Source organism: Triticum urartu, chromosome 3 (genome assembly GCF_003073215.2).
Source record: "Triticum urartu cultivar G1812 chromosome 3, Tu2.1, whole genome shotgun sequence".
Classification (NCBI taxonomy): Eukaryota; Viridiplantae; Streptophyta; class Magnoliopsida; order Poales; family Poaceae; genus Triticum; species Triticum urartu.
The window spans coordinates 725166336-725300088 of NC_053024.1; the positions used below are offsets into that span (position 1 = coordinate 725166336).

At 45.3% G+C, this 133753-nt stretch overlaps 1 pseudogene; it reads right to left on the minus strand.

Moving 5' to 3' along the window:
• Positions 1 to 9676: 9676 nt before the first annotated feature.
• On the minus strand, positions 9677 to 70791 carry LOC125546251 (annotated as a pseudogene).
• Between the last annotated feature and the right edge of the window lie 62962 nt (positions 70792 to 133753).

Consider the following 133753-nt stretch of genomic DNA (forward strand, 5'->3'; position numbering starts at 1 on the left):
AGAAATTTTTGTGCACCTCACGATATTCACGATAGCGCGTATATTTTCTTTATGCCATAGATACCGAAGGAGGTGACGGGACCGCAAACTTCACCGAGCTAGGCTCCGACTGCTCTGAACCAGGCAAGCATGTTTGAACTTTTGATATGATGATTGTTTTGGCATGTTTGCATTAAGTAGTTTCATGGAATGTTGATGAGTATACCGATAAATGTCATGTTACATGCAACGATGAGGCAAGTGAGTTTCGAAAATCCATAAGTGGATGGATGTGAGTATGCATGGCCATGTGTTGGCATGAGGATGGATAAGATGGCAGTGTTGTAGCATGCCAGTCTTATGCCAGGCTATATGACTTCAGTGTCAACCTGTATCAGTCCAGTTCCTTCCATTCTTCCTTCCCTGTACTACCACATGTTTTCCGCAAGGAATATGGCTTAGTAAGTTGCAAACCGCTTTCTTGGTACACACCAAAAAGGAGAGGCTGTGATGATGGTTCCATGGCCCTGGATTAAAGCCAGTCATCCGGTCAGGGGGCATGGGTGTTTCCGGTTGGGACCGAGAGGGGGGCACCCCTTAGAGCGCGCGTATATAAATTTGATCCCATGCTATTCGAGATTGTGATCTCCCCGTCTCAAAAGTTTTTCTTGGACGATGTCTAGGGTGATTCCTAGCATCGAGAGGTAGGATGGGTGTGTACTGATTAGCTGTGTTTTCTTCCGAAATACCGTAAACGGAACTAGTCCTTCGTGACTACGGAAATCCGTTGGCTATGGGAAATTTTTTTGTACAAACTCTGCAGAGTCATATATTCCTTGAATCATATATTCCATGTCCAAGTTCAGTATTATCTTATCCTGACAAGTGCCAGTTTTGATGACAGAAACTCCGGTGAATCACATGAGTGCTAAGTCCGGTTAAATGATGATTCCTGTGGATGGGCTAACCTGTTTATTTTCATGGATTGAATGTTTATTATGAGTATTATTTACTTGTGAATAAAAGCCCTTTCTGTGATGTCGCTCAGACGTCCGACTGTGGTATTGTTATTATTTACTTTCAGTAAAAGCCCTTTCTGTGACGTCGCTCAGAAGTCCGACTGTGGCATTTCTTTTAAAGCCCTTTATGTGGCGTCGCTCAGACGCCTGACTACGGCATTTCTTTTAAAGCCCTTTATGTGGCGTCGCTTAGACGCCCGACTGTGGCATTTCTTTTAAAGCCCTTTATGTGGCGACGCTCAGACGCCCGACTGCGGCATTTCTTTTAAAGCCCTTTATGTGGCGTCGCTCAGACGCCCGACTGTGGCATTTCTTTTAAAGCCCTGTATGTGGCGTCGCCCAGACGCCCGACTGTGGCATTTCTTTTAAAGCCCTTTATGTGGTGTCGCCTAGATGCCCGACTGCGGCGTGCTTTATTCATTTATCTTCCTATCGAGGTGTCGCTTCAGACACCCGATTGGGTTTACAGTTATTTTGTTGGGTTTTCGAGTGGACTACCGCCGACCCCCTTTTTACCTGTCTTGTTTTTATGAATTAATGTGCCACTGTTAAAATTAATCATGACGCATCCATGCATGCATTTGTTATATCTTACGTCCGAACTGTCTTGCGAGTACTTTTAAAGTACTCACCTGGCTTGTTGATTTGGCCAGATGCTGACGAAGGCGATCTCATGGATGAAGAATTTGATAGCGAGTCCGACGCCTAGAGGAATCCCAGTCAGTCTCGTGCGACCCTGGATTTAGTCACTGTATTATATCCGCTTCCGCTGCCAAATAAATTCATCGAGCCTCACCTTGACGCTCGATGAGATGCCAGTTTTAGAGTCATGTATCTCACTCCCCGCTGTGTTTTTCCACCACCACCCTATCCTCGAGTCAGTAGTATGCCTCCACACCACTGTGTCATGTCCACCATTATGTATAATTATTGGCGTGCTGGTAATAATTTGGTTGAGCAACCGTAGCTCGACCCTGTAATATATTCTATGCTACTGGCTTATTGTATCAAGAATTTGTCTACCGGTAATTGGGATTTTTCTCATACTGGACTCAAAAGATTGGTTTCTCAATAAACATTTTTATTGGAAAACCGGTCGTGACAGTAATCCTGTTCTGGAAGTCATGCTACTAGATCATGATGAACCTACGAACTATGAAGAAGCGATGGTGAGCCCAGATTCCGCAAAATGGCTTGAAGCCATGAAATCTGAGATGGGATCCATGTATGAGAACAAAGTATGGACTTTGGTTGACTTGCCCAATGATCGGCAAGCAATTGAGAATAAATGGATCTTCAAGAAGAAGACTGACGCTAACGGTAATATTACTGTCTACAAAGCTTGACTTGTCGCAAAAGGTTTTCGACAAGTTCAAGGGATTGACTACGATGAGACCTTCTCACCCGTAGCGATGCTTAAGTCTGCCCGAATCATGTTAGCAATTGCCGCATTTTATAATTATGAAATTTGGCAAATGGATGTCAAAACTGCATTCCTGAATGGATTTCTGGAAGAAGAGTTGTATATGATGCAACCGGAAGGTTTTGTTGATCCAAAGGGAGCTAACAAAGTGTTCAAGCTCCAGCGATCCATTTATGGACTGTTGCAAGCTTCTCGGAGTTGGAATAAACGCTTTGATAGTGTGATCAAAGCATTTGGTTTTGTACAGACTTTTGGAGAAGCCTGTATTTACAAGAAAGTGAGTGGGAGCTCTGTAGCATTTCTGATATTATATGTAGATGACATATTACTAATCGGAAATGATATAGAATTTCTGAATAGCATAAAGGGATACTTGAATAAGAGTTTTTCAATGAAAGACCTCAGTGAAGCTGCTTACATATTGGGCATTAAGATCTATAGAGATAGATCAAGACGCTTAATTGGACTTTCACAAAACACATACCTTGACAAAATTTTGAAGAAGTTCAAAATGGATCAAGCAAAGAAAGGATTCTTGCCTGTGTTACAAGGTGTGAAATTGAGTAAGACTCAATGCCCAACCAATGCAGAAGATAGAGAGAAAATGAAAGATGTTCCCTATGCTTCAGCCATAGGCTCTATCATGTATGCAATGCTGTGTACCAGACCTGATTTGTGTCTTGCTATAAGTCTAGCAGGGAGGTACCAAAGTAATCCAGGAGTGGATCACTGGACAGCGGTCAAAACATCCTAAAATACCTGAAAAGGACTAAGGATATGTTTCTCATATACCTGAAAGACCTAAATGGTTACGTTGATGCAAGCTTTGACACTGATCCGGACGATTCTAAATCACAAACTGGATACGTGTTTACATTAAATGGTGGAGCTGTCAGTTGGTGCAGTTCTAAACAAAGCGTTGTGGCGGGATCTACATGTGAAGCGGAGTACATACCTGCTTCGGAAGCAGCAAACGAAGGAGTCTGGATGAAGGAGTTCATATCTGATCTAGGTGTCATACCTAGTGCATCGGGTCCAATGAAAATCTTTTGTGACAATACTGGTGCAATTGCCTTGGCAAAGGAATCCAGATTTCACAAGAGAACCAAGCACATCAAGAGAAACTTCAATTCCATCCGGGATCTAGTCCTGGTGGGAGATATAGTGATTTGCAAGATACATACGGATCTGAATGTTGCAGACCCGTTGACTAAGCCTCTTCCACGAGCAAAACATGATCAGCACCAAAGCTCCATGGGTGTTAGAATCATTACTGTGTAATCTAGATTATTGACTGTAGTGCAAGTGGGAGACTGAAGGAAATATGCCCTAGAGGCAATAATAATGTTATTATTTTATTTCCTTATATCATGATAAATGTTTATCATTCATGCTAGAATTGTATTATCCAGAAACATAATACTTGTGTGAATACATAGACAAACTAAACGTCACTAGTATGCCTCTACTTGACTAGCTCGTTAATCAAAGATGGTTATGTTTCCTAACCATAGACATGTGTTGTCATTTGATCAACGGGATCACATTATTAGAAGAATGATGTGATTAACATGACCCATTCCATTAGCTTAGCACCCGATCGTTTAATGTTGCTATTGCTTTCTTCATGACTTATACATGTTCCTATGACTATGAGATTATGCAACTCCCGTTTGCCGGAGGAACACTTTGTGTGCTACAAAATGTCACAACGTAACTGGGTGATTATAAAGGAGCTCTACAGGTGTCTCCAAAGGTAAATGTTGGGTTGGCGTATTTCGAGATTAGGATTTGTCACTCCGATTGTCGGAGCGGTATCTCTGGGCCCTCTCGGTAATGCACATCACATAAGCCTTGCAAGCATTGCAACTAATGAGTTGGTTGCGAGATGATGTATTACGAAACGAGTAAAGAGACTTGCCGGTAACGAGATTGAACTAGGTATTGAGATACCGACGATCAAATCTCGGGCAAGTAACATACCGATGACAAAGGGAACAACGTATGTTGTTATGCGGTCTGACCGATAAAGATCATCGTACAATATGTGGGAGCCATATGAGCATCCAGGTTCCGCTATTGGTTATTGACCGGAGACATGTCTCGGTCATGTCTACATTGTTCTCGAACCAGTAGGGTCCGCACGCTTAAGGTTTCGATGACAGTTATATTATGAGTTTATGAGTTTTGATGTACCGAAGTTAGTTCGGAGTCCCGGATATGATCACGGACATAACGAGGAGTCTCGAAATGGTCGAGACATAAAGATTGATATATTGGACGGCTATATTCAGACACCGGAAGTGTTTCGGGTGATTTCGGAGAAAACCGGAGTACGGGAGGGTTACCGGAACCCCCCTGAGAGAAGTAATGGGCCATATGGGCCTTAGTGGAGAGAGAGAAGGGCAGCCAGGGTGGGCTGCGCGCCTCCTCCCCCCTGGTCCGAATTGGACTAGGAGAGGGGGGGCGGTGCCCCCCTTTCCTTCTCCCTCCCCACTTCCTTCCCCCTCCTAGTAGGAGTCCTACTCCTACTAGGAGGAGGACTCCTCCTTGGCGCGCCTATAGGGCCGGCCGGCCTCCTCCCCTTGCTCCTTTATATATGGGGGCAGGGGGCACCCCTAGACACACAAGTTGATCCACATGATCGTTTTCTTAGCCGTGTGCATGGCCCCCTTCCACCATTATCCTCGATAATATTGTAGCAGTGCTTAGGCGAAGCCCTGCGACGGAAGAACATCAAGATCGTCACCACGCCGTCATGCTGACGGAACTCTTCCCCGACGCTTTGCTGGATCGGAGTCCGGGGATCGTCATCGAGCTGAACGTGTGCTAAAACTCGGAGGTGCCGTAGTTTCGGTGCTTGATCGGTCGGGCCGTGAAGACGTACGACTACATCAACTGCGTTGTGCTAACGCTTCCGCTGTCGGTCTACAAGGGTACGTAGATCACACTCTACCCTCTCGTTGCTATGCATCACCATGATCTTGCGTGTGCGTAGGAATTTTTTTGAAATTACTAGGTTCCCCAACAACTCCCGCTCCTCCAAGTCCACCAACGCGTCAGGCCACTCCTCCTCCAAGTCCGGCACAGCTTCAGGCCACTCCTCCAAGTCCGGCAAAGCGTCAGGCCACTCGTCCTCCAAGTCCGGCACAGCTTCAGGCCACTCCTCCTCTAAGTCCGGCACAGCTTCAGGCCACTCCTCCTCCTCCAACTCAGCCACGTCAGCCGTCTTCGCCGCCTCAGCAATCACGGAAGAGAGCCGCCTCAGCTATGGTGCGTAGCGGTACAAGTCGAGGTAGTACTGCAGGTACAGGCGGAGGCAAGCGATTTCAATATGGTCCAAGCCTCGCGCCTCTTCCGCAGAGGCCTTACGACAAGTCACGAGGAGGAAAACGTAGCCATATCGAAGGCCGAGGTGGAAGCCCATTTTGCACCGAAACCGCCACTACCGTCAAGGGAGAAAGTGCCTGTGGAAAAGATTGACCACTTCATTCGTATGGCTAGACCACCAGCTCCCAAGCCTGTTGACACAGACTATGAGCGCCACCTCAGGAAGTAAAATCGAGCACGTCTACAGAAAGAGGCGAGCTTGAGATCGAGCAAATCAGCTGGCAAAAGGAGCGGTAAAACCGTTCCCCAGCTGGGAGAACAGGCGGCGCAATCAATCCCCCCGCTTGTTGTGCCAACAAAACATGAGAGTAGGCGCGCCGAATATTATTGTGGGAAAACCGTTAACATTCCCGGGGTAGGCGATGTGGTAATAACCGACGTGCATATTGCGCAGGCTGAATCGATCGGGATCACTGTTGGACAACTCCTCGATATCGAGCCCATGTCTCCGACTAGAGAGAAGGAAATAAAACGGAAATATGCCCGGGGCCAACCTTTGGTCGAGCCAGAGGAGGTCAATAAGCTCCCAACGAGAATGTATGAATTGCATCAATGGTACATGGACATTACCAAGATTTCCAATCGAGAGTCCCTCATGGTGAATGTCAACAAGGAGCATTACTACCATGAGAAAGCTGTGACCGTTGAGTATTCAGAACTATTTCAGCTATACAATAAAGACGCACTCGACAAATCTATCGTCAGTTGCTATTGTCTGTAAGTGATTTCTTTCTGTAATTTAAGTCTCAAGCTAGCTGTAGTGATCATTTTGATCAATCATTACCTGTAATTATCCTCACTATATTCTTTTATGAAGATTTATGAAATGAAAAAAGGTGGATGCTATGGCATTGGGTTCGTTGACCCAAATACCATTAATGAATACACATGGAAAATAGATCCTTATCACGAAAAAAGTGTAGAGGAAAGCATTCTATAGTTCTTCAAGGAACTCAAATACAATGAAGATATACTACTTCCTTACAACTTCCAGTGAGTCACACTGTCTTGTACTACAAATTCTGTTTTCCCTACTAGCTATAGCTACATGTTTTTGCTTACATATGCCCGCTTAATTAAGACATGCAAACATGTGTGCATGCAGATTTCACTAGATCTTGTTAATCATTAAAGTTGATGAAGGAACAGTTGAAGTACTAGACTCACTACTTAAGAAAGCAAGTGACTACACCATCGTGAAGGGGATAGTCAACAGGTAATTTCAATCATTATTAACTATATCTCGGCTTATTTAATTAGTTCGTCATTTCCTGATAACAACTATTTAATATCCCATTTATCCATTTTCTTTGTCGGCGGGCAGGGCTTGGGCAAAGTTCATCAGGGTCACTCCAGGCCCATGGAAACAAAGTCTGAAATGGTATCGACCCAAGGTAAGTAATTAAGTAGTACTAGCTAGCTGCCATCTCTTTAATTATCATGCTTGATTAATTATTATCTGATCAAATTCCATTCTCGTAAAGGCCCTGAAGCAGGCGCCGGGGAATGATCTATGTGCATACTACATTTGCGAGAACATTCACATGATGGCGTCCGAAAGGAGCAAATCTCAAAGACAGGAGTGGGTACGATATCGATTGTCAGAACACTATTCACAATTTTTACACCATTATCGATATCTAGTCACACAACTAATACACATGCATATTGATCTCCTTCTTAACAGTTCAAAGAGGTGCGGGACAAGCTCCTAGCACAGGACCGCATAGAAGCAATTCAAGAGGAAATAGCGGGATTTTTTCCTCGACCAGGTCATAGATCGCAAAGGAGAATACTATTACCCGCTACCGCCCCATGAACCACTTCCAATTATTATCGTGCTCCGAAGGCACCAATTAGCTAGGCTAATGCCACTAGCTCCGAAGGCACCAATTAGGAGAAATTATATATATATATATATATACATGTGTGTATATATGTGTGAATTAATTAATGGTGGTTGTGAGACATTCGATGATATATATATATTATGATCGGTTCTACTAGAAATTCTATTTATATATATGCATAACGTGTACAATATGTAGTATCGCAAAATACCAGCAAACGAAAAAGAATTAAATGGAAAAGACAAAATTAAATGAAAAAGAAATCATAAACCCAACCCCCCCCCCCCCCCCCCCCCAACATTTTAATACCGGTTGGTGACACCAACCGGTACTAAAGGGCTCCCTGCCCCCGAAGCTGGCTCGTGCCACGTGGTTGCCCTTTAGCACCGGTTCGTGTTGAACCGGTACTAAAGGGGGGGGGGGGGGCTTTAGTGCCTACATTTTAGCGCCGGTTACCAAACCGGCACTAAAGGCCCTTACGAACCGGCGCTATTGCCCGGTTCTGCACTAGTGATTATTCACACAATATAATCATCTTTTTTTTGCGTGGACAATATAATCATCTTAATAAAAATGTGGTGTGAACTCCGATGTACTGAACACTTGGCCTACATTAGATCAATCTAATGAGAACTGTGCATATCCATTTGATATGTCAAACTTAAGTAGTACAAATATAAAAGTGTTTATCACAGTGTGCTCGAACTTCCCTTTGAATATAGTGAAGTGTAAATAGAGGACAACTTATTGCCCTTTTCAGCTATGGGGGAAAAGTTAGGAGAAAATGTACTCCTGAGAAGTTATGAAGAGCTGGCTTGTTAGCTTAGCTGATTGTCTCTGTAACACCTTTTGCCAACATATATATATCCTAAGGCCCCGTTTGGAATCTCTCCACTCCGCGGAGTTGGTGGAGCTCGGTTTTGACAGCTCTGTTAAAGTGAGCTGAAGTCTGGTCCGCTCCGGGAGCGGAGTTAAGAGGATCGGAGAGGACCCGAACGCTCCCTAAGTCACATTTTGAGGGAACATAATCTCTTACTTGTTAATCCTGAGATGGATGAGAGGGACTATTTTTCTAAATACCCTTTCACTCCAAGAAACTGTTTTTGGCCTTTTGCAAGTCTAGTCCTACTCCTTCCTACAATGTTTAACACCTCAAAGAGTCACCCCTGAAACTATTCCCGGTTTGTTCAAATTTGACCAAAACAATCTTTATCCCTAAACCCTACCTATCCTTATAGAAACTGACACCAGAGCATTCATGGCCTAACCATTGGCGTTGTACCACTTGCCATGGCCACCCCATGGCCCTCTAGCCTCCCCTCCTATAAATACCTCGTCATGGGCCGCCGAAACACCCATCCACCTTCAAACCCTCAATGCTGCCACCCCAAATCTCCAATGCCACCCCGCCCACCAGCGTGACTATGCCCCCAATGCTCCATGGTAGCTGAGGGGGTCATATACAACTAACACCTCCTTGTCCTCCTCTGCCGCTCCTGCGCCACGCCCCTTTCATTGAGGACAACTTGATTTCAACTCCTATTTGCAGTCCTGATTCCTACTCATGTGACATTCATGTGGTTCACAATATGCGATAATATTTTTTCATTGTAAAAAACATACAATCATAGTGTTACGATCCTCATCACTTCAACTTTTCACGGTGATGACATAGAAGAAAACATGGATACATAAATTAACCGCGCTGGGTATGCAGACATGAAAGAAATGAGTAAATAAAGGAGGCCTTTTGTCGGTCAATCAAACTGCATACAAACTGTATTCTCAATCAACTGAGGACAATACAGACACAGGGACTCTTGATAGATACTAAAAAGAACTACTCGAGACATTGACATACTATACTAAATGATACGCTTCTATTGTGAAGGAACAATACTGGCGCATATATACTAACGGACAGTACTAGAATGATAGTTTAGTGACAATGCACTACTACTCGAAGGAAGGCTCCAGCAAAATAAAACTAGTTACTGAATGGCAGGCCATGCAGCTCAGCAACCACAAAGGCGGTACACCAAATGAACGGTGTTTTCGCTCTGAATGTTGTAGTCCGCCAGGGTGCGGCCGTCCTCCAGCTGCTTGCCACCAAAGATGAGGCGCTGCTCCATAGGGGGAGTGCCTTTCTGCTCGTAGATCTTCACCTTGACATTGTCGATGGTATACGAGCTCTCAACCTCAAGGGTGAGAGTCTTCCCTTTCAGAGGCTTGACAAAGATGTGCATCATCCTACTTGCTCCTGGCCTACAGGGGCGGAGGACGAGGAGGAGGGTGGACTCCTTCCAGATGTTGTGGTCAGCCAAGGTGCGCTTGTCGTCCTCCAGTTGCTTGTTGGCAAAGATGAGGCACTGCTTGCCCTTGGGAAAGCCCTCCATGTCCTGGATCTTGGACTTCACGTTACTAATGGTGTCTAGGCTGTCAACCTCAAGGGTGATGATCCTGCCTGCCCGCGTCTCTGTCATGTAGATTTGCATCTTTTCCTGGAGGTCAATTGTAGAGTCATGCTGGATGCCATAATCGGCCAATGTACAGTTGTCCTCTAGCTGCACCCCATCGAAGAAGAGGCGGTACTGCTGCTGGATCTTTGCCTTGACAGTGTACAGGGTGTCTGATGAGTGGACCTTGAGGCAGATTGTGCTGCCGGTGGGGGTCTTCACAAAGATACGGATTCCGGATGAGCTAGCAAACCAAACATCACCAATTGTTAGACAATATTTAGACTGTAGAACAGTACACAAAAAAGCATCGACAATTCCAGGTAGTAGAGAGCCCATTATTTAAATAAAAGAACAGTACAGACAAGAAGAGAGATGTACTGCATAAATACTGCGTGTATACAGAACAAGCTGCCACACTAAGACTAGCAAGTTAAGTTTTGAGCAATCATTAATAATATACTCAGTCCTATACATTGTAGAGACTAGTTAGGTGCCGTGAGTTACCTAGGGAATAAAATGGAACATATGGTATTATCAATCAAGTGAACTTCTATTTGGTAAACACACCTGTCAAGTGCAGTTTTTCACTGGGTAGCAACAAACGTCGCCGTTTTTCTCTACTTTCCCTATTTGTCTCAGCATATATAGTTGTATAGTCACCAAATTGTATTATACCCTGAGGAAACTAAGTGGTACACTAAAGGAGAATATTGCTGCTGTTTCTTGCTAAATATAAACTTTTCATTTTATATCAATAGCACTATAACTTCTCTGACACATACACGACAGAAAAAACTGTCTAAAAAAGAACAACAATCTATGTGCGAGCTTATGAATTGGAGTAGCGAGCAAAGATTCACTGAATCAGCTCTGAATTTCAGTACCGGGGAAAGATTCACAAAGACAGCTGATGAAAAGTAAAGCATATAGTATCATGTGGATAAGAGCAATGAATGCACAAAAGTGAGTTAAGACACCTATAAATAGCTTAAGAGCTATCAGAGGCATGGGTGTGGCATGTTGGGTTGAGGGGAAGGGGTAGAATTGGTACAGACAGCATACAGGCGAATGCCAAATCAGCCAACAAGACTCACTGTTACAGAAGCTAGCTAGCTAGAGCATCCTTCAGAGTTGCCACCCAACAAAAGGTATCGATCCTGTTCTCAAAAAAAAAAAACCGGCATCAATCATAACCAAAAAACAGAATATGCAGCCTTACGAACTAAATTAACACCGTGTAGATGCTTAAGCCCAGCCTTCATTTACACAAAAATATCAACGTTTGCAACAGGTAAGGTCATAGAAGCAACAAGAGAGATGTTAGTCATATAACGATTTTGGACTATCTTTGCTGTTCATCTTGTTATTATTGTTCTATTTTTTATGTATATAAATAAAACAAAAAATTATAAAAACACAAAGTATCTAGCTTATTAGGTTCCATGTCGAGGACATATATAACAACTCTTGTGTATCTGATATGACGAATAATCTCTCGATGAAGACTTTCTTCCACGGGAAGAAATGATGAACAATCCTAAGATCTAGCAGAAGATGAGAAGATGATGAGGTTAGCAACAAATTCCACGAGGTCCCACAACCCTCCAATGTAATCCTAGCTACCTGACACTGACAGTAGGGGCCTTAATAGAGGGCTAGAATCCATAAACAATGAAATCGTTCACATTTGTTATACAACGGTACAGTCTATGGAGCCTTGGTGCAAACAAATGAAAAAACTAGAATGCACCCAATCCATATGCGAACAATTGAAGGGAGGTAGACTCAATGGAGAAAAAATCATGAAAAGATCGCCACACATCATCGATCATACAGTTGTGCAACGATCACACTAGGAACAGAAGACTCTTTAATTTATTAGCAGGAACACAGGCACCGCAACCAAAGCAGATAGGGAACACCACCGGTCGAGCCATTGGAGCAAACCGTACGGGGGAACAACACTGGTCGCCGTTGCAAGAGCAGGGGAGGGGCGGAAGCATATCTGTGGCCTACACTAGAGCAGCAGGGCTCTCAACAACACCGTCTCTCTCGTCATCGGACTCGGAGCTAGGTCAGGCGGGTAGGCGTCGGGTAGGTCGGGGAAGGAGGACGATTAAAAATTTCACGGCGCAGACGAAGAAGATGAAAGGGAGATGAGCGGGTTAGGGCTTACCGAGAGGAGGAAGATCTCCCTCCGCTCTGCTCGAGTCCGATGGGGTGGTGTGTGCGGGCGGCGTTGCTGCGGCAACGGCGGAGGAGGAAGGAGATCGGTCCAAGCGAGAGGGAGAGATGGGCGAGGAGGGTTTTCCTTTTTATAGAAAAAAAAGAGAGGAGATGAGAGTTTTTTATTTTGAGGGGCAAAGGACAGGAAAGGTGTTTTTTTTAGTGCATATAAGATTTTCCTTTTTCAACTCGAACTTTGTAAAATTTGACAAAGTTCATAAACAAAATTATTTACGAATCTTTTTCTGCGAGAACATTATTTATGAATCTAATGATATTGTTTTTTTATTTTACGATTTCTTCTATAAGCTTGATCAAAATGTATAAAATGTTACTTCGGGGAAAAATATATGCAATATAATTTGGCAAGGACGGAGTAAAATAGTACATTCATGATGATTTCACACTATGTGTTGGAGTTGAATCTGACGGATCTCGGGTAGGTAGTTTCGAGCTAGATGGTAACAGGACAAAGACGGACACAATGTTTTACCTAGGTTCAGACCCTTTCGAAGAGGTTAAACCCTACGTCATTCTTCTATTGTATTGATTGTGATGGAGTACAAAGTATATGATGATCTACCTCGAGATCATATGTAAATAAATGATTCTCTACCATATGGTCTAAAACCCCTTAGCTTATATAGACACTGGGGATAGCTAGTACAATTAGAGAAATGGCTAACCACAACTTTTGTTGCTGGCGCGGCATTTCCAATCAACGCCGACACTATATTTCTCAAACAATGGTGGCGTTGGTATATTTTGCACACCAACTTTTTTAGGTTAGTGCCGGCGTTGCTCTTTTGTAAAACGCCAGCAATGGGTGCGCCCAGATTGAAGGAAATATGCCCTAGAGGCAATAATAAAATTATTATTTATATTTTCTTATTTCATGATAAATGTGAAGGAAATATGCCCTACAGTCAATAATAAAGTTGTTATTTATATTTCCTTATTTCATGATAAATGTTTATTATTCATGCTAGAATTGTATTAAATGGAAACTTAGTACATGTGTGAATACATAGACAAACAGAGTGTCACTAGTATGCCTCTACTTGACTAGCCTGTTAATCAAAGACGGTTAAGTTTCCTATTCATAGACATGAGTTATCATTTGATGAACGGGATCACATCATTAGAGAATGATGTGATTGACAATACCCATCCATTAGCTTAGCACTATAATCGTTTAGTTTGTTGCTATTGATTTCTTCATGATTTATACATGTTCCTATGACTATGAGATTACGCAACTCCCGAATACCGGAGGAACACTTAGTGTGCTATCAAACGTCAGAACATAACTGGGTGATTATAAAGATGCTCTACAGGTGTCTCCGATGGTGTTTGTTGAGTTGGCATAGATCGAGATTAGGATTTGTTACTCCGATTGTCGGAGAGGTATCTCTCGACCCTCTCGGTAATGCACATCACTATAAGCCTTGCAAGCAATGTGACTAATGAGTTAGTTATGGGATGATGCATTATGGAATGAGTAAAGAGACTTGCCGGTAACGAGATTGAACTAGGTATGATGATACCGACGATCGAATCTCGGGCAACTAACATACCGATGACAAAGGAAACAACGTATGTTGTTGTGCGGTTTGACCGATACAGATCTGCATAGAATATGTAGAAACCAATATGAGCATCCAGGTTCCACTATTGGTTATTGACCGGAGATGAGTCTCGGTCATGTCTACATAGTTCTCGAACCCGTAGGATCCGCACGCTTAACGTTCGATGACGATATGTATTATGAGTTATGTGATTTGATGTACCGAAGGTAGTTCGGAGTCCCAGATGTGATCACGGACATGGCGAGGAGTCTCGAAATGGTTGAGACATAAAGAATGATATATTGGACAATGTTATTCGGACACCGGATGAGTTCCGAGGGTCACTGGATAAATATTAGAGCGTCGAAAGGGTTATCGGAACCACCAAAGAAGTAATGGGCCTTATTGGGCCTAGGGGAGAGAGAGAGGGGCGGCCAAGGGCTGGCCGCGCGCCCCCCATGGGCCTAGTCCGAATTGGACTAGGGGGAGGGGCGGCGCCCTCTCCTTCCTTCTCTTTCCCCTCTCCTTCCTTCTTCTCCTAGTAGGACTAGGATGAAGGAAATATGCCCTAGAGGCAATAATAAAGTTATTATTTATTTCCTTATTCTCATGATAAATGTTTATTATTGATGCTAGAATTGTATTAACCGGAAACATAATACTTGTGTGAATACATAGACAAACAGAGTGTCACTAGTATGCCTCTACTTGACTAGCTCGTTGATCAAAGATGGTTAGGTTTCCTAGCCATTGACATGAGTTGTCAATTGATTAATGGGATCACATCATTAGGAGAATGATGTGATTAACTTGACCCATTCCGTTAGCTTAGCACACGATCGTTTAGTATTCTGCTACTGCTTTCTTCATGACTTATACATGTTCTTATGACTATGAGATTATGCAACTCCTGTTTACCGGAGGAACACTTTGTGTGCTACCAAACGTCACAATGTAACTGTGTGATTATAAAGGTGCTCTACAAGTGTCTCCGAAGGTACTTGTTGGGTTGGCGTATTTCGAGATTAGGATTTGTCACTCCGATTGTCGGAGAGGTATCTCTACCCACTCGGTAATGCACATCACTATAAGCCTTGCAAGCATTGCAACTAATGAGTTAGTTGCGGGATGATGTATTATAGAACGAGTAAAGAGACTTGCCGGTAATGAGATTGAACTAGGTATTGAGATACCGACGGTCGAATCTCGGGTAAGTAACATACCGATGACAAAGGGAACAACGTATGTTGTTATGCGGTCTGACCGATAAAGATCTTCGTAGAATATGTGGGAGCCAATATGAGCATCCAGGTTCCGCTATTGGTTATTGACCGGAGACGTGTCTCGGTCATGTCTACATAGTTCTTGAACTCGTAGGGTCCGCACGCTTAAAGTTTGATGACGGTTATATTATGAGTTTATGTGTTTTGATGTACCGAAGATAGTTCGGAGTCCCGGATGTGATCACGGACATGACGAGGAGTCTCGAAATGGTCGAGACATAAAGATTGATATATTGGAAGCCTATACTTGGATATCGGAAGTGTATCGGGTGAAATCAGGATTTTGCCGGAGTACCGGGGGTTACCGGACCCCCCCTCCCCCCACCGGGGGTTTAATGGGCCTACATGGGCCTTAGTGGAGAAGAGGAGGGGCGGCCAGGGCAGGCTGCGCGTCCCCTACCCCTGTAGTATGAATTGGACAAGGAGGGGGGCGGCGCCCCCCTTTCCATCGTCTCTCCCTCCTCCTTCCCCCTTCTCCTACTCCAACTAGGAAAGGAGGGAGTCCTACTCCCGGTGGGAGTAGGACTCCTCCTGGGGCGCCTCCTCATGGCTGGCCGCCTCTCCCTCCCTTGCTCCTTTATATACGGGGGCAGGGGCACCCCATAGACACAACAATTGATCATTGATCTCTTAGCCGTGTGCGGTGCCCCCGTCCACCATAATCCATCTCGATAATATCGTAGCGGTGCTTAGACGAAGCCCTGCGTCGGTAGAACATCATCATCGTCACCACGCCGTCGTGCTGACGGAACTCTCCCTCAAAGCTCGGCTGGATCGGAGTTCGAGGGACGTCATCGAGCTGAACGTGTGCTGAACATTCGGTACTTGATCGGTCGGATCATGAAGACATACGGCTACATCAACCGCGTTGTGCTAACGCTTACGCTTTTGGTCTACGAGGGTACGTGGACACACTCTCCCCTCTCGTTGCTATGCATCATCATGATCTTGCGTGTGCGTAAGAAATATGCCCTAGAGGCAATAATAAAGTTATTATTTATTTCCTTATATCATGAGAAATGTTTATTATTCATGCTAGAATTGTATTAACCGGAAACATAATACATGTGTGAATACATAGACAAACAGTATGTCACTAGTATGCCTCTACTTGACTAGCTCGTTGATCAAAGATGGTTATGTTTCCTAACCATAGACATGAGTTGTCATTTGATTAACAGGATCACATAATTAGGAGAATGATGTGATTGACTTGACCCATTCCGTTAGCATAGCACTTGATCACATGCTTTCTTCATGACTTATACATGTTCCTATGACTATGAGATTATGCAACTCTCGTTTACCGGAGGAACACTTTGTGTGCTACCAAACGTCCCAACGTAACTGGGTGATTATAAAGGAGCTCTACAGGTGTCTCCAAAGGTACTTGTTGGGTTAGCGTATTTTAAGATTAGGATTTGTCACTCCGATTGTTGGAGAGGTATCTCTAGGCCCTCTCGGTAATGCACATCACTTAAGCCTTGCAAGCATTGCAACTAATGAGTTAGTTGCGGGATGATGTATTACGGAACGAGTAAAGAGACTTGCCGGTAACGAGATTGAACTAGGTATTGAGATACCGACGATCGATTCTCGGGCAAGTAACATACCGATGACAAAGGGAATAACGTATGTTGTTATGCGGTCTGACCGATAATGATCTTCGTAGAATATGTAGGAGCCAATACGAGCATCCAGGTTCCAATATTGGTTATTGACCGGAGACGTGTCTTGGTCATGTCTACATAGTTCTCGAACCCGTAGTGTCCGCACGCTTAAAGTTCGATGACGGTTATATTATGAGTTTATGTGTTTTGATGTACCAAAGGAGTTCGGAGTCCCGGATGAGATCGGGGACATGACGAGGAGTCTCGAAATGGTCGAGACGTAAAGATCAATATATTGGACAACTATATTCGGACATCGGAAAAGTTTCGAGTGATTCGGGTATTTTCGGAAGTACCGGGGAGTTACGGGAATTCATATTGGGCCTTAATGGGCCATACGGGAAAGGAGAGAAAGGCCTCAAAGGGTGGCCGCTCCCCTCGCCATGGGCTGGTCCGAATTGTACTAGGGAGGGGGCGCCCCCTTCCTTCCTTCTCCTTTTCCCTTCCCTTTCCTTCCCTCCCACTCCTACTACTTGGAAGGGCTCCTAGTTCTACTAGGAAAGGGGAAATCCTACCCCCGGTGGGAGTAGGACTCCCCTAGGGCGCGCCATAGAGAGGTCCGGCCCTCCCCCTCCTCCACTCCTTTATATACGGGGCAGGGGGCACCCCAAAGACACAACAATTGATCTCTTGATCTCTTAGCCGTGTGCGGTGCCCCTCTCGACCAGAATCCACCTCGGTCATATCATAGCGGTGCTTAGGCGAAGCCCTGCGTCTGTAGCAACATCATTACCGTCACCACGTCGTCGTGCTGACGGAACTCTCCCATGAAGCTCTGCTGGATCGGAGTTCGCGCGACATCATCGAGCTGAACGTGTGCTGAACTCGGAGGTGCCGTGAGTTCGGTACTTGGATCGTCGGATCGTGAAGACGTACGACTACATCAACCGCATTGTGCTAACGCTTCCGCTTTCGGTCTACGAGGGTACATGGACAACACTCTCCCCTGTCGTTGCTATGCATCACCATGATCTTGCGTGTGCGTAGGAATTTTTTTGAAATTACTACGTTCCCCAACAGTGGTATCAGAGCCAGGTTTTATGCGTTGATGTAATATGCACGAGTAGAACACAAGTGAGTTTTGGGCGATATAAGTCATACTGCTTACCAGCATGTCACACTTTGGTTCGGCGGTATTGTTGGATGAAGCGGCCCGGACCGACATTACGCGTATGCTTACGCGAGACTGGTTCTACCGACGTGCTTTGCACACAGGTGGCTGGCAGGTGTCAGTTTCTCCAACTTTAGTTGAACTGAGTGTGGCTATGCCCGGTCCTTGCGAAGTTTAAAACAGCACCAACTTGACAAACTATCGTTGTGGTTTTGATGCGTAGGTAAGAACGGTTCTTGCTTAGCCCGTAGCAGCCACGTAAAACTTGCAACAACAAAGTAGAGGACGTCTAACTTGTTTTTGCAAGACATGTTGTGATGTGATATGATCAAGACATGATGAGATATAAGTTGTTGTATGAGATGATCATGTTTTGTTGAAGTTATCGGCAACAGGCAAAAGCCTTATGGTTATCTCTCTATTGCATAAGATGCAAGCGCCAAATAATTGCTTTACTTTATCGCTATGCGATAGCAATAGTTGCAAGAGCAATTGTTGGCGAGACAACCATGTGACGACACATTGATATAGATCAAGATGATGGAGATCATGATGTCATGCCGGTGACGATGGAAATCATGACGATGTTTTGGAGATGGAGATCAAAGGCACAAGATGATGATGGCCATATCATGTGACATATTTTGATTGCATGTGATTTTTATCTTTTATGCATCTTATCTTGCTTTTATTGATGGTAGTATTGTAAGATCATCTCTCACTAAATTTCAAGATAAAAGTGTTCTCCCTGAGTATGCACTGTTGCCAAAGTTCGTCGTGCCCAGACACCACGTGATGATCGGGTGTGATAAGCTCTACGTCCATCTACAACAGGTGCAAGCCAGTTTTGCACATGCAGAATACTCAGGTTAAACTTGACGAGCCTAGCATATGCAGATATGGCCTCGGAACACTGAGACCGAAAGGTCGAGCGTGAATCATATAGTAGATATGATCAACATAGTGATGTTCACCATTGAAAACTACTCCATTTCATGTGATGATCGGTTATGGATTAGTTGATTTGGATCACGTGATCACTTAGAAGATTAGAGGGATGTCTTTCTAAGTGGAAGTTCTTAAGTAATATGATTAATTGAACTTAAATTTATCATGAACTTAGTCCTGGTAGTATTATCATATCTATGTTGTAGATCAATAGCTCGCGTTTAGCTCCCCTGTTTTATTTTTGATATGTTCCTAGAGAAAACTAAGTTGAAAGATGTTAGTAGCAATGATGCGGTTTGGATCTATGATCTGAGGTTTATCCTCATTGATGCACAGAAGAATTATGTCCTTAATGCACCGCTAGGTGACAGACCTATTACAGGAGTAGATGCAGACGTCATGAACGTTTGGCTAGCTCAATATGATGACTACTTGATAGTTTAGTGCACCATGCTTAACAGCTTAGAATCAGGACTTCAAAGACGTTTTGAACGTCATGGATCATATGGATGTTCCAGGAGTTGAAGTTAATATTTCAAGCAAATACCCGAGTTGAGAGATATGAAGTCTCCAACAAGTTCTATAGCTAAAAGATGGAGGAGAATAGCTCAAGCAGTGAGCATGTGTTCAGATTGTCTGGGTACTACAATTGCTTGAATCAAGTGGGAGTTAATCTTCCAGATAAAATAGTGATTGACAGAATTCTTTAGTCACCATCACCAAGTTAGCAGAACTTCGTGATGAACTATAGTATGCAAGGGATGATGAAAACGGTTCCCGAGCTTTTCATGATGATGAAATCGATGAAGGTAGAAATCAAGAAAGAGCATCAAGTGTTGATGATTAACAAGACCACTAGTTTCAAGAAAAGGGCAAAGGGAAAGAAAGGGAACTTCAAGAAGAACGGCAAGCAAGTTGCTGCTCAAGTGAAGAAGCCCAAGTCTGGTCCTAAGCCTAAGACTAAGTGCTTCTACTGCAAAGGGACTGGTCACTAGAAGCGGAACTGCCCCAAGAATTTGGCGGATAAGAAGGATGGCAAAGTGAATAATGCTATATTTGATATACAGATTATTCATGTGTATTTTACTAGTGTTCGTAGCAACCCCTCGGTATTTGATACTGGTTCAGTTGCTAAGAGTAGTAACTCGAAACGTGAGTTGCAGAATGAACAGAGACTAGTTAAGGGTGAAGTGACGATGTGTGTTGGAAGTGGTTCCAAGATTGATATGATCATCATCGCACACTCCCTATACTTTCAGGATTAGTGTTGAACCTAAATAAGTGTTATTTGGTGTTTGCGTTGAGCAGGAATATGATTTGATCATGTTTATTGCAATACGGTTATTCATTTAAGTAAGAGAATAAATTGTTGTTTTGTTTACATGAATAAAACCTTATATGGTTACACACCCAATGAAAATGGTTCATTGGATCTCGATCGTAGTGATACACATATTCATAATATTGAAACCAAAAGATGCAAAGTTAATAATGATAGTGCAACTTACTTGTGGCACTGCCGTTTAGGTCATATTGGTGTAAAGCGCATGAAGAAACTCCATGTTGATGGATTTTTGGAATCACTTGATTATGAAACAGTTGATGCTTGCGAACCATGCCTCATGGGCAAGATGACTAAGACTCCGTTCTCCGGAACAATGGAGCGAGCAACATATTTATTGGAAATAATACATACTGATGTATGCGGTCCGATGAGTGTTAAGGCTCACATCAAGTATCGTTATTTTCTGATCATCACAGATGATTTGAGCAGATATGAGTATATCTACTTGATGAAACACAAGTCTGAAAGATTTGAAAAGTTCAAAGAATTTCAGAGTGAAGTGGAGAATCATCGTAAAAAAAATAAAAGTTTCTACAATATGATCACAGAAGTAAAATATTTGAGTTACGAGTTTGGCCTTCAGTTAAAAGAATGTGAAATAGTTTCACTACTCACGCCACCTGGAACACCACAGTGTAATGGTGTGTCCGAACGTCATAACCGTACTTTATTAGATATGGTGCGATCTATGATGTCTCTTACCGATCTACCACTATCGTTTTGGGGTTATGCATTAGAGACAACTGCATTCACGTTAAATAGTGCACCATCTAAATCCGTTGAGACGACACCGTATGAACTATGGTTTGGCAAGAAACCTAAGTTGTCGTTTCTTAAAGTTTGAGGTTGCAATGCTTAAGTGAAAAAGTTTCAACCTGATAAGCTCAAACCCAAATCGGAGAAGTGCGTCTTCATAGTATACCCAAACGAAATGTTGGGTACACCTTCTATCACAGATCCGAAGGCAAGATATTCGTTGCTGAGAATGGATCCTTTCTAGAGAAGGAGTTTCTCTCGAAAGAAGTGAGTGGGAGGAAAGTACAATTTGATGAGGTAACTGTACCTGCTCCTTTATTGGAAAGTAGTTCATCACAGAAATATGTTCCTGTGACTACTACACCAATTAGTGAGGAGGCTAATGATGATGATCATGTAACTTCATATCAAGTTGCTACCGAACCTCGTAGGTAAACCAGAGTGAGATCCGCACCATGGTGGTACGGTAATCCTGTTCTGGAGGACATGTTACTTGACCATGACGAGCGTATGAACTATGAGGAAACGATGATGAGCCCATTTCCGCAAAATGTCTTGAGGCCATGAAATCTGAGATGAGATCCATGTATGAGAACAAAGTATGGACTTTGATTGACTTGCCCATTGATCAGCGAGCCATTGAGATTAAATGGATCTTCAAGAGGAAGACGGACGTTGATGGTAGTGTTACTATCTACAAAGATAGAATTGTCGCAAAAAGGTTTTCGACAAGTCCAAGGTGTTGACTACGATGAGAGTTTCTCACTCGTATCTATGCTTAAGTCTGTCCGAATCATGTTAGCAATTGCCGTGTTTTATGAAATCTGGCAAATGGATAAACAAAACTGCATTCCTTAATGTTAGCAATCTATGCCTAAGTCTATTAAAGAAGATTTGTATATGATGCAACCAGAAGGTTTTGTCAATCCTAAAGGTACTAACAAAATTTGCAAGCTCCAGCGATCCATCTATGGACTGGTGCAAGCATGTCGGAGTTGGAATATACGCTTTGATAAGTTGATCAAAGCATATAGTTTTATACAGACTTGCGGTGAAGCCTGTATTTACAAGAAAGTGAGTGGGAGCACTACAACATTTCTGATAAGTATATGTGAATGACATATTGTTGATCGGAGATAATGTAGAATTATTCTGCAAAGCATAAAGAATGTTTGAAAGGAATTTTTCAAAGAAAGACCTCTGTGAAGCTGCTTACATATTGAGCATCAAGATCTATAGAGATAGATCAAGATGCTTGATAAGTTTTTCAATGAGTACATACCTTGACAAGATTTTGAAGTAGTTCAAAATGGAACAGTCAAAGAAGGAGTTCTTGACTGTGTTACAAGGTGTGAAGTTGAGTAAGACTCAAAACCTGACCACGGAAGAAGATAGAGAGAGAATGAAAGTCATTCCCTATGCTTAGCCATAGGTTCTATAATGTATGACATGCTGTGTACCAGACCTATTGTATACCCTGCCCTGAGTTTGGCAAGGGAGTACAATAGTGATCTAGGAGTAGATCACTGGACATTGGTCAAAATTATCCTTAGTGGAATAAGGATATGTTTCTCGATTATGGAGGTGACAAAAGGTTCGTCATAAAGGGTTACGTCGATGCAAATTTTGACACAGATCCAGATGAGTCAAAATCTCAGTCTCGATACATATTGAAAGTGGGAGCAATTAGCTAGAGTAGCTCCATGTAGAGCATTGTTGACATAGAAATTTGCAAAATACTTACGGATCTGAATGTGGCAGACCCGTTGACTAAAATTCTCTCTCAAGCAAAACATGATCACACCTTAGTACTCTTTGGGTGTTAATCACATAGCGATGTGAACTAGATTATTGACTCTAGTAAACCCTTTGGGTGTTGGTCACATGTCGATGTGAACTATGGGTGTTAATCACATGGTGATGTGAACTATTGGTATTAAATCACATGGCGATGTGAACTAGATTATTGACTCTAGTGCAAGTGGGAGACCGAAGGAAATATGCCCTAGAGGCAATAATAAAGTTATTATTTATTTCCTTATATCATGAGAAATGTTTATTATTCATGCTAGAATTGTATTAACCGGAAACATAATACTTGTGTGAATACATAGACAAACAGTATGTCACTAGTATGCCTCTACTTGACTAGCTCGTTGATCAAAGATGGTTATGTTTCCTAACCATAGACATGAGTTGTCATTTGATTAACGGGATCACATAATTAGGAGAATGATGTGATTGACTTGACCCATTCCGTTAGCATAGCACTTGATCATTTAGTTTGTTGCTATTGCTTTGTTCATGACTTATACATGTTCCTATGACTATGAGATTATGCAACTCTAGTTTACCGGAGGAACACTTTGTGTGCTACCAAACATCACAACATAACTGGGTGATTATAAAGGTGCTCTAATACATGAAGGGGGCACAGCCTAAGCACCACTACAATATTATCGAGGACTATGGTGGAAGGGGGCACCGCACACGGCTAAGAAAACGATCACGAGGATCAACTTGTGTGTCTATGGGGTGCCCCTTGGCCACGTATATAAAGGAGTGGAGGAGGGGGGAGAGGGCCGGCCCCTATGGCGCGCCCTGGAGGAGTCCTACTCCCATCGGGGGTAGGATTCCCCCCCTTCCAAGTAGTAGGAGTAGGAGTCAAGGCAAGGGAAGGGAGAAGAGAAGGAAGGAGGGGGCGCAGCCCCTCCCCCTAGTCCAATTCGGACTAGGCCTTAGGGGGCGCCCAACCTCTCCTCTCTTTTTCCCCTAAAGCCCAATAAGGCCCATATACTCCCCAGCGAATTCCCGTAACTCTCCGGTACTCCGAAAAATACCTGAATCACTCGGAACCTTTCTGATGTCCGAATATAGTCGTCCAATATATTGATCTTTACGTCTCGACCATTTCGAGACTCCTCGTCATGTCCCCGATCTCATCTGGGACTCCGAACTCCTTCGGTACATCAAAACTCATAAACTCATAATAGAACTGTCATCGAAACCTTAAGCGTGCGGACCCTACGGGTTCGAGAACAATGTAGACATGAAAGAGACACGTCTCCGGTTAATAACCAATAGCGGAACCTGGATGCTCATATTGGCTCCCACATATTCTACGAAGATCTTTATCGGTCAGACCGCATAACAACATACGTTGTTCCCTTTGTCATCGTTATGTTACTTGCCCGAGATTCGATCGTCGGTATCTCAATACCTAGTTCAATCTCATTACCGGCAAGTCTGTTTACTCATTCCGTAATACATCATCTCGCAACTAACTCATTAGTTGCAATGCTTGCAAGGCTTATGTGATGTGCATTACCAAGAGGGCCCAGAGATACCTCTCCGACAATCGGAGTGACAAATCCTAATCTCGAAATACGCCAACCCAACATGTACCTTTGGAGACACCTGTAGAGCTCCTCTATAATCACCCAGTTACGTTGTGACGTTTGGTAGCACACAAAGTGTTCCTCTGGTAAACGGGAGTTGCATAATCTCATAGTCATAGGAACATGTATAAGTCATGAAGAAAGCAATAGCAACATACTAAACGATCGAGTGCTAAGCTAACGGAATGGGTCAAGTCAATCACATCATTCTCCTAATGATGTGATCCCGTTAATCAAATAACAACTCTTTGTCTATGGTTAGGAAACATAACCATCTTTGATTAACGAGCTAGTCAAGTAGAGCATACTAGTGACACTCTGTTTGTCTATGTATTGACACATGTATTATGTTTCCGGTTAATACAATTCTAGCATGAACAATAAACATTTATCATGAAACAAGGAAATAAATAATATCTTTATTATTGCCTCTAGGGCATATTTCCTTCACTTGCGTGTGCGTAGGAATTTTTTTGAAATTACTACGTTCCCCAACATATCTAAGTGGGAGTTCTTAAGTAATATGATTAATTGAACTTTAGTTTATCATGAACTTAGTCCTGATAGTACTTTGCAAATAATGTTGTAGATCAATAGCTCGCGTTCTTGCTTCCCTATGTTTTATGTGTGTTCCTAGAGAAAACTAAGTTGAAAGATGATAGTAGCAATGATGCAGACTGGGTCCGTGATCTGAGGTTTATCCTCATTGTTGCACAGAAAAATTATGTCATTGATGCACCGCTAGGTGACAGACCTATTGCAGGAGTAGATGCAGACATTATGAACGTTTCGCTAGCACTAGTGCAGAACCGGGCAATAGCACCGGTTCGTAAGGCCCTTTAGTGCCGGTTTCGGAACCGGCACTAACATTTCGGCACTAAAGCCCCCCCCTTTAGTACCGGTTCAACACGAACCGGTGCTAAAGGGCAACCACGTGGCACGAGCCAGCTCCGGAGGCCGGGAGCCCTTTAGTACCGGTTGGTAACACCAACCGGTACTAAAATGTTTAGGGATTTTTGGTTTTATGATTTCTTTTTCATTTAATTTTGTGTTTTCCATTTTAATTCTTTTTCGTTTGCTGGTATTTTACGGTACTACACATTGTACACATTATGCATATATATATATATATAATTTCTAGTAGAACCAATCATATATATATCATCAATGTCTCACAAACCACCATATTAATTTACACATACACACATGTATAGCTATATACAATTTCTCCTACATATGCATGTTGCCTTCGGAGCCAGTGGCATTAGCCTAATTGGTGCCTTCGGAGCACGATGACAATTGGAAGTGGTTCATGACCTGTTCGATGGGGGCGGTAGCGGGTAATAGTATTCTCCCTTCGGATTTATGACCTGGTCGAGCAAAAATCCTGCTATTTCCTCTTGAAGTGCTTCTACGCGCTCCGTTTCTAGGAGCTTGTCCCGCACCTCTTTGAACTGTTAAGAAGGAGATCAATATGCATGTGTATTAGTTGTGTGACTAGATATCGATAATGGTGTAAAAATTGTGAATAGTGTTCTGACAAGCGTACCCATTCCTGTCTTTGAGATCTGCCTCTTTCGGACGCCATCATGCAAATGTTCTCGCAAACGCAGTATGCACACAGATTAGTCCCCTGCGCCTGCTTCAGGGCCTTTATTATGAGAATGGAATTTAATTTGATCAGATAATAATTAATCAAGCATGATAATTAAAGAGATGGCAGCTAGCTAGCTAGCTAGTACTACTTAATTACTTACCTTGGATCGAAACCATTTAAGCTGTGGTTTCCATTCGCCTTCCGTGACGCTGATGAACCTTGCCCAAGCCCTGCCCGCCGACAAAGAAAATGAATAAAGGGGTTATTAAATAGTTCATATCATGAAATGACGAACTAAATAGGCCGAGATATATAGTTAATAATGATTGAAATTACCTGTTGACTATCCCATACAAGATGTTGTAGTCACTATTTGCTTTGAGTAGCGAGTCCAGTATTTCAACTGTTCCGGCGTCAACTTTAATGATACACAAGATCCAGTGAAATCTGCATGCACACACGTTTGCATGTCTTAATTAAGCGGGCATATGTAAGCAAAAACATGTAGCTAGCTAGTAGGCAAAAACAGAGAATTTGTAGTACAAGAAAGTGTGACTCACTTGAAGTTGTAAGGAAGTAGTATATCTTCATTGTATTTGAGGCGCTTCAAGAACTCTAGCATGCTGTCCTCTACCTGCTTTTCATAATACTTGCTCATTTTCCATGTGTATTGATTAACGGTGTTTGGGTCAATGAACCCAATGCCATAGCGTCCACCTTTTCTCATTTCATACATCTTCATCCTACATAATACCACAGAAAAGAATATAGTGAGGATAATTACAGGTAATGATTGATCAAAAGGATCACTACAGCTAGCTTGAGACTTAAATTACAGAAAGAAATCACTTACAGACAATAGCAACTGACGATAGATTTGTCGAGTGCGTCTTGATTGTATAACTGAAACAGTTCAAAATACTCAAAGGCCACAGCTTTCTCATGGTAGTAATGATCCTTCTTGACATACACCATGAGGGACTCTCGATCGGATCTCTTGATAATGTCCATGTACCATTGATGCAATTCATACATTCTCGTTGGGAGCTTCTTCACATCTTCTGGCTCGACCAAAGGTTGGCCCCGGACATATTTCTGTTTTATTTCCTCCTCTGTAATCACAGGCATGTCCTCGATCTCGAGGAGTTGTCCAACAGTGATCTTGAGTTCTTCAGCCTGCATTATATGCTCCTGGGTTATTACCACATCGCCCACCTCGGGAACGTAAACTGTTTGGCCACAATAATATTGGGCGCGCATACTGTCACGTGTTGTTGGCGGCACAACAAGCGGGGGGGTCGATTGCGCCGCCTGTTCTGCCAGCTGGGCAATGGTTTTCCCGCATTTTTCGACAGTTGCTTGTTGTTTGCTCGAGCTCGAGCTCGCCTCCTTCTGTAGACGTTGTCGATGTAACTTCCTGATGTGGTGCTCATAGTCTGTGTCAACAGGCTTAGGAGCTGGTGGTTGAGCCATACGAATGAAGTGGTCAACTACTTCCACAGGCACTTTCTCCCTTGGCGGCGGTGGCGGTTTCGGTCCAAAATGGGCGTCGACTTCTGCCCGCACTATGGCATTGGTTTGCTCCTCGGTCCTGTCGTAAGCCCTCACAGGAAGAGGAGTAGTGAGGTTTGGACCATATTTATATCGCTTGCCTCTGCCTGTACTTCCTGTACTATGACCTCGACTGGTACCGCTACGCACCATAGCTGCGGGGTGTCTCTTCTGCGATTGCTGAGGCGGCGGAGACGGCTGACGGGGCTGAGTTGGACGAGGAGGAGTGGCCTGAAGCTGTGCCGGACTTGGAGGAGGAGTTGCCTGAGGTTGTGCCGGACTTGGAGGAGGAGTGGACGTCTGACGCTGTGTCGGACTTGGAGGAGGAGTGGCTTGACACTTTGCCGGACTTGGAGGAGGAGGAGTGGCCTCGCGCGTTGGTGGACTTGGAGGAGCGGGAGTCTGCGACTCGGTGGCGGACTTCAACGAGGAGTCAGGTGACGCGGTGTTGGTGGCCTTCGAAAAATGATGCAATCCTTTCTCCGAGTGTGTGCTCCTCATCACCGAGTGTGTGCTCCTCATCACCTCCAGGAATGTCAAGCTCTAGCCCCGAATATTGGTCCACCACCTCATCAACCAAGACACGAGCATAGCCCGCTGGAATCGGGTTGCAATGGAAGGTTGCCTTGGGGGAATTTGAAAAAGCAACGGCGTCCGCCACCTTCATGGATATGTTCTTCATTTTGAAGTGTAGCTCGCAGTTAGTGTTCTCCGTGATGTCATCCACGGGGTATCTATCCAGCACTACTGCGTCGCCCGGGGCGGAACCCACGCTGCTTCTCGGCATGCATGGGGCGCTGGTATCCAATGCTGGATCATCCGCTAGCTGCTGCAGCTGCTGAGACCCCCTTTACTGGCTAAGTGAGTCGATCTGCTCCTACTACTGCTGGAATTTAGCTGCCAATTCCGCTTGACTTGCTTCTAGGCCTTGAAGGCGTTCATAGTCGAGCTTCCTTTGCTCCTCCTCCATCTTCCTCTTCTTCTCCTCCGCAATCTTCTTTCTCGCACGGGTTCTGTAGTCGGCGTTCCAGTCCGAAAACCCCTCATACCACGGAATAGCGCCCTTGCCTCGTGTTCTTCCCGGGTGTTCAGGATTTCCCAGGGCACGCGTAAGCTCGTCGTTCTCTCTATTGGGCTGGAACACCCCCAATCGAGCCTCTTCTATTGCAACAAGTAGCGCATCGTCGGCTCCGTTCAGACATGCCTTCGTCGAAACATTGCCTGTCTTCGGGTCCAACTCCCCCCCATGCGCATAGAACCAAGTCCTGCACCTGGGGGGCCAGCTCTTAGTAACCGGAGTGACACCTGCATCCTCCATCTCTTTCTCAGACTTATCCCACTTAGGCATTGCCACCGCGTAGCCACCTGGCCCCACCTTATGGAACTTATCCTTTTTTTCGGCATTCTTCTTGTTTATTCTCGACCGTTCCTTAGCTAATTCTGAATCCTTGAATTTCAGGAAATCGTCCCAATGAGCACTTTGATTCTCTAGTATCCCCTCGAATACTAGAGTCTTCCTTCCTCCCTTGACGTACTTCTCCCACGTCATTCTCTTGTGGTTCTTGAATGCAACCGCCATCTTCCTAAAAGCAGCGTCCTTGACTTTCCGCACGTCTGCTTCTGTGAAATTATCTGGTAGGGTGAAATGTTCCATCAGAGTATCCCAAAGCAGATTTTTTTGATTCTCGTCGACAAAAGTAACATCTGGACGTGGATTTGCTGGCTTTCTCCATTCTTGAAGGGAGATCGGGAGTTGGTCCTTCACAAGAACTCCGCACTGACGAACGAACTTGTCCGCAATCTTCTTAGGCGCTAATGGTTCGCCATTAGGTTTGAATGCCTCGATATTGTACTTTACGCCCTCCTTCAATTTTTTGTTCGGGCCTCGTTTCGTCCTTTTGCCTGAAGATTTGCTCGATCCAGATGGCTGAAAGAAGAAAGATCGATTCGTTAATATATCTTCAACTCATTTAAAACATGCGATGATCACCAGATTCCTGCTTATATAAATATATATACCTCGCCGGTGTTTGTTGTTTCAGGATCAACATGTTCTTCGTCGTAGTTCATGACTTCACCTTCTCGGTCGTCGCGATCGAATATCATATCATCCTCTCCGGTGTTGTTTAGAAATTCGGAGCCGTCAAAATCTTCTTTATTCTGATCATCATCTGGCCCACGTATGATATCGAACATGGTCTGTTCTCTCTCTCTGTCGGTATTGTCCGCCATAGCTTTTATTTAACTATGCCAAAAGAAATATAAAACAATTTAGTATAATCTCGAATAATAGATATAATCTCGAATACATCGTCTCGAATAATAGATATAATCTCGAATATATCATCTCGAATAATAGATATAATATTGAATACATCACTAGCTAGCTAGCTAGCAAGCTAATAAAGATCGAATACTACAGAGTGATCTAGGCCACTCGCGGTTCCTGAGGTGCGGGCGGTGGACACCCAAAGAGAAGGAACCATCACTAGATCATAGCTCGGGTGATCTCCCCAAAGAACCTGCCAGGTATTGGAGAACCTGGCATCCATAGCAGCCATGTAGCGATGGACGTGCTCGTCCTCCTCCCTGACACGGCGACGTACCACCTCCGGCGGGGCCGGCTCCCTCCGCACCGAAAGTGGCCCATGCGAATGCCACCAAAGGAGATGAGGGTCGACGACGGGACCCGGGGCCGGGTTCCTCACCAAGCGTCGCGCCCCTGAAGGTAGCACCTCCCAGTGCCAGCCCGGCGGAGCCCAGTTCCGGACATGGGTCCTCTGAAGCAGGACGTCGTCGCGGACGTGTCGACGGCGAGGATGCGGGCCGGGCATCGTCGACAACAAAATAATATATGCCGCAAAAGTAAAGTAACATTTTTTAAATGATGGATTGTGATGATTTCATATATGCAAATTCTAAATTTTATAACTAAAAATAGAAGAAACTAAAAAAACATCGATCATCGTCTAACAATTTGAAATTAATCTAATTCATCTAGCTAGCTAAAACTAACATTTCCAAAATTTCTAACATTTCTATATAACTAACATTTCTATAACATTTGACATTATATATATTATAACTAACATTTCTACATACTAGTTGACATTAATCTAATCTAATTAATTAATTCATCTAAAACTTTGTATGAAAAACAGAAAAACAGAAAAAACTAAAAGCTAAAAACAGAAAAATTGTGTGTGTGCGCATCTAGTGTGTGTGTAGTGTGTGTGTGTGTGTGCATGTAGTGTGTGTGCGCGCGCGTGTCTGTGCGCTACGGTCGGCGCCGGCGCCGGCGCCGGTGTGCGCTACGATCGATTGGAGGGAGGAGAGGGGCCGGGGGAAGGGCTCACAGCGCGCGCGGGCAAGGTCGAGGCGACGGCGACGGCGACGGCGAGGGCGAGGTCGATCCAAAGGCGACGGCGACGGCGAAGCGAGGGGATCGGCGACCGGGACGGCGACGGGGGTGCCGCGGAGTCGACGGGGACGACGCGACGAGGACGGGGGCGTCGCGGAGTCGACGGGGACGGCGCGACGGGGGCGGCGACGGGATGGGGCGGCGGCAGAGAGAAGTGGGAGATGAGAAACTGAAAATTTTCGAAGTGTTTCTTATATAGGGGACACCTTTAGTACCGGTTGGAGCCACCAACCGGTACTAAAGGCCTGTTTTGGCCAGGCCAAGCGGGGGGAAGCACCCCCCTTTAGTACCGGTTCCTGGCTCCAACCGGTACTAAAGGCCCCCCCTTTAGTACCGGTTGGTGCCACGACCCGGTACTAAAGGGGGTGCGCTGCCAGGCGAGGGGCGCAGAAGTTTAGTCCCACCTCGCTAGCCGAAGGGCGCTCACACCTGCTTATAAGCCCCGCCGTCGCTGCTGTCTCGAGCTCCTCTCTAAAGCAGGCCTTCTGGGCCTACCTCTGCTACTCTGCCCTGTGGGGCCTATTGGGCTTGCGGGCCTGCATCCTGGCCCAACAACAGGTTGGGTTTCTAGTCGTATGCAGGCCGCTGTGGCCCGGTAGGTGGGCTTTTTTCATTTAGTTTTTTCTTTTCTGCTTTATTTATTTTGTTTTATTTATTTTTAGTTGTTTTTTGCTGTATTTAGAGTTTCTTTGTGAATATTTTTGATAGTTTTTAGAAACTTTCAGTTAGTGCCGGTAGTTTTTAAATTTGAATAGTTTAAATTTTGAATTATTTGAAATTTGTGTGAATCACTAGTTTGTGAATAACTTAACTTTAAAAATACATTTTCCAATGCTTCTTTTTTCTTATGTTTAATATTAGTGTGTTTTCTCATTATATTCAATTTGGTAATGCTTAAGTTATTTAAAAATGAAATGCCTTTGTAACGGATGAGTTTTCGTCCGAAACCCTAATACTTCGAAACAGATTGTCCATTTTGTACACGAAGTGCATCCAGTTTTTGCGGTAACCCTCTCTACTTTTTTGCACATGCTATGTGGGTGAAATTATGATACCATGCCAACTTTCATCCTTTTCTGAGTTCATTTGAAATGCTTTTAAATTTCAGGGTCATTTAGCTGAAAAAAATCAATAAATGCATGAAAGAATTTGCTTGCACATAAAATTTCTTCGCGTTTCAAATGCCAAAACACATAACTAGCTACCCTAACTATTACAGAGATTTCCTCCTGGGTGTGAAACACAGAAGAAAGTGATGATAGTTAAGCCGATCACATCCCATATCTTTGGGTGTGAAACTTTTTCTTCGCGTGTGTCCCTTTGCGTCGTAGCCATGGAAAATCTTCATCATTTAACGGGATGCTCGGGTCAATATTCACTGTGAATGGAGCAATTTCATCAAACTTTTCATAATCTTCTGACTTGTCTGTCTTGTCATCCACTCCCACGATGTTTCTCTTCCCAGAAAGAACTATGTGCCGCTTTGACTCATCGTACGATGCATTCGCTTCCTTATCTTTTCTTTTTCTTGGCTTGGTAGACATGTCCTTCACATAGAAAACCTATGCCACATCATTGGCTAGGACGAATGGTTCGTCTGCATACGCAAGATTGTTGAGATCCACTGTTGTCATTCCATACTGCGGGTCTTCCGTTACCCCGCCTCGTGTCATATTGACCCATTTGCACCGAAACAAAGGGACCTTCAAACCACGTCGATAGTCAAGTTCCCATATGTCCTGTATATAACCATAATATGTTTCCTTTCCTGTCTTGGTTTCTGCATCAAAGCGGACACCACTATTTTGGTTGGTGCTCTTCTTATCTTGGGCGATCGTGTAAAATGTATTACCATTTATCTCGTACCCTTTGAAAGTCATTATATTCGAAGATGGTAACTGGGACAGCAAGTACAGGTCATCTTCAATAGAGGTGTCATGCATGGTACGTGCTTGCAACCAGCTGGCGAAACTCCTGGTTTGTTCACGTGTAATCCAGTCATCAGACCGCTCCGGGTGTTTGGAGCGTAGCAAATTCTTGTGTTCATCCATATACGGAGCCACCAAGGCGGAATTCTGTAGAACTGTGTAGTGTGCTTCAGTGAGAGAATGTCCTTCCATACATATTATTTGTTCCCCTCCTAGCGTGCCTTTTCCATCTAGTCTGCCCTTATGCCGCGATTCAGGAACACCAATCGGCTTAAGGTCAGGAATAAAGTCAATACAAAACTCAATGACCTCCTCATTTTGACGGCCCTTGGAGATGCTTCCTTCTGGCCTAGCACGGTTATGAACATATTTCTTTAAGACTCCCATGAACCTCTCAAAGGGGAACATATTGTGTAGAAATACAGGACACAAAACGTTAATCTCTTCGCATAGGTGAACTAGGACGTGCGTCATGATGTTGAAGAAGGATGGTGGGAACACCAACTCGAAACTGACAAGACATTGCACCAAATCATTCTGTAACCTTGGTATGATTTCTGGATCGATTACCTTCTGAGAGATTGCATTGAGAAATGCACATAGCTTCACAATGGCTAATCGAACGTTTTCCGGTAGAAGCCCCCTCAATGCAACCGGAAGCAGTTGCGTCATAATCACGTGGCAGTCATGAGACTTTAGGTTCTGGAACTTTTTCTCTGCCATGTTTATTATTCCCTTTATATTTGACGAGAAGCCAGACGGTACCTTAATACTAAGCAGGCATTCAAAGAAGATTTCCTTCTCTTCTTTGGTAAGAGCGTAGCTTGCATGACCCTGATGTATGCCATCTTTTCCGTGCATACGTTGCTGGTCCTCCCGTGCCTCAGGTGTATCTTTTGTCTTCCCATACACGCCCAAGAAGCCAAGCAGGGTCACACAAAGATTCTTCATCACGTGCATCACGTCGATTGTGGAGCGGACCTCGAGGTCTTTCCAATAGGGCAGGTCCCAAAATATAGATGTCTTCTTCCACATGGGTGCGCGTCCGTCAGCGTCATTCGGAACAGGTTGTCCACCAGGACCCTTTCCAAAGACCACCTTCAAATCCTTGACCATATCATGTACATCAGCACCAGTACAGTGGCGAGGCTTCGTCCAGTGATCCGCCTCACCTTTGAAATGCTTGCCTTTCTTTCTTACGGGATGCCTGCTCGGAAGAAATCGACGATGTCCCAGGTACACATTCTTATTAGCCAAATATATACTGTCAGTACCGTCCAAACAGTGCGTGCATGCGCGGTATCCCTTGTTTGTCTGTCCTGAAAGGTTACTGATAGCAGGCCAATCATTGATGGTCATGAACAGCAACGCCTTTAGGTCAAATTCTTCCCCCATGTGCTCATCCCACGCACGTACACCCGTTCCATTCCACAGTTGTAAGAGTTCTTCAACTAATGGCCTTAGGTACACATCAATGTCGTTGCCGGGTTGCTTAGGGCCTTGGATGAGCACTGGCATCATAATGAACTTCCGCTTCATGCACAACCAAGGAGGAAGGTTATACAAACATAGAGTCACAGGCCAGGTGCTATGGTTGCTGCTCTGCTCCCCAAAAGGATTAATGCCATCTGCGCTTAGACCAAACCATACGCTCCTTGCGTCATCTGCAAACTCCTTCCCATACTTTCTTTCGATTTTTCTCCACTGCGACCCGTCAGCGGGTACTCTCAACTTTCCGTCTTTCTTACGGTCTTCTCTGTGCCATCGCATCGCCTTGGCATGCTCTTTGTTTTGGAACAAACGTTTCAACCGTGGTATTATAGGAGCATACCACATCACCTTGGTAGGAATCTTCTTCCTGGGGCGCCGGCCCTCGACATCACCAGGGTCATCGCGGCAGATCTTATAGCGCAATGCACCACATACCGGGCAAGCGTTCAAATCCTTGTACTCACCGCGGTAGAGGATGCAATCATTAGGGCATGCATGTATCTTCTGCACCTGTAACCCTAGAGGGCAGACAGCCTTCTTTGCTTCGTACATACTCTCGAGCAATTCGTTGTCCTTTGGAAGCATATCCTTTATCATTACCAGCAACTTTCCAAATCCCTTGTCAGATACACCATTCTCTGCCTTCCATTGCAGCAATTCCAGTGTGGTGCCCAGCTTTTTCTTGTCACCTACGCAATTCGGGTACAACAATTTTTTGTGATCCTCTAACATGCGCTGCAACTTCTTCTTCTCCAAATCACTTGCGCAGTTTCTCTTTGCATCGGCAATGGCCCGACCTAGATCATCAACGGGCTCATCTGATGCCTCTTCTTCAGCTTCTCCCCGCATTGCCGGCTCAGCTTCTTCCCCCATTGTTGTATCATCGTATTCAGGGAACCCATGGCCAGGATAGCTGTCGTCGTCCTCTTCTTCTTCATTGTCTTCCATCATAACCCCTCTTTCTCCGTTCTTGGTCCAAACATTATAATGGGGCATGAAACCGGACTTAAACAGGTGGACGTGAATGGTTCTTGACGTAGAGTAATTGTGACCATTCTTACAGCGAGCACATGGACAAGGCATAAAACCATCCGCCCGCTTGTTTGCCTCAGCCGCAAGCAGAAAAGTATGCACGCCCTCAACGAACTGGGGAGAGCATCGGTCATCGTACATCCATTGCCGGCTCATCTTCATTACACAACACCAAATAGACCAAATTAATACAAGTTCATACAATTAATACAAGTTCATACATAAAGTTCATACAACACTTAAATGCAACAAACAAATAACTCTCTAGCTAAAGCATTTAAATGCAACAACAAATACGATCAAGATCGCAACTAAGGTAACAATGGATCCAACAGCATAATGATACCAAGCCTCACTATCGATGGCATATTTTCTAATCTTTCTAATCTTCAAGCGCATTTTCTCCATCTTGATCTTGAGATCATCGACGACATCGGCAACATGCAACTCCAATTCCATCTTCTCCCCCTCAATTATTTTCAATTTTTCTTTCAAGTACTCATTTTCTCTTTCAACTAAATTTAACCTCTCCGCAATAGGGTCGGTTGGAATTTCCGGTTCACATACCTCCTAGAAAAAATTTCTATGTCAACTGTGACACTCCAAAAATTTTATTTGGTTTTCAGCAAAAACTTTGTGGTTTTTGAAAAGAGGCCATTTAAAATTTTCCAAAAAAACTTCCTCTTAAATACTTCTTTGGCAAGGATTTTTATTTTTGTATCTTCTTCAAACTATGGTGTTTGATCATTTAAAACTCTTTCTCTGATGGTTCCCCTCTCAAAATATATTTTTGGAAATTATTCTTTTTCTTATGAAAAGAACTCTGTGAATTTTGAGGTTTTTCTTATCTTGAAAACCACCCATGGTTTTACCATGTCTCCTATAGTAAATCTTCTCAAAATCCCTCCCTCCACCTTTGAACAATCTAAATTCTCTGGCTCAACAAGTCCAAACAAGTTTTGGATTTTATTTCAATTATTTTATCTCTCAAATCATTTCTGCCAATTATTTTGAGCTTAAGTGATTTTCAAAGCAAGTACCACATTGCCTTTGAGTTTTTATCCCAAACCAACTCCCCTGGATAGTCCTTAGTACCCACAACCTAGAACCATCTTGATCCACTCTTCTTCTTTTCAAAAATTTCAAATTTCACTCACTGCAAGTTTGGACCAGATTTGACAAATTTGGTGAAATTCATATTTACACTTCTCCAAATATTCCACCAAAATTCAGGCAGCCTCCTGGTGCAATGAGAGGCCACCCCACCAAGTTTCAGCTCAAGGAAAAATCCCTAGATGCCAAAATCATTTCGTCGAACACTTGGCCGGCACTGTTTCCGTAGACTTTCAGAAAAATTCAGATTTTCAGAATTCAGTCGATGTCGTTTTTCGTCAGTGACTTGTCATCCATCACCAGTGCCCCTGGCGCGTTGCGCACGGCCTCTCCTCCCTGGCCAGAGCACCGCACGCCCCCTTGGACGGGCACAGGTGTCGGTGGCGACAAGCCTCGCCGGCGTTGGAAGCTTCTGCGGTGGCTGCGCCTCCCGTGGCGGCCAGCGAGGGCCCGAGCCTGCTCGCCACGCCACCCGGCGCCGCCCAACGTCCCCTGGCTCTCCGCGTGTCCCTGCCATGCCAGCGCACGCCCGTGGCACCGTCGCCGTGGCCCGGCAAGCACGGAACGTGCTCCCTGCCGCCGACGGGCCCGCGCCGCCCCGTTCCGTCGAGCTCGCCCAAAGCACCCTAATCCAAGCTTGGTTAGCACCTAAATGGAACCGGTGGACCTCCACGCTAACGCCAAACTCCCTAAACTCCCCGACCAAGCTCTGCGCCGCCGTAACCTTCGCCGGAGATCCCCGTTCACGGCCACCGCCTCGGATCACCTATAAAAAGGGGCCCCGAGCTCGCCCTCGGGCACACACCTTCACTGCACCTCTCCAGGACCCTGCCAAGCCACCAGGAGGACCTCGAGGAGGTCTCCTCCCCCAACTCCGGCCGCCCCGATCTTCCTCGGCCACCAGCTCGATTCGCTCCGGTGAGGTCATCCCCGGCGCCCAAATCTCGTCTATAGCCTCCTCTAGCACCCAGTAAGCTAACCCTAGCGTCAATTTGGCCTTCGCAGCTCTCTCCGACGAGGCCCTCGACCACCCGAACCACCGTCCGCCGGAGCAAGGCTCGCCGTCGACGTGGTACTCGCCGGCGACCACCACCACCACCAACCGACGCGGAATGGCGCCCTGAACACGGAGGTACTCTCCGATCTCCCTGCCTCGCCGTGAATCGCCGCCGGCGACCACCGCGGCTCTCGGGCACCGTCGAACTCTGCCGCGCCGTTTGAATATTCAAACCTGACGGGCGGGACCCGCCTGTCAGCCTCTCTGTCCTTTCTAAGCGAAACGTTTTCTGAAAACATCTTCTGCCAAATGCGTTTTCCCGCTGGGCCGGTGCATTCTTATTCGAGTCGTTTTCTGTTTTTGTAAGCTAGCCCCTGGGAACTTTCTGTTTCATTACAGATGAGTCCCTGGACTAAAACCCTTATAGATTTTTAACAGAAAAGTATTTTTGATTGATTCTTTTTCTGTTTTCCTTAAAATTTTGTCCAGTTTTTAATCAGATTTATTTGAAAAATATTTGGAGAAATTTTTGTGCACCTCACGATATTCACGATAGCGCGTATATTTTCTTTATGCCATAGATACCGAAGGAGGTGACGGGACCGCAAACTTCACCGAGCTAGGCTCCGACTGCTCTGAACCAGGCAAGCATGTTTGAACTTTTGATATGATGATTGTTTTGGCATGATTGCGTTAAGTAGTTTCATGGAATGTTGATGAGTATACCGATAAATGTCATGTTACATGCAACGATGAGGCAAGTGAGTTTCGAAAATCCATAAGTGGATGGATGTGAGTATGCATGGCCATGTGTTGGCATGAGGATGGGTAAGATGGCAGTGTTGTAGCATGCCAGTCTTATGCCAGGCTATATGACTTCAGTGTCAACCCGTATCAGTCCAGTTCCTTCCATTCTTCCTTCCCTGTACTACCACATGTTTTCCACAAGGAATATGGCTTAGTAAGTTGCAAACCGCTTTCCTGGTACACACCAAAAAGGAGAGGCTGTGATGATGGTTCCATGGCCCTGGATTAAAGCCAGTCATCCGGTCAGGGGGCATGGGTGTTTCCAGTTGGGACCGAGAGGGGGGCACCCCTTAGAGCGCGCATATATAAATTTGATCCCATGCTATTCGAGATTGTGATCTCCCCGTCTCAAAAGTTTTTCTTGGACGATGTCTAGGGTGATTCCTAGCATCGAGAGGTAGGATGGGTGTGTACTGGTTAGCTGTGTTTTCTTCTGAAATACCGTAAACGGAACTAGTCCTTCATGACTACGGAAATCCGTTGGCTGTAGGAAATTTTTTGTACAAACTCTGCAGAGTCATATGTTCATTGGATCATCTATTCCATGTCCAAGTTCAGTATTATCTTATCCTGACAAGTGCCAGTTTTGATGACAGAGACTCCGGTGAATCACATGAGTGCTAAGTCCGGTTAAATGATTATTCCTATGGATGGGCTAACCTGTTTATTTTCATGGATTGAATGTTTATTATGAGTATTATTTACTTGTGAATAAAAGCCCTTTCTGTGATGTCGCTCAGACGTCCGACTGTGGTATTGTTATTATTTACTTTCAGTAAAAGCCCTTTCTGTGACATCGCTCAGACGTCCGACTGTGGCATTGTTATATTTTATTTTCAATGAAAGCCCTTTCTGCGATGTCGCTCAGACGTCCGACTGTGGCATTTATTTTAAATCCCTTTATGTGGCGACGCTCAGACGCCCGACTGCGGCATTTCTTTTAAAGCCCTTTATGTGGCGTCGCTCAGACGCCCGACTGTGGCATTTCTTTTAAAGCCCTGTATGTGGCGTCGCCCAGACGCCCGACTGTGGCATTTCTTTTAAAGCCCTTTATGTGGTGTCGCCTAGATGCCCGACTGCGGCGTGCTTTATTCATTTATCTTCCTATCGAGGTGTCGCTTCAGACACCCGATTGGGTTTACAGTTATTTTGTTGGGTTTTCGAGCGGACTACCGCCGACCCCCTTTTTACCTGTCTTGTTTTTACGAATTAATGTGCCACTGTTAAAATTAATCATGATAGATCCATGCATGCATTTGTTATATCTTACGTCCGAACTATCTTGCGAGTACTTTCAAAGTACTCACCTGGCTTGTTGATTTGGCCAGATGCTGACGAAGGCGATCTCATGGATGAAGAATTTGATAGCGAGTCCGACGCCTAGAGGAATCCCAGTCAGTCTCGTGCGACCCTGGATTTGGTCACTGTATTATATCTGCTTCCGCTACCAAATAAATTCATCGAGCCTCACCTCGACGCTCGATGAGATGCCAGTTTTAGAGTCATGTATCTCACTACCCGCTGTGTTTTTCCACCACCACCCTATCCTCGAGTCAGTAGTATGCCTCCACACCACTGTGTCATGTCCGCCATTATGTATAATTATTGGCGTGCTGGTAATAATTTGGTTGAGCAACCGTAGCTCGACCCTGTAATATATTCTATGCTACTGGCTTATTGTATCAAGAATTTGTCTACCGGTAAGGGGTCTCATACTGGACTCAAAAGATTGGTTTCTCAATAAACATTTTTATTGGAAAACCGGTCGTGACAAGCTTGGTATCAGAGCCAGGCTGACTGTAGGAAGCCACTAGGTGCGATCGCTAATTGGTTATTAGCATGATAGAGCCAATTTATATTTTCTTGCAATTGTAGTCATTTTCTGACAGTCAGCATAAATTTATGATCTGACCATGCAGAATTTTTGCCTACTTTTGTAGATGGCCGACAACAGCTGCGAGTCTCAGACCTTCGCCAACGTGCCCGATGGGTTCGTCAAGCTTCTTTCCTTCATCGTTCAGTTCGCGATGGGGCCATCTGTGCGCCCAGTCTTCACACTCTGCCAGCACCGAGTCAACGACAGTCTGACCATGCACCAGGCCGCGGTGCAGTTCAAGGGAGGGCGTGGTGAGTTACGCCGCTTCCGGTTCTTGGGAAGAGCCATGCCTACGGAGAGGCATGCTATGCAGATGGCAGCCCGCGAGGCGATAGCTCGTCTCAGGGATGTCCTCCCCGTGATGAAGACTCGTCGTTACCGTTATCTTCCATGCCATGTGCCTTACACCTGTCACTACGCATTCTCCTGCCCTAGAGGAGAACGAGACGAGGCTTTTGAGATGCTTATTGAGTATCTCCGGGCCCTGGAGGCAGCCTTCGACAACCTGGTGGACGACTGCGTGGCTGCCCGCATGGACTCAGTCCATGGCTGTGCCGCCAACAGGAGGGAGCTCCTACCCACCGCACCGCCAATGACTTTTGTCTCGTCCTCAGCATCTTATGCACCTACTCGTCGCCTGCCTTCTACCGAAGAATTCAACCAAGTCATTGCGCCCACTCCAGCGCGCACTGCACCACCCTGCGCGCCCACTCCTGTTCGTGTTGTTCCGCCCCTGGCACCCGCTCCATCTACTCGGCGCAACACTACACGTATGGAGCCTATTAGCGAGGAGGAAGTCGAGTCCCCAGCCTCGCTACGCCTCACCCTCGGCAGGGCAAAGGAGATCGTCAACATCTCCGCCTGAGTACGCTTAGCCGCCATGCAATGTACCGCTTTGTATGATATGTTTATATGTACCTAGGTTGTGAGAAGTAGCCTGTTTGCGCATCATGTAGGATCTGGAGGAGTGCACTAGCCTAAATAACATGTCAGGATTATGTACGCATATCCTGAGTGATGTATTGTATAATTACCGCCTGCGTGTAAGATATGTAATGAGCAGCCCTTCTCCGTGCGCAAATCGATTTGTTTTTCTTAAGTAAGCTTGGTTATTTAATTTTATTTGCCAGCTTTATGCATTTATGGAATTGTTTTTGCGACTCTTTTCGCTTTTCTTATGGGTTTTATAAAATATATCCCCAGAGTGAAAAATGTCTCGTCCTTGGACTCGTTCCATGCCAACTCCGTCAGAGGAAAATTATGATACACAACCCAGCAACAAGTTCACACAGGGACAGTCCAGCCAATAGGACAGTGAATCGGCACTTTCACAAATGTGTCGCCTTTATGAGCAGAGTCAGCAACAACATCGGGAAATGATGAACCAAGTCATCAACATGGGAAATCACCATGGACAGTATCAGCAGCATTCCAAGTTATCTGAGCTACAGAAGACACGTCCCCAAACATTTTCTCATACTGACAAGCCTCTTGAGGCCGAGGATTGGCTTCGAGATATGGAGAGAAAATTAGTTATTGCAAAGTGTTCAGACCCCGAGAAGGTACTATATGCCCCGCACTATCTCACAGGAGCAGCTGCATCATGGTGGGAGAATTTTCTGCACATGCACCCCAACGAAAATGATATAACCTGGGATGATTTCAAGGAAGGTTTCCATGGTGCACACATTCCCAAGAGTATTATGAAAATCAAGAAGAGAGAGTTCAATGACCTCAAACAAAGGAACATGACAGTGTCAGAATACAACGGTCAATTTACTCTATTATCTCGCTACGCCAATGAAGAACGTATGACTGAAAGCAAGAAGATGGAGAAATTCCTTCACGGTCTGGCGCCCGCGCTTAAATGCCAACTGGTCGTGCACACTTTTCCAGATTTTAAGACACTAGTGGACAAAGCCATTACTCTGGAAAATGAGAGACGTAGCTTGGAGGATTTACGCAAGCGAAAAAGAGACCAGACTACTCTTGCGCGCAACCACCGAAGCAAGACAGATTTTCAGAAAGGTGGGACACACAAACCTACGACAAACATCTCACGCCCAACCAAGAATTTCCATGCAAGGGACAAAGAGTTCACATATCGCCCAGGCGTTACTTGCTACGCTTGTGGAGAAGAAGGGCACTATGCCAAACAGTGCCCCAAGCCAAGGAACTCGACCCCGAAGCCAAACAATGGTGGAAATAATTCAGCGCCCAAGTGCAACAATTTCAACCCCAACAACAACCACAGGAAGGGTCATCTAAACCACGTGACCAAAGAAGAAGCACAAAACGCTCCGGATATCGTACTCGGTACGTTTCCTGTCAACACAATACTGGCAATGGTTTTGTTTGATTCTGGAGCTTCTCACTCATTCATTTCGAAAAGTTTTGCTTTGCAAAATAATTTTTCGATGCTTCCTCTGGAAAAATCCATGATCATCAAGTCCCCTGGATTTCGGCAAGTTACTCAGAGTTACTGCCAAAATGTGGTTATTGCATTCGAAGGATTGGAATTTCACGCCAATCTTATCATGTTGGAAAATAAAGGACTGGATGTCATCCTAGGGATGGACTGGTTAACCGCCAACAAAGGTTTTATTGACTGTTTCAACCGGACCGTAATTCTCACACACCACCACGGGAAGACAATAAAGGTATCAGCCAAAGAAAGAAAAATACCCCGGCAGCCGAGATTGAATAAGGTGGACGTTTCTGAGTTAAACAAGGTTCCAGTAGTATGTGAATTTCCAGACGTATTTCCCGAAGAACTACCAGGCATGCCACCAGACCGAGAAATAGAATTCAGCATTGAGCTAGCACCAGGAACCACCCCCATATACAAGAAACCATACAGAATGGCACCATCCGAGTTGATTGAGTTGAAGAAACAAATAAAGGAATTACTGGACAAGGGATACATTCGAGCCAGCTCCTCACCTTGGGGATCACCAATTTTATTTGCCAAAAAGAAGGATGGAACACTGAGATTGTGCATAGACTACCGAGCACTTAACATGGTCACAGTCAAGAACAAATACCCGATGCCACGGATAAACGATTTATTTGATCAGCTCGCTCAGGCCATGGTATTCTCAAAGATTGACTTAAGGTCAGGATACCATCAATTAAAAGTGCGAACAGAAGATATCCCCAAAACAGCCTTCACCTCCAGATATGGATTGTATGAGTTCACAGTAATGCCTTTTGGATTAACGAACGCCCCCGCATATTTTGTTCACCTCATGAACAAAGTATTTATGAAGTTTATGGACAAATTCGTTGTGGTATTTATCGACGATATTCTGATATACTCCAAGACACCAGAAGAGCACGCGGAACATCTTAGGATTGTGCTAGGAGAACTCAGGAAACATCAATTGTATGCCAAGTTCAGCAAGTGCGAATTTTGGCTAAGACAAGTAGGCTTTCTAGGCCACGTGCTGACCCAAGACGGTATTGCAGTGGACCCGGAGAAAGTCAGGGCCATACTTGGCTGGAAGTCACCAGCCAGCGTAACGGACATACGAAGTTTCTTGGGAATGGCAGGATATTACCGCAGATTTATTGAAGGATTCTCCACCCTAGCCAAGCCAATGACGCAGTTACTCAAGAAGGACAAGAAGTTTGAATGGACAGAAGCCTGCGAGAAAAGTTTCCAAGAGCTAAAACGGAAATTAACGACAGCACCGGTATTAATTGTGCCAGACATACACAAGAATTTTGAAGTGTATTGTGACGCATCCCGAAAAGGCCTCGGGTGCGTGTTGATGCAAGAAGGCAAGGTTGTCGCATACGCTTCAAGGCAACTCCGCAAGCATGAGGAAAATTATCCCACTCATGACTTAGAAATGGCAGCAGTCATTCATGCACTTAAGGACTGGAGGCATTTCTTACTTGGAAATTGATGTGAAATATACACGGACCATAAAAGTCTGAGATATATTTTCACACAGCCAGAATTAAACTTACGGCAACGACGCTGGTTAGAATTGGTAAAGGATTATGATGTTGGTATCCACTATCATCCAGGAAAGGCAAATGTAGTGGCCGATGCTCTTAGTCGGAACCCCAGCTCCGACGAAAACAGTCTGCAAAGCTTGAGACCTGAATTCCAACAAGAATTTGCCAAACTCAACTTGTTAATGATCGCGGAAGGCACCATATCAAACTTGGAAATAAAGCCCGACCTTGTGGAAAGAATTAAAGAAGCTCAGCCTGGTCACCCCAGCATTGAAGGAATTAAAAGAAAGGTGAGTATGGGCAAGGACTCGGAGTTCGTCATGGGCGATGATGGAATATTACGGTACGGAGACAGACTCTGCGTGCCAAACATAGAGGACCTCAAACAGAAAATTCTAGCTGAAGCACACACCACCCCATATTCGATCCACCCTGGAGGAACCAAAATGTATAAGGATATTCAGGAAAGATTTTGGTGGCACGGTATGAAGAGGGACATAGCCACATTCATTGCATGTTGCGATTCTTGTCAACGCATAAAAGTTGAGCATCAAAAACCAGCCGGAATACTGCAACCAAACAAAATACCTGAGTGGAAATGGGATGAAATAGGGATGGATTTTATTGTCGGACTACCTCGGTCACGACACGGGAATGATGCCATATGGGTCATCACCGATAGATTAACCAAGGTGGCACATTTCATTCCAGTGAAGACAACCTACAACACTCAGAGGCTTGCCAGGATTTATCTCTCCCGTATAGTTTGTCTGCATGGAGTCCCGAAGACTATAATATCCGACAAAGGCACTTAGTTCGTGTCGAGATTCTGGGATCATTTACAACAGGCTCTGGGAACTCAACTGGCCTTCAGTACTGCCTACCATCCCCAGACTGATGGACAGACTTAACGCGTAAACCAAATTTTAGAAGACATGCTGAGAGCATGTGTACTCAGCTACGGAACCAGTTGGGAAGAAAGCCTGCCATATGCCGAGTTCGCATACAACAACAGTTACCAGGCCAGCCTGCAAATGGCACCATTTGAAGCTCTGTACGGACGGAGATGTCGTACCCCGCTAAATTGGTCAGAGACCGGAGACAGCCGTATCTTTGGCCCAGACATGCTCAAAGAAGCCGAGGAAAAAGTCAAGCCAATCAGGGACCAACTCAAGACCGCTCAAAGCCGACAGAAGAGTTATTACGATCAGAAACATCATGGGATCAATTTTGAACCCGGTGAATTTGTGTACCTACGAGTATCACCTATGAGGGGACTGCAACGGTTTAAGATTAAGGGGAAGTTAGCACCAAGATTCATTGGACCATTCTGCATAGTGGCACGAAGAGGCACCGTAGCCTACCAGCTAGACTTACCCGAATAATTATCCGATGTCCACGACGTGTTCCACGTTTCGCAATTAAGGAAGTGCGTAAGCAAACCAGAGAAGCAAGTATCCCATGAGAACATTGACGTGCAACCAGACCTCACCTATCGGGAACGTCCAGTAAAAATATTAGAGGAGTCTGAAAGGAGAACCCGACAGAAAACCATCAAGTTTTTCAAAGTTCAGTGGAGCAACCACACCGAAAGTGAAGCAACCTGGGAAAGGGAGGATTTCCTTCGGACAGAGCATCCACACTTATTTAAGGATCAGCTGAAATCTCGGGGACGAGATTTTTCCTAAGGGGGTAGGTGTTGTGACACTCCAAAATTTTTATTTGGTTTTCAGCAAAAACTTTGTGGTTTTTGAAAAGAGGCCATTTAAAATTTTCCAGAAAACCTTCCTCTTAAAAACTTCTTTGGCAAGGATTTTTATTTTTGTATCTTCTTCAAACTATGGTGTTTGATCATTTAAAACTCTTTCTCTGATGGTTCCCCTCTCAAAATATATTTTTGGAAATTATTCTTTTTCTTATGAAAAGAACTCTGTGAATTTTGAGGGTTTTCTTATCTTGAAAACCACCCATGGTTTTACCATGTCTCCTATAGTAAATCTTCTCAAAATCCCTCCCTCCACCTTTGAACAATCTAAATTCTCTGGCTCAACAAGTCCAAACAAGTTTTGGATTTTATTTCAATTATTTTATCTCTCAAATCATTTCTGCCAATTTATTTTGAGCTTAAGTGATTTTCAAAGCAAGTACCACATTGCCTTTGAGTTTTTATCCCAAACCAACTCCCCTGGATAGTCCTTAGTACCCACAACCTAGAACCATCTTGATCCACTCTTCTTATTTTCAAAAATTTCAAATTTCACTCACTGCAAGTTTGGACCAGATTTGACAAATTTGGTGAAATTCATATTTACACTTCTCCAAATATTCCACCAAAATTCAGGCAGCCTCCTGGTGCAATGAGAGGCCACCCCACCAAGTTTCAGCTCAAGGAAAAGTCCCTAGATGCCAAAATCATTTCGTCGAACACTTGGCCGGCCCTGTTTCCGTAGACTTTCAGAAAAATTCAGATTTTCAGAATTCAGTCGGTGTCGTTTTTCGTCAGTGACTATTCATCCATCACCAGTGCCCCTGGCGTGTTGCGCACGGCCTCTCCTCCCTGGCCAGAGCACCGCACGCCCCCTTGGATGGGCACAGGTATCAGTGGCGACGAGCCTCGCCGGCGTTGGACGCTTCTGCGGTGGCTGCGCCTCCCATGGCGGCCAGCGAGGGCCCGAGCCTGCTCGCCACGCCACCCGGCGCCGCCCAACGTCCCCTGGCTCTCCGCGTGTCCCTGCCATGCCAGCGCACGCCCGTGGCACCGTCGCCGTGGCCCGGCAAGCACGGAACGTGCTCCCTGCCGCCGACGGGCCCGCGCCGCCCCGTTCCGTCGAGCTCGCCCAAAGCACCCTAATCCAAGCTTGGTTAGCACCTAAATGGAACCGGTGGACCTCCACGCTAACGCCAAACTCCCTAAACTCCCCGACCAAGCTCTGCGCCGCCGTAACCTTCGCCGGAGATCCCCGTTCACGGCCACCGCCTCGGATCACCTATAAAAAGGGGCCCCGAGCTCGCCCTCGGGCACACACCTTCACTGCACCTCTCCAGGACCCTGCCAAGCCACCAGGAGGACCTCGAGGAGGTCTCCTCCCCCAACTCCGGCCGCCCCGATCCGCCTCGGCCACCAGCTCGACTCGCTCCGGTGAGGCCGTCCCCGGCGCCCAAATCTCGTCTATAGCCTCCTCTAGCACCCAGTAAGCTAACCCCAGCGTCAATTTGGCCTTCGCAGCTCTCTCCGACGAGGCCCTCGACCACCCGAACCGCCGTCCGTCGGAGCAAGGCTCGCCGTCGACGTGGTACTCGCCGGCGACCACCACCACCACCAACCGACGCGGAATGGCGCCCTGAACACGGAGGTACTCTCCGATCTCCCTGCCTCGCCGTGGATCGCCGCCGGTGACCACCGCGACTCTCCGGCACCGTCGAACTCTGCCGCCCCGTTTGAATATTCAAACCTGACGGGCGGGACCCTCCTGTCAGCCTCTCTGTACTTTCTTAGCGAAACGTTTTCTGAAAACGTCTTCTGCCAAATGCGTTTTCCCGCTGGGCCGGCGCATTCTTATTCGAGTCGTTTTCTGTTTTTGTAAGCTAGCCCCTGGGAACTTTCTGTTTCATTACAGATGAGTCCCTGGACTAAAACCCTTATAACTTTTTAACAGAAAAGTATTTTTGATTGATTCTTTTTCTGTTTTCCTTAAAATTTTGTCTAGTTTTTTATCAGATTTATTTGAAAAATATTTGGAGAAATTTTTGTGCACCTCACGATATTCACGATAACGCGTATATTTTCTTTATGCCATAGATACCGAAGGAGGTGACGGGACCGCAAACTTCACCGAGCTAGGCTCCGACTGCTCTGAACCAAGCAAGCATGTTTGAACTTTTGATATGATGATTGTTTTGGCATGTTTGCATTAAGTAGTTTCATGGAATGTTGAGGAGTATACCGATAAATGTCATGTTACATGCAACGATGAGGCAAGTGAGTTTCGAAAATCCATAAGTGGATGGATGTGAGTATGCATGGCCATGTGTTGGCATGAGGATGGGTAAGATGGTAGTGTTGTAGCATGCCAGTCTTATGCCAGGCTATATGACTTCAGTGTCAACCCGTATCAGTCCAGTTCCTTCCATTCTTCCTTCCCTGTACTACCACATGTTTTCCGCAAGGAATATGGCTTAGTAAGTTGCAAACCGCTTTCCTGGTACACACCAAAAAGGAGAGGCTGTGGTGATGGTTCCATGGCCCTGGATTAAAGCCAGTCATCCGGTCAGGGGGCATGGGTGTTTCCGGTCGGGACCGAGAGGGGGGCACCCCTTAGAGCGCACGTATATAAATTTGATCCCATGCTATTCGAGATTGTGATCTCCCCGTCTCAAAAGTTTTTCTTGGATGATGTCTAGGGTGATTCCTAGCATCGAGAGGTAGGATGGGTGTGTACTGGTTAGCTGTGTTTTCTTCCGAAATACCGTAAACGGAACTAGTCCTTCGTGACTACGGAAATCCGTTGGCTGTGGGAAATTTTTTGTACAAACTCTGCAGAGTCATATATTCCTTGGATCATCTATTCCATGTCCAAGTTCAGTATTATCTTATCCTGACAAGTGCCAGTTTTGATGACAGAGACTCCGGTGAATCACATGAGTGCTAAGTCCGGTTAAATGATTATTCCTGTGGATGGGCTAACCTGTTTATTTTCATGGATTGAATATTTATTATGGGTATTATTTACTTGTGAATAAAAGCCCTTTCTGTGATGTCGCTCAGACGTCCGACTGTGGTATTGTTATTATTTACTTTCAGTAAAAGCCCTTTCTGTGACGTCGCTCAGACGTCCGACTGTGGCGTTGTTATATTTTATTTTCAATGAAAGCCCTTTCTGCGATGTCGCTCAGACGTCCGACTGTGGCAATTCTTTTCAAGCCCTTTATGTGGCGTCGCTCAGACGCCCGACTGCGGCATTTCTTTTAAAGCCCTTTATGTGGCGTCGCTCAGACGCCCGACTGTGGCATTTCTTTTAAAGCCCTGTATGTGGCGTCGCCCAGACGCCCGACTATGGCATTTCTTTTAAAGCCCTTTATGTGGTGTCGCCTAGACGCCCCACTGCGGCGTGCTTTATTCATTTATCTTCCTATCGAGGTGTCGCTTCAGACACCCGATTGGGTTTACAGTTATTTTGTTGGGTTTTCGAGCGGACTACCGCCGACCCCCTTTTTACCTGTCTTGTTTTTACAAATTAATGTGCCACTGTTAAAATTAATCATGACGCATCCATGCATGCATTTGTTATATCTTACGTCCGAACTGTCTTGCGAGTATTTTCAAAGTACTCACCTGGCTTGTTGATTTGGCCAGATGCTGACGAAGGCGATCTCATGGATGAAGAATTTGATAGCGAGTCCGACTCCTAGAGGAATCCCAGTCAGCCTCGTGCGACCCTGGATTTGGTCACTGTATGATATCCGCTTCCGCTACCAAATAAATTCATCGAGCCTCACCTCGACGCTCGATGAGATGCCACTTTTAGAGTCATGTATCTCACTCCCCGCTGTGTTTTTCCACCACCACCCTATCCTCGAGTCAGTAGTATGCCTCCACACCACTGTGTCATGTCCGCCATTATGTATAATTATTGGCGTGCTTGTAATAATTTGGTTGAGCAACCGTAGCTCGACCCTGTAATATATTCTATGCTACTGGCTTATTGTATCAAGAATTTGTCTACCGGTAAGGGGGATTTTTCTCATACTGGACTCAAAAGATTGGTTTCTCAATAAACATTTTTATTGGAAAACCGGTCGTGACATCAACTTGATGGGCATAATTTGTCATAAACACGAAATGCTACTAGTTTTAAAAGAGAATATACATACCACATCCGAATCATAACAAGGACTAGGGCCGACGGGGACGGATATCAAAACCATGGCACTATATGATTAACAAACAACGTACGGGTAAGATAATTATAAGAGTACCTATATATCCAAATCACACAAACATCAATTTTTATATAAAATTTCATGAACAAGAGGCTCACCACAAGGTGGTGCCTGCGACGGGACGGTGCGGGCGATCGACAGTGGCTACGATGGAGATTTAGAAGGCACTAAGTAAACCGCACCTACATATGCAAACTAAGTGTTATTTTTGACCTCAAATTGCATATAAATCAAATACTAGCACATATATATATATATCCTCCCAAATTACTAAACTCACAAATTAATCACTATATAAACCAATGCAAGAGCTAATCTAGCAATGAGAGATGAAAGGACAAAGTTGCTAACCTTTGTGATCATTTGAATGGATGAGGGCCTTCAAATCTTGACAAATTTTGGGCAAATTTTGTGATGAACTCGAGAGGAAGAAGGGAAGAACAGAGGAGAGGGAGAGGGGAAAGGGGGAAGAACAGAGTGCTGGTGGACGAAGGGTTTATATAGGGCGACCTTTAGTACCGGTTCATGGCACGAACCGGTACTAAAGGGGCTGGAGGGGCCCCATTCTGACAACATCCTGCCACCACTCTCATTAGTACCGGTTCGTGGCACGAACCGGTGCTAAAGGTTCGCCACGAACCGGTACTAATGAAAGCGGCCCGGCTAGCCGTTAGAACCGGCACTAATGTATACATTAGTGCCGGCTCAAATACAAACCGGCACTAATGTGCTTCACGTTTGACCCTTTTTCTACTAGTGTAGCTCAATATGATGACTACTTGATAGTTTAGTGCACCATGCTTAACGGCTTAGAATCGGGACTTCAAAGACGTTTTGAACGTCATGGACCATATGAGATGTTCCAGGAGTTGAAGTTAATATTTCAAGCAAATACCCGAGTTGAGAGATATGAAGTCTCCAACAAGTTCTATAGCTAAAAGATGGAGGAGAATAGCTCAAGCAGTGAGCATGTGCTCAGATTGTCTGGGTACTACAATCGCTTGAATCAACTGGGAGTTAATCTTCCAGATAAGATAGTGATTGACAGAATTATTTAGTCACCACCACCAAGTTAGTAGAACTTCGTGATGAACTATAGTATGCAAGGGATAACGGAAACGATTCCCAAGCTCTTCGTGATGCTGAAATCGACGAAGGTAGAAATCAAGAAATGCATCAAGTGTTGATGGTTGACAAGACCACTAGTTTCAAGAGAAGGGCAAAGGGAAGAAGGGGAACTTCAAAAAGAACGGCAAGCAAGTTGCTGCTCCCGTGAAGAAGCCCAAAGCTAGACCCAAGCCTGAAACTGAGTGCTTCTACTGCAAAGGAAATGGTCACTGGAAGTGGAACTTCCCTAGATACTTGGCGGATAAGTAGGATGGCAAAGTGAAAAAAGGGTATATTTGATATACAGGTTATTGATGTGTATCTTACTAGTGTTTATAGTAGCCCATGGGTATTTGATACTTGTTCGGTTGCTAAAAATTAGTAACTCAAAACAGGAGTTACAGAATAAACAGAGACTAGTTGAGGGTGAGGTGACGATGTGTGTTGGAAGTAGTTTCAAGATTGATATGATCATCATCGCGCACTCCCTATACTTTCGGGATTAGTGTTGAACCTAAATAAGTGTTATTTGGTGTTTGCGTTGAGCATGAATATGATTTGATCATGTTTATTGCAATAGGTTATTTATTTAAGTTAGAGAATAATTGTTGTTCTGTTTACATGAATAAAACCTTTTATGGTCATACACCCAATGAAAATGGTTTGTTGGATCTCGATCGTAGTAATGCACATATTCATAATATTGAAGCCAAAAGATGCGAAGTTAATAATGATAGTGCAACTTTTTTGTGGCACTGCCGTTTAGGTCATATTGGTGTAAAGCGCATGAAGAAACTCCATACTGATGGGATTTTGGAATCACTTGATTATGAATCACTTGATGCTTGCGAACCATGCCTTATGGGCAAGATGACTAAGACTCCGTTCTTCGGAACAATGGAGCGAGCAACTGACTTATTGGAAATAATACATATTGATGTATGCAATCCGATGAGTGTTGGGCTCGTGGCGGGTATCGTTATTTTCTCACTTTCACAGATGATTTGAGCAGATATGGGTATATCTACTTAATGAAACATAAATCTAAAACATTTGAAAAGTTCAAAGAATTTCAGAGTGAAGTGGAAAATCATCGTAACAAGAAAATAAAGTTTCTACGATCTGATCGTGGAGGAGAATATTTGAATTACGAGTTTGGTCTTCATTTGAAACAATGCGGAATAGTATCGGAACTCAAGCCACCTGGAACACCACTGCGTAATGGTGTGTCCGAACATCGTAACCGTGCTTTATTAGATATGGTGCGATCTATGATGTCTCTCACCGATCTACCACTATCGTTTTGGGGTTATGCATTAGAGACAGCTGCATTCACGTTAAATAGGGCACCATCTAAATCTGTTGAGACAACACCATATGAATTGTGGTTTGGCAAGAAACCAAAGTTGTTGTTTCTTTAAGTTGGGGGTTGCGATGCTTATGTGAAAAAGTTTCATCCTGATAAGCTCAAACCCAAATCGGAGAAATGTGTCTTCATAGGATACCCAAAGTAGACAGTTGGGTACACCTTCTATCACAGATCCGAAGGCAAGACATTCGTTGCTAAGAATGGATCCTTTCTAGAGAAGGAGTTTCTCTCGAAAGAAGTGAGTGGGAGGAAAGTAGAACTTGATGAGGTAATTGTACCTGCTCCCGAATTGGAAAGTAGTTCATCACAGAAATCTGTTCCTGTGACTCCTACACCAATTAGTGAGGAAGTTAATGATGATGATCATGAAACTTCAGATCAAGTTACTGCTGAACCTCGTAGGTCTACCAGAGTGAGATCCGCACCAGAGTGGTACGGTAATCCTATTCTGGAGGTTATGTTACTTGACCATGACGTATCTACGAACTATGAGGAAGCGATGATGAGCCCAGATTCCGCAAAATGGCTTGAAGCCATGAAATCTGAGATGGGATCCATGTATGAGAACAAAGTGTGGACTTTGGTTGACTTTCCCAATGATCGGCAAACCATACAGAATAAATGGATATTCAAGAGGAAGACGGACACTGATGGTAGTATTACTATCTACAAAGCTAGACTTGTCAAAAAAGGTTTTTGACAAAGTTCAAGGTGTTGACTTCGATGAGTTTTTTCTCACTCGTAGCGAAGCTTAAGTCTGTCCGAATCATGTTAGCAATTGCCGCATTTTATGAAATCTAGCAAATGGATAAACAAAACTGCATTCCTTAATGGATTTATTAAAGAAGAGTTGTATATGATGCAACCAGAAGGTTTTGTTAATCCTAAAGGTACTAACAAAATGTGCAAGCTCCAACGATCCATCTATGGACTGGTGCAAGCATCTCAGAGTTGGAATATACGCTTTGATGAGTTGATCAAAGCATATAGTTTCATACAGACTTGCGGTGAAGCCTCTATTTACAAGAAAGTGAGTGGGAGCACTACAACATTTCTGATAAATATATGTGAATGACATATTGTTGATCGGAAATAATATAGAATTTTCTGGAAAGCATAAAGGAGTATTTGAAAGAAGTTTTTTCAAAGAAAGACCTCGGTGAAGATGCTTACATATTGAGCATCAAGATCTATAGAGATAGATCAAGACGCTTGATAAGTTTTTTCTATGAGTACATACCTTGACAAGATTACGAAGTAGTTCAAAATGGAACAGTCAAAGAAAGAGTTCTTGCTTGTGTTACAAGGTGTGAAATTGAGTAAGACTCAAAGCCCGACCACAGCAGAAGATAGAAAGAGAATGAAAGTCATTCCCTATGCCTCAGCCATAGGTTCTATAAAGTATGCCATGCTGTGTACCCGATCTATGTATACCCTACACTGAGTTTAGCAAGGGAGTACAATAGTGATCTAGGAGTAGATCAGTGGACAGCGGGCAAAATTATCCTTAGTGGAATAAGGATATGTTTCTCGATTATGGAGGTAACAAAAGGTTCATCGTAAAGGGTTACGTCGATGCAAGTTTTGACACTGATCCAGTTGACTCTAAGTCTCAATCTGGATACATATTGAAAGTGGGAGCAATTAGCGAGAGTAGCTCCGTGCAGAGCATTGTTGACACAGAAATTTGCAAAATACATACGGATCTGAATGTGGCAGACCCGTTGACTAAACTTCTCTCACAAGAAAAACATGATCACACCTTAGTACTCTTTGGGTGTTAATCACATAGCGATGTGAACTACATTATTGACTCTAGTAAACCCTTTGGGTGTTGGTCACATGACGATGTGAACTATGGGTGTTAGTCACATGGTGATGTGAACTATTGGTGTAAAATCACAGGCAATGTGAACTAGATTATTGACTCTAGTGCAAGTGGGAGACTGAAGGAAATATGCCCTGGAGGCAATAATAAAGTTATTATTTATTTCCTTATTTTCATGATAAATGTTTATTATTCATGCTAGAATTGTATTAACCGGAAACATAATACTTGTGTGAATACATAGACAAACAGAGTGTCACTAGTATGTCTCTACTTGACTAGCTCGTTGATCAAAGATGGTTATGTTTCCTAGCCATTGACATGTGTTGTCATTTGATTAAAGGGATCACATCATTAGGAGAATTATGTCATTGACTTGACCCATTCCATTAGCTTAGCACACGATCATTTAGTATTCTGCTACTGCTTTCTTCATGACTTATACATGTTCCTATGACTATGAGATTATGCAACTCCCATTTACCGGAGGAACACTTTGTGTGCTACCAAACGTCACAACGCAACTGGGTGATTATAAAGGTGCTCTACAGGTGTCTCCAAAGGTACTTGTTGGGTTGGCGTATTTCGAGATTAGGATTTGTCACTCCGATTGTCGGAGAGGTATCTCTGGGCCCTCTCGGTAATGCACATCACTATAAGCCTTGCAAGCATTGCAACTAATGAGTTAGTTGCGGGATGATGCATTACAGAACGTGTAAAGAGACTTGCCAGTAACGAGATTGAACTAGGTATGATGATACCGACGATCGAATCTCGGGCAAGTAACATACCGATGACAAAGGGAACAACGTATGTTGTTGTGCGGTTTGACCGATAAAGATCTTCATAGAATATGTAGGAACCAATATGAGCATCTAGGTTCCGCTATTGGTTATTGACCGGAGATGAGTCTCAGTCATGTCTACATAGTTCTCGAACCCGTAGGGTCCGCACGCTTAACGTTCGATGACGATATGTATTATAAGTTATGTGATTTGATGTACCGAAGCTAGTTCGGACTCCCGGATGTGATCACGGACCTGACAAGAAGTCTCAAAATGGTCGAGACATAAAGAATGATATATTGGACGATGTTATTCGGACACCGGATGAGTTCGGGGGGTCACCGGATAAATATCAGTGCCGAAAGGGTTATCAGAACCACCGGATAAGTAATGGGCCTTATTGGGCCTAGGGGAGAGAGAGGGGCAGACAAGGGCTGGCCGCGCGCCCCCCATGGGCCTAGTCCGAATTGGACAAGGGGGAGGGGCGGCGCCCCCTCCTTCCTTCTCTTTCCCCTCTCCTTCCTTCTTCTCCTAGTAGGACTAGGAAAGTGGGGAATCCAACTCCTACTAGGAGTAGGATTGCCCCCCTTGGGCGCGCCCTATAGGGCCGGCCGGCCTCCCCCTTGCTCCTTTATATACGGGGGCAGGGGGGCACCCTAGAACACACAAGTTGATTTCTTAGCAGTGTGTGGTGCCCCCCTTCACAGATTTCCACCTCGGTCATATTGTCGTAGTGCTTAGGCGAAGCCATGGGTCGGTAACTTCATCATCACCGTCACCACGCCATCGTGCTGACGAAACTCTCCCTCGGCCTCAACTAGATCTAGAGTTCGTGGGACGTCACCGAGCTGAACGTTTGCAGATCGCGGAGGTGCCGCGCGTTCGATACTTGATCGGTTGGATCACGAAGACGTTCGACTAAATCAACCACGTTACCTAATGCTTCCGCTTTCGGTCTACGAAGGTACGTGGACAGACTCTCCCCGCTCTTTGCTATGCTTCTCCTAGATAGATCTTGCGTGATCGTAGGAAATTTTTTCAAATACTACGTTCCCCAACACAGGTGTATTGACCAGTTGGAAGATAATTGATGAGTAATATTTTTACACTCGTATACCCTTAGTTTAAACCGATATGTTTCATATTTATAGGAAACAAGAAAAGGAAAAAATAGGAGAGGAGAGTTTTTTTACAAAGTACATGATGGCAACAGGATCGGAGGGCATGCGCTAGCTAGGTTCCTACACAGCGACCTACGCGCCGAATAGGAACGGACGCGGCCATTGACGAAGACTCGGACAAACAGCTCAACGGTCATCCGAGTGCACCGTTGCACTAGGGCCTCCACGTCTGATCAATCGATCGTTTGCTTGGATGCTCGCTGGTACGTTGCAAAGTTCCATTATAGTATACAGTATAGAGCTACAATCTTTTGTCATGTAATACATGAACACCAATAGGCCAACCTAACCTTATCCTAAAATACAATACAACAGTAACCACGCCTATCCCCGTGCTCCTCCTATACTTCTTTCTCAGGCATATAGCCATTCCCCTGAGCCGCCATAGCAACCTGATGCCGTCGTCGTCATCTCGGAGCATCTAGCCGCTATTATCATCAGCAACGCGTCAGAGCTTCCTCGGTCTAATCCACATGCCACCAGGATTGCATCGACAAGGAAAATCTATTCAAATGAAGAGTATATAGGAGTATGCGGAAAGGAAAGAAACGAATCGGCGAAAGTGCATGCGGACAGTATTTCTCAGTCAACTTACTTGTACCAGGACAGACCAAGGCAGGGACTCTTAAAAGTAGCTTCTTTTCTCGATAGATAACTACTCAACACATCACGTACTAGGATGATAATTCTAGTGATAACACACCACTACTAAGGTACTGGAATGATGATAATTCAGCACTATTGGAAAACCGACTGCAGCAAACATGAACTTGCTGTTCGATGGCAAGCCATGAATCTCAACAACCACAAAGACGCCCCACCAGATGAAAGGTAGACTCCTTTTGAATGTTGTAGTCGGCCAGGGTGCGGTGATCCTCCAGCTGCTTGCCAGCAAAGATGAGGCGCTGCTTTCTAGGGGAACACCGTTCTTCTCGTAGATCTTCACCTTGACAATGTCGACAGTATCTGAGCTCCCAACCTTAAGGAAGAGGATCTCCACTTCCGGCATCTTCACGTAGATTAACAAAGGAACAGCTGGACTACAAGGGTGGAGGATGAGGAGAAGAGTGGACCCTTTACAAATGTTGAGGTCAGCCAAGGTGAGCATGCCATCCTCCAGCTGTTTGTTGGCAAAGATAAGGCACTGCTGGACCTTGGGGAATCCCTCAATGTCTTCGATCTTGGCCTTCATGTTGTTAATGGTGTCTAGGCTATGGACCTCGAGAGTGATGGTCCTGCCTTCTAGCGTCTCTGTCACGAATATTTGCATCTTTTCTTGGAGGTCAAGCGTGGAATCATGTTGGATGCCGTAATCCGCCAATGTACGGTTGTCTTCCAGCTGCACCCCGTCCAAGAGGAGGCGGTACCGCTCCTGGATCTTTGCCTTGATGGGAAGGAGGAGGATTCAAAATTTCACGGCGCAGATGAAGAAGATGAAAGGGAGAGGGAGCATATTAGGGCTTACCGAGAGGCGGAATATCAAGTCCGCTGTGCGGCTGGCGCTGCGGCGGCTGTGGCGGAGGAAGGAGAGCGGTCGAAGAGAGAGAGAGAGAGAGAGAGAGAGAGAGAGAGAGAGAGGGTTTTCTTTTTTATAAGGAAAAAAAGAATGGAGAGGAGAGGTGTGCGAGGGAAGGAAGCCAATTGCAGAGACACTGACGACACGTCCCCACGTCCACGAACCCAGCTGACAGGCCGCAGCCCCGCCCCGCCGGCAACAACACAGCGACGTGAGCCAGCCATCCAAGATCCAAGACAGTCCGCACCATTTTGAGCGTGACTTAAACAAACACGACAAATTTCATGTGGATTGGACTATTTTCATTTAAACTGGATCAAAATCATGAAAAGTTTGACATAATTCACTAAACAAAAGCGGATGTGACATTTTTTAACATAGCAAAAGTTTCTCACCGGCCGTCGAGACATCCGTGTTCCATGAACTTGTCTTCCCCACGTCCGGCGAGGAAGGGCAAGACATGGGACACGAACATGCCCACACCCGTCTACTATGTCCATCTCTTCCTCACCGGAGTCGGCCGCCTGGCTGTTGACGTCGCCGGTGGAGGTGAGGTCCACAGTCGACGTGGACGAGTCGGCCTCGTGATCGTTGGGGGCAGCATGAATGACACGGAGCTGCTGACATACGCGGTCATGTTCGTGTCTGTATTCGCCTCTGCCCCCTCCGCGTACATCTCCACCGTGATCGCATCTTAGTCAGTGCGGTCCTCTGTGCTGAGGGTGTGAGGCCACCACGCATGCCGGTCGGCGCGAGCCGTGCGGACTCAAAGAACGGCTCCTGGTTGATAAGTTCAGGTCCTTCGTGAACAAGGCCGCCATGGCCGCCTCGCATGCTTGCTCGCCATAGAATTGCCCCTCTACCAACCGGTGATGCGCGAGGAGGTCGATTTTGTAGCATTCGTCCTCCTGCGACATCTGGAACGCTTACACCGATGGTGTCGGTTGCTCCTCCGCCACCGCCATGATGGCGTTAAAGTGCGCCTGCTCCATGGCGAAGCCAACATACACCGGCGCAGGCGCAGACGATGGTTCTCGTCGGACGCCGCCTCTATCCGTCAAGCACGACAGGCCAGCGGCCGACCAAGTCGACCTTCTGCTCCATCGAGAGGCTCTAAACAACGAGGTAGACCCCGCCGTCGTTCCGTCAGAGGTGCATGAAGGAGGAACGGGACCAGAGGTGCATGAAGGATGTCCATGTTTAAATGCAAGTGCCGGTCGGGCCAAGCGTTGGGAGTATGTTTTAAGGAAAGAAACGAGTCGGCAAAACTGCATTGAGACTGTATTTCTCAATCAACTTACGTATGCCAAGACAGACCAAGGCAGGGATGATAGTTCTACTGATAACACACCACTACTAAGAAGTACCAGGATGATAATTCTACTGATAACAAACCACTACTAAGGTACTAGAATGATGATAATATACCACTAGTGGAAATTCAACTGCAGCAAACATAAACTTGTCCGATGGCAGCCCATGAATCTCAACAACCACAAAGACGTCCCACCAGTTGAATGGTACACTCCATATGAATGTTGTAGTCGGCCAGGGTGCGGTGGTCCTCCAGCTGCTTGCCAGCAAAGATGAGGCGCTGCTGTCTAGGGGGCATGCCGTCCAGCTCGTAGAGCTTCACCTTCACACTGCCAACAGTGTCCGAGCGCCCAACCTCAAGGGAGATAACGTTCCCTCGCAGCATCTTCACGAATATTTTCATCACAACAGTTGGCCTGCACGGGAGGAGGATGAGGAGAAGAGTGGACCCTTTCCCAATGTTGTGGTCAGCCAAAGTGCGCTTCTCATCATCCAGCTGCTTGTTGGCAAAGATGAGGCACTGCTGGACCTTGGGGAAGCCCTCAATATCTTCAATCTTGGCCTTCACATTGTCAATGGTGTCTAGGTTGTCGACCTCTAGAGTGATGGTCCTGCCTTCTAGCGTCTCCGTCACAAAGATTTGCATCTTTTCTTGGAGGTCAGGCGTGGAATCATGCTGGATGCCATAATCCGCCATTGTATGGCTGTCTTCCAGCTGCACCCCATCAAAGACGAGGCGGTAGCGCTCCTGGATCTTTGCCTTGATGGTGTAAAGGGTGTCTGACAAGTGGACCCCCCTGAGACAGATTTTCCTGCCGGCGGGATTCTTGATAAAGATGTGCACTTTGGATGGGCTAGCAAACCAAAAAACACCCATTGTTAGACAATATCTAGGGTGTATCAACAATATTTAGGGTGTATAAACAAAAAAAATGCAAGCAAGAAGAGAAGACAAGGCAATTCATGACCGAGAAATTAGCAGACACTTCCAACGTACTTAGGAAACACGAAAAGGTTCCCTAAACAGACAAATGCCGAAATGCGGTACCTGTTACGAAACTGATAACCCAACGGGAAGAGCTTACATGGGCTAGATGATCTTGAATGCTTTGTTCCATGAGAGCCTCCCATCTCCACAGAACCATTTGACAGCATAACACCATATGCACTGCTGGAAGGCTGGTCAGGGAGGTCACAAGGGCGTCTAAGCAAGGTAAGACCATTATGATCCAGGAGGGCTAGAAGCAAAGAGCCTGGAACCATGACGAACAGGCCAAGCTCCTCCCAAGAGGAACCCCGGTATGAACCCACCAAACCGAACTACCATACGGGGATGTGAGCCGAGACGACGACAGAAAATCACGACGGAAGGTAGAGAAGACGAAATAGAAGGAGTGGGGAAGGAGTGGGAAGGTGGGAAAAGAGGTTTTCACAGTTCACTTACTCGTCCATGTCGGCACCGTCAATCTGCGATGAATGGCTGCCATCGTTATCTTTGTTGTCCCCGCCGCCGCTGCTACTGTAGCTAACTTCGTCCTCTTCCTCGGAATCTGCAAGCTCATCAAACACGCAAGCCACTCAACGACCCGCACAGTAGAATTTGTTGCGCACGCATCGTGCACATTGTGAGCAGGAGTCGGCAAAACGTACCTTCTCTTCCAGAGGTAGAGACACCGGGAGCTGCTTCCTCGACGTGGTCTTCCTGGTTGGGACCAGCGGACGACAAGTGCAGACGCTTCTTCGGGGGCATTCTGGCAGGCTGGCTGTCAAGGATTTGATTTTCATGTTAGTAAAGGGTTTTCCGCAGGCATCTCTGTGACAATCAGTAATTGATATGCCAATTAATTGCTAATGGAAGATTTAATTTTTCATCGTGATGCAGGTGCGGCACGTTGGAAGTAAACATAAATTTCTCAATTAACTTACTAACACTTTCGAACAGAACCAACAGCAAGGAGGCAAATGCCAAATCAGGCAACAAGACTCACCGTTACATAAGCTAGCAAGCTAGATCGAGCACGAGTTGCTACCCTACAAGGCACCAATCTTCATCGGAAATCAGAGAGAAATTGGTCATAGGGTTAAGCCCCACCTTCAAGCTCAACTTTCTGCTTGGTTGACTACTTCGCATCAGTTGGGCCCTTTGACCTTGGTAATTAACTATGTCACTTTATTTCACTTATATAAAATAGAAAAATACCATAGGGGACTCCTCAACTGTTTCTAAAAAGAGTTAACAGCATGCAGAGATGCTTTAGTCCAGCTTTTATTTACACAGAAACGTCAACACTTGCAAGGTAGGTCGTATAAGCAACAAGAAAAATCTAGTCACAAAGGCTGACCAACACATAAAACAATTTTGGACTATCTTCACTGTTTATCTTGTTATTATTATTGTTTTATTTATGCATATATAAACAAAACGAAAATTCAGAAATATGAAGTGTCTAACTTAGTAGATTCTGTGGTGTGAGGACATCGATCTATAGATGAAGAGTTTCTTCCACGAGAAGAAATGATGGACACTTATAATCCTATAAGATCTAACATATAAGATGATAAGTATGAGATTAGCAACAAATTCCTTGAGGATAGTACCTGACACTGATAGTAGGATCTAGAGATGCTAGAATTCACCCAATCCATATGGGAACAATTGCACGGCGTTGGATCCGAGAGGTGGAAATCTAATAGTGGTGCACCAACTACAATACTACCGTGAGGAACACAAGCATCACACCCAAAGCAGCAGGGCTGTTTTTGAGGAAACACGGGCAGGTGGATCGAGGCCGTTGAAAGCGCAGGGGGAGGAGTTAGGTCAGGCGGGTTAGAGCTTACCGAGAGGAGGAAGATGGGCCGGGCGGCGCTGCGGCGGCGGTGGCGGAGGAGGAGAGCGATCGAAGCAGAGAGATAGAGAGAGGAGAGGGTTTTCTCTTCTATATAAAACCCAAAAAAAAAAGGAGAGGAGAGGTGTGTGGAGGAAGGAAGCCAACTGCAGAGACACTGACGACGCCGCCCCACGGTCAACAAACCCAGCTGACAGGCCGCAGCCCCAGCCCCACCCGCCCTAGCCCACATGAAGACTGGACTTTTGACCTCTGAACGCACGTAGACTGCTACGGAGCCAGTCATCCAACACCTTTTTTTTGACGTAAACACATTTTGAACGTGACTTAACAAGCATGACAAATTTCATGCGGATTGGTCGATTTTTATTTAAACTGGACCAAAATCATGGAAAGTTTGACATATTTCATTAAACACAATTGGACGTGACACTTTTTATAACATAGCAAAAGTAGGCATTGTTCATGTGAGGGCGGCAGCGGCGACAAGCACTTCTGCATAAAAGTAGGCATTGTTCATGTGAGGGCGGCAGCGGCGACAAGCACTTTCAAGTAGGTATTTTGATGTAATTCTATTGCTTATCATATATACTAGATTGTCACATATCTAATGCAATTATGAAAGAAGTGGGCGAGTGTGCATACGCTATGCATGTGTTTGATAGGTTGCATCGTTTTTTAGGTCTTTGTATTTGTGACTCGGTTGGGTCAACTGACTAAATAATGGCTAAAATTATGTTATGCATGTAGTTTGGCTGCCTGCATGTAGGCTACCTGCATCAGGGGTCAATTTTCCCTGGCATTTGGTGGCCTGCGTTGGGCTGGTTGATGCTCGATTGTTCACCACATATGTTGTGATCACTCCTTCTCACTAGTGGCGAATTCCACGCTTGACACTAGCATATGCAGTTCGAAACATCATTTCAGTCCTCGCTAGCAAATAAACTGTTGTTCACTCTACTTACAAATAAATTGCAGTCATAGGGGAAAGTTCATCGGCGCCCAACTAGGCAAAAGTTCATTCTCGTCTCTGTTGTTGCTTTCTTCCTATGTTGTTGCTGCTTCTTCTTCTTCAGATCTTGTGTTGCCTCTGTTTGTCCACATTGCCTCAGCCTACTACAACCTTTTGCTCTTCCAAGCTTCACTGTCAAATGCCTCCACACCATGGTCGGAGGTTTCAACATCATCAGAGGTCACATATTCCTTCTCCAGCACAAGCTCATCACAACCCCATTTTAGGATGCAACATGCAAAAACAAGGCTAAGAGCATCTCCAGCCGTTCGCCCCCCAAGGGGCTAGAAAAAAGCACCACTTGGGGGCGAACCGGTGATATTTTCGGTGTGGGGACGATCGGCTTCCCAGCTGCCGCCCCTAGGTCGGCCCCAGACGCTCTTTTTTAAATTAAAAAAAGCATAATTGGGAAAATTTCAGCGAACACGGCATACATCCGGCGATATTTAGGCCGTTCATAGTTTTTTACATATAGAATCATAATAATAAGTCTACTAAAAAGAAGGAAAAAAACGGCCGTGCCTACAGGCCGAAGAACGCGCTGAACACGCCGAAGTCACCACCATCGTCGTCCTACTTCTCCTCCTTCACGCGACCATCACTGCTGGACTCTGCCCGGGGTCCCCATGGCGGACTTGTTTGGCCGGCGACGGCACCTCGTCGTCACTGTCGTCGAGAACGACGACGCCTCCCTCGTCGCGGCCACGGTGCCGAGCAGCGATCTCATTCAGGGCGCAGCGCTGGCGCTCCATCTCCATCTGTGCCCAGTCCTCTCGCGCCCACTTAATGGTGGCTTCGTCTTCATGCTCGCTCTTCACGGGGCCAAGCCCGGCTCCGTCTTCGGCCCGATGAGGCATCGGGCTAGACCCGAGGAACCGCCGCCGCCCTCGTTGATGACGACGCCGCAGTTGCGCCGGCCGAGCGGTGTTTCCACGGGCTCGGCCTTAACGCTAAAGAGCGTCGGCGACCCGGAGGAGTGGGAGGAGGAGCGGGAGGAGGAGGAAGCCCGCCCAACATCCTCCTCGGCAGCCATGGACCGGAACTCCGGCGGGGGACCGGCGTGACCGGGTACGTCAGCGGCGGATCGTTGAAGCCCTCGAGGTACTCGAGGACGGTGTGCAGCGTGCAGCCGGGGGCGCACCAGCACAGGCGGCGGTCGTCGCTGTTGTTGCGCCCCCTCACCGGTGGCGCATTGTTGATGGAGGCCAGTCGCTTCGCCTGCCGGCGTTTGAAGTACGTCGCCCACGCCTCGTGGTTGCCGGTGTTGTACTCCGGGACGGCTCGCTCCTCCTCGGACAGAGACGCCTGCACACGGTCGACCTCGGCCTGGAAGTAGTGGGGGTGCTCGACATCGGGCAGCGGGGGGACGGAGACGCCCCCGGCGCTGAGCCTCCACCGCCCTGGGGCGCGCATGTCGGGAGGCGCCGGGTAGTTCGCTTCGTGGAGGAGATGGGCTTCCCACTCGTGCAGAGAGCGGCGGCCGAATCCATTGCCCGTCGCCCCATCGCCAGGGAACCTTTCGCCCATAGTCTGTGCGTGCACGGGGAGAGGGAAAGAAAGTTCGTCGCGGGCGAATGTGCGTGCACGGGGAGAAAGGGGGGCTGCGGGCGGGGTGCGTCCACCGGCGAGGTAGGGGCGGCTTATATAGTAGTCGGGGCAGCGGCGCCGTGTGTACGCGGGGCGGGATGGGGCGCATCGCCTCACCGCGCCGCCCGTGAGGAATCAATGGAAGGCTGATCGGCGACATCCTTGGCATTGATTCCCCGCGGGAAACCGAGGCGATGAGGACGACGAGGCACGGGGTCGCTGACTCAGCGGGCCCGGCGTTCTTTCACGCCAAAAATGATTGCCCCTGCACCCCGGGGCGCCCCCCAGCGCGCCGGTTTCGGCCTGGGTCCGCCGGCGCCAGTTTCGGCCCTAACCGGTGAAAATTGGGCTCCTGTGTGCGCGGCTGGGCCGTTTTTTCAGCGCCGGCGCTTAAAAATGGCCTTGGGGGGCCTGTTGGGGGCGCGGCTGGAGATGCTCTAACCTAGTGGGAAAAGTGTAGAATGACTTTTGAATCAAGATCTTAAATCTATTCTTTAAAGCTCCAAATGTATTCACACTATAAAGTGTGGAAATGAGGCTATTTGTCGGTCAAGCTGCATACATACAGTATTCTCAGTAAATTGGTAAAAATATAAACAATGACTCTTACATTGTGTTTAGTTAAGCTGCAGATTATGGAAAAGTTGTTGTGAGCTGTGAGAAAGTTGTTGTGAACTTTCAGGTGTGGAAAAGCTATAGCTGTTTGGTCGACAGAACTGTGAAATTGTAGATTTTGTTGTGAATTGTCTGTAATGCCCATGGGCCATGAGTGAATATTTTTATATGCTAATTGACCGTAAAGTAGTACTCTATACTCCCTCTATTCTATAATGTAGTGCATACGAAACTGCCTTGCGTACGATCACATTTTGTATGATTTCCATACAAGAAGACACATGCACATTTCCCGAGGTTTGGGCCCACACCACCAGATGAGTCTGGTCGTACAAAAATCGTATGGATTTCTGTCGCACGTATAGCAACTCTCTAGTGCATATATCTTTTTTGGAAAGTCAAATATTACAAACTTTGACTAAGTTTGTGGATAAAAACATTCGCATCACGAATGCCAAATATATATTGTTAGACTCATCATAAGATGTAGTTTCATATTTTATATATTTGGTATTGTAGATATAGGTAGTTTTCTCTACAAACTTGGTCAAGTTTTGCAAAGTTTGGCTTTCCAAAATATCTATACCGACTACATTATGGAGCGGAGGGAGTATATTGATAGCCAAATCGAACTACCATTTTGCAAAGAAAAACTATGACTACGTAGATGATGCAAAACACATACGCAATTCAACAAATTTACTTTGGTGTTGCATATTACGTATAAATAGATATTGACCCCATAATAATATTACAAAAAGGCATGGACCATAGAGAACACATATAGTTCACTTGATGATGACCTACATCAACACACCTAACCTATGTTGCTATCGCAAGACAAGCATCAGCTATTCTACTATGAATAGTTTTATTGTATATTCGTTCTCCTCCTCTTCAACGGCATCCACTTGTGTTGGTGTCACTCCCCATTGTAGTACTACTAGAGGTACCTACTCAACATCGACATCACATTTATCAAAAAAAAATGTCACTCAACTTGCTATCATGAATGAAGTTGTGCAATGCGATGCAAGCAATGATGATATGCTTCTACGTGCGACGTGAGAAACTTGGAAGGCCAGATGGAATTCTAGTAGATACTATGTACTCCCCTTTAAAGGAGCAAGATATCCCGTCCGGTTTCGATATCCAGAGTCCACAAGATAGTTTTTTCCTAAAAAAATGAAAACCAAGTTAGCGTCCCACATAAGAATATAATGAATAATAACATTTGTTATTATGGTATACCTTTGGGAGGCACAGGAAATGAAGGTAAGTGTGCTAATGTGTTTGTTTGATCAAATAAGCAGCTATACGATTGTACCAACACATGTGTAATGCAGGTCCAAGTCAAATCCATAATATATAACATATATAAATCGGAGTATAATTTACAAGTATCGAAACCAGAAGGAAGCCATACAATCCACACTATACATATGCGGATCAATTAGGTTGTTCATGTGCAAGATAGCTATGTAGACAATATCCAATCTATGGCTCATAATCATTGAATCACAAAAAACAGAAGAAAATAAGTGCATGGACAGAGAAGTGAGACGGAACAGGAAGGATTGATGGGGTATGAGGGTTGTGGTAGGAGGGATGGAGAGAGGAGAGAGGGGATGAGTGGAGTACCTTGGAAGGGGGGCGACGGCAGCTCTATGCATTGCACAGAGGGCGGAAGCTCGAAGCAGTGAACAGAGGGGCAGCGTTGGGATGGCTGGGTATGGAGAGATGGCAGCGGCGAAAGGGCAGCACGCCATGGATGGCTGGCTGGCTGAAGGGGCCGCACCGCCCAGAGAGCCAACCCTAGCTCATGGGGTCTGGGTGCTGCTCTTTGTTTTTCTCACGGGACCGCAAATAGTGAGGGAGCCCTTCATGTTTTTTTTTCTTATGGAGGGTGTTGGCTGTTCTCCTTTCCTGTGATGAGGATAGGAGGAAAAGACGCAAGATTTTGCACTACGAAAAAAGATTCTCAAAAACGATTGTGCAGTTTTACCCCTTTGGTTAGCTTCCAGTTCCTTAATAGTAGTTCCTCTTGATAAATGGATAGGGCCAGTTTTTTGAAGGCTTGAAAAATAAGATACCCCCTCCTCAACTTCTCTCGTAAGCCATCTCTCTCATTCGTTGGGGCATCTAAAATAGTTATGTGATAACTAATTTAGAAGTGTCAACATATTTTGGGGGCGTTTTATCTTTTAAGCTAGGGATGGGCAACTTATTTTTTAGGCCACCAAAAAGTATTGGCATAAAAAGAACTAGCAACACATTAACATGCTAATAAATGATAGTAGGACTGTAGGAGTATGTAGTTTTACTGGAAACACACCACACTTCTACTATGAAGGAACAATACCGGAGCAATAACAATACGTAGTTTTACTGAAACCACACTATACTTCAACTGTGAAGGAACAATACCTGAGCATACATTATGTGCTAACGTACAGTACTACAATGATACTCCATACTACTTTACTGATAAAGTACCACTACTGGAAAGAAGGCTCCAGCAAAATAAAACTGGTTGTTGAATGGCAGGCCATGAAGCTCAGCAACCACAAAGGCGTTTCACCATAACAACGGTAGATTCTGTCTGAATGTTGTAGTCCGCAAGGGTGCGGTCGTCCTGCAGCTGCTTGCCAGCAAAGATGATGCGCTGCTGCATAGGGGGAGTGCCTTCCTGCTCGTAGAACTTCATCTTTACATTCTCGATGGTATACGAGCTCTCAACCTCAAGGGTGAGGGTCTTCCCGTACAGAGTCTTGACAATGATGTGCATCATCCTACTTTCTCCTGGCCTACACGGGCGGAGAACGAGGAGGAGGGTGGACTCCTTCCAGATGTTGTGGTCAGCCAAGCTGCGGTTGTCATCCTCCAGCTGTTTGTTGGCGAAGATGAGGCACTGCTGGCCCTTGGGAAAGCCCTCCATGTCCTGGATCTTGGACTTCACGTTACCGTTGGTGTCTAGGCTGTCAACCTCAAGGGCAATGGTCCTGCCTGCCCGCGTCTCCGTCACGTAGATTTGCATTTGTTCCTGGAGGTCAATCGTAGAGTCATGCTGGATGCCATAATCGGCCAATGTATGGTTGTCTTCTAGGTGCACCCCATCGAAGAAGAGGCGGTACTGCTGCTGGATCTTTGCCTTGACAGTGTACAGGGTGTCTGATGAGTGGACCTTGAGGCAGATTGTGCTGCCAGTGGGGGTCTTCACAAAGATACGCATCCCGGATGAGCTAGGAAACCAAACATCACTAATTGTTAGACAATATGTAGACTGTAGAACAGTACACAAAAAGCGTCAACAATTCCAGGTAGTAGAAAGAGCCCATTATTTAAATAAAAGAACAGTACAGACAAGAAGAGAGATGTACTGCATAAATACTTCGTGTATGCAGAACAAGGTGCCACACTAAGCCTAGCAAGTTAAGTTTTGAGCAATCATTAATAATATACTCAGTCCTATACATTGTAGAGACTAGTTAGGTGCCGTGAGTTACCTAGGGAATAAAATGGAACATATGGTATTATCAATCAAGTGAACTTCTATTTGGTAAACACACCTGTCAAGTGCAGTTTTTCACAGGGTAGCAACAAACGCCGCCGTTTTTCTCTACTTTCCCTATTTGTCTCAGCATATATAGTTATGTAGTCACCAAATTGTATTATACCCTGAGGAAACTAAGTGGTACACTAAAGGAGAATATTGCTGCTGTTTCTTGCTAAATATAAACTTCTCATTTTATATCAATAGCACTATAACTTCTCTGACACATACACGACAGAAAAACTGTCTAAAAAAGAACAACGATCTATGTGCGAGCTTATGAATTTGAGTAGCGAGCAAAGATTCAGTGAAACAGCTCTGAATTTCAGTACCGCGGAAAGATTCACAAAGACAGCTGATGAAAAGTAAATCATATAGTATCATGTGGATAAGAGAAATGAATGCACAAAAGTGAGTTAAGACACCTATAAATAGCTTAAGAGCTATCAGAGGCATGGGTGTGGCATGCTGGGTTGAGGGGAAGGGGTAGAATTGGTACAGACAGCATACAGGCGAATGCCAAATCGGCCAACAAGACTCACTGTTACAGAAGCTAGCTAGCTAGAGCATCCTTCAGAGTTGCCACCCAACAAAAGGTATCGATCATGTTCTAAAAAAAAGGCATCGATCATAACCGGAAAACAGAATATGCAGCCTTACGAACTAAATTAACACCGTGTAGATTCTTAAGCCCAGCCTTCATTTACACAAAAATATCAACGGTTGCAACAGGTAAGGTCATAGAAACAGCAAGAGAGATGTAGTCACAAAGGCTGACCAACACATATAACGATTTTGGACTATCTTTGCTGTTTATCTTGTTATTATTGTTCTATTTAAAAAAAACACAAAGTATCGGGGACATACATAAAACCACACCCAACACATATGAGAACGATTGCATGGTGGTAGATCCGATGGGCGGGAAATCAGTTAGATTTGTTATACAGGAGTACAGTCTATGGAGCTTTCTGTGCAAGCAAAGGAAAAAAAACACTAGAATTCACACAGTCCATTTGCGAACAATTGAATGGATGGGGGGTGGGGAGGCGGCGGTAATGAAAAGATTGGTACGATCATACAGTTGTGCAGCAACCACAATATCAACAGAAGACGACTAATTATTACCAGGAACACAGGCACAGCAACAAAAGCAGATCGGAAACACCATCGGTCGAGCCATCGCAGCAAACCGTATGGGGGAACACCACTGGTCGCCGTTGCAGTAGCAAGGGGAGGTGCAGATGCATCTCGCTAGCCTACACTAGAGCAGCAGGGCTCTCAAGAACACCGACACGGGACTAGGTCAGGCGGGTAATGATGGACAATTATAATACAATAAGATCTAACATATAAGAGATATGAGATTAGCAACAAATTCCATGAGGCCAGGCAACCCTCCAATGTGATCCTTCCTACCTGACACTGACAGTAGATTATAGAGAGGCTAAAATTCACCCAATCCATATGCGAACAATTGCACAGCGGTAGATGAGAGGGGGGCAAATCCGTTACATTCATTATACAGCAGTGCAAACAAAAGGAAATCGGTTAAATTCATCGATCACACAGTGGTGCACCAACTACAGTAGCACCACAAGTTCACAACCAAAGCAGCAGGGCTGTTTTAGAGGGGGGTCGAGGCATCGCAGCAAACACTAGAGCAGGGGATGCATCTCGATAGCATACACTAGAGCAGCAGGGCTCTCAAGAACACCGTCTCTCTCGTCATCGGAGTCGGAGCTAGGTCAGGCGGGTAGGGTTTTGGCGTCGGGGTTGCTCGGGGAAGGAAGATGATTCAAAATTTCACGACGCAGACGAAGAAGATGAAAGGGAGATGAGCGGATTAGAGCTTACCGAGAGGAGAGGAGGAAGATCTCCGCTCGAGTCCGGTACGAACGGCGTGCGGGCGGCGGCGGCGGAGGAGGAAGGAGAGCGAGACAGAGAGGAGACGGTTTTCCTTTTTTTATATATAGGGAAAAAACGACGCGGGCCGTAGTTACCCTGACAGACGTAGCCCCACCCTCGCCCTAGCCCACATGAAGACATGACTTTTGAACGAAGGAACCAGGAAATATCACTTGTCAAACTCATGTGAAATTTTGACAACAACCATGAAAGTGCATGCAAACTTTCGTAAGAAAAAGACATACGTGGTGGTTTAAAAAGGAAAATGCATCTAAACCTTTCTTCTTGCAATCCCTCGTGGATCTCAAACCTCAAATCTCCTGCCCTTGGAATGTCATTGGGGATTTCAACGTCACCCTTAGGCCGTCGGACAAATCCACAACACATTTCAATATGCTGGAGGCAAACCTTTTTGCCTCAACTATCAACATTCTCCGGCTTCAGGATCTGCCTCTCCTCGACAGACGCTTTACTTGGTCAAACCAGCAGGAGGTGCCCATTCTTGTCCGGCTTGATCGTGCTCTGGCAAGCGTGGACTGGGCCTCAAAATTCCCGGATACCTCTCTTTCTTCTCTTGCCAGGACAACCTCCGATCACGTCCCCATCCGGCTAACGGCAGCCACTTCCATCCCTAGATCTTCGGTTTTCCGCCTTGACCGCTCTCTCCTCAACGTCCCTTTATTCAAGGAACGGGTTGCCGCAAATTGGGGGAGCGTCGATCCTCAGCATGCCCACCTTGGATCTGCTGGAATTCTTTCCCTCAAATTAAAGCGTACCAGGGATATGGCAAAAAAGTGGTTGTCCAACAGAAGATCGCCTAGGATCTCAGCCTTAAACTGCCATACCACTATCAACTTCCTGGACAAGCTGGAAGAGGCCAGAACGTTGTCGTCTCTCGAATCCGATCTTCGGCTTGCGGTCAAGCTTTCATTGCACCGCCATAATGCTGCCATTGCAGCCTACTGGAGGCAATGAGCAAAGGTTAAGGATTGCCTCTTCGGTGACGAAAACTCGGCATACCTTCATATTTGTGCCTCGGTCAGACACCGTAAAAACCAAATCAAATCCCTTGAAAACAATATATGGCACTACCTTCACTACGCATTGTGACAAGGAGGTTGTTCTTTTGAACTTCTTCAAGAACCTGATTGGCGTAATCCATCCGGTCTCCTTTTCCTTTGATCTCGATAGTCTACTTCTCCCGAACTCAATTACTCCTGCTCAGGCTTCCAACCTCTCTGCTCCTTTTACCTTGGAGGAAATAAAGGCTGCTCTTTGGGCCATGAAGGACGATGCAAGCCCAGGGCCGGATGGTTTTGGCCCCGCTTTTTACAAAAGCAACTGGGATCTTGTTAAATTGGATCTTCTCAATTTGCTTAATGACTTTCATGCTGGCTCAGCAGACCTTATGCGTTTGAACACAGCTCACATCGTGCTCCTTCCAAAGAAGTCCGATCCCGCTAAGCCAGAAAACTATCGCCCAGTGTCTCTTCAAAACTGCTCCGTCAAGCTTGCGTCTAAGTGTCTCGCCTTTCAGGCCCAGCCTCTAATCGACCACCTCATCCATGACGAGCAAACGGTTTTATTCGGGGCCGTGGGATCGCCGAAAACTTTGTTCATGCTGCAGACATTGTCCAAACTTGTTTTAAACGGCGCCTCCCCGCAACCGTCATCAAGCTTGATTTCCACAAGGTTTTCGACTCTGTGTCTTGGGTCGCCCTTGCCGCGATCTTACGCGCAAAAGGTTTTCCACCGTCCTGGTGTTGTTGGGCCGACCACCTAAACTCTTCGTCCACCTCCACCGTGTTACTGAACGGCAAGCCGGGCCCTTGGTTCCCGTGTCGGCAAGGCTTGCGGCAGGGTGACCCTTTCTCCCCCTATCTTTTCATTATAGTTGCTGATGTCCTCAAGCGCCTAATCCTCCAGGCCTCCGCAAATGAACTTCTTTCCCACCCAATTGCGGATGATATCCCTTGCACCGTCTTGCAATATGCTGACGACACTCTTATTGTCCTTCCTCCAGATGCAACACAACTGTGGACCCTCAAGCAAATCCTACTTCAGTTCTCCCAGGCCACCGGCCTTACCATCAATTTCCACAAAAGCACCTTCGCACCTATTCACGTCGACCCAGAGCTATCTAACAACCTTGCGGCCATTCTTGGTTGCCCGGTTGCTTCCTTTCCGCAATCTTACTTAGGATTGCCTCTCTCCACCCACAAACTCACTCTAGCGGATTTTTTCTTTATCATCGATAAGGTCGATCGACGTTTGGCCGGCTGGCGGGGACTTCTTTTGTCCTTGGCCGGGCGGGCAATTCTCGTCCGCTCCGTTCTCTGGGCCCTACCAACCTATGCTATGAGCGTTCTTCTTCTTCCCGCCGGCATTGTGCAAGAGATTGAGAAACGCTGTCGAGCCTTCTTCTGGATGGGCCAAGACACGGTTACCGAGGGTAACTGCAAAGTAGCTTGGGACATCGTGTGCGCTCCCTTCACTAATGGAGGCCTCGGCTTCCTATCTCTAACGCAAATGAATGTTTGCCTCCTCCTCAAACACATTTCCAAGCTACATGACGGTGCGGCTTCGCGACAACCTTCCTACCTTTTCTCCAAGTACGGATGGTCTAGCACCCATGACGTGGGAACAGACGATAGTCATTCTACCCCTATCTGGCGGGATATCATGAAAGACCTTGATTTCTTTCGCTCAAACACTCAGGTGCAACTTGGCAACGGCGCTACTACCTCATTCTGGTGTTGGGGATCGTAGCAGAAATTTAAAATTTTCTACGCATCACCAAGATCAATCTATGGAGTAATCTAGCAACGAGGGGAAGGGGAGTGCATCTACATACCCTTGTAGATCGCTAAGCGGAAGCGTTGCAAGAACGCGGATGAAGGAGTCGTACTCATAGCGATTCAGATCGCGGTTGATTCCGATCAAAGCGCCGAACCACGGCGCCTCCGCGTTCAACACACGTGCAGCCCGGTGACGTCTCCCACGCCTTGATCCAGCAAGGGGAGAAGGAGAGGTTGGGGAAGACTCCGTCCAGCAGCAGCACGACGGCGTGGTGGTGGTGGAGGAGTGCGGAACTCCAACAGAGCTTCGCCAAGCACTACGAGAGACGAGGAGGGAGAGAGGTAGGGCTGCGCCAAGAAGGAGATAATCTCGTGTGTCTTGCAGCCCCCAATACCTCAAGTATATATAGGGGAAGGGGAGGGGCTGCGCCCCCATCTAGGGTTCCCTCCCTAGGGGTGGCGGCAGCCCCAAAACCCATCTAGGGTGGCGGCCAAGGGGGGAGAGAGGGGGGCACACCTAGGGTGGGCCTTAAGGCCCATCTGGACCTAGGGTTTGCCCCCTCCCACTCTCCCTTGCGCCTTGGGCCTTGGTGGGGGGGGGGGGGCGCACCAGCCCACCTAGGGCTGGTCCCCTCCCACACTTGGCCCACGCAGCCTTCTTGGGCTGGTGGGCCCACCTGGTGGACCCCCAGGACCCCCCCGGTGGTCCCAGTACGTTACCGATAGCACCTAAAACCTTTCCGGTGACCAAAACGGGACTTCTCATATATAAATCTTTACCTCCGGGCCATTCAGGAACTCCTCGTGATGTCCAGGATCTCATCCGGGACTCCGAACAACATTCGGTAATCGCGTACATACTTTCCCTATAACCCTAGCGTCATCGAACCTTAAGTGTGTAGACCCTACGGGCTTGGGAGTCATGCAGACATGGCCGAGACAACTCTCCGGTCAATAACCAACAACGGGATCTGGATACCCATGTTGGCTCCCACATGCTCCACGATGATCTCATCGGATGAACCACGATGTCAAGGATTCAATCAATCCCGTATACAATTCCCTTTGTCTATCGGTACGATACTTGCCCGAGATTCGATCGTAGGTATCCCGATACCTTCTTCAATCTCGTTACGGCAAGTCTCTTTACTCGTTTCGTAACACATCATCCCGTGATCAACTCCTTGGTCACATTGTGCACATTATGATGATGTCCTACCGAGTGGGCCCAGAGATACCTCTCCGTTACACGGAGTGACAAATCCCAGTCTCGATTCGTGCCAACCCAACAGACACTTTCGGAGATACCCGTAGTGCACCTTTATAGCCACCCAGTTACGTTGTGACGTTTGGCACACCCAAAGCACTCCTACGGTATCCGGGAGTTGCACAATCTCATGGTCTAAGGAAATGATACTTGACATTAGAAAAGCTTTAGCATACAAACTACACGATCTTGTGCTAGGCTTAGGATTGGGTCTTGTCCATCACATCATTCTCCTAATGATGTGATCCCGTTATCAACGACATCCAATGTCCATGGTCAGGAAATCGTAACCATCCATTGATCAACGAGCTTATCAACTAGAGGCTTACTAGGGACATGGTGTTGTCTATGTATCCACACATGTATCTGAGTTTCCTATCAATACAATTCGAGCATGGATAATAAACGATTATCATGAACAATGAAATATAATAATAACTAATTTATTATTGCCTCTAGGGCATATTTCCAACAGTCTCCCACTTGCACTAGAGTCAACAATCTAGTTGACATGACCATGTGATTAACACTCACAGGTCACATCGCCATGTGACCAACATCCAAAGAGTTTACTAGAGTCAATAATCTAGTTCACATCACTATGTGATTAACACTCAATGAGTTCTGGGTTTGATCATGTTATGTTTGTGAGAGAGGTTGTAGTCAACGGGTCTGCAATATTCAGATCCCTATGTATTTCGCAAAACTTTATGTCATATCGTAGATGCTGCTACCACGTTCCACTTGGAGCTATTCCAAATTGTTGCTCCATTATACGTATCCGGTATATCTACTCAGAGCTATCTCGATAGGTGTTAAGCTTGCATCGACGTAACTCTTTACATCGAACTCTTTATCACCTCCATAACCGAGAAACATTTCCTTATTCCTCTAAGGATAATTTTGACTGCTATCTGGTGATCCACTCCTAGATCACCTTTTGTACCCTCTTGCCAGACATGTGGCAAGGCACACATCTGGTGCGGTACTCAGCATGGCATACCGTATAGAGCCTATGACAAAAGCATAGGGGACGACCTTCGTCCTTCCTCTTTCTTCTGCCGTGGTCAATCTTTGAGTCTTACTCAACTTCACACCTTACAACTCAGGTAAGAACACCTTCTTTGACTGATCTATTTTGAACTCCTTCAAAAACATGTCAAGGTGTGCGTTCTTTGAAAGTATCATCGGGCGTCTTGATCTATTTCTATAGATCTTGATGCCCAATATGTAAGCAGCTTTATCCAGGTCTTCCTTTGAAAATCACTCTTCAAACAACCGTTTATGCTTTCTAGAAATTCTACATTATTTCGAATCAACAATATGTCATCCACATATACTTATCAGAAATGTTGTAGTGCTCCCACTCACTTTCTTGTAAATACAAGTTTCTAGCAAACATTGTATAAACCTAAAAGCTTTGATCACTCCAACAAAGCATATATTCTGACTCCGAGATGCTTGCTCTAGTCCATAGAAGGATCGCTGGAGCCAGCATACCTTTTTGCATCCTTAGGATCGACAAAACTTTGATTGTATCACATACAAATCTTTCTTACGAAAACTGGTAAGAAAACTTGTTTTTGACATCCATCTATCAGATTTCATAATCGAAAAATACAGCTAATGCTAACATGATTCCGACGGACTTAAGCATCGCTACGGGTGAGAAATTCTTATCGTAGTCAACTCCTTGAACTTGTGAAAAGACTCTTTCCCACAAGTCGAGCTTCATAGACGGTAACATTACCGCCCACGTCCGTCTTCTTCTTAAAGATCCATTTATCTCAATGGCTTGCTGATCATCGGGCAAGTCCACCCAAGTCCGTACTTTGTTCTGATACATGGATCCTATCTCGGATTTCATGGCTTCTAACCATTTGTCGGAATACGGGCCCACCATCGCTTCTCCATAGCTCGTAGGTTCATTGTTGTCTAACAACATGATATCTAAGACAGGATTACCGTACCACTCAGGAGTAGTACATATCCTTGTCGACCTACGAGGTTCGATAGCAACTTGATCCGAAGCTTCATGATCACTATCATTAACTTCCTATTCAACAGACGTAGGCACCACATAAAACTTCTTTCTGTGTTGCATCACTCTCTGGTTGAAGTAAAGGTTCGACAACCTCATCAAGTTCTATCTTCCTCCCACTCAATTCTTTTGAGAGAAACTCCTTCTCGAGAAAGGACCCGTTCTTAGCGACAAACAATTTGCCCTCGGATCTGAGATAGAAGGTGTACCCAACTGTCACCTTTGGGTATCCTATGAAGATGTGTTTGTCCGCTTTGGGTTCGAGCTTCTCCGGCTGAAGCCTTAAGCATCGCAGCCCCAAACATTAAGAAACGACAGCTTTGGTTTCTTGCCAAACCAATGTTCACACGACGTCGTCTCAACGGACTTAGATGGTGTCCTATCTAAAGTGAATGCAGCTGTCTCTAACGCATAACCTCAAAATGAAAATGGTAGATCGGTAAGAGACGTCACAGATCGCACCATATCTCATAAGGTTCGATTACGACGTACGGACACACCATTACCCTGTGGTGTTCCAGGTGGCTTCAACTGCGAAACAATTCCACAATGTCTTAAGTGATTGCCAAACTCATAACTCAGAAAATCCCCCTTTGATCAGATCGTAGGAACATGATCTTCTTGTTATGATGATTCTTAACTTCACTCTGAAATCGCTTGAACTTTTCAAACGTTTCAGACTTGTGCTTCATTAAGTAAATATACCTATATCTACTCAAATCGTCAGTGAAGATGAGAAAATAGCGATATCCACCGCACGCTTCAATTCTCATTGGATCACACGCATCAGCATGTATGATTTCCAACAAGTCACTTGCCCATTTCATTGTACCTGAAAACGGGGTCTTAGTCATCCTGCCCATGAAGCATGGCTCGCATGTGTCAAGCGATTCAAAATCAAGTGACTCCAAACATCCATCGACATGGAGTTTCTTCATGCATCTTACGCCAATATGACCTAAGCGGCAGTGCCACAAGAAAGTGGTACTATCTACATCTTTTGGCGTGAACATGTGTATTACTGTGACCGAGATTCACTGAACCATTCGCATAGGGTGCATGACCATGAAAGGTATTATTCATGTAAACAGAATAACCATTATTCTCTAACTTAAATGAATAATCGTATTGCAATGAACATGATCTAATCATATTCATGCTCAACGTAGACACCTGATAACATTTATCTAGGTTCAATACTAATCCCGAAGCCAGATGGAGCGTGCGATGGTGATCTCATCAACTTTGGAAACACTTCCAACACACATCGTCACCTTGCCCTTAGCCAGTCTCCGTTTAGTCCGTAGCTTTTGCTTCAAGTCACCAATAATAGCAACTGAACCGGTATCCAATACACAGGTGCTACCAGGAGTACTAGTGAGGTACACATTAATAATACGTATATACTTTGTTGAAGTTGCCAGCCTTCTTATCTACCATGCATTTGGGGTAATTCCGCTACTAGTGACCGTTCCCCCTACAATAGAAGCACTTAGTCTCGGGTTTGGGTTCAACCTTGGGTTCCTTCACTGGAGCGGCAACTGGTTTGCCATCCATGAAGTTTCCCTTCTAGCCCTTGCCCTTATTGAAACCAGTGGTCTTGTTAAACCATCAACACTTGATGCTCCTTCTTGATTTCTACCTTTTGCGGTCTTAAGCACCGCGAACAGCTCCGGAATCATCTCCATCCCTTGCATGTCATAATTCATCATGAAGATCTAGTAGCTTAGTGATAGTGACTAGAGAACTCTATCAATCACTCTCTTATCTGGAAGTTTAACTCCAACTTGATTCAAGTGATTGTAGTACCCAGACATTCTGAGCACATGCTCACTAGCTGAGCTATTCTCCTCCATCTTGTAGGCAAATAACTTGTCAGAGGTCTCATACCTCTCAATACGGGCATGAGCCTGAAATCCCAATTTCAGCTCTTGGAACATCTCATATGTTCTATGGCGTTCAAAACGTCATTGGAATCCCGATTCTAAGCCGTAAAGTATGGTGCAGTTAACTATCAAGTAGTCATCAGGACGTATCTGTCAGATGTTCATAACATCCACAGACGACGCTGGAGGGGTTGGCACACCGAGCGGTGCATCAAAGACATAAGCCTTCTGTGTAGCAATGAGGACACTCCTCAGGCAACGGACCTAGTCCGCGTCAATGCTTACAATATCTTTCAACTTAGTCTTTTCTCTAGGAACATATAAAAACAGGGAGCTAAAGCGTGAGCTATTTATCCACAACATATTTGCAAAGACAATTTAGACTATGTTCATGATAATTAAGTTCATCTAATCAAATTATTTAATGAACTCCTACTCAGATAGACATCCCTCTAGTAATCTAAGTGAAACATGATCCGAGTCAACTAGGCCGTGTCCGATCATCACGTGAGATGGACTAGTCAACATCGGTGAACATCTTCATGTTGATCGTATCTTCTATACGACTCATGCTCGACCTTTCGGTCTTTCGTGTTCCGAGGCCATGTCTGTACATGCTAGGCTCGTCAAGTCAACCTAAGTGTATTGCGTGTGTAAATCTGGCTTACACCCGTTGTATTCGAACGTTAGAATCTATCACACCCGATCATCACGTGGTGCTTCGAAACAACGAACCTTCACAACGGTGCAAAGTTAGGGGGAACACTTTCTTGAAATTATTGCGAGGGATCATCTTATTTAAGCTACCGTCGTTCTAAGAAAATAAGATGTAAAACATGATAAACATCACAAGCAATCAAATAGTGACATGATATGGCCAATATCATTTTGCTCCTTATGATCTCCATCTTTGGGGCTCCATGATCATCGTTGTCACCGACATGACACCATGATCTCCATCATCATGATCTCCATCATCGTGTCTTCTTGAAGTTGTCTCATCATCTATTACTTCTGCTACTATGGCTAACGCTTTGGCAATAAAGTAAAGTAATTACATGACGTTTATGTTGACACGCAGGTCATAAATAAATTAAGACAACTCCTATGGCTCCTGCCGGTTGTCATACTCATCGACATGCAAGTCGTGATTCCTATTACAAGAACATGATCAATCTCATACATCACATATATCATTCATCACATCCTTCTGGCTATATCACATCACAAGGCATATGCTGCAAAAACAAGTTAGACGTCCTCTAATTGTTGTTGCAAGTTTTTACGTGGCTGCTATAGGTTTCTAGCAAGAACGTTTCTTACCTACGCCAAAACCACAACGTGATATGCCAATTTCTATTTACCCTTCATAAGGACCCTTTTCATCAAAGAGACAGACACCCGCTAGCCACCTTATGCAACTAGTGCATGTCAGTCGGTGAAACCAGTCTCACGTAAGCGTACGTGTAAGGTCGGTCTGGGCCGCTTCATCCCACGATGCCGCCGAATCAAGATAAGACTAGTAACGGCAAGTAAATTGACAAAATCGACGCCCACAACAACTTGTGTTCTACTCGTGCATAGAAACTATGCATAGACCTAGCTCATGATGCCACTGTTGGGGATCGTAGCAGAAATTTAAAATTTTCTACGCATCGCCAAGATCAATCTATGGAGTAATCTAGCAACGAGGGGAAGGGGAGTGCATCTACATACGCTTGTAGATCTCTAAGCGGAAGCGTTGCAAGAACGCGGATGAAGGATTCGTACTTGATTCCGATCTAAGCGCCGAACCACGGCGCCTCCGCGTTCAACACACGTGCAGCCCGGTGACGTCTCCCATGCCTTGGTCCAGCAAGGGGATAAGGAGAGGTTGGGGAAGACTCCGTCCAGCAGCAGCACGACGGCGTGGTGGTGGTGGAGGAGCGCGGAACTCCAGCAGGGCTTTGCCAAGCACTACGAAAGACGAGGAGGGAGAGAGGTAGGGCTGCGCCAAGAGGGAGATAATCTCGTGTGTCTTGCAGCCCCCAATACCTCAAGTATAGATAGGGGAAGGGGAGGGGCTGCGTCCCCATCTAGGGTTCCCTCCCTAGGGGCGGCGGCAGCCCCAAAACCCATCTAGGGTGGCGGCCAGGGGGGGAGAGAGGGGGGCGCACCTAGGGGGGGCCTTAAGGCCCATCTGGACCTAGGGTTTGCCCCCTCCCACTCTCCCTTGTGCCTTGGGCCTTGGTGGGGGGCGCACCAGCCCACCTAGGGCTGGTCCCCTCCCACACTTGGCCCACACAGCCTTCTAGGGCTGGTGGCCCCACCTGGTGGACCCCCGGGACCCCCCCGGTGGTCCCAGTACGTTACCGATAGCACCCGAAACCTTTCCGGTGACCAAAACGGGACTTCCCATATATAAATCTTTACCTCCGGACCATTCAGGAACTCCTCGTGACGTCTGGGATCTCATCCGGGACTCCGAACAACATTCGGTAACCGCGTACATACTTTCCCTATAACCCTAGCGTCATCGAACCTTAAGTGTGTAGACCCTGAGTCATGCAGACATGGCCGAGACAACTCTCCGGTCAATAACCAACAACGGGATCTGGATACCCATGTTGGCTCCCACATGCTCCACGATGATCTCATCGGATGAACCACGATGTCAAGGATTCAATCAATCCCGTATACAATTCCCTTTGTCTATTGGTACGATACTTGCCCGAGATTCGATCGTCGGTATCCCGATACCTTGTTCAATCTCGTTACCGGAAAGTCTCTTTACTCGTTGCGTAACACATCATCCCGTGATCAACTCCTTGGTGACATTGTGCACATTATGATGATGTCCTACCGAGTGGGCCCAGAGATACCTCTCCATTACACGGAGTGACAAATCCCAGTCTCGATTCGTGCCAACCCAACAGATACTTTCGGAGATACCCGTACTGCACCTTTATAGCCACCTAGTTACGTTGTGACGTTTGGCACACCCAAAGCACTCCTACGGTATCCGGGAGTTGCACAATCTCATGGTCTAAGGAAACGATACTTGACATTAGAAAAGTTTTAGCATACGAACTACATGATCTTGTGCTAGGATTAGGATTGGGTCTTGTCCATCACATCATTCTCCTAATGATGTGATCCCGTTATCAACGACATCCAATGTCCATGGTCAGGAAACCGTAACCATCTATTGATCAACGAGCTAATCAACTAGAGGCTTACACTAGTAGAAAATGGGTCAAACGTGAAGCACATTAGTGCCGGTTTGTAAAAAAACCGGCACTAATGTGAGCAATAGTGCCGATTCGTAATGAACCGTTAGTACCGGTTCGTGCCACGAACCGGTACTAAAGGGGTGGTGGCAGGCTGGCGTCCGGCCAGGGCCCCACGAGCCCCTTTAGTGACGGTTTGTGACACAAACCGGTACTAAAGGTCTAACCTATAGTACCGGTTTGCGTCACCAACCGGCATTACAGAGTCTTAACCTATAGTCCCGGTTGAAGACACAAACCGGCACTATAGGGCAATTTTCAAACTCTACCCCCCCTGTGTATCGCCATTTCAGTTTTGAAAAAATCAAAAGAAAATGATAAAAACTTCAAAAAATAAAATCCTTCGAGAGGTAGTTATATTACTACATCTACTAGTTAGGAAAATTTGAAAACTTAAATTTGGACATGTTTTGCAAAAAGTGTAGGGAAAATGTAAAACGGCTATAACTTTTGCATACGATGTCGGAAAAAAACATATAATATATCAAAAAATTCAGCACGAAAATCCGCATCCAATGGAGACAGCCTATGGCGTGTTTGGAATTTTTTAGAATCCTCAAATTCCAAAAGGAAAAAAAGATATGGTCAAATTTCAGTTTTTTTTAAAAAATTGGTTAAATCTGGTCAAACTACTTATTCAAGAAGTATTAATGTTACTACATAATTATTCAAGAATATTAGTGTTACTAAATAATTATTTCAATTTTTGAATTTTGGTCAAATTTGGTCAAACTATGGTCAAACTGTGGTCAAACTATGGTCAAACTTATTCAATAAATATTAGCGTTACTAAATAATTACTGTTTTTTTAGAATAATAGTTTCAAACTCAAACGGTGTAATGTGTGACTTCATGCTCAAGCTAAACTCCTGAGGATTAATAGGATTAACATCTTACTATTGTCAGGAAAACAATAAGTGCAGACTTGGAAACGAAGGAGAATAGAATCCGAAAGTTAAGCGTGCTCGGGCTGGAGTAGTGAGAGGGATGGGTGACCGGTCGGGAAGTTAGATGATTTGGAATGAGTGATCCACACTTGAGCAGTTAATAGAGGTGATTAGAGACTAAATCATCAAATAATTCAGAAAAATTAAAAATCGAAAAAAAATCAATTTTTTTCCAAAATTTTCAAAAAAAAATTCAAAAAAAAACCTTTAGTACCGCCAACCGGTACTAAAGGTCCCCCATACCAGGGCGTGAGCTCACGCCACGTGGTGGCACTTTAGCGCCCACACTAAAGGGGGGGGGACTTTAGTGCCCACACTTTAATGCCGGTTCCATAACCGGCACTAAAGGCCCTTACAAACCAGTTTTAAAGCTCCGTTTTCTACTAGTGTTACTAGGGACATGGTGTTGTCTATGTATCCATACATGTATCTGAGTTTCCTATCAATACAATTCTAGCATGGATAATAAACGATTATCATGACCTTTGGCATATTTACAAACCAGTTTTAAAGCTCCGTTTTCTACTAGTGTTACTAGGGACATGGTGTTGTCTATGTATCCACACATGTATCTGAGTTTCCTATCAATACAAATTTAGCATGGATAATAAACGATTATCATGACCTTTGGCATATTTACAACTAATTTATTATTGCCTCTAGGGCATATTTCCAATAGGCTCGGCCTTTGGCTCCCTAACACCACCCAAACCCTAGCACAGCTTTTCCCGGCTCTATTCTCTCACTCCAATCGGATCCACACTCCGGTGGCTCGTGCTTTGGTCTCGAACAACCTAACCTTGGACCTGACCCCCAGGCTGTCTCACACGGCTGAGTGCGAGTTTTATGATCTATGCAATGTTTTGGCTTCGGTAAACGTGAATTTGCAGGTTGCTGACAGAAGAATTTTGAGGGAGGCAGGCAAACCGTTAACCACTAAGCTGGCCTACCAAGCGGTTTGGAAGTCGCGGCCCAAGGACAACCTTGCGCCAACCATTTGGAGAAACTACGCACCGAATAAATGCCGAATTTTTGTCTGGCTCGCCAACAAGGACCGCTTGTTCACGAATGCTAGGCGCTTCAGACGGGGCATTGCCACCAACGCCGACTGCACCTTCTGTAACCAATGTGAAACCATTGATCACCTAGCTCCGCTCTGGGCAGAACTAAACAACCTTTGCCATCATACACCGCATGGACTACTACATGCTTGGGAGGGCGATTTCAACAACAAGACACGATCGACAATTATGATGGCCGTTCTCTAGAACATTTGGAAGAGACGAAGCGCCAAGGTTTTCCGAAACCAACAACTCCAGCCCCACACTATTGCTAGTTCGGCAGCCGACGATCTTCGACTTTGGTCCCATCGTTGCTAGAAACCACAGAGGCAAATTATGCTCCGTGACTGGGGCTCCATGTTGTACCATCTAGCCGGGAGAATGTAGTCCCATGGCATAATGTAATCTTTTCCTTTTGCTTTTTCCCTTCCCCAAAACCCACTGTATTTCTGTTCCCTATGCTTGTAACACTTTGACGGTGGTTAATAAATGTTCAGGCAGGCGTAAGCCCGCCGTTGACGCGTCAAAAAAAGAAGAAGGAAAATGCAGAACTTTCAAGTAGCTATTGTTCAGGGTGTGGATTCAGTTCGGTTTATACGGTTTTATACCTACATACGGTTCGGTTTCGGTAATAACCATTTACTTTTGATTCAGTTCCGGTAATAACCAAATTAACCAAAGTTGATGCGAATATTTTAGCCAACACATCACTTTTCCATGTGTAAATACATGATATACTCCTTCTAGAGATTTCAACAAGTGACTACATCCGGAGCAAAATGAGCGAATCTACACTCTAAAATTTCTAAAAAGAAAAATATTTAGGAACAGAGGGAGTATATCACAACGAGGAAAAAAACAATTAGAAAAAGATAAAGAAGGGACGTTGGATAAGCAATCAGGCTAATCACGTAAATTGAAACACTAAATGGGCTAGAAAGTATTGAACTATAGCTTCCTGTTACACTTTTGAGCCCAAAAAACCTCAATTTCGGTTAATTCAATTCAACCAAATGGTTTTCGGTTTCTCCAAAAAAAATGAAATGCAAATGGTTTTCAGATTTCAAAACTGAAACTGAAACTTGAAAAAAAAAATCCGGTTCAGTTTGGTTTTGCGCACCCCAAGGTATTGTGCATCTGAGGGCGGCGGCGGCAACAAGCGGTTTTGCACACAGAGGTATTGTTCATAGGACTTCTCAGCAAAGTTTAAATAGCCCGATGTAGTTTCACTATGACTTTTTGAGAGCTCTCCCATTAAAGTTATGCACTTTTAACGCTAAATTGAGAATAACGGTAATAGCCCACTATTTCGCACAATAGTGCTAACTTTGAGTCATTTAGCCCGCTAAGCCTCTAGGTATGATGCATTGATGTAAAGTTTGGTTATTGAAATATGACGCCCTGATTAGTGAACAGGTTTTGATGTCTGAACATGTGTGTAGGTCAAGCATATGTTGCATACGATATATGATGCTTGTTTGTATAGTTGTTTTTTCCTTTCCTTTTTTTAACGGCACAAAGGTCCAAAACCAAAGGAATGAAGTTCTTGCTGTTTTTTTCACACTCGATGCGTTCGGAACGAAGGAAGCCTGAGCAGGAAACCAGCGGAAAGGTAGCCATCTTGACCAGATTCCAATGGAAAAGAAACATCTGCCCCTGTAGCTCTTTTTTTCGCATAGGCCCGAGGCAAGAAGAGAGAAGCGCAGCGCGTCCGCCGGCTGATCTTTTTCAGTTGCGAGCCGTCAGATCAGCTGAATCGAGCAGTTGAGGGCGCCTCACTTATTGAAACACAGGTACTGTTACGGAACTATTTCTGTAACACTAGTAAGCATGCACGTGCAACGCACGTCTCGACTAATATTATTATTCTCTGGCAATCATCTATTTATGTTTGTTCTCACAACGTGGTTCTACGCAGCCTTATATGTCCAAACATAAAACAAAAGCATTATGCTTAAACACACAAACAAAAGCACATATCACTGTTAGTTCCTTTCTCGTTGAAAAAGGGGTGTATATTCACACTAAATTGCTCCAATATCTCCATCCGAGCAACACACAAGATTATTTTATTCAAAGCCTTGGGCATAGCTACGATATTAGCCTCAGCATTGGATTTGAATATCTTTAGCTCAATCATATCTTGTTCAACTTTGGCGTGCAAGGTTTCAGCTATAAACTGGGGAATCAACACATGTTCTCTTTAATTTACAAGGCTACAAGTTACACTCAAAGTGAACACGGCTCAATTGTATGAGAAAGGGGGCACCTGACTCACACAAAGAGTTATATGTGTTTTAGTAGAAACTTATAAACACAAACATCATCTGCATAGTTTGCACTCCATAGTACTAAACAAGATTGACTTGTTGAAGGCTGGAGCAGAGCACCATCTACTCCCTCCGTTCCGAATTACTTGTCGCAGGTATGGATGTATCTAGATATATTTTAGTTCTAGGTACATCCACTTCTGCAACGAGTAATTTAGAACGGAGGGAGTAGCTTAGAATGCACGTTCCCTCTGAGCACTGGTGGGCTAATCCTTCCACAAGTGCTATCACCTGAACATATATTTGTTCATGCTATTAAAGACATAAAAGAAGAACACAACTTTCAAGGATTCGAGAGCTATAAAACCTTCTTTTTGCCAACATACATTATTTTAAAGGAAAGCAATGGCGCTCCGGTTATCAAGAATGAGATGAGGAAGCAAGTAAAAAAAGAAGAACATAACCTATCACAAATTTAAAAATAATACTACATGTTCTTTGGTGGAAACCATTTGCACAACATTGGCAAATGACTATGAGCAATAACATTGATATGTAAATATCGTATAATTCAGCCCAACTAAAAGGCATTGTCTTGTAGAAGTATGTATTGTCCAAGTATTGGATTATATGTGATACTAACGGAACCACAAATGATAGGTTGTGTGTGTGAAATGGTCAAAATTCAGATTGTATGATAGGTTGTGTTTCTGAGCCTTAAAGATGACACTAATGCAGAACTATTACTTCAGATTTAAATATTGTTGGAAATTTGAGGTTTGAAATTTATACCTCTACAATACAGAACAGCATCAACAGGGTCAGAGGTCAACAAGGAACCAATATAGAATCAGCTCCTCCAATTTCCTAGACAAACGTATATGGAATAAGAGAGTAATTATAACTACATAACCATGGAATTAAGGAAATGACACAAATATTGCTAGAAACAAACTACGGATCCCTCATTAGAATATCATCAGAAGGTAAGCAATTCAGCTCCTCTAGCATTATATCTGTCACTGTGATAGCTCTCACCTTATTGTTGTTGGCCCTAGCTAGGAATGCCGTTGACGCTTACTGAAACCAGCAAAGCTGATTTCTTCAGAAAAACTAATATGCAGGCTAGTGGAGCTAGGAAAATTCATGTGATAGTTCATATGCTAGAAAATTCTAAAAAAAATAGAAGACATGATTATGGAGAAACACCGAACATCAATATGAAATTTTAAAGCACATCACCAACTAAAATTGCCTCTTCAAGTTTCCTGGTACAAGCCTAAAATTATCACTGGAAGATAATAATGGTGAGTGGGTGCATCTTTTCCTACTTTCAAGTTTGTTGGTGTTTTTCTAAGCCTGCTTCCAATTTCTGCATGCTAAACAGTCCGATCAAGTAACTGAGCTGTCCTAATTCCTTAGCATAGTGGGCCAGTTCGCTTAGATGGTCAGGCAACACATCCTGGATAGCAGTAAAGTTCTTAAGTGCCTTTTGTTTGTTCAGTTGATCTATGGAAATAGATGCGGTGAGGTTACTGTAGATGATATCCAACTTTGAAGGAAGGTCAGCTCTAAAAGGGTTCACCACCGGCCTATATGCAACACCTAGCTTTTATCTCCTCCTGCTATTTCTAAATACAGTGTAGTATTATCACGGCTACAGTTTACCAATTCTGGTCACAGAGCACAAGCTAGGTGTGTAAATAATGCATTGAGATATTGTTCGAACTAACAGAAAGTGCTACATGGGGAAGGAAAATGAGGTAAAAAGCTGAACCTGCTTTTAACTGTTGGTCAATAATGAACTCTTTCTCCTTCAGGCTATAGCAGAAACTTGAAAGCCTGGAACAAATGGCCTACTTTCTAGAAACAGAGAACACAATAAGGGGATACAGAAGTCATAAAAGGTAAACACCCAACACCAGCAAACATTTTGTACAAACTCGTTGTATAATCAGTACCACTGATGGCTCATCCTTAGATCCTAAACCTTCTAGAAAAAACTCAAATTTCAGAAAAGAATGTTGTATTTGGGTAAATATTTATGGTGGAATTCCTATTAAATGTTGCTCTGCTCCAGTAAAGCTAATGGTAGCTACACCAGAACATCATGCACTAAAATGACCTCTCTGAGGTATAAACTATACGGTGCCACGGAAAGAAAGTGAGCAAAACTCTATACATGCACTAAAAGGACTTTATGTGAGGGAGAATATTACTTACCTGTGTATGTGAGATTTAGGAATGCAACATTGATGCTTGTGATCCCTGCCAGCTCACCTAAAATTGAAGTAGCCTGCTCAAAAGAAAAGTGGGAAATTCAACATACATATAATCAAGACCATACTTGTCCTGCCCAAGTGAGACTTTTCAAAAATCCCAGCCAATTCATGAAGCCAGGACAAGATCTTTACATATACACCGATTTTGCAATCACAAGCATGAACTTCTCTTGTGTGCAAGCATCATATCTCAGGCAATACCATATTTTTCGAAAATTATTGAACTATTTTGCCCTCTTTGGAGTCTAGACACAACCACATCTTTCTCCCTTGTGCTTCATCAGTCCATCCAATTGACGGTTCATTAGACTCTAAGGTAATTAGTCTGCAGATTAGAAATAGTTGAGCTTCAGAACGCAAGGCAAACTTACTTGCTTGAGGACCGGGGGCGGCGGGCGGAGGCCAAGCTGAGTGGGAGTGCGATGGGCGGCTCCGGCGGTGAACAGCGGCGAGCGGATCCAAGGGCGGGGCGGCTCCAGCTGTGTCCAGCAGCGAGCGGATCCAGGGGCAGGGCGGCTTCGGCGGCCACCATGGCGAAGGGCGACCCGCGGTGGCACCAGTGGCGAGTGGCCCTCGCGGCTTCTCCCGCGACGGCTCCTGTGGGCGGCGGCTGCAGCGGAGAGCGGCTCCCGCGGCTGCTCCTGCGGTGGCTCCAGTAGCGAGCGGCTCCTACAGCGGCTCCCGCGGCGAAGGGCGGCTAACGGCTGCCGGAGTTTGTGGGACGGCGAACGGCGCGGGAGGAGGAGGAGGGGGAGGCCGTGCGCGCAGGGGCGAGAGTCGTGTGAAGAGGGAGGTCGTGCGCGCAGGGACGAGAGTCGTGCGATCGGTTTTGTCCTTTTAAAAAAAATAAACGGCGGGGTTGGGTTATCGATCAATGGCTTGATGCGTGGTTTGCAGGGTTAAACACCGAAGGATTAAGGGCCATTGGATTTTGCTGATGGATGGGTGGGATGATTTGGTTCTCCGCCTTCTCTTTCTTTTATAGGGGTAGTAGATAAGTCTTGTTGCAGAATTTTTTTGCATTGGCTATTTTGTTGGAAAAAATTTACAACTGAGTTTTTTTTTGCAACTGAGGTCTTGTTGCAAAAACATTCCGCAACAGAGGTTTTGCTGTAAAACATTAATTGACCAATCGTAGACCATTGCAACACAACATATGTTTCAGAAACATAGCCACTGTTGCAGAATCGCGTTTGATGAAGGACGGTATGCGGGCTCAGTTGGACACGTGTCATGCAGGGAAGGTGATGGACGCAGCCGTTCTCATCCGCCAGGTGATGGTAAGCGTTTCCCATAAAAAAATCATCACCATGTCAATGTCCATCACACAACGTACTATTCAATTTTTTTAATGAGCTTTGTGTCAGTTTCCGTGTTCTTCTCTCCGCTGATCCGAACGTCGTGTTCCTGTTTCGGTCCTCCCATTTTTCTATTCCTGAGTTTTACTATGGCAATCTTATGTCTTCACGAATCTTACATTCTTAAGAAGTTAATTCCCACTATTACAAATTCTCTCAACATGTACACCGTTCATATCATCATGCCATGTCAGCGTTCAGTTTGTAGAGAGAACCAATCCATTTCCTTTACAAGCAGCATATCCACCTCATCTCATATGCCACATCAGCAATGCCATCTTTATTTTTTCCCATCAGGTTTAGAAACGCATCCCTTCGTTGGTGATATTTTTTTTGTTCCTTTCGTCAGCACATACCGATATGTTTACTGCGGAAGTTACTATGCTGGGCGATCGCCGATTCTTTATCCACTCCCAGATCGATACCCATCCCACCGCTTCCTTCTGTCCCTCGGGGTCCTGTATCAAAACGCCTCTTGATTTCCCACTCCATCTTCGGCTTCCCTAATCTCCATGAAACCTCAGTAATATCTTGATGGATTTTCAGGGTAACCGATGCACAAGGCCCCTCGGCTCCTCTCCTTCATCTCCATATAAATCCCCCGTCCCTCTTTCGATTCGCCTGCGCTCCAAACTAATGCTATCCCTTCATCAGCTATGCTACCAGTCTTCCTCCAGCGGCGACTTCCCATAGCCAGGTGTTCCTCCTCCACTGCAGTGCCCATGCTTCCTCTCTCAAAAGCCATCGTCGACGTCTCCCTGAGTTATCGAGGACACCGGCACCGACAGGCAAGTAGAAACATCATCAGGTCCAGCTCGCCGGCAAGAAGCTGAGCGTCCTCACCTACCCGCTCACCGCGCCGCGGCTGTGGCCCTGCTCACTATCATGGTGCACCACTAGCTGCTCCCGCTAGGACATTCTATTACTGGCACTAGCAGCTGCATGCCGCTGCCAGTAGGTTGCCGGTAGCGCCGACGGGGGATCAACAACACCAACAAGAGCCATTGGCTGGCAGCAACAAGGCCACAACTTCTAGGACTCCGCAGACAGCGAATCGTCGGTCAGCTTCATCGTCATCGCGAAGCAGTGCATACGATCGCCCTCCCACCGCCTCAACACAACCACCCACAAAGACGTCCAAAGCCACATGAAGCTGGATCAAGGGATGGACAGGGTAGAGAACGAGTTCCTGGCCATGTTCCACTTGATTTGAATAGACTATTGGTAAGAGGAAGCCACGGATTTGCTTGATTTTCATTCCCATGAGGCCATGAAGCCTTCACCATCCTGATATGAAGAAGCTTGGCTAGAGGCTCTGCCACTTGCTGGGTATCTATGATGCCGACTGCATGTAGATACCATTTCGTTCCTCTCTGGATTCACTTTCTGCACTCCGACAGAATTCATTGGACAGTATGAATCGGTATCCTAAACTCCATTGTGTTCTTGGAACTATGTTGTATGGACATGTGGGCGCATTCCTTCTTTGTTCGTGTTGGTGACAGTGGTAGCAACTTTTGAATTCAATAGAATATTTTTCCCCACATGAGATGGGTACTCATTAGTAGTAGTACTCCCCTTACTGAAACTAATTGAACTGCGTGAAAGTATATATAACATTAAGAGTGCCGTTTTGGCTCCCGGGTGCATTTGCTCAGGAGTGAACTGATGATTGTTCATCTCATATCCATGGAATTTGCTGTACAATTTTTTTGGCTGATGTATGCCTCTAGGTATATCTAGAGGGAAAGGTTCTTTGAATATTAGTCAGGTGCTTCAACTAATTAAGCATGTCTCTTTTGCACACCCAACGGATATAGCCTAATGTTATTTGCATATGTCGGAATGAATCCCCGGCTACAGACTTCTGAAACTGTTCAACTATGTAACTTCCGTTATTAATTTTCATACAATAAATTGCTCTTTGAACTTCCCTGTTGTATGTGTGTACATAAATTGTGCTTTCAACTTTTTTGAATGCATATTTTTGTACGAAAATATCAGAACCATAATGTGGTCTTATTTTACGAGCTCCTCATCTGCTAAGTTTCAAATTTGAGCCATATAATTTAATTGCTTACAACTTAACTTCGTGATGAAACATGATAGTTTAACTTTTTTCGACCAATGCCTCGCCTGGTATTATACCTTTTTTCTTCGTACAATCATTGCCTTTTTTATTTGTTATACATACACCTTCAAAAGAATTTAAGCTAATATATCCCGCAGCAAAGCACGGGGTATTATCTAGTTCCTGGTAGTTTTTTCTCTCCTCATTCCGAACGAGCCCTAAGCTTTTATTTAGTCAAATCGGTGGATTAGACCTAGCCATGGGCAGCACGGCCCGGTCGACCGGACCCAACCCGGCCCGAAAAAGCCCGACTTGGCCCGGCCCGACCTTGTCCACGGGCCGGGCTCGGGCCTAGATTTCAAGCCTGAAGGCCGGGCCCGCCATATTAGCGTGTTAAGAAAGAGGCCCAGCCGAAGGCTCGGCTGGCTTTTACACTGGCGGGTCAGGCTTGGGCCTGGTTTTAGGCCCGACACTCGGGCCGGGCCAGGCGCGGGCCTGGTTTTTTTGCGTCGGGCTTGGTTAGGCCCGGCCAAGCCCGAGGAATGGCCAGGTATATGGTGGATACAACATAAACACACAAGACCCTATAGAAAAGTGGAAATGACAAATAGGTCCCATCGTTTTACAAAGAAGACCCTATACAGAAAATAAAAACTCGACCGGGTCCAAAGCTTCCTCACGATGGCTCCAATCTCGCCGTCGCCAGGGACAAGACCACTTGGTCCCATCAAGATCTCTACAGCAGGTTGCCATAGACACCGCCATGAAGCAACATTGCCTCTCCCATATGACATCATGGCCAGGAGGAATGATTTTGGCCGCCCTTCGGCCTGAGAATGCGATGGGTCGTTGGAAGAAGCCGACCATTCGACATGGGCATCATGGCTCCTCCAAATCCACCACTGGTAGTGCACAAGATCCTCATCATGAGCATCCAGCTTGATGGCAGGGTTTCTTCTGGCACGCCGGATCACCTGATTACTGAAGACGAGGAACTAGGGAGGGAAAGGAGCAGCAGTGGCCGAAGCAACACTGCGCCATGGATTCGACCAAAGAGTCCCAACATAGGATTCAACAGCTAGCCCTCTATGTGAAGGAAATATGCCCTAGAGGCAATAATAATGTTGTTATTTATATTTCCTTATGTCATGATAAATGTTTATTATTCATGCTAGAATTGTATTAACTGGAAACTTAGTACATGTGTGAATACATAGACAAACAGAGTGTCACTAGTATGCCTCTACTTAACTAGCTTGTTGAATCAAAGATGGTTAAGTTTCTTAGCCATAGACATGTGTTGTCATTTGATTAACGGGATCACATCATTAGATAATGATGTGATTGACCTGACCCATTCTGTTAGCTTAGCATTTGATTGTTTAGTATATTGCTATTGCTTTCTTCATGACTTATACATGTTCCTATGACTATGAGATTATGCAACTCCCGAATACCGGAGGAACACTTTGTGTGCTACCAAACGTCACAACGTAACTGGATGATTATAAAGGTGCTCTACAGGTGTCTCCGAAGGTACTTGTTGGGTTGGCATAGATCGAGATTAGGATTTGTCACTCCGATTGTCGGAGAGGTATCTCTGGGCCCTCTCGGTAATGCACATCACTATAAGCCTTGCAAGCAATGCAACTAATGAGTTAGTTGCGGGATGATGTATTACGGAATGAGGAAAGAGACTTGCCAGTAACGAGATTGAACTAGGTATTGAGATACCGACGATCGAATCTCGCGCAAGTAAAATACCAATGACAAAGGGAACAACGTATGTTGTTATGTGGTTTGACCGATAAACATATTCGTAGAATATGTAGGAGCCAATATGAGCATCTAGGTTCTGCTATTGGTTATTGACCGGAAACGAGTCTCGGTCATGTCTACATAGTTCTCGAACCCATAGGGTCCGCACGCTTAACGCTCGGTGACGATCTGTCATATGAGTTTTATGTGTTTTGATGTGCCGAAGGTAGTTCGGAGTCCCGGATATGATCACGGACATACGAGGAGTCTCGAAATGGTCGAGACATAAAGATTGATATATTGGAAGACTATATTTGGACATCAGAATAGTTCCGGGTGAAATCGGGATTTTACCGGAGTGCCAGGGGGGTGGGTTGCCGGAACCCCCCGGGGTTTAATGGGCCTTGTTGGGCCCTAGTGGAGAGAGAGAGGGGTCGGCCAGGGCAAGCCGCGCGCCCCCTCCCCTTGAGTCCGAATAGGACAAGGAAGGGGGAGGCGGCGCCCCCCTTGCCTTCCCCCTCTCCCACTCCTTCCTTCCCCCTCCTAGTATGACTAAGGGCATCTCCAGCCGCGCCCCCAACAGGGCCCCCCAGGCCACTTTTTTGGCGCCGGCGCCAGAAAAACGGCCCAGTCACGCCCCCAGGACGCCAAAAATCACTGATTCGGACCTTTTTTCCGCCCGGCAGTCACAGGCCGAACCCGACGTGCTGGGGAGCAGTTGGGGGCTCCGACGCTAGGGAAAAGCATGCCTAGCCCACACCGACAGCGGAAAAATCAAGGTTTTCTTCCCCCGACTCGCCTCGCACCCCCCGCGCCCTCGGCCACTACTAGCTATATCCCGGCGACGGCCGCCGGCCTACTCTGCTAGATAGCCATTCCCCGCCGGAAAATAGCAGCGCTTCGCCGCGGCAGCCCCTCCCATAGCAGCTGGGCATTTCCGGCCGCCGTTTCCGGCCGCGGAGGCGCGGTTTAACGGCGGGTACACGCCCACCGAGCGCAAGGTGTTCGGTGTTTTGCCTGCCTCGGCGATGGACTCGGATGAGGAGGAAGAGCTCACCGCGCTGCTAGAGGAGGAAGCCGCGGCCGACGTCCAGGAAGAAGAGCATCTCATGGTGCTCGCCGCCCTTGGCCAGCTGCTGGCGAGCAATGAAAAGCCGCGGCGAGGTGGCTCGGCGCCGGGGCGGATGAAAGCAAAGAACCGGCATCGTCTCCAAGGCTACTGCATGCTCTACTCCGACTACTTCGCCGATGCTCCACTTCATGGCGAGAGAACATTTCGGCGCCGTTCTCGAATGAGCCGAAATCTCTTCCTCAGGATTGTGAATTCCATCCGGGTGTTCCACAACTACTTCAAGTGCAAGATGGATTGCACTAGCGCTCTTGGATTCACCTCCATCCAGAAGTGCACGACAGCGATGAGGATGCTTGCATATGGAGCTCCCAGTGATTCACTCGACGACTATGGGCGCATGGACGAGTCCACCAGCATAGAGTGTGTCTACAGTTCTGTCGGGCAGTGGTGGCAGTGTTTGGGCCACAATACTTGAGAACACCCAATGCGGAAGACACTGCTCGGATCCTAGCCCAGAATGCAGCAAGAGGATTTCCTGGGATGCTTGGAAGCATCGACTACATGCATTGGAAATGGAAGAATTGCCCATTTGGTTGGCAGGGGATGTACAAAGGTGCCAAAGGCGGTTGCAGTGTGGTGCTTGAGGCGGTAGCCACACAGGACCTTTGGATTTGGCACTCCTTCTTTGGTATGCCAGGAGCTCACAATGACATCAACGTGCTGCAGTGCTCTCCTGTTTTTGCCAAGCTCGTTGAGGGCCATTCTCCTCCGGTGAACTTCGAGATCAATGGGAACCAATACAACCAGGGGTACTACCTAGCAGATGGCATCTATCTGAGATGGTCGACATTTGTGAAGACGATCTCAAACCCTGCGGCAGGAGGCAAGAACGCCTGGTTTGCAAAAGTTCAAGAGGCTTGCAGGAAGGATGTCGAGCGGGCATTTGGTGTGCTCCAATCTCGATTCGCTATTGTTCGGTACCCCGCTCAGACCTGGTCCAAAGATCAAATGTGGGAGATTATGACTTGTTGGGTCATCTTGCACAACATGATCATCGAGAGCGAGCAAGAAGACCTAGTGTTTGACACTGAACCACACTACAGGTAGGGTCCTCTAGCCGAAGTTGATCACCAGCTACCGGCAACTTGGACTGCCTATCTCAGTATGCGTCAGGAGATCCGAGACCCACAGGTGCATCATCAACTGCAGAAAGATCTGATTGAGCACCTATGGAGGATCAAGGGGGACGCCATGTGATGAAATACGAGTTTTTATTTGTTGAACTATATAATTTGTATTGAACTATTTGTTGTTGTACTATTTTGTTGAAGTATTTGATTTTTCTGTGATGAAATATGTGATAAGAAATAATTGTGTTGATAATTGAACGCCGAGACACGGCGAAACCACGCCGAATATGGGCCTATTCTCGCCCTATGGGCCCTTTATTCGCCGAAATTGGGCTGCAAAGTGGGCCAATTTCGGCGCCTGGGGGCGAGCTGGGGTCGACAACTGGGTGCAAAACCGCCCCCAGCGCCGATTGTATCGCCGGCTCGCCCCCAGGGGGCGATTTTTATGCGTCCTGGGGGGCCAACGGCTGGAGATGCCCTAATAAAGGGGAGTCCTACTCCCACTAGGAGGAGGACTCCTCCTCCTGGCACGCCCTGCTAGGGTCGGCCGGCCTCCCCCTTGCTCCTTTAGATACTGAGGCAGGGGGCACCCCAAGACACACAAGTTGATCAGTTGATCTTTTAGTCATGTGCAGTGCCCCCCTCCACCATAATCCACCTCGGTCATATCGTAGCGGTGCTTAGGCGAAGCCCTGCATCGGTAGCATCATCATCACCGTCATCATGTCGTCGTGCTGACGGAACTCTCCCTTGAAGCTCTGCTGGATCGGAGTTCGTGGGACGTCATCGAGCTGAACGTGTGCTGAACTCAGAGGTGCCGTGCATTCGGTACTTGAATCAGTCAGATCGTGAAGACGTATGACTACATCAACCGCGTTTTCTAACGCTTCTGCTTTCGGTCTACGAGGGTACGTGGACAACACTCTCCCCTCTCGTTGTTATGCATCACCATGATCTTACGTGTGCGTAGGAATTTTTTTGAAATTACTATGTTCCCCAACAGTGGCATCCAAGCCAGGTTTATGCGTAGATGTTATATGCACGAGCAGAACACAAATGAGTTGTGGGCGATACAAGTCATTCTGCTTACCAGCATGTCACACTTTGATTCGGCGGTATTGTTGGTATGCTTATGCGAGACTGGTTCTACCGACGTGCTTAGCACACAGGTGGCTGGCGGGTGTCAGTTTCTCCAACTTTAGTTGAATCGAGTGTGGCTACGCCCGGTCCTTGTGAAGGTTAAAACATCACATACTTGACGAAATATCATTGTGGTTTTGATGCGTAGGTAAGAACGGTTCTTGCTCAACCCGTAGCAGCCACGTAAAACTTGCAACAACAAAGTAGAGGACGTCTAACTTGTTTTTGCAGGGCATGTTGTGATGTGATATGGCCAATACATGATGCTAAATTTTATTGTATGAGATGATCATGTTTTGTAACCGAGTTATCGGCAACTGGCAGGAGCCATATGGTTGTCGCTTTATTGTATGAAATGCAATCGCCATGTAATTACTTTACTTTATCACTAAGCGGTAGCGATAGTCGTAGAAGCAATAGTTGGCGAGACGACAACTATGCTACGATGGAGATCAAGGTGTCGCGCCGGTGACGATGGTGATCATGACGGTGCTTTGGAGATGGAGATCAAAGGCACAAGATGATGATGGCCATATCATATCACTTATATTGATTCCATGTGATGTTTATCCTTTATGCATCTTATTTTTCTTAGATCGATGGTAGCATTATAAGATGATCCCTCACTTAATTTCAAGGTATAAGTGTTCTCCCTGAGTACGCACCATTGCGAAAGTTCATCGTGCCCAGACACCACGTGATGATCGGGTGTGATAAGCTCTACGTTCACATACAACGGGTGCAAGCCAGTTTTGCACACGCTGAATACTCGGGTTAAACTTGACGAGCCTACCATATGCAGATATGGCCTCGGAACACTGAGATCGAAAGGTCGAGCGTGAATCATATAGTAGATATGATCAACATAGTGATGTTCACCATTCAAAACTACTCCATCTCACGTGATGATCGGACATGGTTTAGTTGATATGGATCACGAGATCACTTAGATGATCAGAGGGATGTCTATCTAAGTGGGAGTTCTTAAGTAATATGATTAATTGAACTTTAATTTATCATGAACTTAGTACCTGATAGTATTTTGCATGTCTATGTTGTTGTAGATAGATGGCCCATGCTGTTGTTCCGTTGAATTTTAATGCGTTCTTCGAGAAAGCAAAGTTGAAAGATGATGGTAGCAATTGCACGGACTGAGTCCGTAACTTGAGGATTATCCTCATTGCTGCAAGAAGAATTACATCCTAGAAGCACCGCTGGGTGCCAAGCCTGCTGCAGATGCAACTGACGATGTTAAGAACATTTGGCAGAGCAAATCTGATGACTACTCGATAGTTTAGTGTGCCATGCTTTACGGCTTAGAACCGGAACTTCAACGATGTTTTTAATGTCATGGAGCATATGAGATGTCTAGGAGTTGAAGTTAATATTTGAAGCAAATGCCTGGATTGAGAGATATGAAGTCTCCAATAAGTTCTACAGCTGCAAGATGGAGGAGAATAGTTCTGTCAGTGAACATATACTTAAAATTTCTGGGTATAATAATCACTTGATTCAAGTGGGAGTTAATCTTCCTGATGATAGTGTCATTGACAGAATTCTTCAATCACTGCCACCAAGCTACAAGAGCTTCGTGATGAACTATAACATGCAAGGGATGGATAAGACAATTCCCGAGCTCTTCACGATGCTAAAGGCTGCGGAGGTAGAATCAAGAAGGAGCATCAAGTGTTTATGGTCAACAAGACCACCAGTTTATAGAAAAAGGGTAAAGGGAAGAAGAAGGGGAACTTCAAGAAGAACGGCAAACAAGTTGCTGCTCAGCAGAAGAGACCCAAGTCTGGACCTAAGCCCGAGACTGAGTACTTCTACTGCAAACAGACTGGTCATTGGAAGTGGAATTGCCCCAAGTATTTGGCGGATAAGAAGGATGGCAAGGTGAACAAAGGTATATGTGATATACATGTTATTGATGTGTACCTTACTAATGCTTGCAGTAGCATGTGGGTATTTGATACTGGTTCTGTTGCTAATATTTGCAACTCAAAACAGGGACTACGGTTTAAGCGAAGATTGGCTAAGGACGAGGTGACGATGCGCGTGGGAAATGGTTCCAAAGTCGATGTGATCGCGGTTGGCACGCTACCTCTACATCTACCTTCGGGATTTGTTTTAGACCTGAATAATTGTTATTTAGTGCCAGCGTTGAGCATGAACATTATATCTGGATCTTTTTTGATGCGAGACAGTTATTCATTTAAATCTGAGAATAATGGTTGTTCTATTTATATGAGTAATATCTTTTATGGTCACAAACCATTTAAGAGTGGTCTATTCTTGATGAATCTCGATAGTAGTGATACACATATTCATAATATTGAAGCCAAAAGATGTAGAGTTGATAAAGATAGTGCAACTTATTTGTGGCACTGCCGTTTTGGTCATATTGGTGTAAAGCGCATGAAGAAACTCCATTCTGATGGACTTTTGGAATCACTTGATTATGAATCACTTGGTACCTGTGAACCATGCCTCAAGGGCAAGATGACTAAAACGTCGTTCTCCGGAACAATGGAGCGAGCAACAGATTTGTTGGAAATCATACATACTGATGTATGTGGTCCGATGAATGTTGAGGCTCGCAGCAGGTATCGTTATTTTCTCACCTTCACAGATGATTTGAGCAGATATGGGTATATCTACTTGATGAAACATAAGTCTGAAACATTTGAAAAGTTCAAAGAATTTCAGAGTGAAGTGAAAAATCATCGTAACAAGAAAATAAAATTTCTACGATCTGATCGTGGAGGAGAATATTTGAGTTACGAGTTTGGTCTTCATTTGAAACAATGCGGAATAGTTTTGCAACTAATGCCACCCGGAACACCACAGTGTAATGGTGTGTCCGAATGTCGTAATCATACTTTCCTAGATATGGTGCGATCTATGATGTCTCTTACTGATTTACCGCTATCGTTTTGGGGATACGCTCTAGAGACGGCCGCATTCATGTTAAATAGGGCACCATCAAAATCCGTTGAGACGACGCCTTATGAACTATGGTTTGGCAAGAAACCAAAGTTGTCGTTTCTGAAAGTTTGGGGCTGCGATGCTTATGTGAAAAAGCTTCAACCTGATAAGCTCGAACCCAAATCGGAGAAATGTGTCTTCATAGGATACCCAAAGGAGACTGTTGGGTACACCTTCTATCACAGATCTGAAGACAAGACATTAGTTGCTAAGAATGGATCCTTTCTAGAGAAGGAGTTTCTCTCGAAAGAAATGAGTGGGAGAAAAATAGAACTTCATGAGGTAACTGTACCTGCTCCCTTATTGGAAAGTAGTTCATCACAGAAATCAGTTCCTGTGACTCCTACACCAATTAGTGAGGAAGCTAATGATGATGATCATGTTAACTTCAAGATCAAGTTACTACCGAACCTCGTAGGTCAACCAGAGTGAGATCCGCACCAGAGTGGTACGGTAATCCTGTTCTGGAGGTCATGTTACTTGACCATGACGAACCTACGAACTATGAGGAAGCGATGATGAGCCCAGATTCCGCAAAATGGCTTGAGGCCATGAAATCTGAGATGGGATCCATGTATGAGAACAAAGTGTGGACTTTGGTTGACTTTCCCAATGATCGGCAAGCCATAAGAATAAATGGATATTCAAGAGGAAGACGGACACTGATAGTAGTGTTACTATCTACAAAGCTAGACTTGTCAAAAAAGGTTTTTGACAAAGTTCAAGGTGTTGACTTCGATGAGATTTTCTCACTCGTAGCGAAGCTTAAGTCTGTCCGAATCATGTTAGCAATTGCCGCATTTTATGAAATCTAGCAAATGGATAAACAAAACTGCATTCCTTAATGGATTTATTAAAGAAGAGTTGTATATGATGCAACCAGAAGGTTTTGTTAATCAGAGTAAGATTCGCACCAGAGTGGTACGGTAATCCTGTTCTGGAGGTCATGTTACTTGACCATGACGAACTTATGAACTATGAGGAAGTGATGATGAGCCCAGATTCCGCGAAATGGCTTGAGGCCATGAAATCTGAAATGGGATCCATGTATGAGAACAAAGTGTGGACTTTGGTTGACTTGCCTGATGATCGGCAAGCCATCAAGAATAAATGGATCTTCAAGCAGAAGACTGACGCTGACGGTAATGTTACTGTCTACAAAGCTCGACTTATTGCGAAAGGTTTTCGACAAGTTCAAGGAGTTGACTACGATGAGACCTTCTCACCTGTACCGATCCTTAAGTCCGTCCGAATCATGTTAGCAATTGCCGCATTTTATGATTATGAAATTTGGCAAATGGATGTAAAGACTGCATCCTGAATGGATTTCTGGAAGAAGAGTTGTATATGATGCAACCTGAAGGTTTTATCGATCCAAAGGATGCTAAGAAAAAGTGTGCAAGCTCCAGCGATCCATCTATGGACTGGTGCAAGCATCTCGGAGTTGGAATAAATGTTTTGATAGTGTGATCAAAGGATATGGTTTTATACATACTTTTGGAGAAGCTTGTATTTACAAGAAAGTGAGTGGGAGCTCTGTAGCATTTCTAATATTATATGTTTTCACAGGAGTCAAATAACAATGTGGATAATGTTCAAATACTACTCTAAAGAATAACTAGGGCTTATCCAACTTTGGGGTGAACGTGGTCACGGGATCCTAGTGTTAGAGTTAGTAAAATCGTTTAACCCGACTAGGAGAGAGTTCAGAGTCCCAGAGTAAGGAGCGAGGAGTAAAAGATCCTAATACCACCCAGATGGCGACGTGGGCCCGTAAGGCACACAACCATGTTAGTAAAAGTTTTAGTAATGTCTAGACTCAATTTCGGCCATGGAGTGCGGAAGGGGATTCCTACAGGCAGTCGGCTCTAATACCAACTTGTGACGCCCCCGATTTGATCGTACACTAATCATACACGCAAATGTGTACGATCAAGATCAGGGACTCACGGGAAGATATCACAACACAACTCTACAAATAAAATAAGTCATACAAGCATCATAATACAAGCCAGGGGCCTCGAGGGCTCGAATACAAGAGCTCGATCATAGACGAGTCAGCGGAAGCAACAATATCTGAGTACAGACATAAGTTAAACAAGTTTGCCTTAAGAAGGCTAGCACAAACTAGGATACAGATCGAAAGAGGCGCAGGCCTCCTGCCTGGGATCCTCCTAAACTACTCCTGATCGTCGTCAGTGGGCTGCACATAGTAGTAGGGACCTCCTGAGTAGTAGTAGTCGTCGTCGACGGTGGCGTCTGGCTCCTGGGCTCCAACGTCTGGTCACACCAATCGGGTATAGAAAGGGGGAAAAGAGGGAGCAAAGCAACCGTGAGTACTCATCCAAAGTACTCGCAAGCAAGGAGCTACACTACATATGTATGTATTGGTATCAAAGGGATTAAGGGTATCATATGTGGAATGAACTGCAGAATGCCGGAATAAGAGGGGGATAGCTAGTCCTATCGAAGACTACGCTTCTGGTAACCTCCATCTTGCAGCAGGAGAAAAGAGTAGATGGTAAGTTCACCAAGTAGCATCGCATAGCATAAACCTAACCGATGATCCTCCCCTCGTCGCCCTGTGAGAGAGCGACCACCGGTTGTATCTGGCACTTGGAAGGGTGTGTTTTATTAAGTATCCGGTTCTAGTTGTCATAAGGTCAAGGTACAACTCCGGGTCGTCCTTTTACCGAGGGACACGGCTATTCGAATAGATTAACTTCTCTGGAGGGGTGCACCACATAACCCAACATGCTCGATCCCATTTGGCCGGACACACTTTCCTGGGTCACGCCCGGCCTCAGAAGATCAACACGTCGCAGCCCCACCTAGACCAACAGAGAGGTCAGCACGCCGGTCTAAACCTAAGCGGCCAGGGGTCTGGGCCCATCGCCCTTAGCACACCTGCATGTTGCGTGGGCGGCCCGAAGCAGACCTAGCCTAGCAGGCGTTCCAGTCCAATCCAGCGCGCGCCACTCAGTTGCTGATGTCACGAAGGCTTCGGCTGATACCATGACGTCGAGTGCCCATAACTGTCCCCGCGTAGATGGTTAGTGCGTATAGGGCAGTAGCCAGACTCAGATCAAATACCAAGATCTTGTTAAACGTGTTATTTTGAAATAACCGCGAACGCCGACCAGGGCCAGGCCCACGTCTCTCCTAGGTGGTCTCAACCTACCCTATCGCTTCGCCACAAAGATTCACTCAGAGGGCCGTCGGGACAAACGTCCTTTCGGACCCAATCCGTGAATCACTCGCGGGTACTCCTACGAGCCGACCCGTCTTTAGTCACCACAAGTATCATATATAAAGTTTATAGTATATACCCATGATCACCTCCCGAGTGATCACGGCCCGATAGTAAAGCATGGCAGACGGACAAGAATGAAGGGCCACTGATGACAAACTAGCATCCTATACTAAGCATTAGGATTGCAGGTAAAGGTATCAACAGTTGTAGCAACAGTGACAGGCTATGCATCAGAATAGGATTAACGGGAAGCAGTAACATGCTACGCTACTCTAATGCAAGCAGTATAGAGGAGAGTAGGCGATATCTTGTGATCAAGGGGGGGCTTGCCTGGTTGCTCTGGCAAGAGAGAGGGGTCGTCAACACCGTAGTCGTACTGGGTAGCAGCGGCGTCGGTGTCGGTGTCTAGCGAGAGAAGAGGGGGAAGAAACAATAAATATATTGCAAACAAATGCATGACGATGCATGACATGACAAAGCGTGATGCTAGGTGTGCCCTAACGCGGTACGAGGTGGTACCGGTGAAGGGGAAACATCCGGGAAAGTATTCCCGGTGTTTCGCGTTTTCGGACAGAGGAGCCGGAGGGGGGAAAGTTGCGTGTTCACTATGCTAGGGATGCGTGGCGGACGAACGAGCTGCGTATCCGGATTCGTCTGGTCATTCTGAGCAACTTTCACGTTGAAAATATTTTAATCCGAGTTACGGATTAAAAGATATGATTTTCTAAAGATTTTATTAATTGCTGGAATTTAATTAATTATTTAAATTAATTCGAAATGGATTTATGACATTAGCATGATGTCATGCTGACGTTAGTAGTTGACTGGTCAACCTGACTAGTGGATCTCACTCGTGAGTGACACATTTTAATTAAACAGTTTAATTAAACTAATCAAAATTAATTAGGAGGGGTGGGCCCCACTGTCATACTCTGTTAGATTAATTAACAATAGTTAACTAGGTTAAGTAGTCATTAGATTAATTAATCTTAATTAGTTAGTTTAATGAGAATTAATTAAGTTAATTGAATAATAAATTAATTATTTTTATTATTTATTTATTTTATTTTATTTTTATTATATATATATATATATATTTTTCATTCCCTTTTTCTAACCGTTCTGGGGATGGCCCCACTTGTCATATGGCCGGGGGGGCTAACGGGCACAGCCAGAACAGGCGCTGGCCCGCGGGGCGCACCCGACTTGGGCGCGGTGGGGCACCGGCGACCACGGTAGGGCGGTCGTAGGGAGCAGGGGGGCAGGGGGCGCGCTGGCGTGGAGTAGCAGCAGGGCTTCCGCGGGGCAGAGGCAGGGCGATGGCACGCTCGGCTGTGGGTGGCAGGGGCGAGCGGAACGGGGCGAGGCACGGCTGTTGGCCGCGGGGAAGTGGCCGGGCGGGAGCTGCGGCGAAGCGGGCGCTAGGGAGGCGCAGCGGCAGCAGCAGGCGGTGACGGGACGATGAACAGCAGAGGCAGGGGCGCAGCCATGGTCATGTTCGGGGCACAGGGTTGTGCGCTTGTGTGTGCGCGCGGTGGCCAGGCGCGATGAACGGCGCCCGCAGCGGGGCAGCAGCTGCAGGTGGCCGCAGCGGGCGGGGCCGGCGAGGCAGCGATGAGTGCGGTGGTGTGCACGCGCGTAGCAGGTGATGCGAGGGGGCGTGGCGAGGTCTTGGCGGGCGCGCGGGTGACGCGGCCTCGAGCGGCCAGCCGGCACGCGAAGGCCGGAGCAGAGAGCATGCGGCCACGGCAGCAGGGTGGGGAAAAGGTGCGGGCAGCGGTGAGGGAGACGGTTAGGGGGTCGGGGGCGTCCAGGACTTGCGCGGGGGCGACGGAGCGCGACCGGGCACGTGCGGCGCGGGGTGCGTGCGGTTGCGAGAGGAAAGAAGGCCGAGGGCCTCACCGGGGCGTGTAGGGGTCCGGGCAGCGGGGGTTGAGGGGGGTGATGGGGACGACGGCGTAGAGGGAAGCAGGCCGGCGAGGGAGGCGGTCCGGCGAGGTTCGGGCGGTCTCCAGGCATGGGGGTGGCGACGGCGAAGGGCACGGCGTCGGGGGGCCGTTCCCCTCGATCCGATCTGGATCAGGCAGGAGGGGGGAGGCGAGTGGGGGGGTGCGAGTGGGGGAGTGGGGTGCGAGTGGGGTGTCGGTGGGGTGTTAGGGTTCCACCGGGTGGGTGGATAAGGGAAGTGGGGGGAAGGGTGGGCCGGCCGGGTGGGTCGCCCAATGGCCTGCTGGGCCGGAGCCCAGTGGGGGGTGCTTCCCCTTTTTTTCTTTTTTTGTTAGTTGTTTTGTTTTTGTGTTTTCCTTTTCCTTTTATTTATTTTTCTTTCCTGTTTTAATCCATTTTAAAATTCTTAGGCACTTTATAAAAATGTGGTTATTACACCATAATTAAATAGGCAATTTATGGCACTACCTGAACATTTTTTATTTAACTTTTGAAACTTTTATTGTTTGCCATTGTTTTTGAATTGATTTTGAATCGGTTTGAACTAACGAAAGTTTAGCCACAGTAATCACAGATGACATGGCATCATTAGGAGAGTTTTACTGTAGCCAAATTATCCGGGCGTTACAATGACATATTGTTGATTGGAAATGATATAGAATTTCTGGATAGCATAAAAGGATACTTGAATAAGAGTTTTTCAATTAAAGACGTCGGTGAAGCTGCTTATATATTGGGCATCAAGATCTATAGAGATAGATCACGCTTAATTGGACTTTCACAAAGCACATACCTTGATAAAGTTTTGAAGAAGTTCAAAATGGATCAAGCAAAGAAAGGGTTCTTGCCTGTGTTACAAGGTGTGAAATTGAGTCAGACTCAGTGCCCGACCACTGCAGAAGATAGGGAGAAACACTAGTAGAAAACAGAGCTTTGGTCCAGGCCGGGTCAGCCCATTAGTCCCGGTTGAGTCCAGAACCGGGACCAATGGGGGCATTGGACCCGGTTCGTGAGCCCAGGGGGCCGGCCGGGCCACGTGGGCCATTGGTCCCGGTTGATCTGGACATTTTGGTCCCGGTTGGTGGGACGAACCGGGACCAATGGGCCTCCCTCCTGGCCCACCACCATTGGTCCCGGTTGGTGGCTTGAACCGGGACCAAAGGCTCCCCTTTAGTCCCGGTTCATGCCACCAACCGGTACCAATGAGGTGCCTATATATACCCCCTCACGTAAGAGCAGAGCACACTGCTCTTTTTTTTTCTGGCCGAGGGGGAGAGGGCTTGGTGGTGCTCTAGCTCACCTCCTATGCACACAAGGTGTTCGATGGAATGCCCGAGCCTCACTACTTAAGCTCCTCTCCAAACTCGACCTCCAAGCTCCATTTTCCTCAATATTTGTGTAGATTTAGCGGCCCGTCACGCCCCGTCCCCGTCTTCACCGCCGTCGATCACCCGCGCCGAGCTCATCGCCGGCACCACCGTGGTGAGCCTCTTGTTCTTATCTTCTTTCTGAAAGGAAAAATATTCTTACTTGTATGTTTACATAGATACTTGTATTATTTTCTTACTTTTATTATTGCATCTTATATAGTGCGATGGTTTTGGTATCCGCCCCCGTCGGCCCTCGTCCTGTCTATGATTCGGATGTGGTATATATATTATCTTTATAACTATTAGTTCATTTATTGTTTATGAAAATTATGCCGACCAACGTGACATAGATTTTATTTATGTAGGATGTATGTGAATTGGAAATGCCAACCGACCCTATTGTCGAGAGGTTAAATTTAGTTGAAGAAAAAACAATTTGTTGAAGGAAAAAATAAAAAAATTGAGGAGGAGAAGATGATATTGGAGTTGCATGTTGCGGATGTCGTCGATGATCACAAGATCAAGATGGATGCAATGCGCTTGAAGATTAGAAAGATTAGAAAATATGCCATTCATACCGAGGCTTGGTATCATTATGCCGTTGGATCAATTGTTACCTTGGTTGCGTTATGATCGAATTTGTTTTCGCATTGAAATGTTTTACATAGTTTCAATGTATGGTTTAATTAATTAGATGCTCTAGAGAGCTATATGTTGTTAGATGAGAACTATGTATGCACTTTGGTTTTAATGTGATGATGAACTTCTAGTAATTTGGACACTTAATTATATATAATGCACGCAGATGAACTGGCAATGGATGTACGGTGACAGACACACCCACGAGTACATTAAGGGCGTGCATGAGTTTCTCGATGCGGCTGAGGCAAACAAGCAGAATGGTTTTATGTGTTGTCCATGCACTGAATGTGGGAATACGAGGTCTTACTCTAACCGGAAAATCCTTCACTCCCACCTGCTTTACAAGGGTTTCATGCCACACTATAATGTTTGGACGAGGCATGGAGAAATAGGGGTTATGATGGAAGACGGCGAAGAAGAAGAGTACGATGACAACTATGTTCCCCCTGAATACGGTGATGCTGCAACGGGGGAGCTGGTGAAGATCAAGAGGAATCAGACGATGTGCCCAATGATGCTGCAATGGGCGAAGCTGCTGAAGATCAAGAGGAAACAGACGATGTGCCCGATGATGATGATCTCCGCCGGGTCATTGTTGATGCAAGGACGCAATGCGAAAGTCAAAAGGAGAAGCTGAAGTTCGATCGCATGTTAGAGGATCACAAAAACGGGTTGTACCCCAATTGCGAAGATGGCAACACAAAGCTCGGTACCGTACTGGAATTGCTGCAGTGGAAGGCAGAAAATGCTGTGGCTGACAAAGGATTTGAGAAGCTACTGAAAATATTGAAGAAGAAGCTTCCAAAGGATAACGAATTGCTTGACAGTACATATGCAGCAAAGAAGGTCGTATGCCCTCTAGGATTGGAGGTGGAGAAGATACATGCATGCCCTAATGACTGCATCCTCTACCGCCGTGCATACAAGGATCTGAATGCATGCCCGATATGCGGTGCATTGCGGTATAAGATCAGACGAGATGACCCAGGTGATGTTGAGGCGAGCACCCTAGGAAGAGGGTTACTGCGAAGGTGATGTGGTATGCTCCTATAATACCACGGTTGAAACGTCTGTTCAGAAACGAAGAGCACGCCAAGTTCATGCGATGGCACAGTGAGAACCGGAAGAAAGATGGGAATTTGAGAGCACCCGCTGACGGGTCGCAGTGGAGAAAAATCGAGAGAAAGTACTTGGATGAGTTTGCAAGGACCCAAGGAATGTATGGTTTGCTTTAAGAGTGGATGGCATTAATCCTTTCGGGGAGCAGAGAAGCAATCACAGCACCTGGCCCGTGACTCTATGTATGTATAACCCTCCTCCTTGGATGTGCATGAAGCGGAAGTTCATTATGATGCCAGTTCTCATCCAAGGCCCTAAGCAACCTGGCAATGACATTGATGTGTACCTAAGGCCATTAGTTGAAGAACTTTTACAGCTGTGGAATGGAAACGGTGTACGTACGTGGGATGAGCACAGACAGGAGGAATTTAACCTAAAGGCGTTGTTGTTCGTGACCATCAACGATTGGCCCGCTCTCAGTAACCTTTCAGGACAGACAAACAAAGGATACCACGCATGCACGCACTGTTTAGATGACACTGAAAGTATATAGCTGGACAAATGCAAGAAGAATGTGTACCTGGGCCATCGTTGATTTCTTTCGACCAACCATCAATGTCGAAAGAAAGGCAAGCATTTCAAAGGCGAGGCAGATCACCGGAAGAAGCCCGCCATGCGTACCGGTGATCACATACTTGCTATGGTCAATGATTTACACGTAATCTTTGGAAAGGGTCCCGGCGGACTAGTTGTTCCGAATGACGCTGAGGAACACGCACCCATGTGGAAGAAGAAATCTATATTTTGGGACCTACCCTACTGGAAAGACCTAGAGGTCCGCTCTTCAATCGACGTGATGCACGTGACGAAGAACCTTTGCGTGAACCTGCTAGGCTTCTTGGGCGTGTATGGGAAGACAAAAGATACACCTGAGGCACGTGAGGACCTGCAACGTTTGCACGAAAAAGATGGCATGCCTCTGAAGCACTATAAAGGTCCTGCCAGCTACGCTCTTACGAAAGAAGAGAAAGAAATCTTCTTTGAATGCCTGCTCAGTATGAAGGTCACGACTGGCTTCTCGTCGAATATAAAGGGAATAATAAATATGCCAGAGAAAAAGTTTCAGAACCTAAAGTCTCATGACTGCCACGTGATTATGACGCAACTACTTCCGGTTGCATTGAGGGGGCTTCTACCGGAAAACGTCCGATTAGCCATTGTGAAGCTATGTGCATTCCTCAATGCAATCTCTCAGAAGGTGATCGATCCAGAAATCGTACCAAGGCTAAGGAGTGATGTGGCGCAATGTCTTGTCAGTTTCGAGCTGGTGTTCCCACCCTCCTTCTTCAATATCATGACGCACGTCCTAGTTCATCTAGTCGACGAGATTGTCATCCTGGGGCCCGTATTACCACACAATATGTTCCCCTTTGAGAGGTTCATGGGAGTCCTAAAGAAATATGTCCGTAACCATGCAAGGCCAGAAGGAAGCATCTCCATGGGCCATCAAACAGAGGATGTTATCGGATTTTGTGTTGACTTCATTCCTGGCCTTAAGAAGATAGGTCTCCCTAAATCGCGGTATGAGGGGAGACTGACTGGAAAAAGCACTCTTGGAAGTGACTCAATAATATGCAGGGACGGATATTCTTGGTCTCAAGCACACTACACAGTTCTACAGAACTATACCTTGGTGACCCCATATGTCGATGAACACAAGAACAGTCTGCGCTCCAAACACCCGTAGCAGTGCGACGACTGGATTACATGTGAACACATCAGGACTTTCAGCAGTTGGTTGGAAACACGTCTCAGAGGTGACAACACAATTTGTGATGAGTTTTACTTGTTGTCCAGGGGACCATCTTTGACTGTATTCACTTACAAAGGATACGAGATAAATGGTAATACATTTTACACGATCGCCCAAGATCAAAAGAGCACCAACCAAAACAGCGGTGTCCGCTTTGATGCAGCAACCGAGAGCGGAAAGGACACATATTATAGTTACATAGTGGACATATGGGAACTTGACTACGTACATGATTTTAAGGTCCCTTTGTTTAAGTGCAAATGGGTCAATCTGTCAGGCGGCGGGGTACAGGTAGACCCACAGTACGGAATGACAACAGTGGATCTGAAAAATCTTGGGTACACTGACGAACCGTTCGTCCTAGCCAATGATGTGGCACAGGTTATCTATGTGAAGGACATGTCTACCAAACCGAGAAAAAGAAAAGATAAGGAAGCGAATACATCATACGACGAGCCAAAGCGCCACATAGTTCTTTCAGGAAAAAGGGACATACTGGGAGTGGACGGCAAGACAGACATGTCTGAAGATTATGAAAAGTTTCATGAAATTCCTCCCTTCAATGTCAAGGCTGACCCAAGCATCCTGATAAACGATGAAGATTATCCATGGTTACGACGCAATAAGCAAATGACACAAGCGAAGAAAAAGTGAAGACTTTCTTCCGCAACTATTATGATGATACCATGCCAACTTTGTAACACACGAGTATGCTATGCCAACTTTTTCAGAGTTCATTTGAAAACTATGAATTTAGGTCGAATTTTCTCTATAGGTGCATCTATGTTCATTTTTTTAGTAAAGTTAATCACAAACTTGTGATTCACACAAATTTTAAAGAATTCAAATTTGAAAACTAATGGCACTAACAAAAAGTTTATAATTTTTCTAAAACTAATGGTACTAACAGAAAGTTTATAATTTTGCTGACCTAAAAGCAAAAAGAAATAAAAAATAAAGCAAAAAACAAAAGAAAATAAATAATGTAGAAAACAAAACAAAAAATCTGGAAAACAAAAAATAGCAACAATAAGTATTTTTTTTGTAAATAGAAACAAAATAAAATAAATAAATCAACAAAGAAAACAAAAAAAACTAAAAAAGTGTTTTCAAATTTGAAAACTAATGGCACTAACAAAAAGTTCATAATTTTTCTAAAACTAAAAGCAAAAAGAATAAAAAATAAAGCAAAAACAAAAGAAAATAAATAATGCAGAAAACAAAACAAAAAAACTAGAAAAAATAGCAACAATAAGTATTTTGTTGCAAGTAGAAACAAAATAAAATAAATAAAGCAACAAAGAAAACTAAAAAACTAAAAAAGTTTTTTCAAATTTGAAAACTAATGGCACTAACAGAAAGTTCATAAATTTCTAAAACTAAAAGCAAAAAAGAATTAAAATATAAAGCAAAAAACAAAAGAAAATAAATAATGCAAGAAAACAAAACAAAAAAACTGGAAAAAATAGCAACAATAAGTATTTTGTTGTAAGTAGAAACAAAATAAAATAAATAAAGCAACAACGAAAAAAAGAGTGCCACCTACTGGGCCCCCACGACCTGAATACGACTAGAAACCCTACCATGGGCTAGGATTCAGGCCCGCAGGAGGCCCAGTAGGCCTACAGGCACACAACGCAGTTTTAGGCCCGAAAGCCTGCATTTGAGAGGAGCTCGAGAGGGAAGGCGCAGTAGCGCTTATAAACCACTCTCGAGCTCTCTCAGCTAGCGAGGTGGGACTAAAGTTTTGGCGTGGGGCAGCACAAGGCCTTTGGTCCCGGTTCGTGGCACAAACCGTGGACCAATGCCCCCTTTAGTCCCGGTTGGTGCCACCAACCAGGACCAAAGGCCGCCGCTTCCCGCCCTTTGGCCTGCCGAAAACTGACCTTTGGTCACGGTTGGTGGCACCAACCGGGACTAAAGGGGGGCGTTGGCCCCGGTTGGTGCCACCAACCGGGACCAATGCTCTTGGTATATAAGCAAGACTTGTGAAAATTTCACTTCTCATCTCACAGTTGCCGCCCCGACGACGCCGACGACATCGACCTCGCCAGGCTGCCCCGACGCCGCACGCCGCCCCTGCCGTCGCCCGCGCCCGTCGTCACCATCGCCCGCACCCTCGCCGGCCGCCGCCCGCGCCCGTCGTCGCTGTCGCCCGCGCCCTCGCCGCCCCCGCCCTCGCCGCTCGCGCCCTCGTCGGCCATCTCCGGCACCCTGTGAGCACCGCGCGTCTGCCGCCCCCACTGCCGCCGTGCATTTTTTTAATTTTACATGTTTTTAGATTTTCATATATATATATATGTATGTATGTATATTTTAGATATATGTTTTTGTATGTATGTTCATATATGTTTTTTTATGTATGCTCATATAGGTATATATGTATGTACTTTTTCAATTGTAATGATGTTTTAAAAAAAGAGGAGAAGAAAGATGTATCTTCTTCTTCCCTCTTCTTTTTTTTATCCTTGAAGCGTTGTCGAGGCCACCCCAAACCCTAGAGAAGCAGCGCCGAGGCAACTAATTAATATTAGTTCTACGTTTGCCACTAATATATCCATCTGTCATGTTTGAATAATAATTGCCATGTTGTAAATATTTGTAGAAACTATGGACACCGCCCGAGATGAAGTACAAGAAGAGTTGTTCGGGGACATAATCGCACGGGGAAGTGATGCCGTCTGCTCGTTGTTTCTCAACGACACCGATGGTCTGGAAGGAGCTGGCTATGATTATGATGGCTCCGGTGACCTAATGCCGGTGCAAGAAGGAGACCGTGAGGACGGCTCCGGTGACCCAATGCCGGTGCAAGAAGGAGACCATGATGACATCTCCGGTGACCGAACCGAGTCCGGCCAGGTATATATATTAGTTAAGCTTCTGCTGACTAGCTAATTGATGCATTCATTGTTTTGTTATGTAGACATATTAATTAAGTCTTTGTTCTTTTTCTAGCCCTCCGGATCAAGCACAACTTCGGTAAAGAGACGAGGCCTGAAGAAAAAGTTGAGCTCGGATGAAAAGTTTGAGATCATAGCAATCGCGCCCGACGGCCAACCGATTGAACCCTTCCGGACAGAGAGCGCATTTGTTGCTCAGTGCGGGGTTTTGGTTAGGGACAAGATCCCGATCAGCATCCAGCAATGGTTAAAGACGGCTATAGAAGACCCTGAGGTGTCTTATGTCAATGATATGCAGAAAAATGATCTTTGGACTGAGCTGAAGTCAAATTTCACCCTACCGCCACAGGATGATCCGGAGAAGCCAGTTAAAGAGCAATTAATGAAGTCTTTTGCTCTTAAGAGGATGGAAGAACTATTCAAGAGGTGGAAGAAAGGGATGAATAAGTTTGTCGAAAATAAAGAGACACCAGAATTCAAGGGAAGATATGAGAAGATCAGAGATCACTGGCCCGCATTTGTGGCCCACAAGACATCGGAAAAGAGTAAGAAGATGTCGGCGACAAACAAGCAAAATGCTGCGAAGAAGAAGCATCACCATCGCACGGGGTCAGGTGGCTACCTCATAGCCCGGCCTAAGTGGGCCAAGACTGAGAATGATCTGGTTGATAAAGGGATCGAACCAGAGACAATTAACTGGCCAGACCGTTGCTGGACTTGGTTCTTCGGGGCTGGCCAAACCTTGGACCCTTTATCAGGGAAGTGCATTTGGACGAACGATCAAATGGACATACTAGTCAAGAAGCTTCAGCGGTATATCGAAGCAGCGCAGCAAGGGACGTTCTTTCCAGACAGAGAGAACGACGAGCTCACAATGGCCCTCGGGAATCCTGAGCACCCTGGACGGACACGAGGCACGCCAGGCTCCATTCCGTGGGAGGTTGGGTTTCCGGACGCAGGTGGTTACAAATGCCAGGAGAGGAGGAAAAAGTGCAGCAGACCCAAATGCAGGCGCTGCAAGCAAGGGTAGAAGCGATAGAGGAATGAGAAGCAAATCGCAGCAAATGAACTACCGAAGCTTCCCCCGAAGCTACCCCGCCATCTCAGCGGAGAAGCAGCGTGGCTTCCACCGAGCTGCTTCAGCCGGAGCATGTCTTGACGGCTCCTGCCAGCTATCCTGTGGATGCTATCATGGAGTCTCAAAATTGCCACCTTATGATGCAATGGATGAATTTGAAGGTCAAGGCGGCTGTTGGCTTTGTTTATCCTACTGAACCCGGCGCAACTTTTCACTGCTGACCGATTCCAAAATGATATGCTAGGGTGATGGTGGATGAAATAACGGAGGGATTAGAGGACCTCCAGCTAGACCACCCTACCGGTGAAGGGGAGACTAGGCTGGGTTCTGCTCTGAAGACTCCATGCCTATGGCGGAAGGAGCTCACCAACCTTCCGAACTGGACGCCTCCTCCTCCTCCGGCGAGTCAGGGCACTCCGCCTTCTCCTCCGGCGAGTCAGGGCACTCCGCCTCCTCCACCGCCTTCTCCTCCGGCGAGTGACGATCAGGGCACTCGGCCGGCTCCTTCTCCGGCGCATGGCGGCACTCCGCCTCCTTCTCCGCCTGCACCGGCGCGCCCGAGCAGCCAGCCTCCTCCTTCTCCGCCTCGTGAGCAAGGGCGGAAGAGACTTGCCGCCGCTCCAGCTGCTCCGGCGTGTCGTAGTCCTTCTCCTCTGCCTCGTAAGCAAGTAAAGAAGACAACCGCTCCGTCTGCTCTGCCTGCGTCTAGCAGTACAGCCAGAGGCGGGAGGACATACAGATTCGGTCCTTCTCTGAAGACTCTAGAGAAGTTACCATACGAGAGGACCCCGTAGGAGAATGCCGATATCGCGCGAGAAGAAGTGAGGAACTTCTTTGAAGGGGTGAAAGCAAAGAAACATCCACCTCTGGAGGAGAATGTAGATCCGGTGAAAGCGAAGCGCACTCTGGCTGCCCTGACAAAACCACCCAAGTCTCCGCTGAAAGCAAACTATGAGCGCATTATTGGAAAGGAATTTGTCGAAGCGGAGAGGTCGGGAAGTACTGTCAGTGATCAAAGGCTGAAAGAACGACGAGCTGGGAAACAAATTGCATAGCTCGGCGAACAAGCGAAGCAATCATGCCCCCCCCCCCGCTCAAGGTTCCTAGTGACATCGTCGCTAATGATCCGAGGATGGTGCCCGGTTATAGCAATCTTGGAGATTACCTGCCCGGCGATGTACATTATGATTTCATGGAGATGCAGATACAAAGATACGATTGCCTGATTGGTACTTGAAAGATCTCGTCAAAGATGAAAGATCTCTATCAACGATGACGCGAAGATTGCATGATTGGTACTTGAAAATCTGCAGAGAGTCTGGGGGAGGAGTACTTTGTATGTGAGAGTTAAAAAGGAGCATGACCTCGTTGGAATTGATCTGTTGCATGTTCCATTTGAGGAGTTCTTTCAGTTTTTCAATCAATTGGCCCTCGATAAAGCAACGGTCACCTGCTACTGTCTGTAAGTAGTACTACTTCTGTCATTAAGTCTCTCTATATAGCTCAACTCTTTCATTGCATGTATTTATAATTATCCTCACTATATTATGCAGATTGAAGATCGCAGAATTGAAGAAAAGACAAGTCGGTGATATTGGGTTCATTAACATATATCTCATAGATGAAACTAAGGTTAAATTTCATCCCGCAGATACCGAGGCCAACTTGCTACGATAATTGGTAATAAATGAAAACAAAGATATAATACTCTTTCCTTACAAATTCAAGTGAGTGTTACTGTCCTGTGCGTATTCGGTTTCCCTTATGTATTATTCAAGGTTATAGTAATGTAATTGATGAGTTATGCATGCGTGTGCAGTTTATACTATATTCTCCTAGAGATTAAGCTTGAGCAGGGACTAGTAACCATCTTAGACTCAAGACAAAAAGATCCCCAGGACTATGCGGACATGACTCAAATGCTCGAGAAGTAAGTTAAATCGATCATTATCCACCACATCAGCAACTTTGTTCATTTCCTGATATATCAAGTTATGGTTTTCTTTGTCTGGCAGGGTTTGGAAAAAATTCACCAAAAAAGCTCCGGGACTCCCGAAGAAGCTGCAATTTAGACACCCGAAAGTAAGTACTATAGTAGCATGTTCCGCGCATCTCCTATTGATTCAAGCGCTAGTTTCATCAATACCATTTGGCATTCTTGCTTATCAGTTTGATTGACCTCTATTTCTTGTAAAGTGGTTGTGGCAGGAACAAGGGAATAATTTCTATGGATACTACATTTGCGAGTCCATCCGCCACACGACCTGTGAGCGGGGCTACACTGACGAACAATATGAAGTGCGTAAATAACAACATTCACAATTTTATTTTATTACCATCATTTGTGTTGAGTTTCATTCATTCATATATACACTACTAGGAAAAGGCCTACTAATGGCGCACCAGTTTTGCCTACTAATGGCGCATCACTGGTGCGCCATTACTAGCACGCCACTAGTAATTTTTACTAATGGCGCACCACTGGTGCGCCATTAGTATAGGCCACTGGTGCGCCATTAGTATAGGCCACGGTGCGCCATTAGTGTTTTTGAATTTTGAAGGCGGGAAAATAGTAGTGGTGCACCGTCTAACCCCCACCGTGCGCCATTGCTATCTTTGAATTTTGAATTTGGATCTGGATCGTGATTTTTTTGCCCAATTTTTGCTAGTTTTTTTTGCTCATTTTTTGGCACGATATTATTTCAAATTTTGTTCCTGTTTTTGGATCTTGTACGTTCTTTTGCCGTGTTCTTTTGCCGGAGAGGAGGAGGAGGAGGTCACCGGAGAGGCGCTCGCCTACATCGCCGGAGAGGAGGAGGAGGTCGCCGGAGAGGAGTTCACCGAAGCATCGGAGAGGAGGAAGGAGAAACCATGAGGGAATGGGAGGAGAGGAGGGAGGAGGAGCTCACCGGAGAGGAGGGAGGAGAAACCGTGAGGGGAGGGGAGGGGAGGAGAGGAAGGAGGAGGAGGTTCCCGGAGAGGAGGAGGTCGCCGGAGAGGAGGAGGAGGTCGCCGGAGAGGAGGAGGAGGTCGCCGGAGAGGAGAAGGAGGTCGCCGGAGAGGAGGAGGGTAGTGTGGTGGAGGAGAGAAGGGAAGATGGAGTGGAGGAGAGGAGGAGATGGAGTGGAGGAGAGGAGAGGATGAGATGGAGTGGAGGAGAGGTGGAGTGGAGGAGGTGCGCCCAGCCATATGTACGACATAGTAATGGCGCACCGTGGGCAGGTGCGCCATTACTAACTTTTTTTTTGATTTATTTTGAATTTTGAAGGCGGGAAGATACTAAGGGCGCACCATGGGCACGTGCGCCATTAGTAATTTTTTTTTATTTTTTGACTTATTTTGAATTTTGAAGGCGGGAAGATACTAATGGCGCACCATGGGCAGGTGCGCAATTAGTAACTTTTATTTTATTTTATTGACTTATTTTGAATTTTGAAGGCGGGAAGATACTAATGGCGCACCATGGGCAGGTGCGCCATTAGTAAGTTTGAATTTTTTTGAATTTTTTGCCTCTCCACATCTTAAAAGCCCCCTATCTTTTTTTCTGTTAGGTTTTGGGGATTTTGAAAATGTTTAATGGGTTTCCCATTTCGGATCTAACTTTTCTAGTAGATAATTTTTCATATATAAAACTTTTTAATCCGAGTTTTTATGCAAAAGTTATGCCCATTTTACAAATTTCCAGAGAGATTTTGCAAATAAAGTCGAAATTTATATTTGTAAATTTTCCAAACAACTAGACCACATATCACATGGCAAACTTATTTTCTTTTATTTTTTTGACATTTTTATCATTTTTTTAATTTTTTTTAAACTAAAAAGGCGGTCCACAGGGGGGGTGGATTCGGTGAAAGCCGGGCAAACTAGTAATGGCGCACCGTGGGGTGGTGCGCCATTAGTAGTTAAACTAGTAATGGCGCACTGTCCACTGGTGCGCTATTACTAACAATTTTTTTTTATTTTTTTACTTTTTTTCCAGAACTTCTAATGCCGCACCGCGGGTGTGGTGCGCCATTACTATGTCAACTAGTAATGGCGCACCACACCCACGGTGTGCCATTAGTAATATATTACTAATGGCGTACCTGTATGTGGTGCGCCATTGCTATATTCTAATGGTGCACCACACACGTGGTGCGCCATTAGTGACCATTTCATCTATAGCCTTTTTCCTAGTATTGATATATATATATATATATGTATATATGTATTGACCCCCTTCTGCAAATTAGATGTTTCGGAAACGGGATGAACTCCTAGCACCAGCTCGCATGCGAGCAATTCAAGAGGAATTGGCGGCATTATTTCTTGACCACGTGATCGCTGAAGACGGAGAATACTATGTGGACCATGAGTCCGTATGTTAGGAGATTATATTTGTAAGAGATTATATATGTAGCCGGTAGTGTCAGATAGATATACGAGAACTTGTTGTTTGACCAATCTCTCGGAGAAGGAGAGGTGGTCGATATCACTTCTCTCTCTATGCATATATGTTCATGACGATCTTCTGTTTCCTTCGTTTGCTTACTAGCTAGCTAGCGTGTCTAGTCCTCTCTATACGTATGTATAGTACATAGCGTCGACCAAGCATGGACATAAGAGACGACACTTCTCTCTATTAATCATAGCTAGCTAACACAATATATGAAACACCTAAATTAACCCCCCAAAACCCCCAACCCCCCCCCCCTTCAAAAAAACAAAAACCCCAGCCACAGAAATGCTGACGTGTGGATGCCTATTGGTCCCGGTTGGTGCCACCAACCGGGACCAATGTCCCTCCTGCCTGGGCTCCGCGCACAGGCCACATGGAGGCCCATCTGTCCCAGTTCTGGATTGAACCGGGACTAATGGTACAGGGCATTAGTACCGACCCTTTAGTCCCAGTTCAGGAACCGGGACAAAAGGCCCTTACGAACTGGGACAACAGGCCCTTTTTCTACTAGTGAAAATGAAAGATGTTCCTTATGCTTCAGCCATTGGCTCTATCATGTATGCAATGCTGTGTACCACACCTGATGTGTGCCTTGCTATTAGCTTAGCAGGGAGGTAGCAAAGTAATCCAGGAGTGGATCACTGGACAACGGTCAAGAACATCCTGAAATACCTGAAAAGGACTAAGGATATGTTTCTCATTTATGGAGGTGACAAATAGCTCGTCGTAAATGGTTACGTTGATGCAAGCTTTGACACTGATCCGGATGACTCTAAGGCACAAATCGGATATGTATTTATATTGAATGGTGGAGCTGTCAGTTGGTGCAGTTGTAAGCAAAGCGTCGTTGCAGGATCTACGTGTGAAGCGGAGTACATAGCTGCTTCGGAAGCAGCAAATGAAGTAGTCTGGATGAAGGAGTTCATATCCGATCTAGGTGTCATACCTAGTGCACCGGGTACAATGAAAATCTTTTGTGACAATACTGGTGCAATTGCCTTGGCAAAGGAATCCAAATTTCACAAGAGAACCAAGCACATCAAAAGACGCTTCAATTCATCCGCGACCAATTCAAGGAGGGAGACATAGAGATTTGCAAGATACATACGGATCTGAATGTTGCAGACCCGTTGACTAAGCCTCTCTCACGAGCAAAACATGATCAACACCAAGACTCCAGGGGTGTTAGAATCATTACTGTGTAATCTAGATTATTGACTCTAGTGCAATTGGGAGTGTCGGTGTCAAAATCGGCGGATCTCGGGTAGGGGGTCCCGAACTGTGCGTCTAGGCCGGAGGGTAACAGGAGGCAGGGAACACGATGTTTTACCCAGGTTCAGGCCCTCTTGATGGAGGTAAAACCCTGCGTCCTGCTTGATTAATATTGATGATATGGGTAGTACAAGAGTAGATCTACCATGAGATCGGAGAGGCTAAACCCTAGAAGCTAGCCTATGGTATGATTGTTGTTCTGTATATGATCTATCGACTAGCCTGGCCTCGGTTTATATAATGCACCAGAGGCCTAGGATAACAAGAGTCCTAGCCGAATACGCCGGTGGGGGAGGAGTCCTTGTCTTGATCGCAGAGTCTTGTGGAATATTCCTTGTATGCGGCAGCTGTCCGAACTGGCCCATGAGTATACGGCCATGGGGTTCCTCGGCCCAATCTAATAGATCGGGAGATGACGTGGTGAGTACCCCCTAGTCCAGGACACCGTCAGTAGCCCCCTGAACCGGTCTTCAAGTTAGGGATGCTCCTCGATTCTTCCGAACTGTTCTTCATCTTCGGTTGACGGTCTTGAAAACTGGTTCAACAAATCTTCTCATCTTCGATCTTGAGGATCGCCAAAATGCAGTCGGCGAGTTTACACGTCGGGTATCCGAGGAGCCCCTTTAAGTTTCTGGCCTTTATCAATGCCTTGTTATTTTTATGCCACACCTCCGGTTTGAAATTGTTCCCGGGCGGCAGCGTCCTCTTGCGTCTGAGCTCCAACGCTGGATTGCATTCGAGGTATCTTTTGCAGCCGAGCACCAATGCCGGACCGCTTCCCAACTCTAACGCCGGACTGTATCCGAGCTCCAACGCCGGACTATGTATCCGAGCTCCAACGCCGGACAGTGTCCCAGCTCGAACGCCGGACTATATCCGAGGTGTCATATCACCTTGGTTCAAAAAAGTTGAAGGAGTTTAGCCGAGCTTAATGCGGGAAATGCCCTCTATGGAGCCAGCCACTAGCGCCCGAGCTTTATGCCGGACTGCTTCCGAGGTGGTGCACCACCCCGACCGTGGCCCGATTTTTTGTCAATATTTTTTATTATTGCAATTTATTCTCTGCCGAGATATATGGCCAGTAGCCCTCAAGGTGTGTATCGGTCTAAAACCCGAGATGCACCTGAAGGATGACGTAAGACCGCTGATCCCAGTAGCCGCTGAGACTCAGGTTGATTTGCAAAATCGGCCTGAGGATCAAGTCCTAGCTCGGCAGAATACTTCGGGACACAAAAAGAGGCGTGCTTAGTCTTTGAGACTCAGGTTGGGTGCGGCCGACCAACCTGAGGATCAAAATCTCCTCGGCAACTGTATTGCACTTAAAATTTTCTGCATTGAACAGGCAATGCAGTAGCCCCCGAGACACTGGTCGGGTGGCAACACCAGATCAGGGGATCGATGTGCCCCTTTAATATTTGTAAATAATAAGCCCGAAGCCCAGTAGCCCCCGAGCCTTAATGCGGGCATGGGTGGCCGAATTAAGGATCACTATCCATAGTAAAATCACAAATTATGTCTAATGACTCTATGTATCCAAGTACTTTACGTCATTAATGCTCAGATCCGCATTGTACAAAACTTTGTTGACCGACCATCGGCTTCCACCTCCTCGGCCAGTAGCCGAGGAGTGTTTGTCTTACTTTATAAAACCTTTATGAGGGCAAAGATTTACAACAAACAAGGCAATCTGGCCATACGGTTTTATAAACAAAGGTACGCAGAGAGATATGTTATATTACTGTTTAACAGAAGAAATGTCTTCCAAAGAAAATAGTCCCGCTATCGGTTCCTTTATTTGGGTTGTCATGCTAAGCATGATCATTAAACCTCAGCTCTAATGTAAGAGCAAAATATCGAGGATTTAGTTTGGGAGGCCAGTTAATAGCCCCCGGTAGTGTTCGGCGACAGTCGGGGTCAAGCCGTAAACACTTCGGCCAATGTTATGAACGACCCATCATTTAACATAGTCATCGGATCGCTGACCAGTTTATGCTTATTGTGAAAGTCAGTTTTCGGCTTTCTCCACTGAGGTGCTTAACCATGTGAGTTGGAAGAACAATCGCAGTGGTTCTCCCTTTGCACGCCTAGCCGAACAAAACGGAACGTAGGAAGCAAGTGCAGGAGCCGGGCAACCCAACTATTGACCGAAGACACAATTCGAAACCGATGCATATATAGACTATCTGAGAATGTTTTTGCCGAATCCCTAAAGGTGTCCAGCGTTGCACTGCGAGACTAATGTTGGAAAAGCACAAATAGTTTTAAAAGTGCCAAAAAGCTTGGAAAACCAAGAAACGTCAGAAAAACATGACGTCCGAACAATATCAAGTGTTCGGTGCCAATCCGAAAGTTGGTCTTAGAAAAAAGAAGTGCTTCGGTCGTGCTTTAACATGATACATCCTATCTCAAGACTTCGAGCGGGTCAGCCTACGGCTTCAACCTCCTATCCCGAGGGCGGAGTACTTCTCATCAGGCCAGTTTAGCAAACTAAACTCTAGCGGCTTTGAGAGAGAAATTAGGCTCCCCGGCTAGTGACCGCACACTCGTGTCGAAAAAAGGAGTGATAAATAATAATAAAACTTTGCAACGACTAAGAAGAAGAACACTTATTATAAAACGGCTCAAATAAACTTAAGAGCCCCCAAGTGACTTGGGTAGAAGAATGATTGCATGTACCGAAGTACTTATATAATATCTATGTTCAACCGAACTTTAAACGCGTCTTAACCGACCGTCAGCTTCTCCCTCTTCGGTCAAGGACCGAAAAGTGTTATGTACTCCATAGGTCGAGAATATCGACGGTGTTTCCAATAACCAGGCAATCAGGCCATAAGGTTGTAACAGACAAAGCGCGCTCAGGGAACTTATGCTATATTACCGTGAAGTGTAAGAAGCATCTTCGAAGAAAATAGTACCCCCCACCGATACCTTTCTTCGGTGCTCATTGTTATTATGAGACTTGTGCAATAGATTTTTTGTACTCATAAGTTCTGTTGTGTGCCGACCGTCATTGAAAACTATAAGAGCGCTAGCTTTCGGCTTCACCCAGTCTGAGGTCCGGCTCGGGCGACCCGATCGTGACAATCGCAGAGGTGCTCCCTTTACTCCCTAGCCGAACAATCGGGAACATAGGGGTAAACACAGGAGCGAGGCAATCCAGCTTGCAAATCGCTTAAGTCAATATGGTGCATATTGTGGCGTAATACACGAACAAGGAACGAAGCCGTACAAGTATAATCATATGCAAGAGGAAAAACTTCATAAAGGAAGCCCCCAAGTAAACGGGGTATTTGAATTTATGCGTCACAAACAAAGTTTGGACAAGGAAATTTTTTACAAGCAACTTTTTTTTCCAAAAAAGTATAATTCTTGGTCGAACCGAACACAAGTTAGAAATTAAAGCTTTGAGCATGAAAGTGACTTAGCTGTTAATGTGTTCGGTATTGATGCCGCGGTCCGAGCTTGATGCGGGGCAAGGTTCCATCCCCCAAGCCGGTCCCAAGGTGGCGGCACGGCGAGCTCGACACGCCGAAGTGGTGACATAGCACGGTCAATGCAGACTGGCAGAGTGACGTCGAAGTCCCCGGATCATTTTCCTGTGCACAAAAAATAGTGCAAACCGGAGATAGTAGTAATAATGGTAATTTAAAAAAATGTTGCATAATAAATAATTTATGCAAAGTGAGGAATAGAAGAAATATGGCCAGGCGCCGAAGTCAATGTCGATGCAGGGCGTCGGCGTGATGTAGTAAAGGCGTGGCAAAGCCTGAATTCACAGTTCGGTCCGAGCTCCGGATGCGGCGTTCGCCGGACTATGTACGGAAACTGATCGAACCACCACGCGACCTCGTTAATGCGCTCACCATTTGATAGACTTGTGTACATATCATGGACAAACCAGAGTAATAATTCTTTGGAAAAAATGAACCCAAACAAGCAAAAAATACTGGGATTGATAGCACCTGGTTTATTTGTTGTAGCAATCCGAGGGAAGGTGATTCCCAAAATTGGGACTCGCTCCGCACACCCATTGCCTGATGGGCGATAAAGCGACGGCGTGGCAATGCTCGTAAAGGTTGACTCGCCGAGGCAAAGCCCTCGGCCCAGCTAACGTGACGGAGCTGGTCGGCTAGTGACGCCGAAGTGTCCGGAGTAGGTTGATGAAGAGATGGCGAAGCCCCCGGTCCAGCTGAGATGTCGAAGCCTCGACGTCAGCTGATGAGTCGAAGTAGGTCGGCGTGATGGACACCAGCTTGAAGAAGCAATAGTGCGGCCCTGTCGATGTAGGTCGTGACGTGGTTGATGCCGGCTTGATGCAGCGACCGTGCGGCGATGCCGGAATGCCCGCTCCGTGTAATCCGTGGGGCGGCGGTGTTGATGATGGTTTATCCTTTGCGATGCCGGACTCTTGTTCAGCTTGCCAAGATGAAGATCCGAAGAAGTTGAGCTCGGCTAAAGTGACGACGTGTTTAGCGCAGGTCGGCAGCCATGGAGTAATATTGCCGGACTGGTTTGACACCAGCATGATGTTGAAGATCATGTTCAAAAGATCATAAAGTTAGTGGGATATGTTCGGTAACAAAACAAAATATCCCATACAAAACTTCCTTCAAAAGGGATGTCCGAAATCCCGTTCATAAAAAAGATGAACTCGGGTCGGATTCGTTTTTGCGTAGAAAACAGATCCGAAAAGTAATGCACTAATCGGAAGGTTCCCGGAGTTTGGAAGGTCGGATCGAGCTGAAATTTTGAGAGGTGGTAGATATAGGAATTCCGCAGCCGATCAACGGTTGGATCGTCCAAAGGACGTCCGAGCTAGAAGCTGGATACCACGCCCTAAACTCATCCAAATTCCCATCCAGATTTGACATGGCTCCGGTATATCGTGGATTGCCAGAGATTCCTCCATCAGAACTCGACAAAATTTTCCTGGGTTGTTATAGACCCAATTCCGCACAATTCCACCAAAGCGATCGTCAAAGCGATACTCGAGGAGGTGGTGGCGACAGATACGAGTTCGCTGTCCAAAAAAATAGCACGGTCGCTTGAGGGCAGTGTTGGCGTTGAGCCCCCGAGCTCCATAGATATTTCCTCTGCGATCTTGATAGAGATCGGAGTTGATGTTTGATGAAGGCCCTCGTCCGAACATGGTGATCCGAACACGGGGTGCAATTCTTGGTCGAACCAAGGTGACCAGTCGAGCTGGTGACGAAGATGCCGAAGTCGCAGTTGATCTGCAGGCGAGCCATCGATCCTTTTGTCGATCACACAGCGGAACTCTCAATGAAAGCACCAATGTCGGTGTCAAAACCGGCGGATCTCGGGTAGGGGGTCCCGAACTGTGCGTCTAGGCCGGATGGTAAAAGGAGGCAGGGAACACGATGTTTTACCCAGGTTCGGGCCCTCTTGATGGAGGTAAAACCCTACGTCCTGCTTGATTAATATTGATGATATGGGTAGTACAAGAGTAGATCTACCACGAGATCGGAGAGGCTAAACCCTAGAAGCTAGCCTATGGTATGATTGTTGTTCTGTATATGATCTATCGACTAGCCTGGCCTTGGTTTATATAATGCACCAGAGGCCTAGGATAACAAGAGTCCTAGCCGAATACGCCGGTGGGGAGGAGTCCTTGTCTTGATCGCCAAGTCTTGTGGAATATTCCTTGTATGCGGCAGCTGTCCGAACTGGCCAATGAGTATACGGCCATGGGGGTCCTCGGCCCAATCTAATAGATCGGGAGATGACGTGGTGAGTACCCCCTAGTCCAGGACACCGTCAGGGAGACTGAAGGAAATATGCCCTAGAGGCAATAATAAAGTTGTTATTTATATTTCCTTATGTCATGATAAATGTGTATTATTCATGCTAGAATTGAATTAACCGGAAACTTAGTACATGTGTGAATACATAGACAAACAGAGTGTCACTAGTATGCCTCTACTTGACTAGCTCATTGAATCAAAGATGGTTAAGTTTCCTAGCCATAGACATAAGTTGTCATTTGATTAACGGGATCACATCATTAGAGAATGATGTGATTGACTTGACCCGTTCTGTTAGCTTAGCATTTGATCGTTTAGTATATTGCTATTGCTTTCTTCATGACTTATACATGTTCCTATGACTATGAGATTATGCAACTCCCGAATACCGGAGGAACACTTTGTGTGCTACCAAATCTCACAACGTAACTGGGTGATTATAAAGGTGCTCTACAGGTGTCTCTGAAGGTACTTGTTGGGTTGGCATAGATCGAGATTAGGATTTGTCACTCCGATTGCCGGAGAGGTATCTCTAGGACCTGTCGGTAATGCACATCACTATAAGCCTTGCAAGCAATGCAACTAATGAGTTAGTTGCGGGATGATGTTTTACGGAACGAGTAAAGAGACTTGCCAGTAACGAGATTGAACTAGGTATTGAGATACTGATACGTCCATTTTGCATCATGCTTTTATATAGATATTTATTGCATTATGGGCTGTTATTTCACGTTGTGTCACAATACTTATGGCTATTCTCTCTTATTTTACAAGGTTTACATAAGGAGGGAGAATGCCGACAGCTGGAATTCTGGGCTGGAAAAGGAGCAAATATTAGAGACCTATTCTGTGCAACTCCAAAAGTCCTGAAACTCCACGGAATATCTTAAAATAAATATAGAAAAATCCTCGCCAAAGATGAAGGCCAGGGGGCCCACACCCTGCTCACGAGGGTGGGGGCGCGCCCCCCTACCTCGTGGGCCCCCCTGATGGGTCTCCGACGCTCATCTTCTGCTATATGAAGTCTTTCGATGAGAAAAAAAAGGAGAAGCAACCTTTCGGGACGAGACTCCGACGCCACGAGGTGGAACCATGGCGGAACCAATCTAGAGCTCCGGCAGAGCTGTTCTGCCAGGGATACTTCCCTTCGGGAGGGGGAAATCATCACCATCATCATCACCAACGCTCCTCTCATCGGGAGAGGGCAATCTCCATCAACATCTTCGCCAGCACCATCTCATCTCCAAACCCTAGTTCATCTCTTGTATCCAATTCTTGTCTCCAAGTCCGGGATTGGTGCTGGTAGGTTGCTAGTAGTGTTGATTACTACTTGTAGTTGATGCTAGTTGGTTTATTTGATGGAAGATCATATGTTCAGATCCTATATGCATATTATTACCCCTCTGATTATGAACATGAATATGCTTTGTGAGTAGTTACGTTTGTTCCTGAGGACAAGGGAGAAGTCTTGCTATTAGTAGTCATGTGAGTTTGGTATTCGTTCGATATTTTGATGAGATGTGTGTTGTCTAGCCTCTAGTGGTGTTATGTGAACGTTGACTAGATAACACTTCACCATTATTTGGGCCTAGAGGAAGGCATTGGGAAGTAATAAGTAGATGATGGGTTGCTAGAGTGACAGAAGCTTAAACCCTAGTTTATGCGTTGCTTCGTAAGGGGCTGATTTGGATCTATATGTTTCATGCTATGGTTAGGTTTACCTTAGTACTTTTGTTGTAGTTGCGGATGCTTGCAATAGAGGTTAATCATAAGTGGGATGCTTGTTCAAGTAAGAACAGCACCCAAGCACCGGTCCACCCACATATCAAATTATCAAAGTACCGAACGCGAATCATATGAACGTGATGAAAACTAGCTTGACGATATTCCCATGTGTCCTCGGGAGCGCTTTTCCTATTATAAGAGTTTGTCCAGGCTTGTCCTTTGCTACAAAAAGGATTGGGCCACCTTGCTGCACTTTATTTACCTTTGTTACTTGTTGCTCGTTACAACTTATCTTATCACAAAACTATCTGTTACCACTTATTTCAGTACTTGCAGAGAATACCTTGCTGAAAACCGCTTGTCATTTCCTTCTGCTCCTCGTTGGGTCCGACACTCTTACTTATCGAAAGGACTACGATAGATCCCCTATACTTGTGGGTCATCAAGACTCTTTTCTGGCGCCGTTGCCGGGGAGTGAAGCGCCTTTGGTAGGTGGAATTTGGTAAGGAAAAATTTATATAGTGTGCCGAAATTTACTGTCACTTGTTACTATGGAAAGTAATCCTCTGAGGGGCTTGTTCGGGGTATCTTCACCCCGTCCAGTAGAGCAAAGAGTTGCTCCTCAATCTACTGAACCTATTGAAAATGAAACTCCTTTTGAATTTCCTTCGGGTATGATGGAAAAACTGCTAGCTAATCCTTTTACAGGAGATGGAACAAAGCATCCTGATGAGCACTTAATATATGTGAATGAAGTTTGTGGATTATTTAAGCTTGCAGGTATACCCGATGGTGTTGCTAAGAAGAAGGTCTTCCCTTTATATTTGAAGGGAGACACATTGACATGGTATAGGCTATGTGATGATACGAGATCATGGAACTATAGAAGATTGAAATTGGAATTTCATCAAAAGTATTACCCTATGCATCTTGTTCATCGTGCTCGCAATTATATATATAATTTTTGGCCTCACGAAGGAGAAAGCATCGCTCAAGATTGGGGGGGGGGCTTAAATCAATGTTATATTCATGCCCCAATCATGGGTTTCCAAGGGAAACCATTATTCAAAATTTTATGCTCGGCTTTCTGAAAACAATCGCACCATGCTCGATACTTCTTGTGCAGCTCTTTTATGATGAAGACTATTGAATTCAAATGGGACTTATTGGATAAAATTAAACACAACTCTGAAGATTGGGACCTCGACGAAGGTAAGGAGTCAGGTATGACACCTAAGTTTGATTGTGTTAAATCTTTTATGGATACCGATATTTTCCGTAAGTTTAGCACTAAATATGGACTTGACTCTGAGATACTAGCTTCTTTCTGTGAATCTTTTGCTACTTATGTTGATCTCCCTAAGGAGAAGTGGTTTAAATATCATCCTCCCATAGAAGTAAAAGTAGCTGCACCTATTAAAGTTGAAGAGAAGACTATCACTTATAATGATCCTATTGTTCCTACTTCTTATGTTGAGAAACCACCTTTCCCTGTTAGAATAAAGGATCATGTTAAAGCTTCAACTATTGTTCGTAAAAGAAATATTAGAACTTATACACCTCCTGAGCAAGTTAAAGTAGAACCTAATATTGCTATTGTTAAAGATCTCTTGTCTGATAATATTGATGGGCATGCTATTCAGTTCAACGGTGAAACTGCTAGAATCGCTAAACCGTGTGCTAAAGATAAACATAGACCCGTGGGAGGCATGCCTGTTATTTCTGTTAAAATAGGAGATCATTGTTATCATGGCTTATGTGATATGGGTGCTAGTGCTAGTGTTATACCTCATGCTTTGTACGAAGAAATTAAGCATGAAATTGCACGTGCTGAGTTAGAAGGTATTGATATCACAATTAAACTTGCCAATAGAGATACTATTTCACCAATTGGGATTGTGAGAGATGTTGAAGTCTTGTGTGGGAAAACTAAATATCCTGCTGATTTTCTTGTTCTCAGTTCTCCACAAGATAGCTTTTGTCCCATTATATTTGGTAGACCCTTCTTGAACACTATTAATGCTAGGATAGATTGCGAAAAGAATGTTGTTACTATTGGCTTGGATGATATGATTCATGAGTTTAATTTCCCTAAATTTAGTAAACAACATCGTGAGGAAGAATTGCCTAGTAAGGATGAAATTATTGGTCTTGCTTCTATTGTTGTACCTCCTAGTGATCCTTTAGAACACTATTTGCTAGACCATGAAAATGATATGTTCATGCATGAAAGAGGGGAAATAGATGAAGTATTCTTTAAACAGGAACCTATTCTGCAACACAATTTGCCTGTTGAAATTTTAGGGGATCCTCCTCCACCCAAGGGTGATCCCGTGTTTTAGCTTAAACTGTTGCCTAATAATCATGAATATGCTTATATTGATGAAAAGAAGATATATCCTGTTATTATTAGTGCTAACCTTTCAGAGCATGAAGAAGAAAGATTATTGAAAACTCTGAAGAAGCACCGTGCTGCTATTGGATATACTCTTGATGATCTTAAGGGCATTACTCCCACTCTATGTCAACATAAAATAAATTTGGAAGCAGATGCCAAACCAGTTCGTGATCCTCAACGACGTCTGAATCCTAAAATGAAAGAAGTGGTAAGAAAAGAAATACTCAAGATTCTGGAGGCAGGTATAATTTATCCCGTTGCTGATAGCCAGTGGGTAAGTCCTGTCCATTGTGTCCCTAAGAAGGGAGGTATTACTGTTGTTCCTAATGATAAGGATGAATTAATTCCACAAAGAATTATCATAGGTTATAGGATGGTAATTGATTTCCGCTAATTAAATAAAGCTACTAAGAAAGATCATTACCCCTTACCTTTTATTGATCAAATGCTAGAAAGATTATGCAAACATACACATTATTGCTTTCTAGATGGTTATTCTGGTTTCTCTCAAATACCTGTGTCGGCTAAAGATCAATCAAAGACTACTTTTACATGCCCTTTTGGTACTTTTGCTTATAGACGTATGCCTTTTGGTTTATGTAATGCACCTTCTACCTTTCAAAGATGCATGATGGCTATATTCTCTGACTTTTCCGTCTATGGTTCCTCTTTTGATGATTGCTTGAGCAATCTTGATCGAGTTTTGTAGAGATGTGAAGAAACTAATCTTGTCTTGAATTGGGAAAAGTGCCACTTTATGGTTAATGAAGGTATTGTCTTGGGGCACAAAGTTTCTGAAAGAGGTATTGAAGTTGATAAAGCCAAGGTTGATGCTATTGAAAAGATGCCATGTCCCAAGGACATGAAAGGTATAAGAAGTTTCCTTGGTCACGCCAGATTTTATAGGAGGTTCATTAAGGACTTCTCAAAAATTTCTCGGCCTCTGACTAATTTATTACAAAAAGATATACCATTTGTCTTTGATGATGATTGTGTAGAAGCATTTGAAATACTTAAGAAAGCATTAGTCTCTGCACCTGTTGTTCAGCCACCTAATTGGAATTTACCCTTTGAAATTATGTGTGATGCTAGTGATTATCCCGTAGGTGCTGTTCTAGGGCAAAGAGTTGATAAGAAATTAAATGTTATTCATTATGCTAGTAAGACTCTAGACACTGCTCAAAGGAATTATGCTACTACTGAAAAAGAACTTTTAGCAGTTGTATTTGCTTGTGATAAGTTCAGCCTTATATTGTTGATTCTAAAGTAACTATTCACACTGATCATGCTGCTATTAAATATCTTATGGAAAAGAAAGATGCTAAACCTAGACTTATTAGATGGGTTCTCCTGCTGCAAGAATTTGATTTGCATATCGTTGATAGAAAAGGAGCTGAGAACCCCGTTGCAGACAACTTGTCTAGGCTAGAAAATGTTCTTGATGACCCACTACCTATTGATGATAGCTTTCTTGATGAACAATTAAATGTTATAAGTACTTCTCGTAGTACTCCTTGGTATGCTGATTATGCTAATTATATTGTTGCTAAGTTTATACCACCTAGTTTCACATAACAGCAAAAGAAAAAGTTCTTCTATGATTTGAGACATTACTTTTGGGATGACCCACATCTTTATAAAGAAGGAGCAGATGGTGTTATTAGACGTTGTGTACCTGAGCATGAACAGGAATAGATCCTACGCAAGTGTTACTCTAAAGCTTATGGAGGACACCACGCTGGAGATAGAACTGCACATAAGGTATTGCAATCCGGTTTTTATTGGCCTACTCTCTTCAAGGATGCCCATAAGTTTGTCTTGTCAGGTGATGAATGTCAAAGAATTGGTAATATTAGTAGATGTAAAGAAATGCCTATGAATTATTCACTTGTAATTGAACCATTTGATGTTTGGGGCTTTGATTATATGGGACCTTTTCCTGCCTCTAATGGGTACACGCATATTTTAGTTGCTGTTGATTACGTTACTAAGTGGGCAGAAGCTATTCCAACTAGTAGTGCTGATCTTAACACTTCTATTAAAATGCTTAAGGAAGTTATTTTTCCGAGGTTTGGAGTCCGCAGATATTTAATGACTGATGGTGGTTCACATTTTATTCATGGTGCTTTCCGTACAATGCTTGCTAAGTATGATGTTAATCATAGAATTGCATCTCCTTATCATCCACAGTCTAGTGGTCAAGTAGAATTGAGTAACAGAGAGCTCAAATTAATTTTCCAAAAGACTTTCAATAGGTCTAGAAAGAATTGGTCTAAGAAACTTGATGATGCATTATGGGCATATAGAACTGCATATAAAAATCCTATGGGTATGTCTCCGTTTAAAATGGTTTATGAAAAAGCATGTCACTTACCTCTCAAACTAGAACATAAGGCATATTGGGCTATTCAAGAGCTCAACTATTATTTCAAACTTGCCGGTGAGAAGAGGTTATTTGATATCAGCTCACTTGATGAATGGAGAACCCAAGCATATGAAAATGCCAAGTTGTTTAAAGAAAAAGTTAAAAGATGGCATGATAAAAGGATACAAAAGCGTGAGTTTAACGTAGGTGATTATGTATTGCTATAGAACTCTCGTTTAAGATTTTTTGCAAGAAAACATCTCTCTAAATGGGAAGGCCCCTACGTTATCGAGGAGTTCTATCATTCCGGTACCATAAAAATCAATAACTTCGAAGGCACAAATCCGAAGGTGGTAAATGGTCAAAGAATCAAACATTATATCTTAGGTAATCCCATAAATGTTGAAACCAATATTATTGAAACCGTAACCCCGGAGGAATACATAAGGGACACTTTCCAGACCGTTTCAGACTCCGAAAAGGAATAGGTATGTGGTACGGTAAGTAAATCGACTCCAAAACAATTTTTAAGGCAATATTTCTCCGTTTTGGAATATTTAGAAAAATAGAAAAATAAGTAGCAGTCCGGGAAGGACACGAGGGCCCCACGAGGGTGGTGGGCGCGCCCCCTACCTCGTGAGCACCTCGTGTGCCTTCCAGACTCCGTTTTCTTGCACGATACGTATTTTGGTCGGTAAAAATTCATTATATATTCTCCCGAAGGTTTTGACTCCTGTATCACGCAAATCTCCTCTGTTCTTGTTTCGAGCTGTTTTCTGTCAGGGTCGTTAAGGCCAGGCATCATGTCGTCCCCCTCCTCCAACAATGGTGACAAAGATGCTTGGCTAATGAAAATAGAGCTGAAGAGGGAAGAGACCATGTAGATCAACAAGGATGAAGGGAAGAAAGCCACAGAGAACCAAGCTTCGGCAACAGAAGACATCCTTCGACTTGATCACAATCTTCTTACCCCAACTGAGATCGAAGCTTTCAAGATGATTGAGTTAGCCCGTATACAGAATAACTATCTCACACGTGAAAATATTTTGTTGAAGGAGCATATTGTCGCACTCAAGGGCATTATCCACAAGCTGGAGGACCTCTTACGCTCTATGTGCGATTATCCATCACCACCACCTTCTTCATCGACAAGGGAGACATAATCACATGGTTATGGGCACTCCCCTTGGCATCTGCCAAGCTTGCATGCCTGCAGGTCGACTCTAGAGGATCCCCGGGTACCGAGCTCGAATTCGCCCTATAGTGAGTCGTATTACAATTCACTGGCCGTCGTTTTACAACGTCGTACTGGGACCTAGTACAATAAAGTTTATGGCATGATCTAGTTTTGAGTTTTGCCTTATGATCTCTCTATGTAATCAAGTCCGTGAGCTATATAATAAAGATTAGTGTTGAGTCAAGTGCTTGATTATTTTGCCATGATCTTGGGTGAATAGAAGAAAAGAAGAAAAAGAATAAAAAGAAACAAAAGTTCATATTGATCTTATTAAGAGTAATGGCTTCACATAGAAAGAGTATGATGATTAAAAGTTGTCGGGAGTTGGCAGACATAGCTTTGGTCGTCGTTGCAATTAATAGGAAGTAATAAGGAAAGAGAGGTTTCA